At 43.8% G+C, this 144,179-nt stretch overlaps 1 protein-coding gene across 1 annotated transcript; it reads right to left on the bottom strand.

Annotated features, from left to right (window-relative positions):
- Positions 1 to 49,458: 49,458 nt before the first annotated feature.
- Positions 49,459 to 94,714, bottom strand: LOC126213144 (poly [ADP-ribose] polymerase tankyrase-1-like). The gene is made up of 7 exons (XM_049940763.1): positions 94,618 to 94,714; positions 84,305 to 84,866; positions 78,276 to 78,425; positions 67,116 to 67,262; positions 63,010 to 63,156; positions 61,094 to 61,240; positions 49,459 to 50,022 (listed from the first exon to the last, which is right to left on the bottom strand). Exons 2-7 carry the CDS (start codon positions 84,853 to 84,855, stop codon positions 49,536 to 49,538), a joined length of 1,629 nt encoding a protein of 542 aa, XP_049796720.1. The 5' UTR covers positions 84,856 to 84,866; positions 94,618 to 94,714; the 3' UTR covers positions 49,459 to 49,535.
- Between the last annotated feature and the right edge of the window lie 49,465 nt (positions 94,715 to 144,179).

Below are 144,179 nucleotides of genomic sequence, written 5' to 3' on the forward strand. Positions count from 1 at the left end.
AAATGGAATACGTTCAAGTGCCATCCCTTTAACAAAACACGCTTTTAGTGCTGTTGTTCTCGATACTCTGTTGCGTATGCCCAGACCTGTTACAAGTGTGAAATCGTTATGAGAATGCTTCAAGATGGCGCTCGGTCTCTGTGGCAAGGACCGCATCCTTTCTTCAGAGTTACCCCCATTCAGGCTCTGAAGACTTGAAGAGGGAACACACTGGTATTTGGTGAGTGACTACAGCTTTTAGAGCAGCAATACGGATTTTGAAATTTTCAAAACGAAGATAAGTAACCAAGGCCTTGGTTCCACAAGATTTCCTAATTTCTGATGAGATAGCTAAAGGTATGAACACATTGTATGCACTGTTTATACATCCAGCTAATTGTTTTGAGTTTAAAGATGCTGCTGAGACATTGTTGTCAATGCAGATGTCTGAGACCTGGAAATGCCAAGTGTCGGATGCTTGCCCATTTGAAACAGCTGTACTAAAATTCTTACTGTGGGAGAGAAGAATGGAGCAATGCCGATGTGTCCAAAAGATTGGTTACCACTGCAGATGTCTCCCATCTGAAAGGCCAGTCATGCTTATCACCTGCGAAACAGAAAGAGCAGTTGTCGGTGTTGGCATTTGTTCCTGAAGCGTAAAAGGAATTTTACAGTAAACTTCCTACCGACTCATGGCAAGAATGGAACTGTCAAAGAAAGAGAAGTCAGTAGTGAGAAATTTCTTTTCTCGAATTTAATTTTCTTATTCTCTTGTGAAGCTTTGAAAAAAATTAGTTTTTTTTCTTTTTTTTGGTACAGTTCTACTACCTCAAATACGACTGCTGTATTTCTGTGTTTGTATTAAGACAAATAAAATGAAAACTTCCGTACTGGAGCCAGTCAGTTCACTAGTATCGTGTTTATAAAGCTCGTAATAAATTATTTACTTTCGAATCTGTCTCATTTTTTTCAGCGCTTAGGTGGATAGCTTATTTCTTTGGTAGCAGAAAACGTTCTCAGATCTTTCGATACGAATAAGTTAGCCACAAAGAGAGAGATTTAGTTTTGCGATCCTTCTAACAAATGCGAGATTTTGTGTTTGGAACCACTTACATTGCCACTCTTCGAGTATTCACCTATGAGGCCCAAGATGTGGAGCAGAAATGGATAAAAAAAAATCATTCTACAGTACGCCTTAATCGCGTACGTGCTGAGCATGGTTGTGAGGGACGGGAAAGAACCACCGTGGTCCCATAGGCAGGTTATGAAAATTTCCATGTAACCAAAGAGAGAATCACAGATTTAAACCAATTCAAAGTAATATTGACAAACAAACGATGAACGGAGCTAAAATAAATGTCAGGTGGGCAATATGGAAGGCATTCTGTGAATTCGTAAGTAAAATATTGCCAGCCGATCTATCTGAGTGAAAATTCTAAAAATTACTTGTTTTGTAAATTTAACCGCCTTTTCTTGCTGCCACTTAATTTATTTATCATAGATGCGTTTTGCCTTTTTCTTGTTCTAAGGTTTCACTAATAGAATCCACAACGACACAGTTTTGTTATTGTCAGATTATTAAACAGTTCACCTCACGTTTTTTATCTAAAAAAGTAATTACTTACAATTTGCTGATCTGAGCTTCCTCTCATCTGGTCTGGTGGGCGCACTACCACTTTATTACTGCCATCTAAGCACAACTTTGCGTTCTGACCGTCATCACACTTTTCACCATGTTCCTCCTACTTTTTTTGTGGTGTACTATTGTTCTTTTGCCACTCGATATAACTATTTCGTCGGACACTGCTTTTGACAACGTAAATATTGCAACTCCATTACGTGTCTCCTCCTCTTTGGCGTGTTTACTAACTTGTTGTCAACCTGACGAAGTACATGTTCAGGACTACCTTCTATACATGATGTGTGTGTGTGTGTGTGTGTGTATGAGAGAGAGAGAGCTGAAGAGTGTTGTTTTATTTTTATTTTTATTTATATTTTTTTTGAGAGGGGGGGGGGGATGTTAGTGGTTTGAATTGTATGGTGTTGAATACGAATGTACTAGCTTTAGCGAGTGGTTGGAAGCTTTGGTAACAGCTGATTTGACTTTTCGTTTCAATATTTTGTGGAGGGGCTCCTGGATAACTGAGTGTAAAGATGTTGGGTGGTATTATTATTATATTGGATGGTATTATTATATTAATCCTCATTGGGAATGTTATTCCATTATTTTATTTATTAGTGTAAATAATGAATTGCTTCGCATGTGTACCTAGTAATTCAACAGGTTTCCCTATCTACTTTGGTTTTCTGTATGTGGTGATTTTCTTGCAGAAAACCAGAAAAACATCTTCGAACTCAATTAGTTGAATGCATTGGCACTACATGCAATGTCTTCATATCTTTAGCTGTTTCGTTAGACTTTAGTAAATCTCGTGGAATCAAGGCCTTGTTTACTTTTCTTCGTTTTGAAAATTTCAAAAAACCGTATAGCAGCTCCAAAAGCTGTGGTCACTCACCAAATACTTGTGTGTTCTCTCTTCAAATCATCAAATCCTAAATGGGGGTAACTTTGAACAAAGAGGGAACAAAAGCAAACATCTTCAACTGCTCTTTCTGTCTCGCAGTTGGTAAACATGGCTGACCTTTCAGATGGGAGACATGCGCAGTGATAACCCGTCTTTTTAAAGGAGAAATCACAGAACCATCTTCCTCTGTGAAACAGTTTTTCAAAAGGATACCTGTGACTTCTGTCATCCTCTGTTTCGACTCCATTATGGTCATGTGGTATGTTGGCCGAATGGCTTCGATCCATTTTCTGGTTTAAGATAATACTAAAACTTATTAGGACTCTTTGCCAAGTCGGTAGATAAAATTTTACTTTCAAATTAGTTGAACGCTTTACGCATTGCTCTCCTTTACTTATTTCGGCCTGCTTCAGTTTTCGTTTGACTGGGAATCTTTGGCCATGTTTATATTCGCAGTGAAGCTATCTTTGCATTCATAGGAGCTTTCTAACACGGCTGTCCAGCCACAGCAGATCTTTTCACATCCATCACAACTTTTTCCAGCACACACTGAAGCACCAAAGAAACTGGTACAGGCATGCGTTTCCAAATACAGAGATATTTAAACGGGTAGAATAGGGCGCTGCGGTCGGCAACGACTATATAAGACAACAAGTGTCCGTCGCAGATGTTAGATCGGTTACAGTGATTGATTATCAAGATTCAAGTGAGCTTAAATGTAGTGTTATAGTCGGCGCACGATCGGTAGGACACAGCATCTCCGAGGTAGCGATGAAGTGGGGACTTTGCGTACGACCATTTCACTAGTGTACCGTGAATATCAGGACTCTGGTAAAACATCAAATCTCCGACATCGCTGCGGCCAGAAAAAGATCTTGCAAGGAAGGGACCAACGCCGACTGAAGAGTACCGTTAAACGTGACAGAAGGCCAACCCTTCCGCAAATTGATGCTGATTTCAATGCTGGGCGATCAACAAGTGCCAGCAAGAGAACCATTCAACGGAACATCATCGATATGGGCTTTAGGTGCCGAAGGCCCACTCTTGTATTCATGCACGACAGAAAGCTTTACGTCTCGCCTGGGCCCGTCAACATCGACGTTGGACTGTTGATGACGGGAAACATTTTGCCTAGTAGTACGAGTCTTGTTTCAAATTGTATCGGGCGGATAGACGTGTATGGGTATGGAAACACTCATGAATGCATGGATTCCGTCTGTCAGAAGGGGACTGTTGAAGCTGGTGGAGGCTCTGTAATTGTGTGAGGCGTGTGTAGGTGGAGTGATGTCGGACGCCTGATATGTCCAGATACGAATCTGACATGTGTCACGTACGTAAGCATAGTCTATGATCAGCTGCGTCCATTCATGTCCGTTGTACATTCCGACTTGGGCAATTCCAGCAGGACAATGCGACACCTCAGACATCCCCTGGACACCAAACACCCCAAGCATAAATATTATTGAGAATATCTGGGATGCCTTGAAACCGAAGAGATCTCCATCCCGTCGTACTCTTACGGATTTATGACAGCCCTATAGAATTCTTGGTGTTATTCCCCTCCAGCACTACTTCAGACACTGTTCGAGTCTATGTCACGTCGTGTAGCGGGCTGATTGCGTGCTCCCGCGGGCCCCACACAATATTAGGTAGGTATACCGGTTTCTTTGGCTTTTCAGTGTAGTTTTCTCAGTACTCCTGAACTTTATCCATTAATGCTTAACATTTTGGTCCTGGAGATCCAATTTTTCATATTGCCCTCTCAAGTAATCTGATATCACTTTTTTTTCCCCTCTCGCTTAGCAGAAATATCTTCCTGCCTCTCGTCACATTGGTATTTATAGTCGTATTCACCGATTCCTTGTTCTACGCTGAGTCAAAAAGTTTGGGCCTCTTGGCGACCAGCACATCCAATACGTTGGCCTCACGAGTCGGTTGTGTGGTTAGCTGCTGAACATAACTGCGAATATGCCCCTGGAAACATTTCGCACGATTTCTGTCCCTACCAGTCGCCTTCATCAGTTGTCTTCCATTCTATAGCTAGTAAGCTGAAATCTGCACTTACTGCTATAAGTGGTTCACCTAAAGTATGTCCTATTCGGAACCTGTACTAATCTCACTAGATGCTATCGTGTTTTCTACATATATAAAAAAGCCTCCACCACTGTCGTTCTATGTATCCTTAGTTTATACACTCCAATCAGAATTTCTAATTTTATAGCAACTCAAGTTTTACCCAAGTTTGTCACTGGTACCATACTATCCATTGTTGCCTTCTACGGGTGAGGGTGGTTCCTGGATCTTTACATACACTCTGCTGCAGTTATCTAACAACATATTAACTTTTCTTTCCCAGTTTTTCATGACAGTGGATATTCTCTTTCTATTAATGGGGACAGTACTTTTGCCCGTAAAATCCACTCGTTTGGTGTCGGGTGCGTCTTACGGAAACCACATGTTCACGCCACACGTGCTCCGCATGCGTAGCAGCCTCTTGGTGCGTGTAGAGTATGATAACCTATTCAGAAGGTACTACACTTCTGAAGGCGATAGTGGAGGCAGGTAAGTCCACATACAAGACCGTCGCAGAATTGTCTGAGCCTCTGGTTTAGGCCTTCCATTCGGCTCCAAACCAGAAGACTGGAAACTCCTGGATGGGGACCAGCCACGCCATTTTCCCTCCTGTAGCGGTCGCCCAAAAAAGTCGACTGTGATCTGGAAGGGCCCGCTGGGAGAATGAGTGAAGCAGTCCAGATAACACAGAAACCAACTCCCACTCGTTCTTCCACTGGCTGAGGTCGGCGACTGAGCGCCTCTGTGTCCACAGAAAGCGAGTATCACACCCCGTGTATTCTCGGAAACAAGAAAACATAAGAAGCAAAACTTGGTATTAAACGACGCGGCGCAAAGATGTGGTAGGGAAACGGTTTGTTTCTTAATATCATTTCAGAAGTGAACTCCGTAGTGGGTGACACGGCGTAATGGAACCCTCTGCGTGGTGATTGTCTGGCCATCTGAGAAACCAATCTTAGGATTTGAAGGTCAGTGGCCAAAATCGATTTCCCAAAGAAGTACGATACAAATGCCGAAACCAACCGTAAAAATCAACTTTTAACGTTTCCCACAGTGGTAAGTATGAGTGTTTAGAAACACCGCCTGAACCTTAGTGTGTAGTCGAGAATGACGTAATCGTTAAGTCGCTAGACCACTTCTCACTAGTAACAATTTTTTCTTTACTGTTGTTTAACATGTGTTATTATCAATTCGAAACGGTAATTTCCAAAATATTTAATCATATTTTTAAATAATACATTTCTTACATTTAATTACTAATACTACGGAAATACGAGTATTTACAATAAAATACAATTCTGTACAAAATAAGTGGAAAATATCAAAAGCGCCGGCCGGTGTGACCGAGCGGTTCTAGGCGCTTCAGTCTGGAACCGCGCGACCCCTACGGTCGCAGGATCGAATCCTGCCTCGAGCATGGATGTGTGTGATGTCCTTAGGTTAGTTAGATTTAAGTAGTTCTAAGTTGTAGGGGACTTATGATCTCAGCTGTTAAGTCCCATAGTGCTCGGAGCCAATTTTGAAATATCAAGATGAAAATTTGGGTATGACTATGTCGTCCGGAATCATAGCTGCATATTACTAATAAAAAACATAATAAATAATAAATCGTATGCAGCACATATCGACCTTTAGTTTCCAAAATGGAAATCAGTAAAGTGTACCCATTTCGGCACCTGTAGCTAACAAATCTGTTCCTGTCCTCCATGACAGAAATAAGACTCGTTACCGACAGGTGTGACTGCTAGCAAATTTGTCAGAAACCTTCTCTCTGGCATCAACCATCAGATTGATATTGCCATTCACGTCCAGCAATCTCAGATCCACATCACTGTCTCAAGATACCACCATCTACACTTCGCAAGTCACTTTACGGTGTGCAGTGGAGGATACTTTGTGTTTCGCAGTCACAAATGCCTCGCTGGAAAAACTATTACTGGGAGGCCTTCGTGTGAAGTGGAATTTGTGATTTTACCTTCATGGGCTTCCTACAAGGTATCTGTAAGAGGGAGCAACATATTTTCGTCACTCTTCTCGAAATGTACGCTCTCAGAACTGGAACAGTAAGCAACATACTGCTACAGAATGCGTCTGTCACAGCGTCTGCCACTGGATTTTGCTGCACATCACTGTGACGTTCAGTAAATGAACCTGCAACGAAACGCGCTGCTCTTCTTTGGTTCTTCTGTATTTCGTCTATCAGTCCTGTCTGGTACGGATACCAGATTGGTGCTTGTTGGTCGAGCGAGTCTTCTCCAGGATTCCTCCTCCACGGGTGGACTACATTTTGCTGATGGTTCTTCCAACGAATCTGGGTGTGGCATCTGCCATATTTGCGACTGATTTTATAGGTCGCTCAACTTTAAATCGCTCCGTACACGTATTTCGCGATATTTTCCGGTTGTGACTGCGTCCTGTGAGGATTGTGCAACCTTCTGTGGGATACCAACATTCGTGTAGACCGACACACGGCCCGACAACCGGCAGTGACGGTCTGGGGTGCCGATTCATCTCATGGCAGGACCCGTTTGGTTGTGTTGTCACCCTCTCCACCCTCACATCTCACAACGTCGACGACATTCTACGCTCATCTGCTGTTACTCTCTTTCAGTTTGCGACCAAAAAGGAGAAACAAACAGTCCTCCAATACTCCCCACAACCGCCTTGGCCCCAGCTTCGACTCTTCCACAAACTGAAACGTATCCTCTACGTGGGGGAGGGGGGCATTTTGAGGATGATGAGTCGATTTAGCGGATTGTCTCGACGATTCTGACCATCGTCCCTGGGGAAGATTTTGCAAAGGTGTTCTAGGGCCTCTCTGTGAGCGCTGTGAATGTCTTTCAACGTAAGCAATGTGTGGTGAGAACTAATAGTGTAATACAAGTTTTAGCATGTTTGTTTCATTTCGAAGTAGTCTCAGGACTCATTGAACCTGCTGTTTACATATGTCTTCAGAATGAATTAGTGAAAAAACGCGGACTTCGTTTTCAAGCACTTTCGTTGCAAACCGGGAAGAAGTATACGGCGGTAGGTGAACGTCAAAATAGATCTAGAGCAAAACGTCAGGGCTACGACAAAGAAGACGCAGAGTAGCGAAACACCTCAGAAAAGCTGTAGAGACGTCAGGGGTTTTTGGAGTGACAAACAGCAGAATTAGTGGCATAATTGACAAGGTGAACTGATGAAAAACATATGGTTAAAACGAGAGAAAAAAAACAGGACATAAATGACAACTATCCATTTACGAGGGTGAGCTGAAAAGTGATGCCTCAGAATGTTTTACGTGAAAACTCTTAAAGCTTTTTCAATAAAATAGGTTATTAATATTCTGTGTCGTTATTCTTCATGTATACATATTTAGAGCTCTCTGCTGCTACAGGGCTCCACATTGTGGCGTATAACATGACGGTGTGTGTAACGTTTTTGCCGGTGAGTGAGAAACAATTCCAAGAATTCGTCCACACATGGAGCACCCACTTCTTCAGCATGAGACTGCCAGACAACATAAGAGCGCTGTGATACCTGCAACAATCCGACGCCTGGGCTCACTGTCATGGGTCATCGTCCATACAGTTCAGATTTGGCTCCATCCGATTGTCATGTGTTTGGAAAACTCAAAGAACACTTTCGAAGACTTCAATTGGACAGTGATGAAGTGGCTCTAGCAAAACTGAGGTTCTGGCTCTGTCAACAAAGTCAAACATTCTACAGTGACGGTCTCAACAAACTGGTTTCTTGTTGCGACAAGTGTGCTCATCGCCAGGGTAATCATCTTCAGAAATAAACACACAGACATGAATAGCAAAGTTGTAGACTGCTCATGACTTTTATTTCGCCGAAATAAAGCTTTAAGAGTTTTCGCATAAAAATTTCTTAGATATTACTTTACAGCACTCCCTCGTAAAAGAGTATTCATGGGATACTTGACCAACGGACAGACTTACAAAACACAGATAGTGATAGTTAGGCGACCGGTATTGAGGAACAGTTGAGACAGATGAAAGCGAACAAGGCACCAAGCCCACATGCAGTCGAAGTTACACTACCGGCCATTAAAATTGCTACACCACGAAGATGACGTGCTACAGACGCGAAATTTAACCGAAAGGAAGAAGATGCTCTGATATGCAAATTATTAGCTTTTCAGAGCATTCACACAAGATTGGCGCCGGTGGTGACACCTACAACGTGCTAAAATGAGGAAAGTTTCCAACCGATTTCTCATACACAAACAGCAGTTGACCGGCGTTGCCTGGTGAAACGTTGTTGTGATGCCCCGTGTGAGGAGGAGAAATGCGTACCATCACGTTTCCGACTTTGATAAAGGTCGGATTGTAGCCTACCGCGATTGCGGTTTATCGTATCGTGACATTGTTGCTCGCGTTGGTGGAAATCCAATGACAGTTAGCAGAATATGGAATCGGTGCGTTCAGGTGGGTAATACGGAACACCGTGCTGGATCCCAACGGCCTCGTATCACTCGCAGTCGAGATGACAGGCATCTTATCCGCACCGCTGTAACGTATCGTGCAGCCACGTCTCGATCTCCGAGTCATCAGATGGGGACGTTTGCAAGACAACAACGATCTGCACGAACAGTTCGACGACGTTTGCAGCAGCACGGACTATCAGCTCGGAGACCTTGGCTGCAGTTACCCTTGACTCTGCATCACAGACAGGAGCGCCTGTGATGGTCTACTCGACGACGAACCTGGGTGACGAATGGCAAGACGTTATTTTTTCGGATGAATCTAGATTCTGTTTACAGCATCATGATGATCGCATCCGTGTTTGGCAACATCGCAGTGAACGCACTTTGGAAGCGTGTATTCGTCATCACCACACTGGCGTATCACCCGGCGTGATGCTATGGGGTGCCATTGGTCACCTCTTGTTCGCATTGACGGCACTTTGAACAGTGGACGTTGCATTTGAGATGTGTTACGACCCGTGGCTCTACGCTTCATTTCAGCAGGATAATGCACGAGCGGATGTCGCAGGTCCTGTACGGGCCTTTCTGGATACAGAAAATGTTCGACTGCTGCCACGCCATCCAAGCTCTGTTTGACTCAATGTCCAGATGTACCAAGGCCGTTATTACGGCCAGAGGTGGTTCTTCTGGGTACTGATTTCTCAGGATCTATGGACCCAAATTGCGTGAAAATGTAATCACATGTCAGTTGTAGTATAATATATTTGTCCAATGAATACCCGTTCATCATCTGCATTTATTCTTGGTGTAGAAATTTTAATGGCCAGTAGTGTAGATCTCCCATTGGGAATGCCGCGGAGTGAGCCACTTCCTTGGCTGGCATTTAAGGAGAATATCTTGTGCATCAGGTTAACGGCCTGTCATTGGAAAAGAGCACAGGCCGCTCCTGTTGACGGATAGAGAGAAAGATCGGACGGACAGCACTGCGCACCAACTACACTGGCGCCAGTCAGTCTGTTGCTGGAGCCTGGAGCACGCTGTGATCTCCCACATCGTGATGTTCCCGCAGGTAAAAGAGATCTCTCTCGGAGGGTCGTCACGGACGAACTGCACTGGTGCGGAGCACCGCTGCTGCCTCTAGTCACACGCAACATGTAAACGACAGGTGGAGCTGAACGGATAGATTTTGTCTTCCTACATTTCTGACAGATTTCTGACACTGTTGCACTTTGTCGACTGGTAATGTAAATGCGATTATATGGAGTGATTGCTTCGAGGACTACCTCACCAATGCAAATCATTATGTTATACGAGGTGCATTCAAGTTCTAAGACCTCCGATTTTTTTTCTGATTAACTACTCACCCGAAATCGATGAAACTGGCGTTACTTCTCGACGTAATCGCCCTGCAGACGTACACATTTTCCACAACGCTGACGCCATGATTCCATAGCAGCGCCGAAGTCTTCTTTAGGAGTCTGTTTTGACCACTGGAAAATCGCTGAGGCAATAGCAGCACGGCTGGTGAATGTGCGGCCACGGAGAGTGTCTTTCATTGTTGGAAAAAGCCAAAAGTCACTAGGAGCCAGGTCAGGTGAGTAGGGAGAATGAGGAATCACTTCAAAGTTGTTATCACGGAGAAACTGTTGCGTAACGTTAGCTCGATGTGCGGGTGCGTTGTCTCGGTGAAACAGCACATGCGCAGCCCTTCCCAGACGTTTTTGTTGCAGTGCAGGAAGGAATTTGCTCTTCAAAACATTTTCGTAGGATGCACCTGTTACCATAGTGCCCTTTGGAACGCAACGGGTAAGGATTACGCCCTCGCTGTCCCAGAACATGGACACCATCATTTTTTCCGCACTGGCGGTTACCCGAAATTTTGTTGGTGGCGGTGAATCTGTGTGCTTCCATTGAGCTGACTGGCGCTTTGTTTCTGGATTGAAAAATGGCATCCACGTCTCATCCATTGTCACAACTGACGAAAAGAAAGTCCCATTCATGCTGTTGTTGCGCGTCAACATTGCTTGGCAATATGCCACACGGGCAGCCGTGTGGTCGTCCGTCAGCATTCGTGGCACCCACCTGGATGACACTTTTCGCATTTTCAGGTCGTCATGCAGGATTGTGTGCACAGAACCCACAGAAATACCAACTCTGGAGGTGATCTGTTCAACAGTCATTCGGCGACGCCGAAAACAATTCTCTCCACTTTCTCGATCATGTCGTCAGACCGGCTTGTGCGAGCCCGAGGTTGTTTCAGTTTGTTGTCACACGATGTTCTGCCTTCATTAAACTGTCGCACCCATGAACGCTCTTCCGACACATCCATAACTCCATCACCACATGTCTCCTTCAACTGTCGATGAATTTCAATTGGTTTCACACCACGCAAATTCAGAAAACGAATTATTGCATGCTGTTCAAGTAAGGAAAACGTCGCCATTTTAAGTATTTAAAACAGTTCTCATTCTCGCCGCTGGCGGTAAAATTCCATCTGCCGTACGGTGCTGCCATCTCTGGGACGTATTGACAATGAACGTAGACTCATTTTAAAACAATGCGCATGTTTCTATCTCTTTCCAGTCCGGAGAAAAAAAATCGGAGGCCTTAGAACTTGAATGCACCTCGTACTGGACAGAGAATCTTCTACAGAAACGGAAGATTTTATTATTTTCAAAACAGTTCAAATGGCTCTGAGCATTATGAGACTTAACATCTGAAGTCATCAGTCCCCTACAACTTAGAACTACTTAAACTTAACAAACCTAGGGACAACACACACATCCATGCCTGAAGCAGGATTCGAACCTGCGACCGTAGTGGTCCCGCAGTTCCAGACTCAAGCGCCTAGAACCGCTCGGCAACTCCAGCCGGCTTATTATTTTAATCGTGTCTTTAATTTTCCACACCTGTAGTATATAATATATAGTAGGTTGACTCTTACATAGAAGATTACAGCAACCAGCCACTTTTTACAGTAATAAATAAATGCTGTGTCGCTAGGGACTCCCGTCGGGTAGACCGTTCGCTTGGTGGCAAGTCTTTCGAGTTGACGCAAATTCGGCGATTTGCGTGTCGATAGGGAGGAAAAGATGATGATAAGGAACACAACACCCTGTCCCTGAGCGGAGAATATCTCCGACCCAGCCGGGAATCGAACCCGGGCCGTTGGGTACGACATTCTGTCCCACTACATCTACATCTACATCTACATCTACATCTACATCTACATTCATACTCCGCAAGCCACCCAACGGTGTGTGGCGGAGGGCACTTTACGTGCCACTGTCATTACCTCCCTTTCCTGTTCCAGTCGCGTATGGTTCGCGGGAAGAACGACTGTCTGAAAGCCTCCGTGCGCGCTCTAATCTCTCTAATTTTACATTCGTGATCTCCTCGGGAGGTATAAGTAGGGGGAAGCAATATACTCGATACCTCATCCAGAAACGCACCCTCTCGAAACCTGGCGAGCAAGCTACACCGCGATGCAGAGCGCCTCTCTTGCAGAGTCTGCCACTTGAGTTTATTAAACATCTCCGTAACGCTATCACGGTTACCAAATAACCCTGTGACGAAACGCGCCGCTCTTCTTTGGATCTTCTCTATCTCCTCCGTCAACCCGATCTGGTACGGATCCCACACTGATGAGCAATACTCAAGTATAGGTCGAACGAGTGTTTTGTAAGCCACCTCCTTTGTTGCTGGACTACATTTTCTAAGCACTCTCCCAATGAATCTCAACCTGGTACCCGCCTTACCAATAATTAATTTTATATGATCATTCCACTTCAAATCGTTCCGCACGCATACTCCCAGATATTTTACAGAAGTAACTGCTACCAGTGTTTGTTCCGCTATCATATAATCGTACAATAAAGGATCCTTCTTTCTATGTATTCGCAATACATTACATTTGTCTATGTTAAGGGACAGTTGCCACTCCCTGCACCAAGTGCCTATCCGCTGCAGATCTTCCTGCATTTCGCTACAATTTTCTAATGCTGCAACTTCTCTGTATACTACAGCATCATCCGCGAAAAGCCGCATGGAACTTCCGACACTATCTACTAGGTCATTTATATATATTGTGAAAAGCAATGGTCCCATAACACTTCCCTGTGGCACGCCAGAGGTTACCTTAACGTCTGTAGACGTCTCTCCATTGATAACAACATGCTGTGTTCTGTTTGCTAAAAAATCTTCAATCCAGCCACACAGCTGGTCTGATATTCCGTAGGCTCTTACTTTGTTTATCAGGCGACAGTGCGGAACTGTATCGAACGCCCTCCGGAAGTCAAGAGAAATAGCATCTACCTGGGAGCCTGTATCTAATATTTTCTGGGTCTCATGAACAAATAACGCGAGTTGGGTCTCACACGATCGCTGTTTCCGGAATCCATGTTGATTCCTACGTAGTAGATTCTGGGTTTCCAAAAACGACATGATACTCGAGCAAAAAACATGTTCTAAAATTCTACAACAGATCGACGTCAGAGATATAGGTCTATAGTTTCGCGCATCTGCTCGACGACCACTCAAGTACCAGGGGCGGACACTTTTTACAATGGTAGGTATTGAGATAACCGATCGCGGAATGGAAAAGCAGCTGCAATCGCTTAGTAGTGGAAAGGCTTCGGGACCAGATGAGATAGCTACAAGATTCCATAAAAATTATGCGAAAGAACTTCGTCCCCTTCTAGGAGTAATTTATCGTACATCCCTTGAGCAACGAAAGGCACCTAACGACTGTTAAACAGCGCAGGTCAATCCCGTTTTTAAGGATGTCCATAAGACAGATCCACACAATTATGGCCCTATATCTTTGACGTCGATCTCATGTACAGTTATAGAACATGTTTTCGCGCAAGAATTATGACGCTTTTGTGGAAATGAACATCTCCCCTGTAAAAATCAACATGGATTCCGCAAACAGAAATCCCGCGAAACTCAGCTCGCTCTGTTGCTCCATGAGATCCACAGTACAGTGGACAATGGCGCTCTGGTTGATGCCGTGTTGCTTGATTTCAGTGAGGCATCTGACACCGTCCCGCACTGCCGTTTAGTGAAAAAATACGAGCTTATGGAGTATCGGATCAGACTTGAGATTAGATTCAAGACTTTCTTGCAGACAGAACTCAACACGTCGCTCTTAACGGAACTAAATTGACAGATGTAAACGTAATATCCGGAGTACCACAGGGAAGTGTCATAGCACCGTTGCTGTTTACAATATATATAAATGATCTAGTAGAAAGCACCGAATGCTCTTTAAAGCTATTCGCAGATGAAGCAGTTGTCTATACCAAAGTACCAACGACAGAAAGTAAGAGTTTGCAGAATTGATGAATGGAGCAGGCTCTGACAGTTGACCCTCAACGTAAATAAATGTAACATATTTCGCATACATAGGTAAAGGAATCCACTACTGTACAGCTACACTATCGATGGCAAACAGATGGAGACAGCGTCTGCCGTAAAATATCTATGAGTAACTATCCAGAGAGACCTTAAATGGAATGACCATATAAAACAGATAGTGGGAATCGCAGACACCAGACTCAGATTCATCGGAAGAATCTTAAGGAAATATAACTCATCCACGAAAGAAGTGGCTTATAAGGCGCTTGTTCTCTCTGTTCTGAGTATTGTTCATCTTTGTGGGATCTCTATCAGGTAGGACTGATGGAGGAGACAGACAAGATGCAATGAAGAGCGGCGCGTTTCGTCACGGGATCGTTTAGCTGGCGAGAGAGCGTTACGGAGATGCTAAACGAACTGCACTGACAGATGTTATAAGAGAGGCGTTGTGCATCGCGGAGGGATTTACTATTGAAATTTCGGGACAGCACTTTTCAGGAGGAGTCGGACAACATATTACTTACCCCACATACATCTCGCGTATTGATCATGAAGAGAAAATTCGAGAAATTAGAGGCAGTTACAGAGGCTTACCGGCAATCATTCTTCCCACGCACTATTCGCGAGTGGAACAGGGTTGTCCTCGGTGGTGAGTGTTCATCGGAGGTGAGGGTATCATCTGGAGTGCCCCAGGTAAGTGTGGTAGGTCCGCTGTTGTTTTCTATCTACATAAATGATCTTTTGGGTAGGGTGGATAGCAATGTGCGGCTGTTTGCTGATGATGCTCTGGTGTACGGGAAGGTGTCGTCGTTGAGTGACTGTAGGAGGATACAAGATGACTTGGACAGGATTTGTGATTGGTGTAAAGAATGGCAGCTAACACTATAGATAAATGTCAATTAATGCAGATTAATAGGAAAAAGAATCCTGTAATGTTTGAATACTCCATTAGTAGTGTAGCGCTTGACACAGTCACGTCGATTAAATATGTGGGCGTAACATTGCAGAGCGATATGAAGAGGGACAAGCATGTAATGGCAGTTGTGGGGAAGGCGGATGGTCGTCTTCGGTTCATTGGTAGAATTTTGGGAAGATGTGGTTCATCTGTAAAGGAGACCGCTTATAGAACGCTGGTGCGACCTATTCTTGAGTACTGCTCGAGCGTTTGGGATCTCTATCAGGTCTGATTGAGGGAGGACATAGAAGCCATTCAGAGGCCGGCTGCTATATTTGTTACTGGTAGGTTTGATCATCACGCTAGGGTTACGGAAATGCTTCAGGAACTCGGGTGAGAGTCCTTAGACGAAAGGACGCGTTCATTTCGTGAATCTCTATTGAGGAAATTTAGAGAACTAGTGTTTGAGGCTGACTGCAGTACAATTTTACTGCCGCCAACTTACATTTCGGGGAAAGACCACAAAGATAAGATAGGAGAGATTAGGGCTAGTACAGAGACATATAGGCAGTCATTTTTCCCTCGTTCTGTTCGGGAGTGGAACAGGGAGAGAAGATGCTAGTTGTGGTACGAGGTACCCTCCACAACGCACCGTATGGTGGATTTCGGAGTATGTATTTAGATGTAGATGTAGATGTAGATGGAGTACCGAAAGTACCCTCCCCCACACACCATTAGGTGGATTGCGGAGTGTGATGTAGATGTAAATATATGTGCTATTTATTTATTTAAACTGGTCCCGGCGGAGGTTCGAGTCCTCTCTCGGGAATGGGTGATTGTTATTGTCCTTAGGATAATTTAGGTTAAGTAGTGTGTAAGGTTAGGGACTGATGACCTTAGCAGTTATGTCCCATAAGATTTCACACTTTTTGAACATTTATTTAAACAGCTCCTCTGCCTGTTTCGAACCGACAGGTTCATCATCAGACGGCTATTTCACGTTTCATATTAGCTTTCGCCTAAGGTAAAACGTGGACTAGCCGTCTGAAGATAAACCTGTCGATTCGAAACAGGTAACAGCGCTGTTGAAATAAATAAACAGCGTTGTAAAAAGTGGCTGGTTGCTGTAATCTTCTGAGCAAGAGTCAACCCATATTTTGTACACAGCCACGGGCTAAAAATGTCAGTTTTTGACAAAATATCAACTGTAATATATATTTTGCAGAATACAGTTTAGCCGTCAGTTGCTAATATACTCTTATCCCGCTTTACCGGTTACGACAAATTAATCTGTCACATTGAGAAGCCTTCAAAATAAGCGATATTACACATCTTTAGACCTTGTCCGAAGATTCATAGCATCCAAAATTTTATAAGCTTCCGAAGATGACAAATTAATTTGTCAGAAACGGGAAAGTGTAAAAGAAATATATTTTCAACTGAAGGAATATTGTTATGGAAAAATGAAGTGACATCGGGCGCAACTTGAGGGAGCGTAGTAGTACCTCTGCTGTTGTCTGTTTACATAACGATTTATCAGACATAATCAGTAGCCCGGTAAGATCGTTAGCTGATGACGCCGCTGTGTACAGGGAAGTTTCGTCGTTGGAAAACCATACGGATCACTGCGCAAGTTCTCGCTCCCGATTTACATTTCGCACAGCGAACGACAGCTGTCTTTTGATGTCGCTGCTGACCCCGAGGCCGACGGGACAGTAAGGCGCGCACGGGACTGCAGATGCAGCTGCAGACTGACTGCAGACGCGGGGAAGCCCCTTTCTTCACTCTGACTGCGGCGTTACCGTAGTCCGTCACAGCGACGCAGACGTCGCACGGAACAGCAGGCCAGATGGTAACAGTAGGCTGATGTTGTTCCGCGTCACCCTGTCCACTCTTCGAGAACCACTTCAATCAATATACAGTGTAGCCAGCCAATTCCGTACTCAGTCCTCTTGCCAAACGCCTCGAAACTGGCTCGTTTAGTTCTTTGTGTAATTTTGCACGCTGTGTATACCATGATCTTATACACTGAAGAGCCAAAGAATCTGGTATAGGCATGTGTATTCAAATACAGAGACACGTATATGTAAACAGAAGGAATACGGTACTTCGGTCGGCAACGCCTATAGAAGACAAGTGTCTGGCGCAGTTGTTAGATCGGTTACCGCTACTACAATGGTATGTCATCAAGATCAAGAAGTGAGTTAGAACGTGGTGTTACATGCGGCGCACGTGCGATGGGACAAAGTATCTTTGACGTAGCCATGGAGTTGGGATTTTTCCGTATAAGTCACGAGTCTACTGTGAATATCAGCAATCCGGTAAAACATCAAATCTCCGACTTCACTGCAGTCGGAAAATGATCCTGCGAGAGCCGGACCAAAGACGACTGAAAAGAACCAATCAACGTGAGACAAGTGTAACCCTATATGAAGGTGGTATCTGTTCTTTCGGACATGTCTTCATATAGTTAAGGCTAACCGGCCATTGACCTTCTTCTGTGCGGATGCACACGCATTGCCAGAAATCTTACAGGACGGTGAAATTGTCTGCCGCGAGTAATGAGTGTAATGGGCAGGGACACTACTACATTAAGTTGGGAATGTGGGTCTCAAGGGGAGCGTGCAAGAGATAAATCCCTGCAGTCGCACTATCCTCTGTGCCCTCGGTTGGCTCAGATGGACAGATCGTCTGCCATGTAACCAACAGATCCTGGCTTCGTGTCCCGGTCGGGGCACACATTTTCAACTGTCCCCGTTGATGTATATCAACGCCTGTCGGCAGCTTAAGGTATTGATTTAATTATCATTTCATTTGAAGTGTAACCCTTACGGAAATTGCTGCAGATTTCAATGCTGGGCCATAAAAAAGTGTCAGCGTTCGAACCATTCAACGAAGCATCGTCGATATGGGCTGTCTGAACCGAAGGTCCACTCACTTACCTTTGATGAGTGCAGGAAACAAAGCCTTACCCCTCGCCCGATCCCATCATGACTCACCTTGGACCGTTGATGACTGGAAACATATTGCCTCATTGGATGAGTCTCGTTTCAAATTGTATCGAGTGGATGGACGTGTATTGGTGTGGAGACAACCTCATGAATCCATGGATCCTGCATGTTAGCAACGGACTTTTGAAGCTGATGGAGGCTCTGTAATGGTGTGGGGCGTATGGAGTTAGACTGATATGGGACCCCTGATACGTCTAGATACGACCTGGATACGTGACATGTACGTAAGCATGCTCTCTGATCTCCTGCATCCATTCATGTGTACTCCAACGGACTTGGAAAATTCCAGTAGGTTAGTGCGGCACCCCACACGTCCAGTATTGCTACAGAGTCGCTCCAGAAACAGTCTTCTGAGTTTAAACAGTCCCGTTGCAACGTGCTATTCATAAGTGATCTACACCCCCTTCTACTCTTACGGATTTGTGAACAGCCCTGCAGGATTGCCGGCCGGTGTGGCCGAGCGGTTCTAGGCGCTTCAGTGTGGAAGCGCGCGACCGCTATGGTCGCAGGTTCGAGTCCTGCCGCGGGCATGGATGTGTGTGCTGTCCTTAGGTTAGTTAGGTTTAAGTAGTTCTAAGTTCTAGTGGACCGATTACCTGAGATGTTCAGTCCCATAGTGCGCAGAGGCATTTGAACCCTGCGGGATTCATGGTGTCAATTTCCTCCAGCAGATTTTAGTCGAGTTTGCTGCGGCACTTCTGCGTGCTCACAGTGGTCCCTGAGGATATTAGGCAGGTATTTTGCGTGTTTCAAACCGTTTGGCAGCAATGGATCAAGTGATGAGGCTGTTTGGCCTATAACTGTGACTTTTCATTGCCCCATCGATGTGAAATAATCCTTTGGGATCCACCTTTAATGGTGGCACCTCCAGAATTGTCGGCAGTCCTGAACTGTACTCAGAAACACTTCTTACCTAAACCGCATTTCATCGAGGCCCGACAAGAGTCGTGGCAAACTCCCTGGGACCCAAGCCTCTCTGGGCTCCCTATCCCTATTTTCTCATGGATTCGGATTCGCCAGGGTGCTCTGTTGCAAAATAGCACGCTGCTACTGTAAAATAAATTTTATATCGATTTGTATTTCAGAACAAAGACGGCAACATCCATCAGTCATCAGTTCATATTAGAGGTCAGTGTTTCCAAGTCAGTGCCCACATCTCGTGGTCGTGCGGTAGCGTTCTCGCTTCCCACGCCCGGGTTCCCGGGTTCGATTCCCGGCGGGGTCAGGGATTTTCTCTGCCTCGTGATGGCTGGGTATTGTGTGCTGTCCTTAGGTTAGTTAGGTTTAAGTAGTTCTAAGTTCTAGGGGACTTATGACCACAGCAGTTTAGTCCCATAGTGCTCAGAGCCATTTGAACCATTTTTTTTCCAAGTCAGTAATGTTATAGTTACACCTCCAGCAGCACAAGGTTGCAGCTGACAATTTACTTTTACTGTCTATAAATGAATAAAGAAAAGAATGGGTGCACCGAACGCTGTGTAATTCCCCAGTTCTCTTCTCGTCAACGGCGGACAGCACCCGTCCACGCCGAAGCAGAAAATTACTGTAATAGTTTCACGTCTGGGATTCCCCTTCCTGTTCCTTAACATCACCGCCCCGCACACAGCTATTGCTTGTCAATTGCGTCCGGAACGGGGGAACCACCGGAGAGTAGTTATATGGTAACAAGATGTGTCAGTGTACAAACTGTGCAACATGGAACAAACCTGGGACGCAGTACGGCCGTTCAGTCGTCTCCGGGCGCTCGCAGCTCTGTCGACGCTGCCTGCGAGCTGAGACAAGCAGCTCTCGAGAGTCGGGGTTGTCGTCTACATGGCGCTCTCAGACACTGCCGGTGAGCTGACTCTCGGCGCTTTTTCCACGACCCCCTGAGAGTGACGACCTGTCTGGCGTACACCTACCTAGCTTAAGGCCTGCGACACCGAGAGCCCACCCCAGTGCGCCTCAGTCTAGTCTCGAGAGCTTTGGATTCGCAACACTGACACTCATTTGTTTCACAAACTTTTTGCAGTTGTAGGTGGTGATGTGGAAGAGTGCTAGCGTGATCGGATGTGGTATTAACGTCATGGAATCTAAACAAAAGTCTGACGCAATGAAGCGACAAGAAAAAGAGCGAAAGAGCCGAGAGGAAGAAAATCTCAGACATATTCAGCATCGGATTTGTTTCTGCCTCAGTCTACAATGATAAACAAAAAGGTAAAAACCAGTCAGCTGATGTTGAAGCTACAATAACGGAAAGCGGTAAGAATAAATCTCTGATGTGACTGTGGAATAATTTCCATTTATTGATTTTAATTTCCATTTATTGATTTCCATTTATTAATTCTACTTCCTCGAGTGCACGCTTGCATAAAATTTCCATTTGCAACCAGACGGCTTGGAAACCCCCTACTCGCTTTTAGTTGGCTGTTTACTAATTCAAGAACGCCTGGTTTGCGTAAATTAACGTCCTTGCAGATCATTGCCCGTTTGTGGTATGATCCTCTCTCTTCCCTTGCTGTCTTTCTCGATTCAGTACTGGGATAAATAAAGTAAGGGGACAGCCTGGAGTAATTAATTGTTCACCAAAATGAGATTCATGCTAGCACGACGGATAATGCAAGGGAGGGCTCCCGCAACCGAGGATGTTCGCCATCTAAACCACACGCTCAGAGACATCTATATTTTTTAGCTTATTAAATTTTTGTACTATCTACATTACGCTCATGCACGGATAGCTAAAACGGTGGTGATTGTGGTACAAATCATCATCGCAGCAGGTTTTTCTCTATGGGGCGACATTCTTCGTTACCGCTCTCCAGCACATGAGCATAAGGAAATGTAGGAATTAGCAATGTGCTTGCGCTGACGCGTACGTCCTAACCCATTGGTCTATTATATACGATGGGATATATGTTACTGTACTACGAGACAACCAAATCTCTGTCAAAAATGGATTTCGATGTGCAATTCAGGCACGAATACCTAGTCCCCCGTTACCCTACGAGACTGTCCACGCAACGCTATTGAGAACGAAATTTACTGGGGCATGAAATCAAAATTCTGTTCGCGTAAACACAAAGTAATTTGGACGGGAAAAGGGGCAAGCAGACATGAACATTAAGAGGAGGTTTACTATCTTTTGGTTCAAAAAAATGCATTTTTTGATACATAAAAGTGTTTAGAATCGATCCCTGAAACGGTTTTTCCGAATACGGAACGGAAATGTTTGTTATTCACGGTTGAACAAAAAGATGCACCTGACTGAAATCGGCCTTTTTCACGCATCAGTTTTTCCTCTCGAAGGACGAGTTATTGTACCGGTGCTTGGAAGGAAACAAACAAAATTCAAAATTAGAAGTTAGCCCACAAGAATTTGCATTCTGGTGCGAATGTGGAGATTGCGACTTTCCTGGCAGTGAGCAGCTTCAACGAAGGGTATTCAGCAATTCTGAAGACCATGACAACGATGGACGTCACCCTGGGACTCTATTCGACGCAGTTCGCCGAGCATTCGGACGACCACCGGATTCGAGCGGCCGAAAACCGTTTGTCAGCGGCCGCACGAGCGGCTCTGGAGCAGCGCAGGATGGCCCAGACCGAGCAGAACGCCCTCTATGAGGAAGAGGAAGGACTAGTGTATGGACCAGGAATAGCAGATTGAACGTGCCCCATAATATTGCATTTATATGTAGTCAAAACTTCAAAAGCGTTTTTCTCGAAATGACATTTTTTTATCGCGCGGTATACCGATTGGCATGATTCTTTCTTTCCGACGAAGCTAACTAAATTCTCTAGGAGTTGTACGACTTTTATTCCGAATCATCAACTATAAATATTTTTACTTGGCCGACGAAGTCGAAAAATCGATGGAAAAACATTATTTTTTTTCAAATGGCCGCCATTTTGTTTCCTATGGTCCAAATAACTTAAGAGAGGTACAACTCTTAAAGAATCTTAACTTCGCTAACGTCAACTCAATTTTGATTTCAGACGAGCCGGCTGACCTGTGACATACCGCGCGTGAAGGTCTACATCGAAATTTTTTTCGTTCCGACGGCACTTCTGCGTTTGCTCTTCGACATTTCGGTCAAAAAAGTTCCAGTTTGTAGAGAAAATGTCAATAAAAATTTTGACCAAATTTGACATTGATAACTATAACACATCCAGAGAAAAAAATTCTCAAAGAACATGTTTTTTTCGGGCCAAAGATAGTAAATCTCCCCTTAATTCACTCCTGGAAATGGAAAAAAGAACACATTGACACCGGTGTGTCAGACCCACCATACTTGCTCCGGAAACTGCTAGAGGGCTGTACAAGCAATGATCACACGCACTGCACAGCGGACACACCAGGAACCGCGGTGTTGGCCGTCGAATGGCGCTAGCTGCGCAGCATTTGTGCACCGCCGCCGGCAGTGTCAGCCAGTTTGCCGTGGCATACGGAGCTCCATCGCAGTCTTTAACACTGGTAGCATGCCGCGACAGCGTGGACGTGAACCGTATGTGCAGTTGACGGACTTTGAGCGAGGGCGTATAGTGGGCATGCGGGAGGCCGGGTGGACGTACCGCCGAATTGCTCAACACGTGGAGCGTGAGGTCTCCACAGTACATCGATGTTGTCGCCAGTGGTCGGCGGAAGGTGCACGTGCCCGTCGACCTGGGACCGGACCGCAGCGACGCAGGGATGCACGCCAAGACCGTAGGATCCTACGCAGTGCCGTAGGGGACCGCACCGCCACTTCCCAGCAAATTAGGGACACTGTTGCTCCTGGGGTATCGGCGAGGACCATTCGCAACCGTCTCCATGAAGCTGGGCTACGGTCCCGCACACCGTTAGGCCGTCTTCCGCTCACGCCCCAACATCGTGCAGCCCGCCTCCAGTGGTGTCGCGACAGGCGTGAATGGAGGGACGAATGGAGACGTGTCGTCTTCAGCGATGAGAGTCGCTTCTGCCTTGGTGCCAATGATGGTCGTATGCGTGTTTGGCGCCGTGCAGGTGAGCGCCACAATCAGGACTGCATACGACCGAGGCACACAGGGCCAACACCCGGCATCATGGTGTGCGGAGCGATCTCCTACACTGGCCGTACACCACTGGTGATCGTCGAGGGGACATTGAATAGTGCACGGTACATCCAAACCGTCATCGAACCCATCGTTCTACCATTCCTAGACCGGCAAGGGAACTTGCTGTTCCAACAGGACAATGCACGTCCGCATGTATCCCGTGCCACCCAACGTGCTCTAGAAGGTGTAAGTCAACTACCCTGGCCAGCAAGATCTCCGGTTCTGTCCCCCATTGAGCATGTTTGGGACTGGATGAAGCGTCGTCTCACGCGGTCTGCACGTCCAGCACGAACGCTGGTCCAACTGAGGCGCCAGGTGGAAATGGCATGGCAAGCCGTTCCACAGGACTACATCCAGCATCTCTACGATCGTCTCCATGGGAGAACAGCAGCCTGCATTGCTGCGAAAGGTGGATATACACTGTACTAGTGCCGACATTGTGCATGCTCTGTTGCCTGTGTCTATGTGCCTGTGGTTCTGTCAGTGTGATCATGTGATGTATCTGACCCCAGGAATGTGTCAATAAAGTTTCCCCTTCCTGGGACAATGAATTCACGGTGTTCTTATTTCAATTTCCAGGAGTGTAGTAACACACGAGCAAATGTTAAATCCTAGTTAGCATGTCAACAAGAGCTTGTAACGTCTTGCAGTTTTATGCGGCCACCGACAGTTTGGTAGATATCAGTCATTCTTATAATCGTTTTATTGACACTCTCTTGGACTATAGCAAGCCGTCACTCGCAGACGCCTCAACTGAAATTCCTTAAGAAAGGTCCATATGTTCCACGCTTTGTTTACCTTCAGTGAGCAAAATTCCACACGATAGCGCGTGTAAGGCAATCAGCAGGATTTATTACTGTACAATGTGTCTGTGTTACTATTAATGTTCATATCTGCTTGCCCCTTTCCCGTCCAAATTAGTTTGTGTTTACACGAACAGAATTTTGATTTCACGCTGCAGTAAATTTCGTTCTCAACAGCATTGCATGGACAGTCTCGTAGGGTAACGATGGACTAGGTATTTGCGCATGAATTGCACAATAACACACGACCTCACACGATTAACCTCTGCTTACTAAAACCATGAGACTGGCGGTCAATTCTCCTGTTGTGCAACCATTAGGATGGACTGCACACAATGACAGACTGTACAAAAGTTCACGAAATAGGAAATATTTCACATGCTGATCTTTCTTAAATATTTCACACCGATAACACGGTTTTAATAAATAGCTGCATGCGAGTTCTGTCAATCATCCGAGCTATTCGAGTTACGATCACATAGCTACTTCAGACAATGGGTGAGGCCCAATTTGCTAGTAAGAATCTCAAATATTTATCAGAACTGGAAATGTTTATTCTAATAAGAAAGGAAATTGAATTTATAGCTCATCTAAGATCAGTTGTGCTTAAGGCACTAAAAGATGGTGGGAGTCTCCGCACTTGCACCTGAAACCGAAAATTACTATAAACGGTGATTATAACGAAAGTTTAACAATGAGTCGCCTATAAAAGAATGGATTAGGCGCCTAAATATTATAATACCTCATCCCAATTGTCTTCGAGTCTTCATATGGCAGAGATCATCACTGGCTCTATGCTCACCCTCTGCAATCCAAGTAACCAAAAATGGCGAGCCCCCCCAACAGTCATCCTACTTTCCCTGAAGTCTTTACAGAAACAAGTGCATCTTTGGCTGAAATCTAACAAGCATTTAGTTTGGCACCAGAAACTGAACAGCTAATCTACCTTTGATACTCTATCAGCCAACGGGCGATCCAACCCACATGAAACTCAACATTTAATAATGCATAGCAACATTGAAGGAGAAGGTTGGGATGTGAATAATATGATTTATAGCAAAGGTATACCGTGATATCCCTTCCTTCACCAGAGCTTCACAGAATGATACAAAATAAAACAGAATAATAATTTACATCATTGAGACAACAAAACTATTATGCCCTCATGATGAGGTTGGTTGGTTGTTGGGATTAAAGGGACCATACTGCTATGGTCATCGGTCCCTTTTTCCAAATACTAAAACACCCACAGAGAATAAAACGATTAACAGAAAAGATCAGAGACGACACAGAACAAGAGAAACTTAGATAAAGACCAGACAAGACGAACTAAAATCACACAGAGTGTAACGGTGGTTGGCCGACCATAGAAACAAAAACGGAAAAGCCAACCACCGAGTAACACACTAAAAACTCAGATTAAAATCATAGGCCAAAGGCCAGAATAAACACAAAAGAACATAACAAACACTCAGATTAAACGATAAAAAACCCCTGCCCGAATAAAACGTAAAACTAAGCCAGCCATAGCAGGGTCATCAGATAAAAGGGCAGGGAGCGTATCAGGCAGCGCAAAACGCCTGCCTGACCACAGCTAAAAGGGGGCAGGCCAACAAAATGTGGGCCACTGTCAAAGCCGTCCCACAGCGACATACAGGAGGGTCCTCCCGGCGCAGTAAATAACTGTGTGTCAGCCGGGAGTGGCCAATGCGGAGCCGGCAAAGGACTACTGAGTCCCTGCGAGTGGCTCGCAGGGATGACCGCCACACAGCTGTCGTCTCCTTGACAGCACGGAGTTTATTACGCGTGGTCAGTTCGCGCCATTCATTGTCCCATAGCGCAAAAACTTTGCGGCGTAAGACTGCCCTCAAATCAGTCTCTGGGAGGCCAACATCCAGAGATGGTTTACTGGTGGCCTCTTTGGCCAGGCGGTCAACATGTGTATTGCCCGGGATACCGACATGACCGGGGGTCCACACAAAGGCCATCACCAGACGGGAACGAGGGAAACACTCGTCGAGAGCTCGTAAACCGCTCAGGGAATCGCTACAGATCACGAAGGACTCACCTGAGCAGGAGCAGATGTACTCTTGGGCTCGAAAGATGGCGACCAGCTCAGCAGTGTAAACGCTGCAGCCAGCCAGCAATGAACATTGTTCGGAATGGTCCCCTAGAGTTAGCGCATAACCGACACGACCAGCAACCATCGAGCCGTCAGTGTACACACTGCTTCCATCCCAAGGTAAATAGTATGACATTCTGTAGTGTTCAATGATAATCCAGAAAACTGAAGTCACTCAACTGATTCCATTGAATTTAAAGAAAATTGTGCTGATGCTGAATTGTTAAAAAGCAGTAAGGTTAAATCGCTTAATTCTGTCCAGAAGCTACAGTTGGGTTCCTACCTCTGATCAGTATTTGTCGGGATATTTCGTGGGACATCTTCGTTGGTACAATTTCCAATTTACACAAACTAACAGGAGTTTTCGCTGTATTGTTATCAGTGTTTTGGTCCATTGTACCGTGACTGATGGTGAGGGAACATGACTGAAGAGCTACAATGGCTCCTTCACGAAACATTCTTACGTCCATTGGTCATCTCTGCTGTAGCATGGCCAAACAGTGTGAGTCACAACTTTCTTGAGGTGTAGCAATTCCTTGCCTATGGCCCAAAGGGATAAGCAGCACTGCAGCCGTAGGGAGTAGAGTGTTGTGCGGGGAGATCCCTCACAGTGCTGCCAACATTTTCTGCTCGTGCTACTGTTTGACCACGTGCTGTGATGCAAATGATACACGGAAATAACAACGTTTCCTGAATACACGTAAAAGTAACGTTCGTATACACTTGTTACACTTATTTGTAGCAATGAATACGAAACGAAATGAAATTATGACCACAGCTCAGGGTCAAACAATAAACAGTGCGTAATGGTTACTGAAGCTCCACACAATGTTAGAGAGTACAGTTTGGCAGCAGTGGTGAAATTGTTACAGATATTGCATGTAAACTGGAAAAAGTTCTAGACTAAAAAGCCGGGCACAACTTTTTGAGTCACATCTCATATTCTACGGCAAAACTGTACCGAGGAGATCGTGCGCCCTAGGCTGAATTTCCAAAACTGCGACCCCGCCCCTCCTTTTCCCACCCTCTCCTCCCCACCCCTCTGGAACGTACCTTTCTGCGTTTTTTTTTTTCACTAATCGCATCATTTGACGAGTTTTAATTTTGTGACCTGATTTAATAAAAATTGTTCATTGACATATTATACAAGAATTCCACAAGTTAAACGTTGAGCAAAGTGATTAGGAAAGGCCACTTAAGTTTTTAGATGCTTCAGCATGTGTCAGAGTTTAATTCGTACTAGAAAAGAGGGAAGTACCTAATCCTACTTTCAGTGTCCTTACGACACCAGATTATTCAGTAATTCAGCTGATGAGCAATGACAACAAATGCGCTTGTCTACACGAGTTTCAAAGCAGATGAACAGAGTACAACGACTAAAAACTGCCGCGATATTAGTAATCAGCCACAGGAGGCTTATTCGTGAATCTCATTTTGTTTACATCTCAGATCGTACCAACCGAAACGCGAGAGCAGTAAATCTACTGGGAAGTAAATTACAAATCGTATCCCCTCCAACTCAGCCGGCAGAAATCACAAAAAGTAGAGAGCCTGAGGTCAAATAGCATTTTAGCTTCATCAGCAGCTAACGAACCTTTGAGATCTTACAACGCGATAGCGAAATAGGAGCAACAAGTCCATTGTTAAACATGGTCTACCTGTGCAGGTGAAATTGTGCGAACCTGTTGGGCACTAGTTATTTCTTCACGATGCTACTTGGAAGAAATGACTGTGACAACAGCGTGCGCCTTCAGTCATGGGACAGAGGAAAGGCTGCTTCTAATTGACAGTTAGGAAGACACTAGTCCGCATGGTGTCAGATAGCTGAAAACTGATGTGTGCTACTACCTCAACTTATTACGCTGATTCCAAATATCCTTTCTGTTTTTTTCCTATCACTTACAGTTTCTCAAAACAAGACATGGTTGTCTCACTGGGAGGTCCGCGATCGTTCATTGAGTAAAATATGGCGTTTCAGTCTTCGATCGCTATTCTTTATTCTCAATAACCGGTTTCGGGCTAGCTGCCCATCTTCAGATCTGTTAGACAATGTTAAAAATGTAATTAATAAGAGAGATACAGTTAGCGATAAAAATATCTTAGTTTACACAAAGAAATTATGGAACGTATTAAATGCCAACATACCATATGTTGTAGTTACAGAGTAACTTGTCCGTACAGAACACACAGTTCACTGTCATAAGTAAAGTAAATTTCAATCTGTTAAAACATTATATCGCAGTATTTAAGAGTAACCTGATTGGTAACAGTAAAAAGTGCCCTCTACCTATAACAATTGTGCATCTGTCATTTTTTCGCCGTATATGTTAATGGCAAATATTCTTTTTAATAAAACAATTTTTAAGGTAATAACATATGAATAATCATTCTGAGTGGACCATGAAACGAAAAATTTTTATATTAATTTAAAATTTTTATAGAGAAATAAAATATAATTAAAATGTAGATATTCTTCCGAAAATGTGCGTTTGCTCTTCTTTGTTTTTGATTGGTGGTGGAGTGGATTTCCCTACGTCAGAACGTATACAACGCCCCGCCGAGTCGTCTTGCGCCGCGCCCAATTCACCTCGCCGCCAGTACGCTGAGGGCCGTTCCGCTGTAGCTGTTTCTTACTGGGGCGTGCTGTTACAATCAAGAGGAAGCCTAAAACAGGTCTTTAAAAATCTCATAATAATTCCTATGCATAAAATCACTTTGCTCATTAAGTAGTAGGTCTGGGGTTTTATTGTGATGTGCGTATATTTCAATCTCTTCGAGCACGTTGAGAAAGAGACTTTTTGGAGCTTTATGTAGCACCTCCATTTGATCATTTATATTACTCACTTCATGTCTACTCTCTTTTACATGTGTTCCAAATGCTGTTCGATTGCTATGACTGCAATGTTCCCTGTATCGAATTTCAAAATTCCGCCCTGTTTGTCCTATATAATAACTGTCACATTCAGCACATTTAATCTTATACACTCCGGATTGATTGTACTTCATTTGTTTCGTCGTTGCTGGTTTATGTCTTAATCTGTGTGCCATTTGCCCTTGGTTCTGAAATGCCACTGCGATGTTTTTTGGAAAGCATTTAGCAATTCTTTCCGACACACGCCCTTTGTATGTCAGGGTGACAAACTTCTTCTTAACTTTAATTTTCCTAGAATCGCTACTGATGCCCGCGGATCTGTTTTTGATTTTGTTAAACATACGTGTAACATCTTGTGTCCTGTATCCGTTAGCTGCTGCTACTTGCTTAATAATATCCAGTTCTTTCTGCAACTCATCTTCCTGTAGTGGCAATCTGAGGGCTCTGTTGCACATTGCATAAAAGTACGCTCTTTTATGCTGTGCCGGGTGGTGCGACGTCGCTACTATGATGTTGTCGGAGCAAGTGTCTTTTCTATAGACGCCGAAAACGTGCCTGCCCCCCTCCTTTCTGACAGTCAAATCTAAATAGTTAATCGCCCCATTGTTTTCCATTTCTAGTGTGAATTGGATTTTTGGATGCTGCTCGTTTAAAACTTTAGTCATTTCCTCTACGTCTTCTTTTTCCCCTTTGAATATTAAAATAGTGTCGTCAACATACCGTCTGTAATAAATTAACTTCTCCTTAATTTCTGGAAAAGAGCTAAAAACTTTGTTCTCAAAGTCATTCATAAAAATTTCAGCTAAAATACCTGATAGACTGTTACCCATAGCTAAACCTTCGTCTTGAATAAAAACTTTATCGTTAAAAATAAAACTATTAAAACTCAGTGTGAACTATAGCATGTCTACTAGTTCGACGATTTCACCCATGCTCATTGACTTATTTTTTATCAGGTTTTTCCTTATAATTTGCAAAGTGTCCGGTATTGGTATATTAGTGTAGAGGTTCACGACGTCCAATGAGGCTAGGACTGCATCCTCTGGGATTGCAATGTCCTTCACTTCGTTCGCGAAACACACACTATTTTTTACGTTGTAAACTTGCTCGTATTTATACGCCGATTTTAACTTACGGTACAAAGCCTTATTCAAGAGCTCATTAACGGCTTCCTTCCCATTGCAAATAACACGCATTGGTTTATTCTCCTTGTGCAATTTTATTTGCGCTCTTGCTTCTGGTGTTCTTGGATTCATCTTTACTAATCTAGATTTTTCATTTGGAGTGAATAAAAATTGTATTGCTTCTATCCTTGCCTTTAAATCTGTCTGAAGCTTCTTTGTTAAATCTTTTTTGACTTCTTTAATTCCATTTTCCTGAAAAAACCGCATTGTCTTATCTATATATTCGTTTTCGTAAATGACAACTGAGGTACTGCCCTTATCTGACTTAATCACGATTGCGTTGTTAGAATCCAGTTTTAAGTTTATTTCTTTCACTAACCTCATCTCACTATATTTACCGTTATGTAAAGTTTTCTGGCATTCAATTGCCTCTTTGGCTTTGATGGCGATACATGTCTCCTGGAATTTAGTTAACTTAGCATCCCTACATGCTACCTTAACTTCTGCGATCATTCTCTTGATGTCTCGTTCTTGCAAGTTCGTTCGCGGATAATGCTTAAGCCCCTTATCCAAAAGCTTCTGCTCTTCTTCAGAAAAGACAATATCTGTTAGGTTAACGGTTCTGTCATAAAACTTATGTACATACTGTATATTATCTGTTTCCCTCTCTGCCTTTGCTATTGCTCTACACAGATTAGTAATTTTCTTATTGTGTCTTTTTATGATTTCGTCCCTATGCACCTGGATTCTTGCTTCAATCTCATATTCCACTTGTCTAAACTGCAGTGGCGACAATAGGTTACCTAACTTCATATGTAAATCGTACGTAAGCTTATTGAGTTTGTCTTTCTACTTATGACAGTGAACTGTGTGTTCTGTACGGACGAGTTACTCTCGAAGTTAGGTAACCTATTGTCACCACTGCAGTTTAGACAAGTGGAATATGAGATTGAAGCAAGAATCCAGGTGCATAGGGACGAAATCATAAAAAGACACAATAAGAAAATTACTAATCTGTGTAGAGCAATAGCAAAGGCAGAGAGGGAAACAGATAATATACAGTATGTACATAAGTTTTATGACAGAACCGTTAACCTAACAGATATTGTCTTTTCTGAAGAAGAGCAGAAGCTTTTGGATAAGGGGCTTAAGCATTATCCGCGAACGAACTTGCAAGAACGAGACATCAAGAGAATGATCGCAGAAGTTAAGGTAGCATGTAGGGATGCTAAGTTAACTAAATTCCAGGAGACATGTATCGCCATCAAAGCCAAAGAGGCAATTGAATGCCAGAAAACTTTACATAACGGTAAATATAGTGAGATGAGGTTAGTGAAAGAAATAAACTTAAAACTGGATTCTAACAACGCAATCGTGATTAAGTCAGATAAGGGCAGTACCTCAGTTGTCATTTACGAAAACGAATATATAGATAAGACAATGCGGTTTTTTCAGGAAAATGGAATTAAAGAAGTCAAAAAAGATTTAACAAAGAAGCTTCAGACAGATTTAAAGGCAAGGATAGAAGCAATACAATTTTTATTCACTCCAAATGAAAAATCTAGATTAGTAAAGATGAATCCAAGAACACCAGAAGCAAGAGCGCAAATAAAATTGCACAAGGAGAATAAACCAATGCGTGTTATTTGCAATGGGAAGGAAGCCGTTAATGAGCTCTTGAATAAGGCTTTGTACCGTAAGTTAAAATCGGCGTATAAATACGAGCAAGTTTACAACGTAAAAAATAGTGTGTGTTTCGCGAACGAAGTGAAGGACATTGCAATCCCAGAGGATGCAGTCCTAGCCTCATTGGACGTCGTGAACCTCTACACTAATATACCAATACCGGACACTTTGCAAATTATAAGGAAAAACCTGATAAAAAATAAGTCAATGAGCATGGGTGAAATCGTCGAACTAGTAGACATGCTATAGTTCACACTGAGTTTTAATAGTTTTATTTTTAACGATAAAGTTTTTATTCAAGACGAAGGTTTAGCTATGGGTAACAGTCTATCAGGTATTTTAGCTGAAATTTTTATGAATGACTTTGAGAACAAAGTTTTTAGCTCTTCCAGAAATTAAGGAGAAGTTAATTTATTACAGACGGTATGTTGACGACACTATTTTAATATTCAAAGGGGAAAAAGAAGACGTAGAGGAAATGACTAAAGTTTTAAACGAGCAGCATCCAAAAATCCAATTCACACTAGAAATGGAAAACAATGGGGCGATTAACTATTTAGATTTGACTGTCAGAAAGGAGGGGGGCAGGCACGTTTTCGGCGTCTATAGAAAAGACGCTTGCTCCGACAACATCATAGTAGCGACGTCGCACCACCCGGCACAGCATAAAAGAGCGTACTTTTATGCAATGTGCAACAGAGCCCTCAGATTGCCACTACAGGAAGATGAGTTGCAGAAAGAACTGGATATTATTAAGCAAGTAGCAGCAGCTAACGGATACAGGACACAAGATGTTACACGTATGTTTAACAAAATCAAAAACAGATCCGCGGGCATCAGTAGCGATTCTAGGAAAATTAAAGTTAAGAAGAAGTTTGTCACCCTGACATACAAAGGGCGTGTGTCGGAAAGAATTGCTAAATGCTTTCCAAAAAACATCGCAGTGGCATTTCAGAACCAAGGGCAAATGGCACACAGATTAAGACATAAACCAGCAACGATGAAACAAATGAAATACAATCAATCCGGAGTGTATAAGATTAAATGTGCTGAATGTGACAGTTATTATATAGGACAAACAGGGCGGAATTTTGAAATTCGATACAGGGAACATTGCAGTCATAGCAATCGAACAGCGTTTGGAACACATGTAAAAGAGAGTAGACATGAAGTGAGTAATATAAATGATCAAATGGAGGTGCTACATAAAGCTCCAAAAAGTCTCTATCTCAACGTGCTCGAAGAGATTGAAATATACGCACATCACAATAAAACCCCAGACCTACTACTTAATGAGCAAAGTGATTTTATGCATAGGAATTATTATGAGATTTTTAAAGACCTGTTTTAGGCGTTCTCTTGATTGTAACAGCACGCCCCAGTAAGAAACAGCTACAGCGGAACGGCCCTCAGCGTACTGGCGGCGAGGTGAATTGGGCGCGGCGCAAGACGACTCGGCGGGGCGTTGTATACGTTCTGACGTAGGGAAATCCACTCCACCACCAATCAAAAACAAAGAAGAGCAAACGCACATTTTCGGAAGAATATCTACATTTTAATTATATTTTATTTCTCTATAAAAAATTTTAAATTAATATAAAAATTTTTCGTTTCATGGTCCACTCAGAATGATTATTCATATGTTATTACCTTAAAAATTGTTTTATTAAAAAGAATATTCGCCATTAACATATACGGCGAAAAAATGACAGATGCACAATTGTTATAGGTAGAGGGCACTTTTTACTGTTACCAATCAGGTTACTCTTAAATACTGCGATATAATGTTTTAACAGATTGAAATTTACTTTACTTATGACAGTGAACTGTGTGTTCTGTACGGACAAGTTACTCTGTAACTACAACATATGGTATGTTGGCATTTAATACGTTCCATAATTTCTTTGTGTAAACTAAGATATTTTTATCGCTAACTGTATCTCTCTTATTAATTACATTTTTAACATTGTCTAACAGATCTGAAGATGGGCAGCTAGCCCGAAACCGGTTATTGAGAATAAAGAATAGCGATCGAAGACTGAAACGCCATATTTTACTTACAGTTTCGCCGCAATTTGACTTCAAAGATATATTGCTGTGCATATCGCCGGCAGGTGTTGCCGAGCGGTTCTCGGCGCTACAGTCTAGAACCGCGCGACCGCCGCGGTCGCAGGTTCGAATCCTGCTTCGGGCATGGATGTGTGTGATGTCCTTAGGTTAGTTAGGTTTAAGTAGTTCTCAGTTCTAGGGGACTGATGACCTCAGCAGTTAAGTCCCATAGTGCTCAGAGCCATTTGAACCATTTTTTTTTTTTTTTTTTTTTTTTTTTTTTTGCTGTGCATATCGTAGGAGGAACATTTCTCAGCACGGCCCTGTATACCTTCAGGTTGTTACACCTGTCGATGCTAGTTGTTGTGTGACCCTGAAAGCGTTGATTGTCTCATAGGCTTGAATTATGAGCGCTATATTGAGGTTATTCTGTATATTTAAGACATTATTAATCGAAAACTTCTCCTACTATTGGTAGTTACTAATATGTCAACACGCAAGTGTGTGAAGGACCTAAATATTTTCTGTTACATTTTGGGAATTATACAGTGGCTAAACAGGATTTGTGTAAAAAGCTTGCCGCGCGGGATTCGCCGAGCGGTCTTAGAGGCTGCAGTCATGGCATGTGCGGCTGGTCCCGGCGGAGATTCCTCCCTCGGGCATGGGTGGGTGTGTTTGTCCTTAGGATAGTTTAGGTTAAAAAGTGGTGGGTAAGTTCAGGGACTGATGACCTTAGCAGTTAAGTCCCATAAGATTTCACACACATTTGAACATTTTTTTTGTAAACAGCTTACCAAGCTTATTTTAAAATGAAACTTTGCGACCAGCACAGGGGGTGGACGCCGCTATTGTGTGCAAAGGTTAAGACTGTGGAGAAAAGAAGGGCTGGACCATGCATCAAGCACCTTTCCAAGAAATTTGCCTTCATCAAATGGCTCTAATGGCTCTGAGCACTATGGGACTTAACATCTGAGGTCATCAGTCCCCTAGAACTTAGAACTACTCAAATCTAACTAACCTAAGGACATCACACACTTCTGTGCCCGAGACAGGATTCCAACCTGCGACCGTAGCAGCCGCGTGGTTCCGGACTGAAGTGCCTAGAACCGCTCGGTCGCAGCGGACGGCTCCCTTCATCACACAAGGCAAATTGAAAGATAGAATTTCTTTTAGGCCTCAAATAAAGAATTTGACGAAGGATGAAGGTGGAATGAAGAAAAGAGAAAAAGGTGCCTTCCGATCAGTTACTGAGGACTCTCTACGGAATAACAAAGATTACTGATTCACGAACACCTACTTTCAACAAATCATCGGACAGAAAATTTTAAAATGCACACTAGTGGAATTTCCATCCATCTCTTGGTTAATTCTCAAAGCGTGTTCCTCCCTCGCTTTTCTTTTTTCGGCCAGTGTTAGCGCCGCCTGTCAAACCCACTTCCCCACTTCAGGCGCGCTCCGATGACGTCAGGTGATGCTGAACGCAGCTTTCCGACGTATAAAATCTTGCTGGCGAATAATAGATGACCTTTCACGTTTGACAGCCTGACACCTACATTGGACTAGGTTCCTTCGAGTAAAGGTGTCACGGCCGTCTGCAAACTACCTGTACTGCGCATGCGCAGCTTCGTGCTGTCATTACACCTTTGAGTTACTCGAATGCACGTTGAGCGTGTTTCGTTGCTTGGTCACCTGAAGCGCTAGTTGTCGCCTTCGCTCTCCCTGTGTCGATCAAACGCTACGACATCCCATTTGTGGTCGGCAGTTCTCGGAGTGATCACATAATACCACGAGCAACAGCGTTACAAGTGTCAACTCCCGAATTATTCCCAACAATTAACACATCCTCAGCAATAACCTGTTGTTTTTTTTTTTAATTATATGCATATCCTGACAAATTTGCTAACATTGTCTGCTTGGTTTCATTAACGTATTCTACAATTTTGTTGCTGATTGCTACTAATTATCTGCAATGTTTCAAGAACGAAAACATGGTCCAAGGAGGGTGTAATGTATTTACTGTCTGTGCTTTTAGTGATTTTGACCATCGGTCACTATCTGGCGCTTATCGCAAGCCTCCAGCTTCACACCATATTCGTGTTGTGAAGCTAAAGGCTTTTGATAAGTACCTAAAAATGACCAACGGTCAGAATTAGTTAAGAAAACAAATAGATTACAACCTGCTTGGACTACATTTTCGTTCTTCAGACATATCGAGGCTGTGGACCCCCACAAAACATAATTCCATCTGCTGTATATTGTCAGTGTTTATACATTTCAATACAGACATTACAAATGCTGGAAATTATGAATTTCAAGAAAAAATACGGTTGGTTAAGTGTAAAAACGTATAGCTAATGTCGTTGGCAAGTCTTCCAGGCTAGTGTCAAAGAATTAATTCCAAGTGGAAAAGCAGTTATTGTATAGACCCCTTAAATGCATGATGTAACATCAGCTAAAGAGGTCAGCACAATACCTCAGCGTCTATTGAGAAGTACGTTCTCATCTGCATGCCTTTCAAAATTTTGTGATTCTACAGGTAGGCTTCTGATGGCAGATAAATCGGTTGCGCAGTAATTATAATTCAGAGAAAACAATTAGCAATTATTTCACTTCAGTGTGCACTTCTGTTGCTATACAGCTGATATTAAAACTACACATTTGCACAACTAGATGTCTTGTGCATGATAGGAATCATACACTACTGGCCATTAAAACTGCTACACCACGAAGATGAAGTGCTACAGACGCGAAATGTAACCGACAGGAAGAAGATGCTGTGATATGCAAATGATTATCTTTTCAGAGTATTCACACAAGGTTGGCGCCGGTGGCGACACCTACAACGTGCTGACATGAGAAAGTTTCCAACTGATTTCTCATACACAAACAGTAGTTGACCGGCATTGCCTGATGAAACGTTGTTGTAATGCCTCGTGTAAGGAGGGTAATGCGTACCACCACGTTTCCGACTTTGATAAAGGTTGGATTGTAGCCCACCGCGATTGCGGTTTATCGTATCGCGACATTGCTGCTCGGGTTGGTCGAGATCCAATGACTGTTAGCAGAATATGGAATCGGTGGGATCAGGAGGGTAATACGGAACGCCGTGCTGGAACCCAACGGCCTCGTATCACTAGCAGTCGAGATGACAGGCATCTTATCCGCACGGCTGTAACGGATCGTGCAGCCACGTCTCGATCCCTCAGTCTACAGATGGGGACGTTTGCAAGACCACAACCATCTGCACGGTTCGACGACGTTTGCAGCAGCACGGACTATCAGCTCGGAGACGGTGGCAGCAGTTACCCTTGACGCTGCATCACAGACAGGAGCGCCTGCGATGGTGTACTCAACGACGAACCTAGGTGCACAAATGGCAAAACGTCATTTTTTCGGATGAATGCAGGTTCTGTTTACAGCATCACGATGGTCGCATCCGCGTTTGGCGACATCGTGGTGAACGCACATTGGAAGCGTGTATTCGTCATCACCATACTGGCGTATCACCCGGCGTGATGGTATGGGTTGCCATTGGTTACACGTCTCGGTCACCTCTTGTTCGCTTGGATGACACTTTTAACAATGGACATTACATTTCAGATTTGTTACAACCCGTGGCTCTACCCTTCATTCGATCCCTGCGAAACCCTACATTTCAGCAGGATAATTCACGACCGCATATTGCAGGTTCTGTACAGGCCTTTCTGGATACAAAAAATGTCCGACTGCTGCCCTGGCCAACACACTCTCCGGATCTGACAACGTCTGGTCAATGGTGGCCGAGCAACTGGATCGTCACAATATGCCAGTCACTAATCTTGATGAACTGTGGTATCGTGTTGAAGCTGCATGGGCATCTGTACCTATACACGCCATCCAAGCTCTGTTTGACTCAATGCCCAGATGTATCAAGGCCGTTATTTTGGCTAGAGGTGGTTGTTCTGGGTACTGATTTCTCAGGATCTATGCACTCAAATTGCGTGAACATGGAATCACATGTCAGTTCTAGTATATTTGTCCAATGAATACCCGTTTATCATCTGCATTTCTTTTTGGTGTAGCAATTTTAGTGGCCGGTAGTGTAAATTCAACAATATTGCACGCATGTTGATACCTAAGCAACTTTCCCCTTAAAATGAGGCAAGTTACTGTGTGTAGGTAACTTATAGCAACGACTATAGTAAGTGACCCACAATTGCTGGATTTGCTTTCGGCCAGTCACGATCCACTGTGAGGAAAAGACAGGCTTCCACTGAAAGAAACTACTTCTCTTCAGTTATTTTATGAGAGCGCTATCAGGAAAAACACACATAATTTAGAGGCAATGAGAAGTGCTGCGGCCGGCCGCGGTGGTCTAGCGGTTCTATGCGCTCAGTCCGGAACCGCGCGACTGCTACGGTCGCAGGATCGAATCCTGCCTCGGGCATGGATGTGTGTGACGTCCTTGGGTTAGTTAGGTTTAAGTAGTTCTAAGTTCTAGGGGTCTGATGACCACAGATGTTAAGTCCCATAGTGCTCAGAGCAATTTGAACCATTTGAGCTATTTGAACGTGGTGCGTGGGCAATTTTGTTTCCACAGCCTATCCCCTGACCAAACACCAATGCACAATCTGTGACCGAAAGATGATTGCTGTAAGTTCAACAACAGGGAGAATGTCTGACCGAACGCGTTTCCGTGATCATGACCGCTTGTTACTACTACTGGAACGAGCCTAATTCGTCTCAGACTGAGGTGAATTAAAAACATTGCTTATAGTACTGAAGGCCCTTGTCGTTTGCATTTCAAGTTTATACTTAAGGTATTAGTATATGATGTAATTTTTAAATATTTATTACAATATATGTATCTTCATTTTATATCGTACTTTCTTAAGATAGGTTCATTAATGAAAGTTTTTTTCTAGTGTTATTTATCCATTTTTAAACTCTTTTGCAACATCAATATCATGCTCTAGTTACGCATTTGACGATAATTAAAAGAGAAGCGTTGCTCTTTTGTTTTTGCAGACGAACAATCGAACATTGCCCATAACGGTTTAGATGTTAGAAGTTTAAACATTTTAAATTCTAAAACTAAATGAAATAGAAGAGGCAGTAAAATGCGGCCCTTCAAACAATCCAAACCATTTTCCAGAAGATACTAATTCCAGTGCATTTCCTACATCTCTACTGTAGTGTAAAGTTCTGAACAATGTATGTGTGCCACAAGACTGGTTAGTTTGGAGTGAAAGTCAACAATCATTATTTTGTTTTCCTTTCTATCTTTTATCTCATCAGTTTGAAATAGTTTTCAATTGAACCACGTCCAATCTAACGCTCACAAAACCACAGACACGAATGTCTAATCGTGCGTATGTGTCTACATGAAGCATAAATTTCCAAAGTTGTTAAAATGATGAAATTACCCACCACTGAATAAATTTTTATTTGTATGATAGTTCTCTTTAACAAAACCACCACTTTCATATTTCTACTCAGAAAATTTTCCGCCTCAGGGTTTAAATGAACTTAATTCTCTAATTTTTCCACAGCTCTTGGTCTAGTGGTTGCCGTTGCTGCATGTGGATCACAGGGTCCCAGATTCGATTCCTGGCCGGGTCGGGGATTATCTCTATCCGGGGACTGGATGTTTGTGTTGTCCCCATCATCTATATCATCATCCTGGAAATTGCGAGGTTGGAAATGGAACGACTAGGAATTTGTAGAGCCGCTGATAACTACGATATTGAGTACCTGACAAACCAATCATCATCATCGTCATCTAACTAACTCCATAACGGCTGCCGTGCAACAATACAATTATATCGGCTCCGACAACACGTCTTTCTTTTCCAGTATTTCAGGTTGCAGTAAAAATTATTAATCCAGTACCAAGGGTGCTATATCAGCAAAGAGTAGCATCGAACACGCAGAGTTTATTTTCGCAGTTCATTGTCCATCGCGCATAATGCGGTGTTTGTTGTGCTGTAAAACACAGTCCATCTCAAAATTAGCACATTTCTCATATCTTAAGTCAATTCGGGTCATTACATGCAGAGGGCTGTCGTCAATTCCTGTAGTCCTCAAGTAATACCAGTTTCCCAAGATTTAAGCTGTTGATTCTCTGGACAGTTGATGTCCATCTTCACGCACCTGACAGTTCTGGTTGTTCAGCATTTCTGTGACGCTCTCTCGTGGGCCAAACAAACCTGTGACCATTCGTGCTGGCCTTCTTTCCATACATCTTGTGTTAGTCCTATTTGGTTTATGTGTAACACAGAGCACTAATCAAAAAATACACAAAACAGGTGTTTCGTAAATTTCACAATTTGCTACCAGTGAACAGAACTCTGCAACTTTCTTTGCCAACGACTGAGTATATGTGATGGTTCTCTTTCATATCCCCAGATACTGTCACACCCAGATATTTGTACGAGTTGACTGATTACAATCGTGACTCACTGATACGGGAATCCCATGTTTTCACGTTATGTGAACTACACAGTATTATAATTCTGAATGTGTAGAGCAATGCCAATCTGTATACCACTTTAAATCTTATTCAGGTATGACTATTTGTACAATACTTCAATAGATAGCGCTTAATTACAGACAACTGTGTCGTCTACAAAAACACTGACGTTATTATTGATGATGTATGTCGAGTCATTAACACAACATGAAGAGAAATGGTACCAAATCACCTATATGGGGTACACCTGGGAATCCTTCCATCTCTGTCGATGACACGCTGTCCAAGAATACATGGTGCTTCCTCCCTACCAAGCAAACTTTAATGCAGCCAACAATTTCATTTAATACCCCAAACGATACCCGTGTTGTTAATAACCGCGAGTATGACTTCGAATCAAATATTTTGGGGTCAGGATGTACTGCATCTGCCTGACTGCCTTGTTCGTGGCTTTCACGAGAGAAAAATATGAGTTAAATTTCACGCGATCAGTGTCCTCGAAACCCCTAATACTTTGCATGGGTGAGGTCGCCATGTCAGAAGCAATCGTTCAGTGACCAAATCGTTTAAATTTGCTGTTCTGCTTTGTGTATCTGTTTGTTCGGGTGGGAAACAGTTCACGTCATAAATACCAAATTACGTCGTAGTGACACACCGACAGTACATGGCACATACATAATTTGAGTCATCAACATCAGTACATCATTAAAATACTTGCTTTTTTATTTCAGTCACTGATCACAATATGAATTATTTAGACGATGACCGGCTTCAGTTTGTAATGACCATCCTCAGATCTTTTTTTCTAGATGTGCTGGTCACAAGGGACGGCGAAACCCTGGGACACAGCGTGTATCGAAAACCGACAGACACGGACCGATACCTGCACAAACTGTCAAACCACCACCCGAGCCAGAAAAGAGGCATGATTAGTACGCTCGTAACGAGAGCAGGATGAATATGTGAGCCGCAATACCTCAAACGAGAAATGCAACACCTGGAGCAACAGTCCTGAGGAGCAATGGCTACTCCACAAATTATATTAGAAGTGTAACAGAGCCAAACACTCGGCGAAGTAAGGAACCAGAAAAAGAAATGTCGGGTACGGCCTTTCTGCCATACATTCCCAGAGTGACGGACAGAATCGGCCGTATATTGCGCAAACATGGCGTAAAGACGATTTTCAAACCGACAAGGAAGATCAAAGAGTGTCTTAGATCGGCGAAGGAGAAAAGAGACCCACTTGCAATGTCGGGAATATACCGTATACCATGCACGTGCGGAAAAGTTTATGTCGGAATGACTGGACGATCCATCAACACCAGGATCAAAGAGCATAAGCGACATTGCAGGTTGGGGCAGGTGGAGAAATCGGCCGTGGCAGAGCACGCACTGAATGAGACCGACCACGTAATAAAATTCAAAAATGGTTCAAATGGCTCTGAGCACTATGGGACTCAACTGCCGAGGTCATTAGTCCCCTAGAACTTAGAACTAGTTAAACCTAACTAACCTAAGGACATCACAAACATCCATGCCCGAGGCAGGATTCGAACCTGCGACCGTAGCGGTCTTGCGGTTCCAGACTGCAGCGCCTTTAACCGCACGGCCACTTCGGCCGGCTAATAAAATTCGCCGACACGGAAGTTCTGGCTGTAGAGAAGCATTATCACACGCGCTTGTTCTGAGAAGCTGTAGAAATACAAAAACACGCGAACAGTTTGAACAAGAAAGAGGAAAGCCTTAAGGTCAACGGATCCTGGCTTCCCGTACTGCAGCAAACGACCGTCGCAGGTAGCAAGAGGAGAACCGCACCGGAAATGACCGCGGAGAAGCCCTCGGACGTTGGCGCGCCAGGTACATATAGTCTGCGCCCGCGAGCTCGGCTCCAGTTCACCTCCGGCAATGGAGGGTGAAGCTTTGACAATGCCAGCCACTCGTGCTGGCGAAACGTCAGAAAAATCATTAGATGAACGTCGGCCGAAGAACCCGAGACAGAAGCCAATAGGCAGTTTGTCAACAAGTGGCCTCGAAAGCCTCAACAATTTTGAATTATTTTTATTCTTGTATTTGTAGCACCGATGATGGCTGTTAATCAGTTGAAATTTATTTACAAAAGTGAATAAATAAAACATGATTTTGCGACTGGATGCTGCATATTTCGTAATTTTAAAATTATTTTACTTCAACACTTAACGAAAATGAACGAAACAGTGTAATTTACATCGACAGAGACGTCGAAATTTCAATTAATTAACGTTACAGTAAGTTGCTCGTTGGACGTACGCCAGCAGTTAGAATTACTTATTTGATTTATAGGGCAAAGTAGGAATTTTTATTTCTTGTAATTTTCATTATCACGCCATATGTACGAATCTACCTGTTGTGTGTCTCATTTTCTGTCCAGTGTCGTGGAGAATGTGCTGTTCGGTTGTTGCATTCAGTTGGCCTGTCTGCTGCCAAACGAGCAGCTGTAATTGTTTGGAAGATGCTACAAAATGGCTCCAAGCACTATGGGACTTAACGTCTGAGGTCATCAGTCCCCTAGGCTTAGAACTACTTAAACATAACGATATCACACACACCCATGCCCGAGGCAGGATTGTAAGCCAACGTGTGAAGATGAAGCAGAAGACAAAAGCAGAATAGGAGAAAAAAACAATTGCAAGCAAGAGGAAAAGGTGTAATACCCGCACAGTGAAGAAAAGACTGACAAAATATTGTTGTAAAATTTGTCAAAAGCCAATCTGTTTGATGCACTTTGAACCTTTTTGTTGTGACTGTGGAAAAATTCCTCATATGTTACCACAGTCCAAAAGTGACAATGATACAACCGAATAAGTAACGTTACCATTGTTGTTGTGCTATACTGTCATCTTTGCCTTTCTGTAAAGGTATTTGTCATTTATAATTAATTTCAAAATAGTTCAAATGGCTCTGAGCATTATGGAACTTAACATCTTAGGTCATCAGTCCCCTAGACTTAGAACTACTTAAACCTTAAAGGACATCACATACATTCATGCCCGAGGCAGGATTCGAAACTGCGACCGTAGCAGCAGCGCGGTTCCGGACTGAAGCGCCTAGAACCGCTCGGCCACAACGGTCGGAGGATGATGCAAGTTTGCCGGCAAAACGTATGTGTGGCAATATTACGAAGTCAGAAATCTTATAATTTGCATGTGCTGTCTCTCATTTCTGACTGTATTATTGCTTGCAGTCTGTTAAGCTGTTTTATAATAAACAAAATTGGTCTCTAGGCCATACTCCATCGTATACTGGTAGTATAGAAATTCTGCAGCTAAAATTTGTAAGTTCTGAAGAAAGTTTTACCTTACATTGCGGTTATATCGTGGTTTGTTAGGTAGGCTTTCATTACTACTTGGTATCAAAGGGAATTCCGTGTTTGGCAGTTGGGAATAATTCCGTAAGATATTCTTTTAGAGCGAGGTAGCAATGATGTCCCCCGTGTGCGTTTTATGATGTGATTGTCTTCACAGATTCCTATAGTCTGTCGCTAAACTGAAGAGCGAGCGAGCGAGTCCCCACTCTGCCTACCCAGCTACGTCACGAGGCGCTTCTACAGGCTGTTTCACAACGTAGTACCGGCCCTGCGGCGGCGCGCGTTTCAAATCTGTGGCGAAGCCGTGTACAGATACGCCTCGGCTGCTTTTATTTTTAGACAAATGCATTAAGACCATAAGGAATACAACATTATAGAGTAAATAATAACATAAGAACGGAAGTCAGGATTCTACCACAAACATAGAACCAAATGCCTGTTCATGTGAATGTGCGTTCCTCTATTTCTATTCGTAAAACGAACCCCATATAAGGCAATCAGTTTGTAGAACTTAAGGCGTGTTATTATTTTGTGTTTCTACTGAAAGACAGAAGTTTTCTTTGAAGAACTGCATTGAAAGTTAACAATTCTTGCTACACAAAGAGTGTTTAAAACGTAAGCAAAAATTTATAATTTTGTGTGTTGTATTAGTCCGATTTGAACTACTGTTTTGTCACTGTCTTCGTAAACATGCCTCAAAAGTATGTGTTCAATGTTATGCATATTGGGTATTTACTCTGTTGTCAGCTGTCAGAAAGGTTACATGTGTTTTGGTAGCATCAACGATTATTCGTTTTGTATAAAAATAAATTAGAGAACCTGTATTAAATTTTGTTGTAAGAATGGAATAAAGTGCATGAAATTTTTCGAATGGTAAATATTGCTTTTGGTGAGCCTGTTATGAGTAAACCAAGGGCAGACAAGTGGTATAAACATTTCAAAGCAGTCCTTAAAGGACAGCGTTTTTACAAGCATGGATGGGGTTAAAAATGAACAGTTAGAAGACCTATAAACTATCCTGAAGAAACATATCCTAAAGTATGTCGGGAATTGGAAAAAGCACTGGCATAAGTGTGTAGTATGTAATGTGGAATATTTTGAAGAGGATAACATTGCTGTAGATTAACAAATAAAGTTCTTACCAAAAAATAAAAATTAATATGTGAACACACCTCGTATGTCAAGCTTTTTGCTTAGAAGTTCAGAATCGGTGTACATGTTTCACAGGAAATTTCAGCAGTGTTTAGAATAGCTATTGCGCACTTGCTTTAAGCAATACGTCTTAGAATCAGGTGAACAGTGACCGAGATAGAGATGTAGTGTTCCATATTCATCAAAGGTTTTTAGTGATTTTGAAACTGTCTATAACGATGGGTTTCCTCCCAAAATCATTAGTTTTCCTTTGTGGCGATTCCAGTAAACAATGTGGCTTATTTTTCCATTTCTTACTTATGCGTCCTGTTAGGTGAGGTTAACGTTTGCATAAATTGCAGCCCTTTGATTGGGAGTGGTAATATTAGGTAATAGTTCTTTTTGGGTCGCTTCCTTAATACACGCTGTAATAACATTAGAGACGATCGAACGCTCGTTACTCCCCAAATACCTCCTCTTCCTCGTATTCTGTACATTTTCTTGCAATGCTAAACGATTATCCATCACTTCCGGATATCGAAGTACACAACGTTAATTCACTGACACTTTCAACTAAGATTCCACGAACAGAAACGACGTATATCACTGCACGCCGATCTACACTGTTAGACAGGTAGCGAGCAACAGGTTTTGGGTGCCCCTGTAGGCCGGTGGCAGCGTTCTTCCGGGAAAGGCAACTTACCCCCACCAAAAGCGCTGCTCAGACTATAACACTGCTCCATCATCTGCACAGTTCGTGCGAGCCGTAGTTCGGCAGACTGCCGTCTGGAGCACTGAGGGCGCTGTCTCCAGCGGCGCCTGACCGGCCAGAATTGCTGCGCGGCCGGTTACGTGGCGGCTCCTGCAGGCGCTGGGTGAGGGAAATGAACTGACGGCCGTGGGAAATGTATAAAGCGGGAAAACTTCCTTTAGCGCCTTGTGATGTGAGACTGGAGGTGCACGCTCCCCTGAGAGATACTAGTTTGTTTTGTAACAGCAGCATTCCAAGCATAGGAAAGGAATGATTTCACATGTTTCTTCGATTCTGTTTAACTAAACATAGATCAATACGCTGAAGCGCCAAAGAAACTGGTATAGCACTCCCTCGTCAGGCCACGAGTGGCCTACCGGGACCATCCGACCGCCGTGTCATATTCGGTGGTGGATGGGGATAGGAGGAACGTGGGGTCAGCACACCGCCCTCCCGGTCGCTATGATGGTATTCTTGACCGAAGCCGCTACTGTTCGGTCGAGTAGCTCCTCAATTGGCATCACGAGCCTGAGTGCACCCCTAAAAATGTCAACAGCGCATGGCGGCCTGGATGGTCACCCATGCAACTGCCGACCACGCCCGACAGCGCTTAACTTCGGTGATCTCACGAGAGCCGATGTATCCACTGCGGAAAGGCTGTTGCCCCGAAGAAACTGGTATAGGCATGCGTATTCAGATACAGAGATATGTAAACAGACAGGAGACGGCGCTGCTGTCGGTAACGCCTACATAAGACAATAAGTGTGTAGCGCAGTTGTCAGATCGGTTATTGCAGCTAAGAGGGTTGTACCAAAAATAAGGTTACCAATGAGCTACAGCCTCAACGGAAGGTGCTAGGCTAAGTCCGACAACAGTGCCGTTCGCAATGGTTTCCCCCACCGCCACTCTCCAGCCCCCCCGTTCACGATTCGCTACGTCACTCATTGTTGGCTAGGCAGCCGTCAGAGGTGGAAGCTTTAAAATCGCCGCTCCCGCCAACTGAGAGGTTCACGCAGTAATTCGGTTTGTCCACCCAAGGAAGTTACTGCCGTGGAGATTCATCAGCATTTGACTGAGGTTTATGGTTAACAGTTGCATACCAATGCTGTATATTGCACTGGCCAATGCCAATGGGAGGGGTCAGCGACTGACCCCACAACCATCACACATTCTCTGTCTAGGATAAGGCACATTACTTACGTATTTCCATATTTTTGGCAGATTAGAAGATTAAGATGTTGATTATTATTACTGGGAAAGGGTTTCTGGGACATTTTTAGTAAAAAATAAATAGTTTTTTACATTTATTTGTATTAATTTTACAATTAAAAGGATTACTCAGATTCACATCCAGAACACTTTAGAATACGAACTACTTCTTTCTTGGTGTGTGCAGGGGATATATACTTCCTGCAAGAAGAGCAAGCCTTCACGTACTTACGGTCTTTGCTTCTTGCAGATTATGCACAGCTGCACGTGTTACTTTCCGTCACGGCTCCGTAACGTTGTTTCCTCTGCTCACAGCACCTTGATTTTGATTACACGCATACCCAAAAGTTGATAACGCTGTAGTGTAATTTGAGTGTAGGCCTACAGCATTTTCAGCGCGTCTTTTCATGTTGAGGTCACAAAGTTCAAGAGCAAGATCTTTCAGGTACTTCTTTCTTCCAGAACTCTTTGAGCTTTCGGACAGTTCACCACTAAATTCATTGTCTGAACTCTCAAGCAAATTTCTAATTTCGTCATCTGTCAATTTCATCTTCTTGTACATTTTGTCAAATGCCACAAAGATATTACCTTCCACTCACCACACTGTTTACCAGTTTACTGCGTGTGGTGATTCTTGACCTGCTACACCTTCAGTTATAACAATCGCTATAACTCAACAATGAGTGTAAACCAAAAGCTGTTCTTATTGTCGATTGTAGCAATTACAATTACGATAAATATCATGTATTTATTAAATAAACTACTGAACAAGACAGGAGTTTTAGTCTAAAAACTTCGTTGGGGTCAGTTACTGACCCCACCCATTGGTATGCAACTGTTAAGAGTACATGTCTGTTCAGCACATCCGCAAATGGTGCAGGGCTTTTTCTGGGGGTCGCACGGAAGTTCACGATGAAGAACGGAGTGGAAGACCAGGATGCGATTGTGCAGAAGACCGACAGTGAGCTGCTCAAAGATCGGAGGGTCACTGTCCGTGAACTTCCTGAACAAATTTCTGAAACTTCCCACGACACAATTGAAAGAACTTTAACAGAAACATTGGGTTATCGCTAGGTCTCCCAGATGCTGACTGACGGACACAAGGAGCAACGCCTTGACTGTGCTCGCAATTTTCTTCAACAACATGAGGGGGGAGGCAACAAGGGGAAGTTGTTGGACTCTATCGTCACGGGAGGTGAAACGTGGGTGTTTCATTACACCCGTGGAACAAAACAACAATCTCGTCACTGCTGTCACTCCAGTTCACGGCCACCAAAAAAATTCAGACAAATGCAGTCGGCAGGAAAGGTTGTGGCGGCTGTGATACAAAGCTTAACACCTCGTCTGGGCGCGTCAATAGCGATATTGGACTGTTGATGACTGGAAACATGTTGCCTGGTTGGACAAGTCTCATTTCAAATTTATCGAACAGATAGATGTGTGCTGGTATGGAGACAACCTCATGAATCCATGCGCCCTACATGTCAGCAGGGAACTGTAAAAGCTGGTGGAGGCTGTGTAATGGTGTGGAGTGTGTGCAGTTTTGAGTGTTATTGGACCCCGATATGACTCTGACAGATGACATGTACGTAAGAATTCTCTCTGATCATCTGCGTCCATACAAATCCATTATTCATTCTGACAGGCAATTCCAGCAGGACAATTTGACACCCCACACATCCAGGATTGTTACAGAGTGGCTCCAGAACCACTCTTCTGAGTTTAAACACTTTGGCTGCCCACCAAACTCCCCAGGCATTAACATTACTGAGCATATCAGGGATGCCTTGCAACGTGCTGTTCAGAAGAGATCTCCACCCCCCTCGTACTCTTACAGATTTGTGAGCAGCCCTGCAGAATTCATTGTGTCAGTTCCCTCCAGCACTACTTCAGACATTAGTCGAGCCGATGCCACGTCATGTTGTGGCATTTCTGCATGCTCGCAGGGATCCTGCACAAATTAGGCAGGTGTACCAGCTTCTTTGGCTCTTCAAGTCGAATGTAGACAACAGGAGCATGACGTGATGTAAGTGCTGCTACCAGTGTGACATTGTACTTAAACATGGAAAGTATTTGTACATACAGAGGTGTGAGATCACATTCTAACTGTATAACTTATATGACAGTAATTTGAGTATGGTGCAGCTTACACTAGTGTAACATGGCACCACATACACTACTAGCCAATAGTTTCCAGTAATGAGATAATTTAGGGGAATTGTTCGAACAGGTAACGTTAGTAATGCTGGGTGATGCATTAGACAACTGCCGATATTTCTGTGTTTGTGTCTTAAAGGAGGCTGGATGTTCATATTTCGAAATACATGATGCTGTGAAAAATGTCGACCGCATTCTTGTAAGTTGTCTGAATATTTTATATGCCATGAGATGAGGAACAAAAGGTTGAGAGACAGAAGTGGTGTTCATTGAGTATTTTTCAGTTGTTATTGAACTTCTACATAAATTGCATATGAAACATTTTACAGATTGAAACCTCTCATTACTTTTCATATATATTCTGTTTTTGCAGTTTTTGTGGTGTTAGCAGAGTAATTAGTTGCACCAAAAGAAGAGTACAAAGAAATGGAGAAAGGATTAAATTTTCTTGTATTCTTTATTTTAAATATTGAAAAAAAGTATGTACCTAGTTTTATGTCCCTTAGTACCATATATCAGTGTTGCGTTAGCATCTCCACCAGCTGCTGCTTATTGTTCTGCCTGGCGAGGTCCAGGGGGGTCCTTCCCCCGTCGTCCCTGACCCCCCTGTCGGCCCCCACCTCCAGCAGCGCAGCCGCCGCTTCTGTGTGGCCATTGATTGCAGCCCCGTGGAGTGGCGTCCACCCCGATTCACCCCTAGCGTTCGGGTCGGCAGAGGCTGCCAGCAGCCAACACACCACAGCCGCGTGGCCGTTGTACGCGGCCCAGTGCAGAGGTGTGTAGTTCCAGCTGGTCTTGACGTCCACCTCCGCACCGGCTCCCACCAGACAGCTCACCGCCTTCAGGTGCCCCCTGTATGCTGCCCAGTGCAGGGCCGTCCAGCTGTCCCTGCCCCTCGCCCCCGTGTTCGCTCCTGCCGCCAGCAACGCATGCAGCTGCTCTAGCGCCCCCTCCTTAGCTGCCTCTATCAGCCTCCTTCCTTTCTCCTCTCCAGAAAGGGTCCTGCACAAAACATTGACATTCATACTCTCTACTATGAACATACACACACCAGATAAAGGAACTCAGATGTGAAACTGCGAGCAGTTCTGAACACATTTCTGCCTAGCGGTAACTTACAAATCTAGAAATCACCCATGCATGCTACAGATTAATCAATGCAACACCGTCAGATACATGTCAGTAGCCCATAATCAAAATTTTCAGCAACTTACCAATAAAAACTCCTGCATTCCCTCTCGTAATTCACTCCACGGAATCACCTCCTTTGTCCTCAGAATGCTGTTGGTACCCTATCATTGACCTACACTGAAACATACTTCTAACGCTACCTTATGTGGGTAGCAATTTCTACACAGACTTAGGAAGGAAACACAGGTAACTAGTAACATCTCTAAGTAATGACAGAAAAACGATTCAGTCCTGTTATTCGTAAATTTTCTGACACACCATCTGCAGATACAGAAAATTACTGCTTTGGGCATAATAAGTCCGTCGAAATACTTCAGAAATAACAATGTCTCCACATCAACCCTCCCTCCTAACCACCCACCCAGTCACCCATGCACCCACCCACCCAGCCACCCACCCACCCACCCACCCACACACACACACACACACACACACACACACACACACACACACACACACACACACACACACACACTGTCTGTGTCTACAAGCCACCATATGGTGCGTGGCAGAGGGTAACCTGTACCACTATTCTACTCAATGGAAGTAACTTCATAACAGAAACTTCCTGGCACATTAAAACTGTATGCAGGACCGAGACTCGAAATCGGGACATTTGCCTTTCACAGGTGAGTGCTCTAGCTTGAGTAACTAAGTTGGTATAGCACTTGCGCACAAAAGGCAAAGGTCCCGAGTTCGAGTCTCGGTCCAGCACACAGTTTTAATCTACCAGGAAATTTCATTTCAGCGCAAACTCCGCTGCAGAGTGAAAATGCCATTCTGGAAACATCCCCAAGGCTGTGGCTAAGCCATGTCTCCGCAGTATCCTTTCTTTCAGGAGTGCTAGTTCTGCAATGTTTGCAAGAGAGCTTCTATAAAGTTTGGAAGGTAAATTAAGATGTGCCAGAAGGACATCAGGTGTTAGTAAGAAATAATAACAAACGGTGTAAGTTCAATACTGCATGTTTACTTTCAAATATCTCGATATGTGGATGGACCTGGAATTATTCCACTTAAGTCAATGTTGCGAAAATCTGTCTTCACAGTTGATGCAGTTTAAAGGATAATCCCAAGCCTGAGAGCTTGTAGGAAGCTGCAAAGACAACTGAAATACAAATTAGAGACCACAGAGGTAATAAAACTGTTATTTTTAGTCCAAAACAATCCAAGTAGATACAACAGCAGCCATTTGGAACAAAAGTAGAAACTGCTGCAGAGATACCCTGACTGGTCAAAAGTTGTCCTGATTAACTGTTGTCTTTTCCTTCTCTGTTCCATTAGCAAACAGAGTGAGGGAAAAACGACTGTCTGTATGCCTCTGTACGGGCCCTAATTTGTCTAACCTTATCCTCATGGTGATTTATACTGGCGCCAGTAGATTCCATTTGCAGTTAGCCTCGAATGTCGGTTCTCTCTATTTTATCAGTACTACTCCTCGAAAAGAACGTCGCCTTCCCTCCAGTGATACCGATTTTAGTTCCTGAAGCGCATCTGTAATACTTGTTCACACCTACTGGTAACAAATCCAGCTGCCAGCCTCTGACTTCCTTCGATGTCTCTCTGTAATCTGACCTGGTGCAGATCTCGAACACGTGACCAGTACTCAACAATGAGTCGCACGAGTGTCCTGTATGTGGTCTCCTTTACAGATGAACCGCTGTTTCCTCAAATTCTGCCATAGCTCACAATTCACCTTCCCTACTACAATGCACACATGCTCATTCAATTTCATACTGCTTTGCAGTGTCACACCTGGATACGTAATCGACATGATTGTGCAACCAGACACTGCTAATAATCGATTCTAACATTACAGGCTTGTTTCTCCTAATCATCTACATAAAACTTACATTTTTCTACATTTAGACCTAGCTGTCATTTGTTAAACCAACCAGAAATTTTCTGTAAGTGACTGAACGATGACAGCGTGTCCTAGACGACAGCATAAGCAGCAAAGAGCTGCAGTTTACTGTTTACCCTGTCCACCGTAGCATTTATGTATATAAAAAATACCAGCAGTCCCATCAGACTTCACTGGGGTACTCCTGACGACATCCATCTTTCCGATTCGCTGTCGAGGACAACATACTGGGTTCTGTTATTTAAGAAGCCTCTGAACCACGCCCATACAGGGGAATCTGTTCTGTATGTTTGTATCTGCCTTAATAGTCGGCAACGTGCCGCTGTGTCAAATATTTTAAGGAAATCTAGGAATATACACTCCTGGAAATGGAAAAAAGAACACATTGACACCGATGTGTCAGACCCACCATACTTGCTCCGGACACTGCGAGAGGGCTGTACAAGCAATGATCACACGCACGGCACAGCGGACACACCAGGAACCGCGGTGTTGGCCGTCGAATGGCGCTAGCTGCGCAGCATTTGTGCACCGCCGCCGTCAGTGTCAGCCAGTTTGCCGTGGCATACGGAGCTCCATCGCAGTCTTTAACACTGGTAGCATGCCGCGACAGCGTGGACGTGAACCGTATGTGCAGTTGACGGACTTTGAGCGAGGGCGTATAGTGGGCATGCGGGAGGCCGGGTGGACGTACCGCAGAATTGCTCAACACGTGGGGCGTGAGGTCTCCACAGTACATCGATGTTGTCGCCAGTGGTCGGCGGAAGGTGCACGTGCCCGTCGACCTGGGACCAGACCGCAGCGACGCACGGATGCACGCCAAGACCGTAGGATCCTACGCAGTGCCGTAGGGGACCGCACCGCCACTTCCCAGCAAATTAGGGACACTGTTGCTCCTGGGGTATCGGCGAGGACCATTCGCAACCGTCTCCATGAAGCTGGGCTACGGTCCCGCACACCGTTAGGCCGTCTGCCGCTCACGCCCCAACATCGTGCAGCCCGCCTCCAGTGGTGTCGCGACAGGCGTGAATGGAGGGACGAATGGAGACGTGTCGTCTTCAGCGATGAGAGTCGCTTCTGCCTTGGTGCCAATGATGGTTGTCTGCGTGTTTGGCGCCGTGCAGGTGAGCGCCACAATCAGGACTTCATACGACCGAGGCACACAGGGCCAACACCCGGCATCATGGTGTGCGGAGCGATCTCCTACACCGGCCGTACACCACTGGTGATCGTCGAGGGGACACTGAATAGTGCACGGTACATCCAAACCGTCATCGAACCCATCATTCTACCATTCCTAGACTGGCAAGGGAACTTGCTGTTCCAACAGGACAATGCACGTCCGCATGTATCCCGTGCCACCCAACGTGCTCTAGAAGGTGTAAGTCAACTACCCTGGCCAGCAAGATCTCCGGATCTGTCCCCCATTGAGCATGTTTGGGACTGGATGAAGCGTCGTCTCACGCGGTCTGCACGTCCAGCACGAACGCTGGTCCAACTGAGGCGCCAGGTGGAAATGGCATGGCAAGCCGTTCCACAGGACTACATCCAGCATCTCTACGATCGTCTCCATGGGAGAATAGCAGCCTGCATTGCTGCGAAAGGTGGATATACACTGTACTAGTGCCGACATTGTGCATGCTCTGTTGCCTGTGTCTATGTGCCTGTGGTTCTGTCAGTGTGATCATGTGATGTATCTGACCCCAGGAATGTGCCAATAAAGTTTCCCCTTCCTGGGACAATGAATTCACGGTGTTCTTATTTCAATTTCCAGGAGTGTACAATCTACTTGTTGCCCTTCATCCAAGGTTCGCATGCTTTATATAACAGTGCTGATTTGTGGACAAAAGCTTTTCCTCCTCAACGGAATTTGTTATGTTCGACCTGAAAATATGTTCAGGGGTTCTGCAGTACACAAATGTTAAAGATAATGGTCCGTAATTATGTGAGTCCATTCTTTTACCTTTATTATACACAGGAGTCAACTGCACTTTTTCCAGTCCATTGGGACTTTCTGCTGGGTGAGACATTCGCGATAACAAAAAGCTAAGTAAGGGGCCAATGCTGTAGAACAGGGCCTCCCAACCTTTTAAGCTGGCGGACCCCTTCTTCAGTGGAAAATCCATGGCGGACCCCTAGTCAGTCAAGAGCACAGTAACCTTAAATTTCAGAGCAAATCCCATGTGAACTGAAAGCTTCTTAATGCAAGTACCATGTTCCCAATGACCCCCCTTCCCCCCCTCCCCAGAAGAATCAACAGTCTTTGGTTTAGAGATGAATGAAAACAACTTGAAATTAACGATCCAATTTGAATTCCCACTGTATCCAGACACCTACTAGTGGATTTACTCCCTTTGTTCAACACACTATAGCCTGATTAATATCGATCGAATGTTATTGCCAACTTTCGAGTGCTACACACATGTTTTTCAAAGAAAAAAGACAGTGATGAATTTGATTTTCACATTTTAATTCAATAATTTTACTCATTATTTTACACGATTTGGTGAAAGGTGGCCGTGGAATCCCCTAGAAAGAGCTGGCGGACCCCTAAGGGGCCTGCGGACCACACGTTGGGAAGCCCTGCTGTGGAGTACTCTTTATTAAACCTAAGTGGATTTCCATCACGACCAGCCGACTCATCTGCTTTAAAGTCTTTCAGTTGTTTCCCTCCACCAGTCATGCTTATTGCTATGTCCTCCATATGGGAGTCTTTGCGACGACCGCAAGTTTCTTCGATTCTCCTGCATGAACGATTTCTTAAGTTCGAAATTTAAAACATCGGCTTTGCGTGCTATCTCCTACTACCACACTACATTGGTCAACGAGTGACTGGATAAAAGCCTTAGACCCTCATGGCAGTTTTACGTGGCACGAGAATTTTCAATGGTTTTTGGCAAGATCTAGTGCAAAAGTATGACGGTGGCAGCTGTTGTATACTTCGCTCATCCAACTTTCTAGAGACGGACGAATTTCTCTTTTGCAAAGAGAGTGCAACAGAATTTGCCTTCACAGCATTTTTCGAATTTCGTTGTTGAACCATGGTGGGTCTTTTCCATCCTCAATCCACTTACATGGCACATACTTCTCCAGAGTGTGATTTGCAATCCGTTTAAACTTTGCCCATAAATCGTCTATGTCCACTGTACTGTAACTAAATGATGTCAAATCATTGTCTAATGGGATCTAGCAACTGTGTATCTGCTATTTCTAGCATCAATATTCTCCTAGTCTTCGTGATTGGTTTAATTTTAGTAACCAAAATCCCTATGACGACATAATGGTTACTAACCACAGTTTCTATTTTTATACGTTGATTAGGTCAGGTTTGTTCGTAGCTACAAGATCTAAAATATTTCTATTGTGTATAGACTCTGTTGGACTAGCACTCTCCCATGCAATCTCTCACTCAAGCATTGTAGTATGCCAATGGATATGTTGCACCTGATAAACCTAGTTTCGCCCAAAAATACTCTCTGTTTCTTTCCTTAAGACATTATATACGCATACAGGAACTGATTTCAGTGTTTGAGTTGGAACTGAGCCTATGTCAGACCAGCACCAGAATTACAATTTCCTGTTAGCATGAGCATTTACCTTTACCGTTTTTGTTTAATGGTTCACATTCACAGGTAACTAAGATGAATTTTTTGTTCCTGATCCATCAGCGTCTTCAGCATTTCTTTTCCTTAAAATCGTCATTTACTGTACTGGTGACTTGTCTAATTCTGTTGAAGAATTTGCCTCTGTTCGATGTGCACGTCAAATGCTCTGGTGAACAAAGCTATTTTTCCTCATCCAGTTCCATACAGCGTTCTGAGTGATAAACGTTATTATGGGCGTTCCAGACGTAGACTTTATAGAATCCTGTGCAGTTTCTCTCTGGCAGCGATCATGTAGGTAATTAGATCACACGAACTACCTCTAATTTATGTGGTCACCATTGGATTATTTATACTATTCCTTGGTGTAATGGGTATCCACGTAACACTGTCGAGTAGAATTTAGCTGGTGGATTATCTAGCCTTTCCTAGGGACTCCAGTGCCACGAAGAGACATTTACATACAGAAATGTGGTGCGTTTTTGTCTGCTGCGATGTTCAGCGCCATTGGTTGAGCTCCAGAGGTACTTCTGTGTGTTGCAACATGGTTACACTAAAGTCAGCCTTGAAGAGGTTTCCACAGCATACTGACCAACGTACTGCTGTCTGGGTTCTCTTACAAATGTGTTAGGCAGTGGAAGAGCTTCTGCTAAATACTTTATTTTATTAATGTCACAGGCGTTCAGCTTCGAGGTATCAAAAATTCTCGTTTCATGATCCTTTATCGTTGCAAGCACTGTCTTAAGTACGTTCGAATTAGCGCATCCCATGTCTCCCAGTTACGTTAAACCAATTCAAATTTAGCATATTAATAAGACCATCTAACTCCTTGTTATTTGTAACTGTTTCTTGCATCTGATCTTCCATTCCATTCCGTGCACACCCGTTTAGTGTCCAATTGACACCTGCTTTGCCCTTTCACTTTTCTGCGAAAAGCTGACATTTGGTCTTGACTATAGTTATTTCCCACATCTACCAGGGCATACTGAAAAGTAATACCTGTGAATCTTTTACATGAAAATTCTTAATACCTTTAATAAATAACAAAATTTTACTAACACTACATCTTTATTCTTCAAGTCTACATATTTACTTCTGAATCCTCGCGGTGAACGCATTTTTCCCCATGAGAGACCAGTGTGTTGCTACCATAACTCTATCAGAGTGGTTCCCAACCTGGGGTAATTATCCTCTGAGGGTAAAAATGATATTTTTTTAGGGGTAAAAACAAAACGATTCTGTTTCAATCATAAACCTACATTATTTTCACAGTTTTTAAGACTTTAATACCGATTATATAAGTTATCAATATTTACATTTTCAGTATGAGTACCCTTAATGCGATGGACCTTACACAGTCTTCACATTGTGATCAAAAGTATCCGGACACCTGGCTGGAAATGACTTACAAGTTCATGGCTCCCTCAATCGGTAATGCTGGAATTCAATATGGTGTCGGCCCACCATTAGCCTTGATGACAGCATCCACTCCCGCAGGCATACGTTCAATCAGGTGCTGGAAGGTTTGTTGGGGAATGGCAGCCCACTCTTCAAGGAGCGCTGCAATGAGGAGAGGTATCAATGTCGGTCGGTGAGGCCTGGCACGAAGTTGGCGTTCCAAAGCATCTCAAAGGTGTTCTACAGGATTCTGGGCAGGACTCTGTTCAGTCCAGTCCATTCTATTACAGCAATCTTATTGTCGTGTAACCACTCCGCCACAGGCCGTGCATTATGAACAGGGGCTCAATCGTGATGAAAGGTACAATCGCCATCCCCGAATTGCTCTTCAACAGTGCGAAGCAAGAAGGTGCTTAAAACAACAATGTAGACCTGTGCTGTGATAGTGCTAACCAAAACAACAAGGGGTGCAATCCCTCTCCATGAAAAACACGACCTCACCTAACGCCTCCGAATTTTACTGTTGGCACTAGACACATTGGCAGATAACGTACACCTGGCATTCACCATAGCCACATTCTGCCATCGGATAGCCACATTGTTTACCGTTACTCGTCACGCCACACAAAGTTTTCCCACTGTTCAATCGTCTAATGTTTACGCTCCTTACACCGAGCGAGGTGTCGTTTGACATTTACCGGTGTGATGTGTGGCTTATGAGCAGCCGCTCAACCATGAAATCCAAGTTTTCTCACCTCCTGCCTAACTGTCATAGTACTTGTAGTGGATCTTGATGCATAGCATGTAAGCTTTCACGGCCAGCGTCTTCATTAATTAAAACTTCCGGGCTGAATTGCCGTGGTCCATATATAAAACTTCTTCTCCTTCCTGACGTTTCGTTGCCGGCTGCGGGCAACATCTTCTGAGGTGAGTCGGCGACTGGCTCCTAGGCGCTGGTGGTCCCATTTATATAGAGCACTTAGATGGCGCCACCACTCGTCACGGGCTTTCGACTTTAAAACTATCTCTGGCTAGCGCCATTTCTCTCGATTACAGGTAATCGATTGTCACTTCGTTGGTACAAAGTCGATCGCCATATCTTGTCTAATTTTAATCCTTCTTCTTTTCTATTAAAATTATTTCCGTGCTTGTAGATCTCTATAGCTTCTCTATACATGCGAGTATAATAATGTGAGGTCCTAGCAATCACGTTTGTCTCACTAAATTTTATTTCGTGATCACCGTCTTTGAAAACGTGTTCCGCTACAGCTGATTTCTCAATCTGTCCCAATCTACAGTTCCTTTTGTGTTCCGTTAGGCGGGTATTAACACTCCTTTTAGTTGTTCCAATATAAACCATGCCACAGCTACACGGAATTTTATACACACCTGGGGTAGCTAAGGGGTGTCATGCGTCTTTCACCTAATTTTCTTGGTAGGTCGAAAGATTGTCTCCACTTGAAACTTGGCCAAAACTTTACCAATACGGTCCGTGATGTTATGAATAAATGGAAGAAAAACTTTTCCAGCCGATGGTTGTTGTTATCGTGTGTTTTCGGGCACTTTTCTTCTAGGGTGGAGTGCTCGATCTATTTCCTTGACAGTATACCTATTTCTCTTGAAAGCGTTCGCAAATGGCTTAATTCATCTTGCAAGTAAATTGGTTCACAGATGTTATTAGCTCGGTCCACTAAAGTTTTTATGACTCCTCTCTTCTGCCTAGGATGAAAATTCGAATTCTTATCTAGGTAACGATCGGTGTGTCTGTCTTTCCTATATACCTTGTGCCCTAAAGTCCCATCTGTCCGATTAATAACCAATACATCCAAAAAATTTAATTGTCCATTACTCTCTTTCTCCACGGTGAATTGTATCCTTGGATGAATCTCTTTATGTGCACCAAAAAGTCAATCAGGTCCTCTTCAGCAGGATTCCATATCACAAAGGTGTCATCCACGTATCGATACCATTTCAAAGGGCTTTTTTTTTTTTTTTTTTTTTGGCCGACTGCAGCACCTGTTGTTCGAAAAATTCCGTAAATAGATTAGCAATGGCAGGGCTTAGAGGGGGCTACCCATGGCCACCCCATCAATTTGTTCATAGAACTCGTTATATTGAAAATAAGTCGAGGACAGACAATGTCGACACAGAGCTATTATATCAGTAGGAAACATATCCGCTATGTAAGAAACAGTTTCGTCAACAGGGACCATGGTGAACAGGGATACTGCATCGAAACTGACAAGGATGTCACTTGGACTAACTGTGATCTCCCTCAGTTTTTCGATAAAATGCATGGAATTTTTAATATGAGTGTCAGTTTTACCTATATACGGTTGCAACGACGAAGCAAGATATCTAGCCAGCTCTTGAGTAGGAGCCCCAATGGCACTTACTATTGGTCTCAATGGGACATTGGGCTTGTGTACCTTAGGTAACCCATACAGTCAAGGAGGGTATGCTTCAGTTTTACAAAGGTATCTTTTATCTTCTGTAGGAATGGAAGAGCTTTTTATTAATCGCTGGGTAGCACTTAACACTTTCGTTGTAGGGTCCTTTATCAGTTTTTTTATAGATGGTAGGATCCAAGAGGTCACTGATCTTTCTGTGATAATCCTCACTCTTCAGCACGACAGTAGCATTACCCTTATCAGCAGTAAGTACAATAATATTCCTGTCCGCATTAATCTCCCGTAACGCCTTCCTTTCTCCTAGGGATAAAAAAACTGCTGGGCGGCTTGGCTTTACGTAATATCCTGGCTGCTTCCATCCTGATTTCATCGGCAGAATGCGGTGATAACAGGCGAATCCCTGCTTCTATATTGGCAACAATATCCTCAGTGGGAATCTGTGATGGAGTGATGGCAAAATTTCCTCCTTTCGAGAGAACAGAGACTTCCTCCTTAGATAGTTCTTTCCCGGACAAGTTGAGAACTGTATGGGAATTGTCTGTAATCAATGTTTCCGGTTTTTGTAAATGCTCAAACTTCTTCTTCTGCCTATTAGAAGACACTTCTGCGCTAAGTTCCATAGATCTAAATGTTAATCTATCCACCTTATTCCAATCACCCAACCGTATAGTATTGCTAATACGTAAATGAAGATTTAACAGTTGACCACTAGTTACCGTAAGTCCTCGACGTGTTTCATGGATCCGCTCCCGCAGCATCGCCAATTCCATGCGTAAATAAATAGGGTTCGGTTGCGCTGTATGGAACATTCTTCTCGCCTTCAAAAACTTCGGAACTGTCTCAGTGTCACGACAACGTAGCAAAAAAGTGTGTGAACAAAGTTGTTGAGCTTTCTTCTTACGTAGGCTCTCCAGTCGTCGTACCATAATCGACATATACTCTCCGTAGAGGCGTCTAATCATAGCATGTAAGCTTTCACGGCCGGCGTCTTCATTAATTAAAACTTCCGGGCTGAATTGCCGTGGTCCATATATAAAACTTCTTCTCCTTCCTAAGCGCTCTATATAAGTGGGACCACCAGTGCCTGGCAGCCAGTCGCTGGCTCACCTCAGAAGATGCTGCCCGCAGCCGGCAACGAAACGTCAGGAAGGGGAAGAAGTTTTATATATGGACCACGGCAATTCAGCCCGGAAATTTTAATTAATGAACCTGATGCAGTTTGGAATTCCTGTGTGATGGGTGGGCATGTTCACAGGGTTTGCCAGGGGGGTGCTTACTACAGATGCTACTGTTTAGGGGACTGTCTACAGTGATAACACAATCGCCTGAGGTTCTCACACAGTTATATACATAATGATTCATTCATATAAACTCAGAATGTTGTTGAATGGCAATGCACTGAAACCCTGCTTTCAAACAGATGGTCTTCATGACTAATTTGTAAGGTACATGAACACCATCGAAAGCAGCATCTATGTTAAATACACCAACAAACAAGGAAATAGTTTCAAAATATTTAAATTCAATTTGTTTAATACAACATTTGATTGACAGTCCAATAAATAACAGCAGGAGTGCAGAAACTGTGCATGTGTAGCGACACAACTCACCAAAAGTGAGAGACGGACGCAGCATCAAGTGGTGGACTGTGACGGGCAACATTTGGCTGTGAAGCTGCAGCAGGAGTCCAGCTGTGGCCGCTGCTGGACTGACGACAAGTGCTGGGAGTCGTCCCGCTCCATGTGGTTGCAGGCATGCTGCGCACAAAGGCACTGCATGGGTGGGCACGTTAACGGAGGGGGGGGGGGGGGGGCAGGGGACTGCCTACTGCAGGTGCTATTGCTGGGGGGACTGTCTACAGTGGAAACTCAGCCACCTGAGATTCTCACATACATCCTTCGTATTAAGATTTTTAATGGTCGCTAATGGTGGCAGTTATAAAGAGTCGAGGGACATGAAAGGGAAGCAGAGGTTGGGAAGGGAGTGAGACCGGGTTGTGGTCTCTCCCCAATGTTATTCAATCTGTATATAGAGCAAGCAGTGAAGGAAACAAAAGAAAAATTCGGAGTAGGTATTAAAATCCATGGAGAAGAATTAAAAATTTTGAGGTTCACCGATGACATTGTAATTCTGTCAGAGACAGCAAAGGATTTGGAAGAGCAGTTGAAGGGAATGGATAGTGTCTTGAAAGGAGGGTATAAGATGAACATCAACAAAAGCAAAATGAGGATAATGGAATGTAGTCGAATTAAGTTGGGTGATGCTGAGGGAATTAGATTAGGAAATGAGACACTTAAAGTAGTAAAGGAATTTTGCTATTTGGGGAGAAAAATAACTAATGATGGTCGAAGTAGAGAGGATATAAAATGTAGACTGGCAATGGCAAGCAAAGCGTTTCTGAAGAAGAGAAATTTGTTAACATCCAGCATAGATTTAAGTGTTAGGAAGTCGTTTCTGAAAGTATTTGTATGGAGTGTAGCCCTGTATCGAAGTGAAACATGGATGATAAATAGTTTGGTCAAGAAGAGAATAGAAGCTTTTGAAATGTGGTGCTACAGAAGAATGGTGAAGATTAGATGGGTAGATCACATAATTAATGAGGAAGTATTCAATACGATTGGGGAGAAGAGAAGTTTGTGGCATAACTTGACTAGAAGAAGGGATCGGTTGGTAGGACATGTGTTGAGGCATCAGGGGATCACCAATTTAGTATTGGAAGGCAGTGTGGAGGGTAAAAATCGTAGAGGGAGACCAAGAGATGAATACACTAAGCAAATTCAGAAGGATGTAGGTTGCAGTAGGTACTGGGAGATGAAGAAGCTTGCACAGGATAGAGTAGCATGGACAGCTGCATCAAACCAGTCTCAGGACTGAAGACCACAACAACAACAACAACAATGGTCGCTACATAAAAAAGTATCCACAAAGTCATTTAAAGAAAATTAAAAATATTTAAATACATACAGAAACAAGACATGTCCACACCCCTCGCATTAATATTCTGTTGTTGGGCCTCCTACTTCTAATTCCGCTTACTGTTTCCTCAGAAGCTGTTTCTTCCAGAGGTGGTCGCTGCTGGACTGACGGCAAGTGCTGGGGGCCATCTCGCCCCATGTGGTTGCTGACATGCTGCACACAAGGGCACTGTATGGGGGGGGGGTGCATGCTCAAAGTGGCTACCAAGGGACTGCTTACAGCAGGTGCTACTGCTTAGGGGACTCTCTTCAGTGGTAACGCAACCAACTGACGTTCTCACGCAGTTATATACACAATGATTCATTCACATAAACTCAGAATGTTGTTGAATGGCAATGCCCTGAACCCTGCTTTCAAACCCAAGATCGCCAAGACTAATTTGTAAGGTTCATGAACACCATCAAAAGCAGCATCTATGTTAAATACACCAACAAACAATGAAATAGTTTCAAAATATTTAAATTCAATTTTTTAATATAACATTTGATTGACATTCCAATAAATAACAGCAGGAGTGCAGAAATTTTACATGTTTAGCGACATAACTGACCAGAAGCGGGAGATGGCTGCATCATCAGGCGGTGGACTGTGTCGGGCAACATTTGGCTGTGAAGCTGCAGCAGGAGTCCACCTGTGGTCACTGCTGGGCTGACGGCAATTGCTGGGGGTCGTCCCGCCCCATGTGTCTTTTGATATCCTGCGCACAAAGGCACTGCATGGGTGGGCACATTCACAGGGGAGGGGGGGGGGGCAGGGGACTGTCTACGGCAGGTGCTATTGCTGGGGGGACTGTCTACAGTGGAAACACAACAACCTGAGGTTCTCATATACATCCTTTGTATTAAGATTTTTAATGGTCACTACATACAAAAAGTCATTTAAAGAAAATTCAAAATATTTAAACACATACACAAAACAAGCCATGTCCACACCTCTTAGGGCTAATATTCCGTTGTTGGGCAATTCCACGTAATGTTTCTTCAATATTTTTTTTTAACTGACACGATCCATGCACTTATATTCACAAAGATCCATTCACTTAAGGGGACATTGTATGTCCTATGCCGCCAATGTTAAATTATCGAATTTTGTGAGCCATTGTTTTGGAAACTATTTAAGACAGCAATTTACAATGTTCCATAATTACTGAATGTATTTTTCTAGATATACTGAACTAGAATTATTAGTAAAATTGTATTGTGGGGCGTGTTATCTATTTTTTTCGAACACAAAAGAAAACAACACGGAATATTTTCATTATTCTATTTCCATATATGTTGAATCTCACATTTGCCATGCTGTCAAAATTTCATGTCTCTACCATCGGTACTTTTTTAGAAAATGGTCATTTATTGCAAAAAATGTAGTTTAGAGATATTGAGGTTTAAAACTTTTTTTATTAAAAATTCTTATACGCACTTACATTTCTGCATCTTTTATGCTCTAGAACTGACCTGTCCCACAGTCTGCGTCTTCTTCAGTGTCAGAACAGCCCAATGCTTGCCTCCTCCTTCTCTTTCTTGCTTCTTTTGTCATTTGCTGAGCAGCTAACTCTGCTTTACATACACGAAGCTCATCCAGTTCCTGCAGTCCTTTAGCTGTATTCTGTCCAAATCTAGCCCCTAACTTCTCCAGAACTTTAAGTCTTTCATAGTTCCCACCATTAAAAGTTATTACAGCCTGAGACACTGCTAACTTTAGAGTCATAAGAACAACAAATACATTTTTAGGCACCCGGCACCACACAACATTACTGAAGGACTCATACACATTCTGGGTCTTCCCATGTCAACACTTCTTTAGTAGCTCAGGATTTTCCAAATCTCTGTAAATAGGTTTGATTGCCTCCATTACTGCCAATGGAAAAGAATGTTTATGTGTAAATTCATGCAGGGTACCAAAAAATTCAGCTTGCCTGTATTTACACCAAGTATTTGGTGGCGGTGGACAGAAAGCATGACGTGGCCTGTCAAAGGTGTTTTCTAGTACTTCAGCAGAAAATGCAGGTCTCACATATCTGTTACCCGAAAACTTACGTTTTTTGAAGTTACTTTTACGCTTAGTCATTTTATTTACTTATAAAAAGCAACGTAATTTAACTTACTACAAAAATAGCCGGTAATCACACCACTTTCAACGAAAACTAGTATCAGAAACAAAGGACTGATTTGTTTATTCGTAATGCCAACTTCTGAGACGTAGCAGTAGGCACAAATTAAAGCAATTCACAGCCTTCTAGACTGTGCAGTTCTCAAGATACGACTCCTCAAATATGGCAGTACATGTGTAGCCCCAAAATTTGACAGTCACACATCAACATTCAAAATATTATTTGAAGGTCTCACAATTGTTTGATTTTTAACGTATTGTATATCAAAATGTTCTGGAAAGTCCAAAGTACATTATGGAGAAGAAAACAGAAAACATCAAATTTCAACGAATTTCACGTACAATGTCCCCTTAAACTCAGAATGTTGTTGAGTGGCAATGCACTGAAACAAGACTAATTTGTAAGATACATGAACAGCATCGAAAGCACCATCTACGTTAAATAAACCAATAAACAAGGAAATAGTTTCAAAAACACTTAAATTCAATTGTTTAACTATGTGATGACCTCAACCCACAGGAAAAATAATTATCAAAATCTGAACTGTGAAGTCATCCCAAATTCTAGTTGGAAAACCACACTCTTTGTTATACTTCTCAATTGCCCACGATCCCACTTTGTTTATGAACTGAAAACTCTAATATTCTCGAGAAACTGCTCTGAAATTAACCTGAACTCACAAAATTGTGTATATATTCTTTGAAACTTCAAAGACATCAAAGACAATATCTGAAAGGAATTAGAAAAAGAGACAAAATTTCGTGAATCACACACAATACTGTTAATAGCCGCATGAACACGGGGGGGGGGGTTCACCATACCTCTACCCACTTCCCACTTTTGAGTATAACCAGCGTCTATTAATACTACCACTCGTAGCAATACAATATCAACAACTTTTATTACTGGGTAAACAGTCCCTATGTGATTTGACAGCTGACATTTATAATCCCTGCTCACGTCAGGAAATGCACCAATACGGGAATAGCGGCTTTTACGTTATTGGTCAGAACGCAAGGAATTATGGCGCTCGCCGTAACTTTCGCGCGACGCCATATTTCGCGACAAAATACTCTTATTAGTCACTGTCATATATCTAGTCTCATAAAAATACATAAAACTACATAAAATAACTACAATAATTTTGACATGCAAGGAGAATTAGTTCTAATGAGAGGAAGAAGTTTATATTTACTGGTGTTTCAACAATGACTACCAGGCAACTTTTAATTCACTGATTGTAATTTTATTTTCGTTAGCAGAAAGCAAACATAAACTAAATAAAGAATTTATTTAAATAGAGTCTGTAATTCTTATACTTTTAATAGAGAAAGAAAGTTTCTAGGTCAGGGGAAAGCGTTCGGCGAAATCTCTTAACTTTTTGTTGCATACGAAGCGTTGCGTTGGGCAGCACGATATCGGCTGGTTACGATGATGAGAGCAGGATACATGCAGTTCCGCTGGTTAATCTTCTCCTGCGAAACGCAAATAAAGTTCCGGCACAGCTGTATCGTTAAGCCCGTGGTGATCAACAAACCACAAGACGCCAGTATATGACCGTTGTTGACATGTCCTCTCTTTCAAAGTACATGACGTAGACGTCGCTCGTTTTTACACTTTATGCACTGTCCGTGACGCTATCGTCCATAATTACACAGTTCGTCACATTCATATAGTCTTAGCCACAAATACACAGTTCATAGAATTGTTATTGTGTGTGAAGCACACCGTAAACAATGTTCACTCTGTTCTCGCGTTTCAAACCTCGACAACGTCATTGAAAGTCATTTATATTGCACAGTTAATTAAGGTCTTCACTTTCATGGCATGATAGAATGTGATGTACAACAGTTCCACCACCCAAAACCAATACCAGCAAAGTTCATTCGCATAAAAGCACTGTTCGTGTCGGCCACAACAAAGTATAGTTAGCGGCACTTTCACATTCCGGTTAATTTGCTCTTAAAGTTCGCTGGCGATGGCATTACATACCGCAGTAGTAAAGAGAATTAACAATCTGATAGTTCGGTATCACAGTCCACACAATTACGTATGCTTTTCATAAAACACAGTACTATTCTCCCGCCCACGCTTCACAGACACAACATCGACCATCCTCTCTACTACACAACAACCTTTCGACTATCGATATCACTATCGCTGTCCCCTGTCTATACATATTATATCGTTATCGTAAATTACATAAATCTTTATAAATGTTCTTGACTGCATCTTTCACCATTAACAATATTCCAAAAGAGAACTTTACAAACTGTACTACCGGTACAAAGCAAGAAACATACTTATCCATTGGCAAACGAAATAATTCATAATTACATCTTTACATTTAAAAACCACAGTAGAATGTTACATAATCACAATTAGAAATGCCCATATGAACAAAAAGAAAAAGAATATAAATCTAAAGAAAATCACGAAAAAAAATTTACATGCATAATTAGCAATGCCTTCACAACATTTGATTTACATTCCAATAAACAGCAGTACAAGTGCAGAACTTGTGCATGTGTAGTGACACAACTCACCGAAAGCGAGAGACGGCTGCATCGTCAGGTTGCGGAGTATGTCGAGCAACTTTTGGCGGTACAACTGTGGCAAGAGTCCAGCTGTGGTCGCTGCGGGTCTGACGGCGAAGGTGGTGGGTGGTCCCGTCCCATATGCTGGCTGGCACGCTGCACACAGAGGCACTGCGTGGATGGGTGTATTCACAGGGGAGCCAGGGGGCCACTTACTGCAGGTGCTGCTGCTGGGGGGGGGGGGGGGAGGGGTCTGCCTATAGTGGTGACAGAACCCACACACTGTCTATGACACTAGTGTGTATGCTATATGAATGACTCACCAGTGAATTGAGCATTGCTTCTCCACCAGTCTCCCTAGGTGGATCTTTGCACAGCTGACATCCTATTGTTGAAAATGACACACAGACTAAAGGTAAATATAAGGGTCAACAGTATTACTGGACTGACAGAGGTATGATACTATAGAGTTTAAATACACTGCTGCATCAATACTCATAGGTATTATTTCTGAAGTCGACACCCGTGTTTGTCAATGTTTAATAACCGCAAGGGGATGAATGAGGTATCATTAGAAAAAAATTTTCACCACTTTGTGACACTGCATTCCGATTTGCGTTTAACTTACCAGTTTTGGAAAATTTCTTTGTGAAAATGCCAATATTACAAATACCATTTTATTTGTTACAAAGTACCTATTAATTTGAAAAATTGTACATAGCATTGACACAGACAATAACCGTGATGACAAAAGTTGTCCATTATCTCTGCCTGTCGTAAAAGTTGTCTTTTATAAGCGGATATACTTTTCGAAATGACAAGCGTATTTCTCATAGTCGCCTTGACGCAAATATATATCTGAATCTGATTCTATAGTGCACTTATGTATTACTACTACTATATAAAGTACACAGTGCAACTAAAATTAAAGATTACATTTACGACAAATATCGTAATATCCTATGTAAAGTATTTTGTTCAAAATTATGTGCAAGGAAATGTATATACAAGGATGTGTCAGAAATTCTTTTTTACCAAGAAAATCGTCAAACAGTCCTGTGTTTAGACAAGTTATTTTTACACCAAGTTTCGGCATCTCAGTAACGCAGTTTTTGTCAAGGCTTTGAAGTAAACCTCCAGAGACCAATTCACAATATCCAGATATTGATGGCTCCAGTATGCAAGTATCGATATGTCTGATCTGTACGTGGAGTGCCTAGACGCCTGAAGATGGCATTACTGAGGTGTCGAAACTGGTTGTCTGAATAAAATAACTTCTCAAAACGTGTGACTGTTTCGGGATTTTCCTTGGTGAATATTTGACCGACCACTGTCCCGATTATACAACGGATAGACAGAGATATAAATTCGGTTCATTTGAAGGACGTTTTCTCCTCAACTGCACAACTTCCCTCATCCCAATGACTACTCTTATTCCAAATACTGTCATTATACAAAATTATAAAAAGTATGAAAGTTTTGCACAGATTGACTGGTCTTACAGAAATTTAAAGGGCGCTGACGAAGCTATCTCAGACATTCAGATGTGCCTGATGCAACGCTATGCTTATCAAGCGGTGTTCAGAGAAATGATAGCTCATTTGTCAGGGACTCTTCTATAAGAACAGACAGTAAACTGGAGGACAGCAGATTTTAAAGTCATCAGGGAAGGTAAATCATAGAGGTTAGAGGAGTAGCAAGGTAGGGGTTCATGACGTAATGCAGCTAAACCAGTGGGATATTTAACTATCATTAAAGGCACTATTACAGAAATTTAAATGTTTCAGTAGAGGTAATTCACATGGACAAGAGAGAACTCTCCCTCAGTGGGTCAACTCTAACCATCATCCAGTTGCGATGTTGATTAAGTGTATGACGAAGACCGCTAAAGACAAACAATGTGAGTATTTTAAAACCTGACACCTGATCCGAGAGTGCTGCTCCAGAAAAATAAAAAATAGATTTTATTGATGTATTCAGAGTAATTATAGTTGGTATGAAGTAGTTCGCGAGCACTAGAATACTCAGTGTTAATGAAAAAAATGACAGAGGTCCGAAAGGGCAATGGAAAAATTGTAACATAATCTGGTAAATTGAGCTGTCAACTTACTGCCTATAGAGGTTGATCGATTGATGCTATGATAGGTAACTGGACAACTAATATGCAACACTGAGATGATGAAGAACATGATGGTCAGAAATTGCAACAGGTATCCTATAAAATATCAAGTTCTTCCGTATGTTGCATATTGTAGCTCTGAAATATTGAAGAAAAATTTTTTAATTGTTTATGCAACATCTACTAATTATTTACTGACTAATTTCAAGCTTTGTCCATTTTCCAGAGAAAAAAATTTGTTATGAATGGATGCATCAAATATGGATCATAAATGTATAAGTCGTGCTATGCTCCAGATGGCAACTGCTTATGTATCTGTGTCTGCGATATACCTAATGTCATCACGCTGTAGTCGTAGCTCAGATCTGCATTAAAACATGTCATAATTGCACTTATACTTTACTGTGCCATGTTAATGTAAGAGTATAATATATATTTATTTTAATCTTTGTACCTTCGTTATCCTGGATGATCTGATACTCGTGAAAACGATGTATCACATATAGTATAGTCAGGGACGGTCTGAAAAGTTTGTAACGGCGTTGCACGATAGGTTGCGCTGAGAAATAATTGTGAAAAAACAAATCCGCTACGTTGGGCTGCTTCCGCGTTTATTAGCACTAAAATTAGTCAATGAGGTCGTTGCTTGAGCCAATTCATGCTGCCCGCCAGAGGCGGTATCCTAAACCGGACATGACAGTGATACAAAAATTGGATGCACGAGAATAGGATCGAACCCAGAGCCGAAGGCTGACCAGTCTCGGGAGCGATGATCTAGATTGTTAGAACAGCTGACACTAATTTCATCTGGTTAGCCGCTGGAATTTGCGTACACAATGGCCTGATTGGCTAATTTCAATGGTGATTAACTCGGAAGGGGTGCAACCTTGTCGAATTTTATCTTGACAATTATTTCTCAGGAGAACCTACCCTGCAAGAACCCTTCTAAGCTTTTTAGATTGCTTCTGTGGGATTTCATTGTGTGTCACAAGTGTTATCGTAAATTTGACAGATACGGATGAAAGAATTTTATTATATGGCCCTATATAATCTCTGACATATTCAGTATACTTTGTGGTTACATTAACATCAAAGACTACATTCAATGTGAGACATAGTTTTCCATTACATTAAAGGTGAACAATAAATTTTAGTTTTGTTTCTAGCATTATTTAAGAGAGAGTTATTGGATTATTCGTAATTCAGTGGAATATATATATGATATAAAAGAATTTTCAGTGATCGGTTCCTCACCGCTTATTTGGTGAGTGACTGATGCAGGCTGGAGTGCATTTCATAAGCCGATTAAAGTGAATTTTTTTTTTTTTTTTTTTGCTGCACATGTCTCTCTGTGCCAGGGGTAAGCAGCTTCACCCCACTTACAGCACCTCGTTTACTGGATGTCTTGTGTAGACAACCGGAATGGAGACCACACCCTTCTCTTTCGAGCTTGATATATTTCATTTGATGGACCTCAAAAGTTGTGGCAAATTACCCCTGTATTTCCCGGGGAGTGGGGGTGGCGTAATAAAATAATTGTGCTATGGTAGTAACTGGCACACTGCACAGGTGCTCTACACAAGTGGAAGCCGGTTAAGCTACACACAAATCTGCGGTGCTGTCCTCTTCTGTGACAGACGCATGCTGTGGCTGTGTAGAAGGAACGCCAGATGACGATTACACTGACTGACACGTCGCACTTTCAACACAGTGTTTCATTGGTGTGAGACGTTGAGTATTAATAACCTCCAGTACGACCATCAATACTAATGTGAGGCTGCCCACCTGTGTTGTCACCTCACGGGATGTTTGTGGAAGCTGGTACAGCGACGTGCTGCACTGCTGACACGTGCGGAGGTCCACCTGTCATCTCTAGGCTGTCGCCTTGGCCGCTGAACGCGTTATGTGAAACTATAATGCAGGGTTGGTGTTTTGTTAGTGACATGCTTCACTACATCTAAAAGTTGCGTCAGATCAGCATTTACGAAATGGCAACGTAAGAAGCGGAAAATTGTGAATAAGTTGCTGCCTTCCGTAAAAAAAACTGAAAGCTAGCTGACCGTGACAATGTAAGTAGGCTGTTTAGGTTTTTATGTTGGTAACGCCACGTAGCGCTCTGACTGTGGTGTGTGCAGTCTGTGGCTGGTTGCGATTGTTGGAATATTTGCCATTGTAGTGTTGGGCAGTTGGATGTGACCAGTGCGTAGCATTGCGCAGTTGGAGGTGAACCGCCAGCAGTGGTGGATGTGGGGAGAGAGATTGCGGAGTTTTGAGAGCGGATGATCTGAATGTGTGTCCATCAGAGAGTAAATTTGTAAGACTAGATGTCGTGAACTGATATATATGATGACTTTTGAACACTATTAAGGTAAATACATTGTTTGTGATCAAAAGTCATAATATATATCAGTTCATGACATCTAGTTTTACAAATTTACTCTCTCTGATGGACACACGCCCAGTTCATCCGCTCTCAAAACTCTGCCATCTCTCTCCCCACATCCACCACTGCTGGCGGCTCACCTCCAACTGCGCAACACAACGCGCTGTTCACATCCAAATGCCCAACACTACAATGGCGAATATTCCAGCCATGCCAACCAGCCACAGACTGCGCACACCACAGCCAGTGACTTTCATACAGAGCGCTACGTGGCGTTACCAACATAAAAACCTAAACAGCCTACTTACATAGCCCCCATGCTCCCCACAAAAAATTTTACAAATTGTTTCGGGCAGTGGCCAATAAGCTGACCGTGACATGTACATCATGTAGAACAAGGTCTGAACACTCGCGCAGCTATGAACTGCACCCAACCTTCTCGAACCCTGCTGTCAGTTGCGTGTCATAAGAGTCGTAATTTCCGAACTTCCGAATGTGTTTACAACAAGGAAGCCACACCGTACGTTACCTTTTTGCCCCCAGGTAAGGAGAATCTGCAGAATGGATGATTCCTAAAATGTGTTTATTTATGGTACAGTGATGAAAAAATGTCATGGGTCACCTCTAAATGCCGTGTTTCACCTCCTTTTACCCTGAATAGTGGAGCAATTCGACGTGCCATAGCATCAACAAGTCGATGGAAGTCATCTGCAGAAATACTGAGGCGTGCTGCCTCTACAGCCGTCCATAATTGCGAATTTTGTCCACTAACTGACCTCCCGATTTTGTCCCATAAATATTCGATGGTATTCATGTTGGGCTACCTCGAATTGTCCAGAACGTTGTTCAAACCATCCGTGTTTGGGAATAAGTACACGAATATAGTCATTTCCAGTCAATGAACGGCTCAGTTGGAGTAGAGGACACAATCAATTCCATATAAACACAGCCCACACTACTGTGAAGCCGCCACAAACTTGTAAAGTGCCTCGTTGACAACTAGGGTCCAAGGCTCCGTGTTGTTTGCGCCACACTCGAACGCTACCATCGGCTCATGCCAATTCAAATGGGCCTCATCTTCACCAGTCCACGGTTTCCCAGTCCTCTAGGATCCAACCGATATGGTCACGAGCCCAGGAGAGGCGCTGTTAGTAAAGCCACTTGTGATGATTGTCTGCTGCCGTAGCCCATTAACGCCAAATTTCGCTGTACTGTCCTACCGGATACGTTCGTTGTACGTCGCACATTGATTCAAAATGGCTCTGAGCGCTATGGGACGCTACTGCTGTGGTCATCAGTCCCCTAGAAAGAACTACTTAAACCTAACTAACCCAAGGACATCACACACACCCATGCCCGAGGCAGGATTCGAACCTGCGACCGTAGCAACAGCGCGGCTCCGGACTGGAGCGCCTAGAGTCGCACGGCCACCGCGGCCGGCGCACATTGATTCCCGTGGGGCTTTCATGCTCATCCGTTACCTGTTAGCACTGAAACTGACACTATGCAAACGCCGCTGCTCTCGGTCGATAAGTGAAGGACGTCAGCCACTGTGTTGTCCGTGGTGAGGCGCGATGCCCGAATTTTGGTATTCTCGGCGCACTCTTCATACTGTGGAACTAGGAATAATGAATAACCTTACGATTTCCGAAATGAAATGTCCCATGCGTCTAGCTCCTACTAGCATTCCGCGTTCTAGGTCTGTTGTTTCCCAAGGCGCGACGGTAATCACGTGAGTGCAAATGACGCGTCAGCCAATGCACTGCCCTTTTATACGTCGTGCATGCGGTTCTAGCACTGTCTGTATACATTACTGGCCATTAAAATTGCTACACCACGAATATGAAGTGCTACAGACAGTAAATTTAATCGACAGGAAGAATACGCTGTGATATGCAAATGATTAGCTTTTCAGAGCATTCACACAAGGTTGGCGCCGGTGGCGAAACCTACAACGTGCTGACATGAGGAAAGCTTGCAACCGATTTCTCATACACAAACAGCAGTTGACCGGCGTTGCCTGGTGAAACGTTGTTGTGATGCCTCGTGTAAGGAGGAGAAATGCGTTCCATCACGTTTCCGGCTTCGATAAAGGTCGGATTGTAGCCTACCGCGATTGCGGTTTATCGTATCGCGACATTGCTGCTCGGGCTGGTCGAGATCCAATGACTGTTAGCATAATATGGAATCGGTGGGTTCAGGAGGTTAATACGGAACGCCGTGCTGGATCCCAACAGCCTCGTATCACTAGCAGTCGAGACGATAGGCATCTTATCCGCATCGCTGTAACGGATCGTGCAGCCACGTCTCGATCCCTGAGTCAACAGATGGGATGTTTGCAAGACAACAACCATCTACACTAACAGTTCGACTACTTTTGCAGCAGCATGGACTATCAGCTCGGAGACCATGGCTGCAGCTAACCTTGACGCTGCATCACAGACAGGAGCGCCTGCGATGGTGTACTCAACGACGAACTTGGGTGCACGAATGGCAAAACGTCATTTTTTCTGTTTACAGCATCATGATGGTCGCATCCATGTTTGGCGACATCGCGGTGAACGCACATTGGACGCGTGTATTCGTCATCGCCATACTGGCGTATCACTTGGCGTGATGGTATGGACTGCCATTGGTTACACGTCTCGGTCACCTCTTGTTCGCATTGATGGAACTTTGAACAGTGGACATTACATTTCAGGTGTGTTACGACCCGTGGCTCTACCCTTCATTCTATCCCTGCGAAACCCTACATTTCAGCAGGATAATGCACAGCCGCATGTTGCAGGTCCTGTAGGGGCCTTTCTGGATGCAGAAAATGTACGATTGCTGTCCTGGCCAGCACATTCTTCAGATCTCTCACCAATTGAAAACGTCTGGTCAATGGTGGCCGAGCAACTGGCTCGTCACAATACGCCGGCCACTGTTCTTGATGAACTGTGGTGTCGTGTTGAAGCTACATGGGCAGCTGTACCTATACACGCCATCCAAGCCCTGTGTGACTCAATGCCCAGGCGTATTACGGCCGTTATTACGGCCAGAGGTGGTTGTTCTGGGTACTGATTTCTCAGGATCTATGCACCCAAACTGCCTGAAATTGTAATCACATGTCAGTTCTAGTATAATATATTTGTCCAATGAATACCCGTTTATCATCTGCATTTCTTCTTGGTGTAGCAGTTTTAATGGCCAGTAGTGTATGTACGTATTTATCACGACTTCTGTCACTTCAGTATATATCTGTATACATTGATCCATAGCCTTTCCCGTGCACCCTACTGAATGGCTAAATTTGTGAATGAGTTTGTTTTGGAAGTTCCACGTAGAGTCAGAGCTAACAATTATATGACTCAACTTTGCCTCCCTGACAGCACCCCTGCAGTGTAGAACAGCAGTGAAATCAGGCAGGCCAGTGCTGCACCATTATGCAGCGGTTGGCACCGCATGTAGCTTGCCAGTTGTCCTCTCCGCCTCCCGTTAGGAGGCGACCAGTGAAAACTTCGAAAGGACAGGCGCTCTTACTCATGACATGTGAGTATAAGGTTCTGCTCGGTACAGCTTACTGTTACATCCTAGAATCAGGTACTGGTTTGAGTTATTTCAATATGCAGCAGTGATTAATCCATTTCTTTCACTTCGTTAATTCGACAGGGACTGTTCGTGATTAAATCTGCGATTTCATTAATTTAATTTTATGTAGAGAGCGTAGTTTCGGATGAAAGGTTCATCGAAATGCAACCACGTGCATCCATCGCTCGTTGCTTTGTCTTTCATCAGCTGTTTACTCACCAATTCATTCGAGTACTTGCTCCGGAGGTTTTACTTAAATGCTTTTAGCAAAATTACCGTAATTTTGAACCACCGAACAGTAGTTGAGACTACAATTTCGTGGCCGGTCGTTGTGGCCGAGCGGTTCTAGGAGCTGCAATCTGGAACCACGCGACCGCTACGGTCGCAGGTTCGAATCCTGCCTCGGGCATGGATGTGTGTGATGCCCTTAGGTTAGTTAGGTTTAAGTAGTTCTAAGTTCTAGGGGACTGATGACCTCAGATGTTAAGTCCCATAGTGCTCAGAGCCACTACCATGTCGTGACGTGGTTGGATTGAACCCATTGTGAACTGATGAACTGAAAACACTAGCACTTTCAGCGATCTGTTTCAGTCATTTCGTGATCCTTTTGTTTCGCATATTTCACACGAGTTGCGGCGTTTTTCTGAATATTGCACGCTGTCTTGAAGGGCAGTACGTTGCTCCAGTGAGCTTAGATGTAACGGTATATGATATGTAGTACCACCTGTAGCATCCTAGCATACTTGAACACCTGAATGAGCGCGAGTAATTATTGTTGTCGTCGTCCTGTCCCATTCAATCCAGAGCCTAGCCACACTGCCGACAGCACCATTGCATCCATTATTCCTTACACTATTATCAGGGTTGACTCCACTTTAGTTGCTCAAATACCATGAGAAGTTGAGATTAAATTACCGTCTTTACTAAATTTTGTGCATATGTTAGAAGCTATGTACCCCCCCCCCCCCCCCCGCCGAGATTCCATTGCTGTCTGAAATGAAATTGTTCAGTAGTAAATAAACTGTCAATTTTTATAATCATGACAAAGCACTTTTCTTGATATCTGTTATTAATCTGTACTTCATCTGTTTCCATATGGTCAACCCACTAGAAGTATGTAACTTGCACACTAATATTTTTGGAGAGGAAATGAGGGCAATGAGCCATACACTAGACCATTCTTTGTCACTTTCTGCAGAGCTTGTCTTAACACAACTGTGTTATCCATTGTGGTTGTAATCAGTATGAATGTTTTCGTTGGTCTACTCCATCTTGAAATGGCAGATTATCTACAAAAGTGCAGTAGAACGATGGAGTGACGCCAGCTGAGAGGTAATACCATTTTCTTATCCCAGATGCCCCTGCCTGAGCTCTTATGTAAGCACCCAACTGCTTCACTCTGTAAATTCCACACTTATCGGTGATGGCCTTGTTAAACTCAGAGAAACTAGGCAGTAAAAAAATTTGCTTGAGAATTGCAGTTGTTCTATGAACATAATTAACTTTGGGTTGATATTCATAGTAAGTTCTACTTAACGCAATGAGTGTCACAAGGTCACTGTGAGTGCAGCAGGGTCATCTATCTGCTGTGACCATGGCCAGTTTTGTGGCAGTCAGTGTGTCAGACACCCCCCCCCCCCCCCCATACTGCTATCTTTGTGACAGTCAGTGTGTCACACACCATCCCTGCTGTCACCTTTGTCGCAGTCAGTGTGTCAGACACCCACCCTACTGCTACCTTTGTGGCAGTCAGTGTGTCACACACCATCCCTGCTGTCAGCTTTGTCACAGTCAGTGTGTCAGACACCCACGCTACTGCTACCTTTGTGGCAGTCAGTGTGTCACACACCATCCCTGCTGTCACCTTTGTCACAGTCAGTGTGTCAGACACCCACCCTACTGCTACCTTTGTGGCAGTCAGTGTGTCAGACACCCTCCCTGCTGTTAGCTTTGTAACGGTCAGTGTGTCAGACATACACCCTGCAATCAGCTTTCTCACAGTCAGTGTGTAAGACATCCTCCCTGTTGTCACCTCTGTGGCAGTCAGTGTGTCAGACCCTGTCCCCACTGCCAGCTTTGTGGCAGTCAATGTGTCAGACACCCCACCTCGCCTCCCCCTCATCTGGCGAGCCTTGCCCGGAGCACTGGTTACCGTGAGATTTTCTGTTAAGGAGCCAGATACTATGATGTTTAATTTCAATAGTTTCTTTTTCAGAAGTTTCACAATTCTGCTTGTGTTGATGTGTGTTTCTTAACATCATTGAATGTGCCATGTCCGCTGGGCGGATTCCTGCCGGGAAACGGGCGCTCCTTCCCGCCCAGAAAGCCATGCATTAGACCGCAGGGCCTAACAGAAGGGCTGGTCCACACCTACTCGAACATCAAATTTCAGCACACCAAAATTTATAAGCAGGGTAACTTTTTCTGACAAGTACAAGGCCCTCTGTATAAGAAGACGTGATGTAGTGAAATTCGAGTTTTTGGCCATAACACTTGATTATTACCCCCTAACTGTTGTTATTGTTGTGGTCTTCACTCCTGAGACTGGTTTGATGCAGCTCTCCATGCTACTCTATCCTGTGCAAGCTTCTTCATCTCCCAGTACCTACTGCAGCCCACATCCTTCTGAATCTGCTTAGTCTATTCATCTCTTGGTCTCCCTCTACGATTTTTACCCTCCACACTACCCTCCAATGCTAAATCTGTGATCCCTTGATGCCTCAGAAAATGTTCTACCAACCGGACCCTTCTTCTTGTCAAGTTGTGCCACAAACTCCTCCCCAATTCTATTCAATACCTCCTCATTAGTTATGTGATCTACCCATCTAATCTTCAGCATTCTTCTCTAGCACCACATTTTGAAAGCTTCTATTCGTTTCTTGTTCAGACTATTTATCGTCCATGTTTCACTTCCATACATGGCTACACTCCATACAAATACTTTCAGAAACGACTTCCTAACACTTAAATCTATGCTGGATATTAACAAATTTCTCTTCTTCAGAAACGCTTTCCTTGCCATTGCCAGTCTAACTCCCTAACTAGTGAACCAGTGCTATGAATATGCAGATTGTGCACACAGAGTGTTGCAACTCACCGCGGGTGAAAGACTGCTGTGTGACCAGGTGGTGGTGGAGTGTGTTGGGCAGCCGTGGGTGGCACAGCTGCGGCAGGTGTCCTGACGTGGTCGCTGTGGGGCTGACTGCAGGTGCCGGGGCTGGGCGCACCCACTGTGGTGGCCGGCGCACTGCAAAATGGTTCAAATGGCTCTGAACATTATGGGACTTGACATCTGAGGTCATCAATCCCCTAGAACTTAGAACTACTTAAATCTAACTACCCTAAGGACATCACACACATCCATGCCCGAGGCAGGATTCGAATCTACGACCGCAACGGTCGCGTGGTGCCAGACTGTAGCGCCTACAACTGCTCGGCCACAGCGGCCGGCGGCGCACTGCACACAGAGGCACTGTGTGGGTGGGTGTGTTCACACAGAGGCCAGGAGACTGATTACTGCAGGTAGTACTGTTGGGGGACTGTCTACAGTGGTAACACTCTGCCTATGATAGTAGTGCGTTAGGTACAACAGTTGATTTTCTGGTGAGCCAATCACTTTATATACTCCTTCTTCTGAGTTCCCCATAGATTTAGCTTACCAAACAACAGGTTGTTCGAAATAAAACAAATTAAAGATACACTCCTGGAAATTGAAATAAGAACACCGTGAATTCATTGTCCCAGGAAGGGGAAACTTTATTGACACATTCCTGGGGTCAGATACATCACATGATCACACTGACAGAACCACAGGCACATAGACACAGGCAACAGATCATGCACAATGTCGGCACTAGTACAGTGTATATCCACCTTTCGCAGCAATGCAGGCTGCTATTCTCCCATGGAGACGATCGTAGAGATGCTGGATGTAGTCCTGTGGAACGGCTTGCCATGCCATTTCCACCTGGCGCCTCAGTTGGACCAGCGTTCGTGCTGGACGTGCAGACCGCGTGAGACGACGCTTCATCCAGTCCCAAACATGCTCAATGGGGGACAGATCCGGAGATCTTGCTGGCCAGGGTAGTTGACTTACACCTTCTAGAGCACGTTGGGTGGCACGGGATACATGCGGACGTGCATTGTCCTGTTGGAACAGCAAGTTCCCTTGCCGGTCTAGGAATGGTAGAACGATGGGTTCGATGACGGTTTGGATGTACCGTGCACTATTCAGTGTCCCCTCGACGATCACCAGTGGTGTACGGCCAGTGTAGGAGATCGCTCCCCACACCATGATGCCGGGTGTTGGCCCTGTGTGCCTCGGTCGTATGCAGTCCTGATTGTGGCGCTCACCTGCACGGCGCCAAACACGCATACGACCATCATTGGCACCAAGGCAGAAGCGACTCTCATCGCTGAAGACGACACGTCTCCATTCGTCCCTCCATTCACGCCTGTCGCGACACCACTGGAGGCGGGCTGCACGATGTTGGGGCGTGAGCGGAAGACGGCCTAACGGTGTGCGGGACCGTAGCCCAGCTTCATGGAGACGGTTGCGAATGGTCCTCGCCGATACCCCAGGAGCAACAGTGTCCCTAATTTGCTGGGAAGTGGCGGTGCGGTCCCCTACGGTACTGCGTAGGATCCTACGGTCTTGGCGTGCATCCGTGCGTCGCTGCGGTCTGGTCCCAGGTCGACGGGCACGTGCACCTTCCGCCGACCACTGGCGACAACATCGATGTACTGTGGAGACCTCACGCCCCACGTGTTCAGCAATTCGGCGGTACGTCCACCCGGCCTCCCGCATGCCCACTATACGCCCTCGCTCAAAGTCCGTCAACTGCACATACGGTTCACGTCCACGCTGTCGCGGCATGCTACCAGTGTTAAAGACTGCGATGGAGCTCCGTATGCCACGGCAAACTGGCTGACACTGACGGCGGCGGTGCACAAATGCTGCGCAGCTAGCGCCATTCGACGGCCAACACCGCGGTTCCTGGTGTGTCCGCTGTGCCGTGCGTGTGATCATTGCTTGTACAGCCCTCTCGCAGTGTCCGGAGCAAGTATGGTGGGTCTGACACATCGGTGTCAATGTGTTCTTTTTTCCATTTCCAGGAGTGTATGTACTGGGACAGTCATACTGGAGTGATTCAGGAACTAATGGGCTGGACAGTTTGAATTTATTATAACAACAATCAGGTAGAATTTACAATGGAACTCTTTATATCACACTGTAATCATCTAATGGTGTCTGAAGAGCTAGTAGCTCATTTGTCAGGGTCTAGCTATAAGAGGCAGAGACACTAAACATTTCAGAGAATTAAATGGCACAGAAAGGTGGCGGTCAATGGTCATCTTATTAGCAGTGGACCAGTAATTACGATAGTCTGCGTAGGGAAGGTCATAGGGTGTGTCGTAATAAAAGGAAATAGCGCAGCATACATTGGACAGCCTTTAATAACGCCACAGACAACTTCAAGCAAACTGGATGGGCAGAGGTTTGACCATGGTACTGCAAGAATATAATACAGCATTTTGACTAACTGAACCAACTCTCTGTGTGGCGTAGAACGGATTGTATCGAACTACAGCACACCTGACCAGAAAGGAGAAAGAAAACTGAGGGAAAGGCTCAAGACTGTTTGGAAATGTCTGGAGCAGTTGCAAGAACTAGTCTGTTCTCTTTTCGGGTGATCGGAGATTGTGTGAGACGTAAGCAGCAGTGCTGCACATGTTGTGCTTGACTCACATTGTTTCCTGGATGCGTTCCGTATATGCTCTGAATAAGAACTATGCTCTTCTGCTAGGAACCTAGTGTTGTTGTTGTTATGGTCTTCAGTCCAGAGACGGGTTTGCTGCAGCTCTCCATGCCACCTCATCCTGTGCAAGGTTCTTCATCCCTGAGTAACTACTGCAACCTACATCCTTCTGAATCTGCTTAGTGTATTCATCTCTTGTTCTGCCTCTACCGTTTTTACCCTCCACACTGCCCTCCAATACTAAATTGGTAATCTCTTGATGCCTCAGAACGTGTCCTACCAACTGATCCCTTCTTCTAGTCGTGCCACAAATTCCTCTTCTCCCCAAAATCTATTCAGTACCTCCTCATTAGTTATGTGATCTATCCATCTTATTTTCAGGATTCTTCTGTAGCATCACATTTCGAAAGCTCCTATTATCATCTTGCCTAAACTATTTTTCGTCCACGTTGCACTTCCATACATGGCTACACTCCATACAAATACATTCAGAAAGGACTGCCTGACACTTAAATATATACTCGATGATAATAAATTTCTCTTCTTCAGAAATGCTTTCCCTGCCATTTCCACTCTACATTTTATATCTTCTCTCCTTCGACCATCATCAGTTATTTTGCTCCCCAAATAGCAAAACTCATCTCCTACCTTAACTGCCTCATTTAATGCGACTACATTACATTACCCTCGTTTTGTTTTTGACGTTCCTCTTATATCTTCCTTTCAAGACACTATCCATTCTGTCCAACTGCTATTCCAGGTACCTTGCTGTCTCTGAAAGAATTACAATGTCATCAGCAAACCTCAAAGTATTTATTTTTTCTCCATGAATTTTAATTCTTACTCCGAATTTTTCTTTTTTTTCCTTCACTGCTTGCACAACCTAGTACACTTCTTAAAAGCTTTACGTAATTCCCCTGGTACTGTTCTGGAACAAGAAACCAAGTTTGATATTGGCATTGCAGTTGTATTGCTCATATGTACTAAAAAAGTGAAAGAGTGGTGTTCAACACACATAGTTCTAGTACCAATTTGTGAATAGCTGTTACTTTGATCGTAAGCTTTACTACAACGTAGGCGTACAGTGGTCGATAGTTGTACCACTGCAGTACCAGAAAGGCAAAGCTATGAATAAGTTGCTGCTGTCCTTGCAATCCAATGTACCTGGCACGGGTAAGGGATGACACTCTCCCTCCTCATCTTTAACTTCTATTTATGCACCGTGGCAGAAGCTGAGAAGCCAAACAACTTTAAATGCCATTTTTTTCTATGCAGGTTTTCAGTGATCAATATAGTGTGCAGAATGAGAAGCAAGAACTCAGCAGTCCTTGATGCATCGTAAACATCGCTCTGTCTCGTTCTGCAACGAGCAGCACATCTTTACGTTAACAGTGAAAATAACTCATGCTATGTTTACAGTCAATCAGACCTTTATTGAGAGCTACACATGCATTTTACCAGAAATTATGTCTGGAAATAAGCATGCATCGATAAGGTGCCAAAACAGATTATGTAGCTGCAAAAAGATTTTTCCCTACATGATTTTGTTTATTAACTTAGCTGCTTATAAATGTGGATCACTTTAGAGATTCGATGAACCTGTTTCAAGATGGTGAAGAAACAGCTGAGGGATACCTGCACATGGCGTGTGTAGCTGTCAGTAAAGGAACGTTTCAGAGTATAGAGATCATTGAGGAAACTCTCTTGGAAGGGATATCACAATACCAGGTAATCAAAAAGTCAGTATAAATTTGAAAACTTAATAAACCACGGAATAATGTAGATAGAGAGGTAAAAATTGACACACATGCTTGGAATGACATGGGGCTTTATTAGAAAATAAAAAGTTCACAAAATGTCCGACAGATGACGCTGGACAGCAAAACGTCAGTGACTGCGCATGACAATCGTGTATAAAAGGAGCTGTAATGAGAGAGAGGATCAGATGCGCCAGCGGTTGCAGCATGTTGACGTTACCTGAAAAGCCGCTTTTAGTGAAGCTGTATTATCAGAATGGGGAATGTGCTAGTTCAGCGTTACGATCCTATCGCCATAGGAAGGGGATTCGAACGGGTAAAGTTCCGTTGACAAATGCAGCTGTAGAGGGAATGATTTCGAAGTTCGAAGCCAGAGGTTGTTTAGACGATAGACCCCGTAGTGGCCGACCGAGCACAAGGCGTAATGCTGCTGAGACAGTTCAGGAAGAAATGGAGACTGTAGCGGGTTCGTCTATGCACGGGGAAGTCAGCGCTCGTGCAGTCGCACGTCGCACTGGCATTCCATACACTACTGTTTGGTTGGCACTTAGGCGTACCCTCCGATGCTATCCATACAAAATCCATCGACATCATGAACTGTTACCTGGCGATTTACTGAAGCGGAGGGCATTTGCGGTGTGGGCATTTGAAAAGATGGTGGAAGATGACGATTGGTTGAGTAACGTGTTGTGGACTGACGAAGCCCATTTCACGCTCCGAGGGTCTGTCAACGCCCACAACAGCAGACTTTGGGCTACCGAAAATCCTAGAACTGTCGTGGAAACTCCATTGCACGACGAGAAAGTCATGGTATGGGTTGGATTTACCACATCTACCGTTATCGGGCCTTTTGTCTTCAAGGAGATGCGTGATTCTGGTTTTGTAACTGCTACCGTGATGGGTGACAGTATAGAGTATAGAGTATAGTATATGTTACAGAATCGCTTCATCCCCAGCCTGGTTGATAAACACCTGCTGGAACGTATGATGTTTGTGCAGGATGGCGCTCCACGCCATACTGCTAGGCGTGAAAGATCTCTTGTGCCCATCGTTTTGTGATGATCGTGTGCTCAGCCGCCACTTTCGTCATGCTTGGCCCCCCGGATCCCCAGACCTCAGTCCGTCAGATTATTGGCTTTGGGGTTACCTGAAGTCCCAAGTGTATTGTGATCGACCGACATCTCTAGGGGTGGTGAAAGACGACATCCGATGCCAATGCCTCACCGTAGCTCGGGACATGCTTTACAGTGCTGTTCCCAACATTATTCCTCGACTACAGCTATTGTTGAGGAACGATGGTGGACATATTGAGCATTTTCTGTAAAGAACATCATCTTTGCTTTGTCTTACTTTGTTATGCTAATTATTGCTATTCTGACCAGATGAAGCGCCGTCTGTCGGACATTTTTTGAACTTTTGTATTTTTTTGGTTCTAATAAAACCCCATGTCATTCCAAGCATGTGTGTCAATTTGTACTTCTATATCTACATTAGTCCGTGATTCATTCAGTTTTCAAATTTATACTGACTTTTTGATCACCCACTGTACACTTATAGGGAGATACATATACATATTTTGGACAACAGATGAACGCCTTGTTAATGCATACCTGTTTTCTGCTGGTGGCTCTACAATCAGAGGAACCAAATCCAGCAGCTCCTGTGGGTATCTCTGCTTTGTATCTTTCCAGCTCTGCGTCAGCACCACCTGGTGGCTGTGGTCCTTTACAAACGCAGTGACAGCCTGCAGGAGTCTGGGACAGGAGTGCCTCAGTGCGAGCACACCCAGAGCTGCCGCGTTCTCCAGTGCCAGCTCTGCCACCACCTGCTGCTCGCAGGTGTCCTTCAGACCTGACAACTCGTATGTACTGGCAGCTTCCAGCAGTTGGGGGGCCATGTTGGGATGTTGGGGGGCCTGGAGGGTGTACATGTAGGACAGTAGTAGTCTCAGCACTGGACCCTCCATGTTTTCCACCTTGACCTCTACCTCGTTGTTGGCGAACATTGACTTGAATACTGAGCTCCTCTTCTGCAGGACGGCCCTGTGTGCAGCCAGCCGCGTCTGCCCCGCCACTAAAGTCACGACGGCGCCGTCACCTGCGTCCAGCAGGGCACCCAGGTCCGTGGCGGTGGTCTCTGGAACTTCCTTTACGGCTGCCATGGTGGCTGATTCTGAAACACAGTGCGCTGCTCAGCCTATTGTCCTTACACAGAACCGTCAGTACTTGTACGGACATAAACGGACATGTGTCAAGCAAAAGTTGGTCAATGCTGACCATCACAAGTGAATTATAACTATAGGGTATCCTTGCTGCCTCAAATTGATGCTGCAGGTAAACAGCTTCAAATTTTGAACAACAATCTTTAAAGAGTTCTTTTTTGTTTAAGCACAAATAGAGACTTCTTTTATTTTTATTTTTTTTCCACAAATACCAACAAGGCCAGAAAGAGCTATGGTAGTATTTTATTCAACGAGTTATCATTCTCTTTTCTCCCCTCGTTTAGGAAAACCATGCTATTTCACAACTGAAACTTGTATTACCCTGCTCTTAGCCTTTACTGCAGTATATTGCCTTGCTAGAGTTAGTGCCCACAGCTGACCGACCATCTCCGTTGACACTAAATATTTCCTCAGGATTGTATGTGCAGTTGGACCGCAGCTTCTCCTCAACTCATCTGACATATTACAACAGGACAACAGCCACCTATACACAGAGTGATTTATGAGAGGAGGTCATAGAGAATATGTCTTCCTTTCAGCTACCGCATGTGCTACATGTTTGTAACTGATGTCACACTGCCACAGTGTAACGCAGGGTACTGATAACAGAAAGGAATGTGGCCACTGTAGATATACACTCCTGGAAATTGAAATAAGAACACCGTGAATTCATTGTCCCAGGAAGGGGAAACTTTATTGACACATTCCTGGGGTCAGATACATCACATGATCACACTGACAGAACCACAGGCACATAGACACAGGCAACAGAGCATGCACAATGTCGGCACTAGTACAGTGTATATCCACCTTTCGCAGCAATGCAGGCTGCTATTCTCCCATGGAGACGATCGTAGAGATGCTGGATGTAGTCCTGTGGAACGGCTTGCCATGCCATTTCCACCTGGCGCCTCAGTTGGACCAGCGTTCGTGCTGGACGTGCAGACCGCGTGAGACGACGCTTCATCCAGTCCCAAACATGCTCAATGGGGGACAGATCCGGAGATCTTGCTGGCCAGGGTAGTTGACTTACACCTTCTAGAGCACGTTGGGTGGCACGGGATACATGCGGACGTGCATTGTCCTGTTGGAACAGCAAGTTCCCTTGCCGGTCTAGGAATGGTAGAACGATGGGTTCGATGACGGTTTGGATGTACCGTGCACTATTCAGTGTCCCCTCGACGATCACCAGTGGTGTACGGCCAGTGTAGGAGATCGCTCCCCACACCATGATGCCGGGTGTTGGCCCTGTGTGCCTCGGTCGTATGCAGTCCTGATTGTGGCGCTCACCTGCACGGCGCCAAACACGCATACGACCATCATTGGCACCAAGGCAGAAGCGACTCTCATCGCTGAAGACGACACGTCTCCATTCGTCCCTCCATTCACGCCTGTCGCGACACCACTGGAGGCGGGCTGCACGATGTTGGGGCGTGAGCGGAAGACGGCCTAACGGTGTGCGGGACCGTAGCCCAGCTTCATGGAGACGGTTGCGAATGGTCCTCGCCGATACCCCAGGAGCAACAGTGTCCCTAATTTGCTGGGAAGTGGCGGTGCGGTCCCCTACGGCACTGCGTAGGATCCTACGGTCTTTGCGTGCATCCGTGCGTCGCTGCGGTCCGGTCCCAGGTCGACGGGCACGTGCACCTTCCGCCGACCACTGGCGACAACATCGATGTACTGTGGAGACCTCACGCCCCACGTGTTGAGCAATTCGGCGGTACGTCCACCCGGCCTCCCGCATGCCCACTATACGCCCTCGCTCAAAGTCCGTCAACTGCGCATACGGTTCACGTCCACGCTGTCGCGGCATGCTACCAGTGTTAAAGACTGCGATGGAGCTCCGTATGCCACGGCAAACTGGCTGACACTGACGGCGGCGGTGCACAAATGCTGCGCAGCTGGCGCCATTCGACGGCCAACACCGCGGTTCCTGGTGTGTCCGCTGTGCCGTGCGTGTGATCGTTGCTTGTACAGCCCTCTCGCAGTGTCCGGAGCAAGTATGGTGGGTCTGACACACCGGTGTCAATGTGTTCTTTTTTCCATTTCCAGGAGTGTAAAATCGCAGCAAATTATTCTCAGTCTACAAATAGGTGAAGCATTTACAGCAGTCAGTGAGCAGCTGGACATAGGTATAGAAACACATGCCAAAGGATTAGATATGCTGAGGTCACAGGTATTTTACCTGAAAGTTCAAAATGGTTCAAATGGCTATGAGCACTATGGGACTTAACAGCTGAGGTCATCAGTCCGCTAGAAGTTAGAACTACTTAAACCTAACTAACCTAAGGAAATTACACACATCCATGCCCGAGGCAGGATTCGAACCTGCGGCCATAGCGGTCGCGCGGTTCCAGACTGAAGCGCCTAGAACCGCTCGGCCACCCCGGCCGGCTTACCTGAAAGTAAACAAGATAGCAATTTCATGTTAAATACAGTGGATAAAGTATTGGGAAAGGCATATAACGTCTAAATAAATGATTGTAAATCAAAGTTAACTATTTGTGACAAAGGAGGAAAAGCAAATGTTTGATTACATGTATATGACAAGCTACTGCTACAAGATAACTGATTTGTTTTTGAAGTGGGATCACTACACATGTAAGAACCAAAGGAGAAATAGGAAGCACAATTTTCCAAGTCGAAAGAGCCTGCTATAGATAGAAAAACATATTATCCTCTAGAATTAAGTGCCCAGGAATCAGAGAAAGGTTTCTGATAGCATGTGTATGTAGTGCACCATTGCATGGCTGTGAGACCTGACTCGAGAGGCTGGGGAAAGCACAACACTGAATTAGTGTAAGGTGTGGTCATACAGGTGCATACTGAAAATCAAACAGACTGAAAAAGTCACAAATAATCATCACCTCAAAGAGCGTGAGAGAAGACAAGTTTATGGAACACGACTGTAAAAATGATAGTACGATTATTATTTATGTGTTGAAAAATCATGTGCAACTAAAAATAATGTGCTGTGGAGGGAGAATGCCAGAAAGACCATGTCTACAGTACATGGGTCAAATTATAAAATATGTCTCCACTGAGGAAAGACTTGAGAACTGAAGATGTGCTGCTCGTTGTGGGGACTAAAGAAGAAAGAGAAGAAGAAGAAGAAGAAGAGGGGGAAGACAAAAAATTCATTGCAAATAGGAAAGTACGTAATTGACATTGTGACATTTTACCTGTAGCAGCTCTCATTACTAAGTGTATGTGTCATATATTGTCATTTCAAAGTTTCTCAAATCTCACATCAGAATTGGTGATCTGACTGTTTCTGGCAGCTGCAGTGTTGTTTTTCGTGGGGCACACTATTTTTCGGCTTAATATTCTCATTCATGGTTCATGGTGTGAGTTCCTGTAGTCATGTCCTAGTTCATGAACCACGGGCAACGTATGAGTGGCCAAGTAAGTGGTCCCGACAGTCGGGATACCAGTTACTTTGGAATAAGGCTGGGCATCTCGGACATATTCTGAGTCGTGGTCACCTTTGTGCTCATATGGCAAAGACTACCAAACTCACCGGTTAGTCCCTCAGCCGTTAGGGGTAAAACCCAATGGGACTCGGGGCAAGTAAGGCTAGCAACCTGCTTCCCTGGTACTTTAAATACGATGCTGGCAACAATCAGAGCAAAATGCCTCGGACTTTTGGAGGTGACGGAGTCCCACCTCTAACTGACAAACCAGGGACTCCTAAGATACGACTTGGCAAACAAATGGTAATGAGATGGGGAGCTATTAATATCAATGGGGGCTACTCTGGGAAGAAGGTAGAGCTGGCAGAGGCTGCAAGTAAGGTGGGGCTGGACGTTTTAGCTGTTAGTGACATTCGGGTAAGGGGTGAGAAAGAAGAGGAAGTGGGAGAATACAAGGTCTACCTGTCAGGAGTCAAAGCAGGAATAGCACAATGGGGTGTAGGGCTTTACAAATGGTTCAAATGGCTCTGAGCACTATGGGACTCAACTGCCGAGGTCATTAGTCCCCTAGAACTTAGAACTAGTTAAACCTAACTAACCTAAGGACATCGCAAACATCCATGCCCGAGGCAGGATTCGAACCTGCGACCGTAGCGGTCTTGCGGTTCCAGACTGCAGCGTAGGGCTTTACATCAGGAAAGAAATGGAACCCAGTGTAGTTGCAATAAGGTATGTAAACGAACGACTGATGTGGATATATTTGACAGTGTCTAGCAAGAAAATTAGGATTGTGTCAGTATATTCGCATTGTGAAGGGACAGATCAAGATAAGATGGATAGTTTTTATGAGGCACTCGGTGATGTAGTTGTTAGAGTAAAGGACAAGGACAGTGTTCTGCTCATGGGTGATTTTAACGTCAGGATTGGAAATCGAACAGAAGGGTATGAAAAGGATATGGGTAAATTTGGAGAGGATATGGAGGCCAACAGGAACGGGAAACAACTCTTGGATTTCTGTGCCAGTATGGGCTTAGTAATCACAAACTCCTTTTTTAAACATAAGAACATTCACCGGTATACTTGGGAAGGCAGGGGAACCAGATCTGTCATTGACTATATAATAACAGATCAGGAATTCAGGAAGGCTGTGAGGGACACACGTGTATTCAGGGGATTCTTTGATGACACTGATCATTATTTAATCTGCAGTGAAATTGGGATTGTGAGGCCGAAAGTGCAGGAGGTCAGATCCATATGTAGGAGGATAAGAGTGGAGAAACTTCAGGATAAGGAAATCAGGCACAAGTACATAACAGCGATCTCAGAAAGGTACCAGTTAGTTGAATGTAGTCAATTACAGTCATTGGAAAAGGAATGGACAAGGTACAGGGACACAGTACTAGAAGTGGCTAAAGAATGTCTTGGAACAGTAGTGTGTAAAAGTAGGATGAAGCAAACAGCTTGGTGGAATGATACAGTCAAGGTAGCCTGTAAAAGGAAAAAGAAGGCGTATCAAAACTGGCTACATACCAGAACCCAGGTAGACAGAGAAAGTTATGTTGAAGAAAGAAACAAAGCCAAACAGATAATTGCAGCATCCAAGAAGAAATCGTGGGAAGACTTTGGAAACAGGTTGGAGACTATGGGTCAAGCTGCTGGAAAACCATTCTGGAGTGTAATTAGCAGTCTTCGAAAGGGAGGTAAGAAGGAAATGACAAGTATTTTGGACAGGTCAGGAAAACTGCTGGTGAATCCTGTGGATGCCTTGGGCAGATGGAGGGAATATTTTGAAGAGTTGCTCAATGTAGGTGAAAATACGATCAGTAATGTTTCAGATTTCGAGGTAGAATGGGATAGGAATGATGATGGAAATAGGATCACATTTGAGAAAGTGGAAAAAATGGTCAATAGATTGCAGTGCAATAAAGCGGCTGGGGTGGATGAAATTAAGTCGGAACTCATCAAATACAGTGGAATGTCAGGTCTTAAATGGCTACACAGGATAATTGAAATGGCCTGGGAGTCGGGACAGGTTCCATCAGACTGGACAAAAGCAGTAATCACACCAATCTTTAAACATGGAAACAGAAAAGATTGTAACAACTACAGAGGTATCTCTTTAATCAGCGTTGTGGGTAAAATCTTCTCAGGTATTGTTGAAAGAAAAGTGCGAGTATTAGTTGAGGACCAATTGGATGAAAATCAGTGTGGGCTTAGGCCTCTTAGAGGTTGTCAGGACCAGATCTTTAGCTTACGGCAAATAATGGAGAAGTGTTATGAGTGGAACAGGGAATTGTATCTATGCTTTATAGATCTAGAAAAGGCATATGACCGGGTTCCTAGGAGGAAGTTATTGTCTGTTCTACAAGATTATGGAATAGGAGGCAAACTTTTGCAAGCAATTAAAGGTCTTTACATGGATAGTCAGGCAGCAGTTAGAGTTGACAGTAAATTGAGTTCATGGTTCAGAGTAGTTTCAGGGGTAAGACAGGGCTGCAACCTGTCTCCACTGTTGTTCATATTATTTATGGATCATATGTTGAAAACAATAGACTGGCTGGGTGAGAGTAAGATATGTGAACACAAAATAAGCAGTCTTGCATATGCGGATGACTTAGTTGTGATGGCAGATTCGATTGAAAGTTTGCAGAGTAATATTTCAGAGCTAGATCAGAAATGTAAGGACTATGGTATGAAGATTAGCATCTCCAAAACGAAAGTAATGTCAGTGGGAAAGAAATATAAACGGATTGAGTGCCAAATAGGAGGAACAAAGTTAGAACAGGTGGACGGTTTCAAGTACTTAGGATGCATATTCTCACAGGATGGCAACATAGTGAGAGAACTGGAAGCGAGGTGTAGCAAAGCTAATGCAGTGAGCGCTCAGCTACGATCTACTCTCTTCTGCAAGAAGGAAGTCAGTACCAAGACTAAGTTATCTGTGCACAGTTCAATCTTTCGACCAACTTTGTTGTATGGGAGCGAAAGCTGGGTGGATTCAGGTTACCTTATCAACAAGGTTGAGGTTACGGATATGAAAGTAGCTAGGATGATTGCAGGTACTAGTAGATGGGAACAATGGCAGGAGGGTGTCCACAATGAGGAAATCAAAGAAAAACTGGGAATGAACTCTATAGATGTAGCAGTCAGGGCGAACAGACTTAGATGGTGGGGTCATGTTACACGCATGGGAGAAGCAAGGTTACCCAAGAGACTCATGGATTCAGCAGTAGAGGGTAGGAGGAGTCGGGGCAGACCAAGGAGAAGGTACCTGGATTCGGTTAAGAATGATTTTGAAGTAATAGGTTTAACATCAGAAGAGGCACCAATGTTAGCACTGAATAGGGGATCATGGAGGAACTGTATAAGGGGGGCTATGCTCCAGACTGAACGCTGAAAGGCATAATCAGTCTTAAATGATGATGATGATGAATATTCTCATTCTCACTGGCCTTGTTAGTATTATCAGCTACTATGATTTCTGTAAAGGCGTGAATTTTACCTTCCACAACCAATACTACCTTTTATGTACATTATCTTAACCACTTATTGTAAAATATATTTTTATTCTATTATATGAAGAAATTAGAAAGCGCAATTAATTTATACTGCTGTGAAAGAGTATCGTTGCCTCCAGAAATCTCAATATCACCAATCCTAAAAATTCATATTGGGTGCTCCCTCATATATGCCTGTTAAAAACAAAATCGTCTGATCCACATGAGTATAATGCTGATGTGTATCAAAAAAGTCGACAGAAATATATTCTTTATTTGTACTAAATAAACATTACTTTCTTCTTTTAAAGTTTTTGTCAGTCAGTTTCCAGATTGCTAAATGTGAGAATGACAAGGCAATAAACTTTTACCTATCTTAGTGCCAGATCATCGGTACTTAAACACAGGTAATGGCTCTTCCACCTGTCAAGAAGTTTCTCCTTCATTATCTCACACATAGTCCACTGCAGTGTGATGCCTCATTGCGAGACAAATTCCAGTACTGCAGTAAGCAGTTCTTTGTTCTGTTGTCTTAGTGAGTGGATAACTTCACAAATGATAAAAACACATCAATGTTAGGCTGAGACCGTCATCCATTTATCGCAGTGCTACACGTATTTACAGAGGGTTCCGCCACACACACGTTCCAGGTGAACTGCTGAATTTCTGAGCCGTGAATAGCAGCTGTTAAGCCGATTTTCAGCTTTGAAGTGAATGAAATACCACTTTCTTAGTGGGGTTTGAAGGCACTCTACTAACTTGTTTTAAGATGTTCCTATTTTGTCTCAATGCATCTACGAGGTATGTTTTCACATAGGATTATGTTTATAATATGAGATGCTACCTCTATACCTGCGATTCTGTCAAGTTTGTTTGTACATACACTGACATACTGAGTACTGTTATAATTTAGCAGTTCCTTTTCTTTTCTTTTTGCAGGCTTGTGGAGTGAGTACTGCTGAATTCAGTCCATTTGGAATATGCGTGCAAGCTGCAAAACATAAAACAGTAGCTAGTTGTTCGTTACTACACTATGTGATTAAAAGTAACGGGGCACCTGGCTGAAAATAACTTACAAGTTTGTGGCGCCCTCCATCGGTAATGTTGGAATTCAATATGGTGTTGGTCCACCCTTAGCCTTCTTGACAGCTTCCACTCTCGCAGGCATGCTTTGAATCAGGTTCTGGCAGGTTTCTGGGGGTATGGCAGCCCATTCTTCACTGAGTGCTGCACTGAGGAGAGGTATCGATGTCGGTCGGTGAGGCCTGGTACAAACTCGGCGTTACAAAACATCCCAAATGTGTTCTATAGGATTCAGGTCAGGATTCTGCGCAGTCCCGTACATTACAGGGATGTTATTGACGTGTAAACAGTCCGCTACAGGCCGTGCATTATGAACAGGTGCTCGATCGTGCTGAAAGATGGAATCGCCATGCCCGAATTGCTCTTCAACAGTGGGAAGCCCGAAAGTGCTTAAAACATCAATGAAGGCCTGTGTTGTGATGGTGCCATGCAAAACAACAAGGGGTGCAAGCCCCCTCCATGAAAAACACGACCACACCGTAACACCACCGCCTCCATATTTTGCTGTTGGCACTAAACACGCAGGCAGATGACGTTCACTGGGTATTCGCCATACCCATACCCTGCCACATTGTGTACCGTGATTCGTCACTCCACACAACATTTTTCCACTGTTCAATCGTCCTTATACCAAGCGAGGCGTCGTTTGGCATTTACCGGTGTGATGTGTGGCTTATGACTAACCACTCACCATGATATCCAACTTTTCTGACCTCCCGCCTAACTGTCATAGTACTTGCAGCAGATCCTGATGCAGTTTCGAATTCCTGTGTGATGGTCTGGATAGATGTTTGCCTATCACACATTAGGACCCTCTTCAACTGACGTCGGTCTCTGTTGGTCAACAGACGATGCCAGCCTGTGCGCTTTTGTGCTGTTCGTATCCCTTCACGTTTCTGCTTCACTATCACAACGGAAGCAGTGGGGATAGGGATATGTAGGAGTGTGGAAATCCCGCTACAGACGTATGACACAAGTGACACGCAATCACCTGACCACGTTCGAAGCCCGCAAGTTCCGCGGAGCGTCCCATTCTGCTCTCTCATGAAGTCTGATGACTATTGAGGTCACTGATATGCGATACGTGGCAGTAGGTGGCAGCACAACGCACGTAATATGAAAAATGTATGTTCTGGGTGTGTCTGGATACTTTTGATCACTCAGTGTATGTAAATGGGACAGGAGGTCCGCAGGAGGTGCCCAGGCTCCAAGATTGCAGACTGGACTACTATAATTTACTACCCTTTATTTTCTTGTGTTCTGCTTCAAGGCAAAACATATATTTTCCAATTCTGGGAGCGTAAATCAGTGGCTGAAATACTATGTGTGTTAGCGCTTCAGTCTGGAACCGCGCGACCGCTACAGTCACAGGTTCGAGTCCTGCCTCGGGCATGGATGTGTGTGATGTCCTTAGGTTAGCTAGCTTTAAGTAGTTCTAGGGGACTGATGACCTCAGATGTTGAGTCCCATAGTGCTCAGAGCCATTTTTTGAACTATGCGTGCTAAGCAAGAAAGCATAAGGCATCGGCAAAACTTGGACACTGAGACTGTGAACCTGTCGCAGGCAGCAATCTGACGGAAACTATTGTCTACATTTCTGCCTTTCAGGGCTGCCCCATACAGAGATAATGAGAGAGAGGAGTTATCGACTGACAGAAGAAACTGTGAACGCAAACAAGAGGAGCAGCTCGTGCAGAGTCTCTACTCACCGCAGAGCCAGGGAGGAGTGACGTCGCGAAGTGAGCTCAGCACGGTAAGCTGTCCGACAGCCGCTGGGCTCTTTCCGTGTAGGCAGGGACAGCCTGCCCGCCCCTCGTGGTCTGCGGCTTATATGCCTGACGGCGGCCGCTGCGGCCACGTGACGTCACCGCGTCATGCACTTGTCTCACGTGTGACAGTATGGAGGTGGCTCGTGTAGGTTTATCATTTATCTGGAGTGTTTACTGCGAGATATGAGAGGCTCAAACCACGAGTGCGGTGCTCGATTAAGATTGTGTAATCTATGAACATTCCTAAATACGTCTGGTATTGAGAAATGCAAAATATCGGAATTTTTTTTTTTTTTTGTTTCATAAAAAACTCGGCCCTAGGTGACTGAAAATTCTGTCGTGATCTGGATTTGAACGGGATCGAATAGTCCAACAAACTGCCTTTGGCTTCTGCCTTTGGTTCTTCATCCGACGTTTGTTTGCCAGCACAAGTGGCTGGGATAATCAACGTTTCACCCTTCATTGTTGGTGGAGGGCTCAAAGGGATAACTTTGAGAATCCTAGCTACTCGACCTGCCAAAACGTCAGTAAAATCGTCAAACAGATGTCAGACGAAGAATCTCAGAGAGAAAATAACAACAAGTAGTAACGAAAGCCTTAATAAATTTATGTCAAGCAGTCTGTTTCATCATTTTCTGTACAATGGGTATGTTTGTATCTCTGATGCTTTTTGGTCAGTACTGTTCTACTTGAGTGAATAGTTTGCTGTGAAATTTAGAAGGCAGCACATACTTCTCATAAAAATTTACTGGGTGATCAAAAAGTCAGTATAAATTTGAAAACTGAATAAATCACGGACTTATGTAGATAGAGAAGTACAAATTGACTCAAGTGCTTGGAATGACATGGGGTTTCATTAGAACCAAAAAAATACAAAAGTTCAAAAAACGTCCGACAGATGGTGCTTCATCTGATCAGAATAGCAATAATTAGCATAACAAAGTAAGACAAAGCAAAGATGATGTTCTTTACAGGAAATGCTCAATATGTCCACCATCATTCAACAATAGCTGCAGTCGAGGAATAATTTTGTGAACAGCACTGTAAAGCATGTCCCGAGTTATGGTGAGGCACTGGCATCGGATGTTGTCTTTCAGCATCCCTAGAGATGTCGGTCGATCACGATACACTTGCGACTTCAGGTAACCCCAAAGCCAATAATCTGACGGACTACGGACCTGGGAGGCCAAGTATGACGAAAGTGGCGGCTGAGCACACGATCATCACCAAACGACGCGCGCAAGAGAGATCTTTCACGCGTCTAGCAATATGGGGTGGAGCGCCATCTTGGATAAACATTGTACGTTTCAGCAGGTATTTATCAACCAGGCTGGGGATGATGCGATTCCGTAACATATCGGCATACCTCTCACCTTTCACGGTAGCAGTTTTCCTGTCCAGCGCCATCTGCCGGACATTTTGTGAACTTTTTTTTTTTTGTTCTAATAAAACCCCATGTCATTCCAAGCATGTGTGTCAATTTTTACCTCTATATCTACATTATTCCGTGGTTTATGAAGTTTTCAAATTTATACTGACTTTATGATCACCCTGTATATGTTTTGACGGTATGTTCAATTATTTTACACTGTTGCCCATTAAAATTACAACACCAGGAATGTCCCTCGCCTGTGCATCACGTTGAACTGAGCTCGAATGACAGCTACAGATACGGCACTCCGCGTTGTTCCAACCCTGCACCAGAGATGGTCAGCTGTAGTGGCCGGCTAGCAGTCTCTGGTCACCACAAGGCCAGACGTCTCCAGTGGCTGGGACGCGCCAGCCGGGGCAGTCGAACACCTACTCTGAAAAGGTAGGTCAAGACAGAACAGGCAATATGCACTCTTGGGTTATCTTGTTCGAAGGTAATGAGCCGTGGTGGCTCCCTTTTGCCAAATCTCCTGCTGTGAGCACAAGAGTACTAGTGTTCTTCCTCACCACAGAGAGCCCCTTCCAGCTAGATGGCGTGGCCGTGTTGCCTCGAATGGCTGGGCAGTTCAGGTCAGCGGCAGTGTGGTTTGTGGCATCGAGTCGGACTAGTCTCGTCTGTGAGTTATGGGCTGAGTGGGTACCGGGTTTGGTCGCGTCGGCTGCTAGTATTTGGTAAGAGGCCTGTTCACATTACAATTCTCCGACGTTATTACTGAGTGTGCATTACAGTAAGTGATCTTGGTCCTTTGCGTTACATGAGTGTCAAAATTTGTTTCATTTGTATGTCTAAATAATTTTCTTCTCATTTGGGGATTCAGTTTGTATGGATAGGCTAGAGTTTTGGAGACTCTGGTTCATTAGGTGCTTTGGCGTTTTGATTATGGGATTATGGGATAAGAGCGTTTGGGACCGGTTAAGCACGTTAGGCGGGCTAAGTCAGGAGAAGGCGATATTGATGGTGTCTCGGTTTCTTTCCTGTCCCAGTACCTTGCCACCCACTGCTGAGCACAATCGAGTGCTTGCAATACCTGAGATGTGGTTCTAGTAATCGTTTTGTTAGTTCTTATGCTCAGCAGTAAATCTGACAGGGTGAAACATTTAAAATTGTATAAATGATTGGTGACTGCTTGTATGGAGAACTGTCGACCATGTGGAGGTGGCGCCATCTAAGGAAATCCTTTCCTGATGGAACACGCCATCATAGGAGACTGTGAAAGGGACTACTGGTGGCGCAACTTTGACACTCACTTTGTGTGCTCCAGCATTAAGGCTGCTGTGAAACACGCAGAGGACACCGAATATGTTCTCTTGTATATGTTTTGACGGTATGTTCAATTATTTTACACTGTTGCCCATTAAAATTACAACACCAGGAATTTCCCTCGCTTGTGCATCATGTTGAACTGAGCTCGAATGACAGTCTGCGTGTATCGAATGCCATCATCTTCGCCAAGGCTGCTGTTTCCTGCATCACCTCATCGTGCATGTAATTAAGTTACGTAACTTTGTTACGAACTTCTGTCGCATTAATTGTGATACATTTTTTTAATTTTCCTTTTTTTAAAAGTGTTTCAATTAGCATCAGTTTAAGAGTTTCACTCTGCTGGGTTAATTTTTCACAGGGCCGTGAACGACCGTTGCCAGGTTGTTAAATTCCCATAAACTATGTTATCTGCCTCTGGCCAAATATAAATTTTTGAAGAGCCATCGTTGGCCGTTTCTTAATCTGTCAAATTTTTTGTAAGATTTTAGCATCTGGTAATGGCTAAGTTTTCTTATTAAAGGCGCTTTTAGATGTAAATGCAATACGCTAAAGGGGCGCATTTACAAGCAATTCTCCAAATTACCTATAATGTTCTTTGAGAACCGCAGAGACAGGCTGGACAGTGAAGGGGGAGGCCTGTTTATAGAGATAAAAAGTGCAATAGTATGGAAGGAAATTGACAGAGATCCGAAATATGAAATAATTTGGGTGAAATTCACGGTTAAAGCAGGCTCAGATATGGTAATTGGATGTCTCTATAGGCCCCCTGGCTCAGCAGCTGTTGTGGCTGAGCACCTGGAGGATAATTTGGAAAATATTTCGAGTAGATTTCCCCACCATGTTATAGTTATGGGTAGGGATTTTAATTTGCCGGATATAGACTGTGAGACTCAAACGTTCATAACGGGTGGCAGGGACAAAGAATCCAGTGAAATTTTTTTAAGTACTTTATCTGAAAACTACCTTGAGCAGTTAAACAGACAACCGACTCGTGGCGATAACATATTAGACCTTCTGGTGACAAACAGACCCGAACTATTTGAAACAGTTAACACAGAAGAGGGAATCAGCGACCATAAAGCGGTTACTGCATCGATGATTTCAGCCGTAAATAGAAATATTAAAAAAGGTAGGAAGATTTTTCTGTTTAGCAAAAGTGACAAAAAGCAGATTACAGAGTACCTGACGGCTCAACACAAAAGTTTTTTCTCAAGTACAGATAGTGTTGAGGATCAGTGGACAAAGTACAAAACCATCCTACAATATGCGTTAGATTAGTAGGTGCCAAGCAAGATCGTAAGAGATGCAAAAGAGCCACCGTGGTACAACAACCGAGTTAGAAAGCTGCTGCGGAAGCAAAGGAAACTTCACAGAAAACATAAACATAGCCAAAGCCTTGCAGAAAAACAAAAATTACGCGAAGCGAAATGTAGTGTGAGGAGGGCTATGCGAGAGGCGTTCAATGAATTCGAAAGTAAATTGAACTTGGCAGAAAATCCTAAGAAATTTTGGTCTGATGTCAAAGCGGTAGGTGGATCAAAACAAAAGGTCCAGACACTCTGTGACCAAAATGGTACTGAAACAGAGGATGACAGACTAAAGGCCGAAATAGTAAATGTCTTTTTCCAAAGGTGTTTCACAGAGGAAGACTGCACTGTAGTTCCTTCTCTGGATTGTCGCACATGACAAAATGGTAGATATCGAAATAGACGACAGAGGGATAGAGAAACAATTAAAATCGCTCAAAAGAGGAAAGGCCGCTGGACCTGATGGGATACCAGTTCGATTTTACACAGAGTACGCGAAGGAACTTGCCCCCCTTATTGCAGCGGTGTACCGTAGGTCTCTAGAAGAGCGTAGCGTTCCAAAGGATTGGAAAAGGGCACAGGTCATCTCCGTTTTCAAGAAGGGACGTCGAACAGATGTGCAGAACTATAGACCTATATCTCTAACGTCGATCAGTTGTAGGTTTTTTGAACACGTATTATGTTCGAGTATAATGACTTTTCTGGAGACTAGAAATCTACTCTGTAGGAATCAGCATGGGTTTCGAAAAAGACGGTCGTGTGAAACCCAGCTCGCGCTATTCGTCCACGAGACTCAGAGGGCCATAGACACGGGTTCCCAGGTAGATGCCGTGTTTCTTGACTTCCGCAAGGCGTTCGATACAGTTCCCCACAGTCGTTTAATGAACAAAGTAAGAGCATATGGACTATCAGACCAATTGTGTGATTGGATTGAAGAGTTCCTAGATAACAGAACGTAGCATGTCATTCTCAATGGAGAGAAGTCTTCCGAAGTAAGAGTGATTTCAGGTGTGCCGCAGGGGAGTGTCGTAGGACTGTTGCTATTCACAATATACATAAATGACCTTGTACATGACATCGGAAGTTCACTGAGGCTTTTTGCAGATGATGCTATGGTGTATCGAGAGGTTGTAACAATGGAAAATTGTACTGAAATGCAGGAGGATCTGCAGCGAATTGACGCATGGTGCAGGGAATGACAATTGAATCTCAATGTAGACAAGTGTAACGTGCTGCGAATACATAGAGAGAAAGATCCCTTATCATTTAGCTACAAAATAGCAGGTCAGCAACTGGAAGCAGTTAATTCCATAAATTATCTGGGAGTACGCATTAGGAGTGATTTAAAATGGAATCATATAAAGTTGATCGTCGGTAAAGCAGATGCCAGACTGAGATTCATTGGAAGAATCCTAAGGAAATGCAATCCGAAAGCAGAGGAAGTAGGTTACAGTACACTTGTTCGCCCATTGCTTGAATATTGCTCATCGGTGTGGGATCCGTACCAGATAGGGTTGATAGAAGAGATGGAGAAGATCCAATGGTGAGCAGCGCGCTTCGTTACAGGATCATTTAGTAATCGCGAAAGCGTTACGGAGATGATAGATAAACTCCAGTGGAAGACTCTGCAGGAGAGACGCTCAGTAGCTCGGTACGGGCTTTTGCTGAAGTTTCGAGAACATACCTTCACCGAGGTGTCAAGCAGTATATTGCTCCCTCCTACGTATATCTCGCGAAGAGACCATGTGGATAAAATCAGAGCCATTAGAGCCCACACAGAAGCATAGCGACAATCCTTCTTTCCACGAACAATACGAGGCTGGAATAGAAGGGAGAACCGATAGAGATACTCAAGGTACCCTCCGCCACACACCGTCAAGTGGTTTGCGGAGTATGGATGTAGATGTAGATGTAGATTTACACCGAAGCGCCAGAGAAACTGGTATAGTCATGCGTATTCAAATACAGAGGTATATAAACAGGCAGAATACAGCGTTGCGGTCGGCAACGCCTGTATAAGACAAAGAAGTGTCTGGCCCAGTTGTTAGATCTGTTACTGCTGCTACAATGGCAGGCTATTAAGATGTAAGTGAGTTTGAACGTGGTGTTATAGATGGCGCACAAGCAATGGGACACAGCATCTCCGAGGTAGCGATGAAGTGAAGATTTTCTCGTATGACAATCTCACGAGTGTACCATGAATATCAGGAATCCGGTAAAACATCAGATCTCGGATATCGCTGCGGCGGAAAAAGATGCAGCAAGAACGGGACGAACGACGAGTGAAGAGAACCACTCAACGTGACGGAAGTGTAACCCTTCCGCAAATTGCTGCAGATTTCAATGCTGGGCCGTCAACAAGGTACCCTCAAGGTACCATTCAACGAAAGATAATCCATATTAGCTTTCGGAGTCGAAGGCCCTCTCATGTACCCTTGATGACTGCATGAAACAAAGATTCACGCCTTGCCTGGCCCGTCAACACTGACACTGGATTGCTGATGACTGGAACAATGTAGCCTGGTCGGACGCCGGCCGGAATGGCCGTGCGGTTCTAGGCGCTACAGTCTGGAGCCGAGCGACCGCTACGGTCGCAGTTTCGAATCCTGCCTCGGGCATGGATGTGTGTGATGTCCTTATGTTAGTTAGGTTTAATTAGTTCTAAGTTCTAGGCGACTGATAACCTCAGAAGTTAAGTCGCATAGTGCTCAGAGCCATTTGAACTATTTGAACCTGGTCGGACGAGTCTCGTTCTAGATGGTATCGAGTGGGTATGTAGTGGGTATGGAGACAGCCTCGTGAATCCATGGACCCTGCATTTCAGGAGGCGACTGTTCAAGCTGCTGGAGGCTCTGTAATGGTGTGGGGCGAGTGCAGTTGGAGTGATATGGGACCCCTGATACGTCTAGATACGAGTGTGACAGGTGACACGTACGTAAGCATCCTCAATTATTTCTTGTTCAAGTTTTATTTCAATGCCCCGTGGGCTTGTTCTTAACCTTCCGTCACGCGCGCCTGTTCAAATTGATACACGTCGATATTTGCTGCAAATTATTTGTCAGCAATTGGCAGCACTGGCGCCTTCTCGCTAGTAGCTTCCCTTCTCCGAATGCTTTCGATTGTTGTGTGCTTCAGTATCAACGCGACTGTTTTCGAGATATTTGACGATTGCTCAGTTTCATACACCGCGCCCGTTCCCATTACATTTCAACAGGTAATTTCTTGGATTATCAACATATCTTAGTAAGTTGTAGAAAGCTAATTAAGAATGAAAAATGCACTTGTATTCTTTTTGGACCGTTTAGTCGTATTTATAGTCGTATTTTACCGTTGTCTGAATATCAAATAACAAATTGATACACCGCGCCCGTCCGCGTTTTTATAGGAATTTTTATGAATTTAGGTGGGATATGCTTCATGATCTCAGGCTACAGTAAGATATAAATAACTCCTCGATCCAAATCATGTTGTAGAATTCCAAAAGATGCTATTCGAAGAGGATAATAATGAATTTCAAGAGGATTTTGAAGACGAAGTGGACACAGATAGTGATGACGTAGCTGAAGTCCGGCCGGAAGATGCAGAAACAGAGGAAGACGACAGTGAAGATGGTGACGAAGTACTTGAGGAATTACCGTACTGGAAGAGACAAAGGAACAAAATGGAATAGAGTTCCACAATCGCATAGAGTACGATTCAGGGCTCTCAATACTATTCAGAAGTTACCTGGACCTACAAGTGCGGCAAAAGCAGCGAGAACGACTTTGGAATCTGGAATTGCCTCATAGATGACGAAAGTTTATTAGAGTTTTGTGTACAAAGCAGTATGTCAAGAGCGTCAAAGCTTGATTCCAGCGTCACAGAGATGTAAAAGAAATAGACATTATTGAATTGAAAGCTTTCATCGGTCTCTCACTTTTAGCTGGACTAAACAAAAGTAACAGACTGAGCTTAGAGGATTTGTGGAGGAACTGATGGCATCGAGAAATTTCGCCTCATAAAGTTCATAAAACGTTTCAAATTCTTTATGTGGTGTCTTAGAGTTGACAGTCGTGCAACAAGCGATGAAAGGAGACGTTTTGACAAGGTAACAGCGATTCGGGAAATATTTTCTGTATTCGCGTTCAGAACTGCCAGAAATCCTATTGTAAGATGGCAAGAACGATGCCCCTTACATGAGGTCATTAAAGATCACCTAACTCATGTTGAGCGAACAGTAGGGCTGAACAAAATGACTGACAAGGCACAATGCATCTTGTAGAGAGTATAGTATGGACGTAGTGGAATAATTAATGTCGGGTGATGGTTTTAAAGTAATTCACACGACACGAAAACTCTGTGGAAACGAGTCGATTTACTGGGCGCTAGTTTACCCCAGGGAAGTGGCGCGCGGCTGGGGAGCGGCGAAGGGAAGCGACAATAGGCAGCTTAGGGCGGCTCAAACTCTTGAGAAAGCGGTAACGGGGCGCGACCTCCAGCCGCCTTAACATGATAGACAGTGAGTAGGTGGTTGACCACATGCTGGTGTACCGGGAACTTGTACACCTGTTGATAAATGTCCGTCATCCCGTTTTCTGTGAAACATGCGACAAAGCCGCGCAAAGCTACTGTGGAGCGGTCAACAGAGGTCAAAATATGTGTGTTTGTGACTATAGCAACTTCACGCTGAATTCACGGTCCGCAGAGCCTGAAGTAAATCAGGTGAAGAGCGACAGCTTGAAATACGCCGGCCTCCGATGGGAACGTAGGACCAAGGATTTTAAAGTACTCTCCTGGGAGTCAGAATTCCGGAAAACTTGGTGTTTGTGCAGACGCTAACCTTGATGGGTGACCTGGGGGGAGCTAAATAGAAGAAACTGAGAGGAAGGGAAATTTTGTGGGAATTTGTTCACTTCCCAGAGCAGGCATTGGTCGGCGCTGGGAAGCGATGCATAATTAACGTGACTTGTGCTGCAATTGGCGTAAGTAATTTTGCTGGAGGGGAAACCGAGGCGAAGAGCGGACTGGCAGAAGTCTCAGTAGAAGTCTTCCATTCCCAGCTTGCCTGGAGTGCGGACGTGGCGTTCTTTACTCAGCTTGCCTGAGAAAGAGTGAGCATATCTGCAGTTTAGGGCTTAGCAAATGGAACGATTGAGCTTGGAGATAGATAGTTTTGGTTCAGCTATGTACTGAGCAAGATAGCTTGGAGTGAATAGACGAGCGCAGCCTTGCAGCTCCATGAGGTCGGCCGACGTCCACACGACGCCACTCCGCCACACTGTATTCGGTGATATTGCGCCAGCTCCGGCCACTGATTAATTTATTGGATCTCGTCGGCAAAGTTTCCACGAGGGTTTCATGGGCCATGTATTGCAGAATTCTTCTCACACTTCGCATTACGTCTGGATCAGTCGATAGGAATTACTTTTGAGTTATCGTGCTTTACTCCACGCAAACGCAGTTTATTACCACTGCCTGATAGGAGAGTCTTGTAATGTGATGATTGAAGGTCGGGAGTTAAAATAAATTTGTGCTAATCGACTACATCTGTTTTCAATCAAGTAGTTGAAATCCCAAGGCACTTTCTTAATTAATTTTACGTTGAACATTTGCATCTGTTGTTCAATAGCGGAATATAACATCAATGTGCACACCTTTTTAATTAAAAGTGATCAATTCTGAATAAATTAATGTCAACACTGCCACTGCAGTTCAATCAGGAGTCACAGGGCCATGTTCCTTTTTTGCGTTATCCGATATTGCGGCAGTTTTGCACTCTCTGCTGATCTGTTAGTCAATTAGTTGGGGTGAGCACACGCCAAAACCAGCTAAGTGACGGGTGGTGTGTTACACTATACCCTCGGAGAAAGTGTTACTGTAGATGCGAAATTGGAAGGTTTCCATTGAAGTCCCACTTTTCGCCAAACCAAACAAATATGGATTAAGATATATGCTCTTGTGGATTGCCAGGTATTTTACCTGTATTATTTGGAAATTACGCTGGGTTGCAACCAGAAGGATTATATCACGTAAGCAATAAACCTTCTGATGTTGTTCAAAATGGTTCAAATGACTCTGAGAACTATGAGACGAAATATCTGAGGTCATCAGTCCCCTACAACTTAGAACTACTTAAACCTAACTAACCTAAGGACATCACACACATCCACGCCCGTGGCAAGATTCGAACCTGCGACCGTAGCAGTCACGCGGTTCCCGACTGAAGCGCCTAGAACCGCTCGGCCCTCGCGGCCGGCTCCGATGTTGTTCTGCGACTATGTTAACCTATTTGTCAGTCAGGTCGAGATGTGACCACAGACAACTGGTTTACTAGTATTGGCTTGATAGAAGAGTTACGAAGGAAAAATCTTTCTTTTGTTGGAACTATGAAGAAAAACAAGCATGAGATTCCTCTGAAGTTTGCTACCAGTAAAGGAAGGGCTGCCAACAGCTCACTTTTTGGGTTCAAGAAAGAATGTGCTCTAGTTTCCTATGTTCCTAGAAAAGGGAAGTGTGTGATCCTTGCATGATAGTTATTTAACAGATGCTGACACTGGAGATAAACTAAAGCGATCTACTGTAACATTTTATAGTAGCACCAAAGGCAGAGTCGACACTACAGATAAGTTGACATCTTTGTACAATGTTGCAAGAAGCGTGAGCCGTTGGCCCACGGTTATATTTTTGGCAGTGATCAATATGAGTGAAATCAATGCACACGTAATCTGTTGTGGTGACGATGAGAATCGAATCAGAAGAAAAGGGTTCCTGAAACAACTATCTCATGCACTGCTTCTACCTCACTTGGTTCGAAGAAGTTTGAACACCACTTGAGTTCACAAGGATCTTTAACTGAGACTACAACATTGAAGGCCAACGTGTGAACATGAAGCAGAAGACGAAAGCAGAAAGGAGAAAAAACAACTGCAAGCAAGAGAGAAAGGTGAATACCTGCACAGTAAAGTAAAGACTGACAAAATATTGTTGCAGAATGTGTCAAAAGCCAATCTGTTTGATGCACTTTAAACCTTTTTGTTTTGACTGCATAAAATTCCTCATATCTTACCGCAGTCCAAAATTGATGATGATACAACTGAATAAGTAATGTTACTATTGTTGTTGTACTATACTGTCACCTTTGCCCTTCTGTAAAGGTATTTGTCATTTATAATGAGCTTCAAAATGGTTCAAATGGCTCTAAGCACAATGGGACTTAGCATCTGAGGTCATCAGTTCCTTAGAACTACTTAAACCTAACTAACCGAAGGACATCACACACATCCATGCCCGAGGCAGGAATCAAGCCTGCGACCGTAGCAGCAGCACGGTTCCCGACTAAAGCTCCTGGAACCACTCGGCCACAGAGGCCGGCTTACCTGAAAGTGAACAAAATAGCAATTTAATTAGTGAAAGGTAATAAAGAAGAAAGTAAAAAAAGGCGATGTTATCATTTGTTACCACACTCCAGCAGTGACAAAAAAAATATGAATGAATGATATTTCTTTTGCTGCTGTGCTCTTATGTCTCCTTTGTGTTTCTTTAAAGATATTTTTAATTTGCTGTGTGCCCTGTTAATTAAATTTAATAAATAGTCGCGTGAATAATCGATATGATCAATTTGATACACTGCGAAAAACACCACGCCTGACAGGACTGTTAAAGACTTTTTGGGTTCAGTCTATTTTAAAATTACTAAGCGGCAACAGGCGTTGAGCATATTAAGAAAGCCTGCCTACTGTAAAATTGGTTGTTTGCGCTTACAGTCTTTTGTAGTAAATCTTTTACCAATGATGAACTATATTTATCTAAACACCGGTCCAGTTCCTCCATGTAATTCATCCTGAGCGCCTGTGCATTACTTGAGATAATGTAATGGAAACCTCAAGGATAAGGTACTACAGTGCTGCGATACGTCGTAAACATAACACCTACTACCTATATCACCTTATATACAGAATTCAGGTGACCTTCCTCCTACCTAGTTTCTGCAATTGAGCTGAAACGCTAATCATTCGCATGTCCAAACATATAGCACACATGTCTGCCTATTTGTCATTGTTGCAAGCTTTCTTCATGGAGCTGTAGTTTCAATATTCATCACTGTTAAATTTATAGGTAAATCATCCGACCGTTCTGACGAAAGATTTCAGTCAAAAGGTTAATTTGTTGTTGATGCAGAACTAATAAATCGGATTTTCTCCTTCGAATGGTCTAGAGCCAGTAATAAACAAAATGTTAGATGGGACATGCTGTAATGTTTCCTCTTGTGTATCAATTTCGTTACAAATTCAGAGACTCAATGTATGGTGTATTGGGCACATGAATTGATGACCGCTGTTTGTTCGATAAAAAAAATACGTTTATTTCAACTGAATGCTATAACATGATCTACTGAAAGTAATGTTCTTCGGCAGCTACAACGTTTCCGCATTTTTCGAGTAACTAATGGATTCTGCAGTAAAAAATATTGAGGCTCTTTTGACGTGATCCACTCACAGAGCGTTTTCGAGACCGTTAAAGAATGTGCCGCACAGAACGTCCATACTATATGGACCGTAACAAACGATAGTCGGAAAGGGCAATGGGTAAATGTGGTGGACGGAGCAAAACATCTCATCGAAGTCCCTTCAAGGGTTCCTTGACTCGGTTTCCTAATGTTTCCACTCTTAAACAGGGCTCATATCGCTGTCCACTATGCTGACTGAACTGTCTTATATGGTTTGAAATTGGAGCATTTCGTTTCTAGTCCCTCGTATTTGTTTTGCACATTGATTCTGGAATAAGAAGAACATTATCCGTATTTTCCTGTAGCTTACAACTATTTTACTTAGAATTTCGAACATCTTGTAGCCTTTTACATAGTCTAACTCTTTTTCTAGGTGGACAAACGTGAAGAACGTGCTTTGACTTTCCTTTGGTCTTGCTTTTGTTATGTAGTGCAACGTCACAACTGTATCGCTGGTGACTTTACTATTCCTGAACCTAACTATTGTCATCAATAGATCCTCAAATTTCTTTTCTGTTCTTCTGTATATTAATCTGGTCTGTTTTTTGAACGAATGGCTGTTAAGCTGTTTGTTCTACAGTTCAGGCACTTAAATACTCTTGCTGTTTTCGGGAATATGTGGACGATTTTTTCAGTGTTCTTTTCGTATGTCTCCAGACTCAAAGATTCTGAAAGCAACCTGAAAAGTCACTTGCAACTTCACCGAAAGATTTACAAAATTCCGAAGGAATGTTATATATGCTTTCCACATTATTTGATCTCAAATCTTCCAAACCTCTACTTACCCTTGACGCCAATACTGGATCTCATATGTCCTCCATGTAGACTTCCATTTCTTCCTCAACGTCATAGACGCCTACAGTGTACTGTTTCATCTGATCCGCTCTCTCCTCTGTTAATGGGTCGAATCCGTCTCGGACTCTTAATGACGGCCTTGATTTTAATTTCACCAAAAACTGTGCTGATCTTTCTACACACAAAATCACGTAATGTGATGTGTATTTCTTTTTCGATTTCTTCGCATTTTTGGTGAGTACATTTCACTTTCGCTTGTTGGACAGATCCTCAACGTCACAGACGCATACAGTGTACTGTTTCATCTGATCTGCACTCTCTTCTGTTAACGGGTCGAATCCGTCTCGAACTCTTAACGATGGAATTGATTTTAATTTCACCAAAAACTGTACTGATCTTTCTACACAGAAAATCACTTATTGTGAGGTCAATTTCCTTATCTATTTCTTCGCATTTTTGCAGACGCCATTTCACTTTCACTTGTCATACAAATCCTCAACGTCATAGACGCCTACAGTGTACTGTTTCATCTGATCCGCTCTCTCCTCTGTTAATGGGTCGAATCCGTCTCGGACTCTTAATGACGGCCTTGATTTTAATTTCACCAAAAACTGTGCTGATCTTCCTACACCCAAAGTCATTTAATGTGATGTGTATTTCCTTTTCGATTTCTTCGCACTTTTGCTGAGGCCATTCCACTTTCGCTTGTCTGCAATTATAGCGAATTTCTTTCCTACTAGTTATATTTCTGTATTGCCGAGTTTCGTTGAATATTTTTGTACTTCCTTCGTTCATCAGTCAATTTAGGTATTTTTCTATTATACAAAGGTTCTTCTCTTTTACCCTCCTTGTATCTATGTTTGCCAGTCCAATTTCTGTGACAGAGCTGTTTACAGATGTCCATTCCACTTCCACTGAACTGATTACTGCCTTATTCATTTCCTGGAACTTCGGAGAAATTAAAACGTATTCTATGATTTCTTCTGGACAAGGTGAGTTAGAGAGCTTCAATTTGCGTTACAAAAGTTTAGATGTAGCGACGTAAATCGTAGCTTCTGCTCTGCCTCCGGTTCTCATAGTTGCGAGACAGAGATTTTAACCACAGGTAGTGAGCCAGACAACCCGAGACTCTGTAGAGCAGACTGTTCATACAGCAGCAGCCGTGCGGACGACAGTGCCTCGGTTCACCACAGAGGGGCGCCACTGTCATCACAGGCCGCTGCACCCCACGTCCACTGTGGGTGGGGTGAGGAAACCCCCTGAGGACCTCCTGTAACAGAGAGGAGTGTTCCAGCTGTGCTGCCTGGAAACACCTCAGTGAGGAGCTTCCAGTTAGGGGCCAGAGGGCAACCTCCAAGTGCAGTCTCTGATGTGCTGTTCAGTTACAACAGTCTGAGGCTGTCTGCGGTTTACCAGCTGCTCCTGACCCTTCAAAGCAAGCATAAAGACATCTGAGACAACTCTGCCATGAAGTTACTTAAGTGAAGTTTACCCAAAATAAGCAAGAAAAGCTATAAGTGAAAATGAGGTACAATCACTTCCTCCAAAAGACATGAAAATTATTTATACACTGAAACTTCCGGGCAGATGACAACTGTGTGCTGGACCAAGACTCGAACTCGGGACCTTTGCCTTTCGCAGGCAAGTGCTCTACCATCTGAGCTACCCAACCACGACTCACGCCCCGTCCTCACTACTTTACTTCTGCCAGTATCTCGTCTCCTACCTTCCAAGCTTTACAGAAGCTCTTTTTATACACTGGTGAGGAGGGAAAACGATTAAATTGGTTAAAAGCATTAAAAATGGATGAAGAGATGATATGACTTCTGTTAGCAGCTCAAGAGACTGGGGGCGTGTCGTAAGTGTATCACTGACCAGCCGACTCAGACAAGAGGATGACGAAACAACGACAACAGGTGGGTTACGTGACGATCGAAGGCTGGCTCCACACTGAAGTGACGACGTTGGGTACAGTAACTGCGCCCCGATTACATCAGCCGGGGGCATCGGTCCGTGCTGGGGCTTTCTATCGTCCTACTGTCCAAACAAAACAACAGGCATCATCAGGAAAGAAGCATAGTTAACGAACATAGGCAGTCGAATTACGCACCACCTGTGCAATCCGGCGCCACCACCACTGTGGATACGATGACCGAGCTTCGAGCCCCAGACTCGAACCTGCCGGCCTACCAGACGGATGTCTTCAGGGAGATGGGTTACCAGGGAGGTCGCTGAGCCACTCGCAGCCTCGACACGGCCAGCCTTCGCGGAAGGCAGACGCCCGCTCGACACAGTAGTGGCGCAGTCCTCTGCCGCCGGGTCAGCAACAGGCCGCCGCCGTTCCAAGGGCTCCCGGCCCCTGCCGCTTGCCGCCCTCTCCGCCGCTGTGTTACGAGGAGACGAAAGTCCACCCTGAGGACCATCCAGCAATTGTAATTACTTGCTACTGATTTAAAGGCTTTGTACTCACCGTAAGTAGTCGACTACTTCCCATGTCCTCCCACCTGCTCGCAGAGAACGCCCGGTCACTCAGCCACGATAGCCGCCACATTTGCAGACGAATTCAGACATCTCGAACATTAGAGAACTCTCACTTCACCACCCCTCACTTCAGTGACTGTACGAGCAACTAAAAACGTGACAACACTAAAACAATTCTTGATGAGAAGTCTCAAAAATGGTATATATCGAACACTAAACCGAATGAAATTCAATTTGAGTTCTATAGTACCTCAGTCCATTTAAATTCGTGAAAGATCTCGTCTTTCTACCCTTAATGCTATGTTTCATGCTATTCTATCAATTCACAGGACACCATTCGTTTTTAATTCTCCGTCATACCATGTAATCGTTAAGCACTTAAGTGGTTTACGTTAAAACTGATTTCTATTATATAAATTAAGAAATTGACTATCTTACATACCGTCGTTGCCGTACAGAAACGATAATTACCTCAATACAGCTCTGAAAAAACGTTAGTTCTGTTCCGGTAAAACCGACGCCCCTACATCTCTGTAAAGGCCTACTTTCTGGCAACAACAAAAGTCGTAACTGCCTGTGAAATGCGATCATTATTCATCAGTGGCCACATCTTCTCTAGCTATTTCTTCATTCATTTCTTCCCATAAAATATACGAGTACGAAGGAAATACATTGAAGCGCCAAAGAAAGTGATATAGGGATACGTATTCAAATACGGAGATATGTAAACAGGCAGAAGACGGTGCTGGGGTTGGCAACGCCTGTATAAGACAACAAGTGCCTGGCGCAGTTATTAGATCGGCCACTGCTAGCAGCAGGTTATCAGGATTTAAGTGTTCGAACGTGGTGTTGAAACCGGCGCACGAGCGATGGGACACGGCATCTCCGAGGTAGCGATGAAGTGGGGGTTTTCTTGTACGACTATTTCACGAAATTACCGTGAATATCAGGAATCCGGTAAAACATCAAATCTCCGACATCGCTGCAGCCGGAAGAAGATCCTACAAGAACGGGACGAACGACGACTGGCACATGCGCAACCCTTCCGCAAATAGGTACAGGTTTCAGTGCTGGGCCATCAACAAGTGAGAGCGTGCGAAGAACTCAACGAAACTTCATCGATATAGGTTTTCAGAGCCGAAGGCCCAGTCGTGTACCCTTGATGACAGAACGACAAAAGCTTTACACCTCGAATCGGCCTATGATTAACATTCGACTGTTGATGACTGGAAACATGTTGCCTGGTTAGACGAGTCTCGTTTCAAATTGTATCGCATGGACGGTCGTGTATGGGTATGGAGACAACCTCATCAATCCATAGACCCTGCACGTCATCAGGGGACTGTTCAAGCTGCTGGAGGATCTGTAATTACGTGTCGTGTGCGCAGTTGGAGTGATATGGGACTCCTGATACGTCTAGATACGACTCTGATAGGTGACCCATATGTAAGCATGCTGTCCGATCACCTGAATCCATTAATGTCCATTGTGCATTCCGACGGATTTGGGCAATGCCAGCAGGACGGTGTGACGCCCCAGATGTCCAGAATAGCTGCAGGGTGGCTCCCGTACCATTCTTCTGACTTTAAACACTTCCGCCGACCACCAGACATGAACATTATTGAGCATATCTTGGATGCCTTGCAGCATGATGTTCAGAAGAGATCTCTGCCCCCTCGCACTCTTACGGATTTATGGATAGCCCTGGAGGATTCATGGTGTCAGTTCCCTCCAGCACTACTTCAGACATTAGCTGAGTCCATGGCAAGTCATGCTGCTGCACATTTGCATGCTCGCGGGGGCCCTACATGATATTAGGGAGGTGTACCAGTTTCTTTGGTTCTTCAGTGTATATTAACTTGTAATAACTGCTACTGAGACATCAAAGATTTAATGCAGTTATTTGCTCAGATTGACAATACTTCATTTTCATTTTGTTTTTATTGGTGTTGAAATTCTGCGTCGTACAGCTGTTACAAACACACTTACAGAAATCCTGTTGCCAAACACTGCGTCAAATGCGAGGAGTCTGAAGTGTGCAGAAGCTGCAGTCAATTTTTTTTTTTTTACACACGAAATCTGTTTATTTCTCACAAGAGAAATTTCGCAGAAAGAGGACTTCGTTCCTTGCCTGTGCACATGGTGAGTCATCTGATAAAAGTAGTGGCTACCTCTCGACTTGAGGCCACATAAGTGATGTGTGTGGTTCCTGTGTCCAGAGAGCTATGCAGTTTTCTGCAGTTGTTTAAGCGCTATGTGATTTCAAATATTCTGTTCTCTGTCAGAAATAGTTTTATTCCTTACGTCTCTAGTGATTTCAGTGTAGAGCCACTTATGTCCCAGTAGTGGAGACTCTCGTTTCTGTCTCTTTCATGAGGAAGAGCGTCTTGTTTCTAATCGGGAAGAGAGCCTGTTATTTTACTTGTAGTTCAGTGCTCTTGCTCAATCACAGCTCTGTAACTAAGGGTTAAATGAAATTGATTTTATGCATCTGTGTGGGTACTGACTTTATTGCGAGTAGATCCATATATTGCTCACAATGACGGTACCTCTGTAACGGAAAACAAAGCCATTATCACAAAAACTGATCACAATAGTTGTTGTTTGCATTTATTACGTGATGCCTTGATAAATATTTGTACAGCTGTGTTCCATGAGTTCCCCCAACATTCATGAGCTTTTCGAAGTCTCCTTGTACCAGACTCTAAATTTTGTGTTCAGTCTGACGAGACGCTTCAGAGCAATAATGCGAAGGCTGTAGAAAAACCATGGGAAAAGATATTTCGTTCATAAATATGGGCTTGCCACCTTAGTTAAACGATTTCTTTAGATGAGAAGAGGCAAGGATGTTAACGAAAGAAGGGACCACTTAGATTGCATTAACCGACCTCCCAGTTCTGATGATTCAGATGATACAGTTCCTGAAAGGTTCAGAGAAAACTGGAGTATGATTTCAAACACGTACCCGACTAATACGATAATAGTTGGTCATGACTTTAATTTACCCTCGATATGTTGGTGAAAATACATGTTCAATTCCGGAGGTCCGCGTAAATTGTGCTAATCGCATTCTCAGATAATTATTTCGAGCAGTTAGTTCATGAGCCCACGCGAATAGTAAATTGACCTCTTAGCAATAAATAATCCTGAGTTAATAACGAGAATCAAACCCGTTTGAGGGATTAGTGAACACAGGATTGTCGTAGCAAGACTGAATATGGTAATCCCCAAATCCTCGAAAAATAAGCGAAAAATGTACCTGTTCAAAAAAGCACATAAAAGTTCACTTGACGCCTTCCTGAGAGACAATCCGCACTCATTCCAAATTAATAATACAAGTGTAGACGAGATGTGGCTTAAATTCAAAGAAATAGTGTCGGCAGCAATTGAGAGATTTACACCAAATAAATTAACAAACGACGGAGCTCATCCTCCTCGGTACACAAAACGGGTTAGAACTCTGTTGCAGAAAAAACGAAACAAACATGCCAAATTTAAACAGACGCAAAATCCCCAACATTGGCGATCTTTTACAGAAGGTCGAAATTGCGAGATGAGAGATGCTTATAATAGTTTCCAAAACGAAACTTAGTCTCGAAACCTCGCAGAAAATCCAAAGAGATTCTGGTCGTATGTGAAGTGTGTTAGCGGCAAGAAACAATCAATCCCTTCTCTGCGCGGTAGCAATGGAGATACTATTGAAGACAGTGCTGCCAAAGCAGAGTTACTAAACACAGCCTTCCGAAATACCTTCACAAAAGAAGACGAAGTAAATATTCTAGAATTCGAATAGACAACAGCTGCCAACATAAGTAACGCAGAAGTAAATATGCTCTGAGTACTAAAGCAACTTAAATCCCTTAATAAAAGCAAGTCTTCTGCTCCATACTGTATACCAATTAGGTTCCTTTCGGAGTATTCTGATGCATTAGCTCTATACTTAACAATATTATGAAACCGTTCGCACGGCAAAATATCCGCTCCCAAAGACTGAAAGTTGCACAGGTCCCACCCATATTCAAGAGAGGTAGTAGGAGTAATCCACTAAATTACAGGCCAATATCGATAACGTCGATATGCAGCAGGATTTTGGAACGTATATTGTGTTCGAACATTATGAATCACCTCGAAGGAAACTGTCTATTGACACACAGTCAGCATGTGTTTAGAACAAATAGTTCCTGTGAAACACAACTAACTCTTTATTCACGTGAAGTGTTGTATGCTATTGACAAGGAATTTCAGATCGATTCCGTATTTCTGGATTTCTTGAAGGCTTTTCACACTGTAGCACACAAGCGACTTGTAGTGAAATTGTGTGCTTATGGAATAGCGTCTCAGTTATGTGACTGGATCTGTGATTTCCTGTCAGAGAGGTTACAGTTCGTAGTAACTGACGGAAAGTCATCGAGTAAAACAAAAGTGATTTCTGGCGTTCCCCGAGGTAGTGTTATAGGCCCTTTGCTGTTCCATATCTACACTCCTGGAAATGGAAAAAAGAACACATTGACACCGGTGTGTCAGACCCACCATACTTGCTCCGGACACTGCGAGAGGGCTGTACAAGCAATGATCACACGCACGGCACAGCGGACACACCAGGAACCGCGGTGTTGGCCGTCGAATGGCGCTAGCTGCGCAGCATTTGTGCACCGCCGCCGTCAGTGTCAGCCAGTTTGCCGTGGCATACGGAGCTCCATCGCAGTCTTTAACACTGGTAGCATGCCGCGACAGCGTGGACATGAACCGTATGTGCAGTTGACGGACTTTGAGCGAGGGCGTATAGTGGGCATGCGGGAGGCCGGGTGGACGTACCGCCGAATTGCTCAACACGTGGGGCGTGAGGTCTCCACAGTACATCGATGTTGTCGCCAGTGGTCGGCGGAAGGTGCACGTGCCCGTCGACCTGGGACCGGACCGCAGCGACGCACGGATGCACGCCAAGACCGTAGGATCCTACGCAGTGCCGTAGGGGACCGCACCGCCACTTCCCAGCAAATTAGGGACACTGTTGCTCCTGGGGTATCGGCGAGGACCATTCGCAACCGTCTCCATGAAGCTGGGCTACGGTCCCGCACACCGTTAGGCCGTCTTCCGCTCACGCCCCAACATCGTGCAGCCCGCCTCCAGTGGTGTCGCGACAGGCGTGAATGGAGGGACGAATGGAGACGTGTCGTCTTCAGCGATGAGAGTCGCTTCTGCCTTGGTGCCAATGATGGTCGTATGCGTGTTTGGCGCCGTGCAGGTGAGCGCCACAATCAGGACTGCATACGACCGAGGCACACAGGGCCAACACCCGGCATCATGGTGTGGGGAGCGATCTCCTACACTGGCCGTACACCACTGGTGATCGTCGAGGGGACACTGAATAGTGCACGGTACATCCAAACCGTCATCGAACCCATCGTTCTACCATTCCTAGACCGGCAAGGGAACTTGCTGTTCCAACAGGACAATGCACGTCCGCATGTATCCCGTGCCACCCAACGTGCTCTAGAAGGTGTAAGTCAACTACCCTGGCCAGCAAGATCTCCGGATCTGTCCCCCATTGAGCATGTTTGGGACTGGATGAAGCGTCGTCTCACGCGGTCTGCACGTCCAGCACGAACGCTGGTCCAACTGAGGCGCCAGGTGGAAATGGCATGACAAGCCATTCCACAGGACTACATCCAGCATCTCTACGATCGTCTCCATGGGAGAATAGCAGCCTGCATTGCTGCGAAAGGTGGATATACACTGTACTAGTGCCGACATTGTGCATGCTCTGTTGCCTGTGTCTATGTGCCTGTGGTTCTGTCAGTGTGATCATGTGATGTATATGACCCCAGGAATGTGTCAATAAAGTTTCCCCTTCCTGGGACAATGAATTCACGGTGTTCTTATTTCAATTTCCAGGAGTGTATATTAACGATTTGGGAGACAATCTGAGCAGCCGTCTTCGGTTGTTTGCAGATGACGATGTCGTTTATCAACTGATAAAGTCATCAGAAGACTAAAACAAACTTAAAAACGATTTAGAAAAAATATCTAAATGATGCGAAAAGTGGCAGTTGACCCTAAATAACGACAAGTGTGAGGTCATGCACATGAGTGCTAAAAGGAACTCGTTAAACTTCGGTTACACTATAAGTCAGTCTAATCTAAAAGCCGTAAATCCAACTAAATACCTAGGTATTACAATTACGAACGACTTAAATGGGAAGGAACACACAGAAAATGTTGTGGGGAAGGCTAATGAAAGACTGACTTTTATTGGCAGGACACTCAGAAAGTGTAACAGACCTACTAAGGAGACTGCCTACACTACGCTTGTCCGTCCTCTTTTAGAATACTGCTACGCGGTGTGGGATTCTTACCAGATAGCACTGACGGAATACATCGAAAAGTTTAACGATAGGCAGCACGTTTTGTATTATCGCGAAATATGGGAGAGAGTGTCACAGAAATGATACAGTATTTGGGCTGGATATCATTAAAAGAACGGCGTTTTTCTTTGTGACGGAATCTTCTCACGAAATTCCAATCACCAACTTTCTCCTCCGAATGCGAAAATATTTTGTTGACACCGACCTAGATAGGGAGGAACGATCACCACGATAAAATAAGGGAATCAGAGCTCGTACGGAAAGATATAGGTGTTCATTATTTCCGCGCATTATACGAGACTGGAATAATAGAGAATTGTGATGGTGGTTCATCGATGCCTCTGCCAGGCAATTGAATGTGATTTTCAGAGTATCCGTGTATATGCAGATGTAGATGAAAAAACAACTGCCTCACTCTGTGCGTGCCAGACAATGAATCTAAAGGTCTGCTATTCCATCTCGAGTTGGTGAGAACATTTTTTCCTCTTACTTGTCACTTTTTCCGTCTCTGCAGTCATTTCTCAATGTGAGAACGACAAGTAGCGCCGTGATCGGCAGCTCGCGCTGAGCTGTGGACTCTCCCTGCAGCTGGCCGGGTGAGTCAGGCCAGATTTGGGCAGGAGGGAGGCCTCACCTCCCCCAGTAGGGAAGGGCAGCGCCCAGCAGACAAAGCCCTGCAGGGCTCAGCGGCCCTTCAGCGAGGCAGTGCAGGTGTGTTGCGCTGGGCGGTTGTCCAAGAGAACCGCTCACACGATGCACGCTGCACCATTCTCCACCCCCACTGTTACTCTGTCCAAGTATCGCGTATTTGTGACATGCGAGGACAGACTCTGCAACTGTTGCCATGCAGTATGGAACCACCACCTAAAATATAGTGTGACCATCATTAAAGTTCTAGTTTAAAAACCCAGTAGAATGAGAACCAGTGCCCAGAAAGACGACAAATGTGAACAGAATATTACTGACGCTGGACGAAACACCACGAAAAAATGGCAAATAAAAATAAAATAAAAGTACACAGAATTAAATAAAATAAAATACAAAAATTTTACCAATCGATGGCACTGTATGTGTCTATGGTTTGAGTTGTACATTACACCATCCTCACTGATCAGTCTGGGTCAACACACAGGTTTGGCATAAAACAGTTGTGACTCTGTTATTTAGGCAGGCCCATCCACAACGGCAAGGTTGTACCACGTCGGATGGAACAAAATCGGTTTTTAGTAGTCCTGGCGCCAAAACCCGCATAAAAAGCACAATGACAACATTTTAAATTGTCCTTCGGCCAAAAACCATATAAAAATCAAAATGACGTTGGTTTTTAACTATACAGGGGCAAAAACTACACAAAAGTCGTAATGACATCGATTTCTAACTGTCTTGAAACTGGCGCAAAACATATTCAGTATGCTGTCCATCGTTTACTGCCACAGGTTGAAATCAAGAAGCCGTGTTCCAGAGCAGATCAGTCTGTCTCACGGGTCGCGTTTGGAATGCGTTGTGGAATGTGTACGTTCAGCTAAATTTGTAAGTAGACCACTGAACCTTACAAAAGAGAGGCTCTAGAGAAATGATGGCTGATAATTCCAGCATTCCAGAAACGCCTATGGAGCAGCCGCTGCACGGGCTGTCCAATGTGTGGAGGAGAGCCATCTTGCATAAAAATGATCTTAGCCACACATCCAGGTAGTTGAAGGGTTGGAATGACGCTGATGTACAAAAGACTGTCATAGCGTCTACCAATGACGGTAAAGGTAACGCGACCTGCAGGACTCATCGTCTCGAAAAAATACGGCCCTGCAAAAGAAGATGCCGTAAATCCACACCACAAAGTCGCCTTTGCTGAACGAGACGGTACCGGCTGATGTATGTCTGGATTTTTCGTTGCACATATTATGCAATTCTATTTACATGTTCTTGGAGATATAAATTGCGCGTCGCGTCGCGTCTCTTGTCTTCCTGTTTCAAAGCACATGTCCAGTGTTCAGGAAATTCCCTGTGCACTGCTTGTTTGCACACCAGTGCTCGACCTCTCCTACAGTGCTGTGGCTATCCTTCGAGAGAAGCTGGATCAACGGCTTTCACATCTCTGTCGCGCTGCCCTTCCAAAGAACATGTACTTTCGAATTTTGTAATCGTTACCTCCAGATCCATAGCAGACGTCGGAGCAGTGCCTTTCTTCATACCCTTGGGAGTGCTGAACTTCTGTAGGGCTACTGACACACAATCAGCATTCATTGAACAATAGCAAACTCAAAGTCCATCATGGGAGAATCACAGTTCCAGCAAAACACGTTGTTTTTATTAGTTCAATAAAGAGACCGTATGTAGGACTCTTCTTATTCGGTAGCAAAACGTAAACAGCTGGAATATTATCTACTTCCTACCAAGAACTTGTAAGGTTGGTGTGCATTATAAACAACTGTCAGGATTATTTGTTCGAAGTTTTGAACATTCCATCCACAATGAATGATTCACAGTTTGATAAACATGATTTTCCTTTTCACCGGCACCAATATTGCTTATTCGGTCCCCTGTGGTCATCTGCAGATAAAAAGTTGCTGCCATGATTCGTTAGTAACTTATTTTCTTGGAAGGATTTTCCTCCAGGATAGATCGGATGCATTTTCTCCTAATGCTATGCAGTTACTGTTTTGCACTTGTATGTGATGGTAGCGAAGTTACAAAGTGGTAGCCTCATTTAAAGCACTACTTCTGCAACGTAAAATTGATGAGATTATATTATCTGTTTCTTTTGCACGCTTTTTTGTACTAACAAAATGTTTGCACACATGGTTTTATGCTTCGTCTCGAATACAAGGTCTCCCAAAACTCTGTCACTTTTAATGGACGGGTTGCAGTTGTATTTATATTTATAATGTTTACACAACGCCAGTAAGTTACATCTTTCTTGTTGGTATACACCATTACATAGTGATGGCCATTGTTATTCAATAAAGGCTTCCCTCTGATGCTCTCAGTGATCTCGGCTTTCACAACATGTAGAATAAAACACCCTACTTGTCAGTCAGACATAAACTACACTACTGGTCTCTGAGAGGAAAGCACACACCACTGCCATCTGTCAATAAACTGTTGTGTGGGCAGGGTTCTCAGGGCAGCACGTGACCTTTCACAGCAGTATGTCGTAAGTAGAGATGGACAGGCTGCGGTAGGCTACTTCTGAGCACCCTGTTCCAAGGTCCAATACCTGAAGTGTCGTGGTGAAATGTCAGCGCATTCCTTCTGCGTACAAGAGTCACAAACTCCTCCACCACTGCCTCCCTCTTTGCACTCAACACGCAGCCACAGTGGGGGCTGAATCTCCTGCAGCCCTGACCCCTCAACTACGCAGTTTCTCAAGCTGTGTGAGGCGACCTTCATCAGTCTCAAAACGTGCATGACGACAGCTCGCTTGTCCGGCGTTCACAGGTGTGGAGAATTCCGATAAGGGCCGGCCGTGGTGGCCAAGCGGTTAAAGGCGCTACAGTCTGGAACCGCGCGACCGCTTCGGTCGCAGGTTCGAATTCTGCCTCGGGCATGGATGTGTGTGATGTCCTTAGGTTAGTTAGGTTTAAATAATTCTAAGTTCTAGGGGACTGATAACCTTAGAAGTTAAGTCCCATAGTGCTCAGAGCCATTTTTTCCGATAAGGTGGACTCGCATTTCAACTTATCGCTCGTTGTCAGCTCATTGACATTTCTAGATAAATCCATTTTAACGTTGCACTAGAGCGTGATATCAGTCGAGGACAATGAGTCACCTCCTTCTCTAAATAAATTATAGTTTTGCCCTGAAAATGCTACGGATGCAAATTTACAAATGTGTTACTGCAGCAGTGGCAAAAATCGCAGTTGGGGAAGTGGTTGACATTAGCTGCAATCTAGCACACCATACCTTCTGAGGAGACAAGTGACAAGATCTAACCTAATAAGGCCGCGGTGTGCACGTGTCCGTGCGAACCTCTGCAGGAAGGGAGTGATGGACTCTGCCACACACAGTAAACGTCGGAAAGACGATATGTCTCTGAATCACGTCACATTGGGATGCGTTAAACATGCCACACACCGAAATAAACTGTGGTGAAACGTAGCGAGCATGTAGATTACCCTACTAAAATCTTTAAAACAGTAATAAGTAAGAACAGTCTCGAGCAGTGGAGTAGCACGTCAGCTGCAAGAATCTGAAATAAATCTTTGACGCACCAAATGCCGACGTTTGCAAATTCGCACATGCACAATATAGTTCTTTCCTTAGGATCTAGCTGTATGTTTTTGTGGTCATGAATCTTCTGGCTGGTTTCATGTGGGTCTCCACGAAATTATCTCCTGTGCCAACCTTATCTCAGAGTAGCATTTGCGATCAACATCCTCAGTTATTTGTTGGATGTATTCCAATCTCTGTCTTTCCTTAAAGTTTGTATCCTCTACAGCTCCTGCAGGTATCATGGACGTTATTCCTCGAAGTCTTAACACATGTCCCATCATCCTGCCTCTCTTTCTGTCAGTTTTTTCCGCAAGTTGCACTCCTCGCCGTTCCTGCAAGAACTTGCTCGTTTCTTATCAGTCCACTCAATTTTCAGAATCATTTTACGGCACAAAACAGAAACGCTTAGATTCTCTTCTTTTCCAGATTTTGCCACAATCGATGGTTCCCTTCCACAGAAATTGCTTGCTCAAATGGAGGTCTATGTTTGACACAAGCAGACTTCTTTGGGGCAGTAATGATCTGTTTGCTGGTGCCAGTCTGCTTGCTTTGTCCGTCAGTTTGCTTCTCTTTGTCTACTATGTTGCCACTCCCACCCCCTCCACCCAAATTTTGATATGAAGCTTATCGCTAATTTCAGTACTGCTACACGTTAGTACTTTCATATTTCTTCAACCAATAGCGTGTGCTCAGCAGACTGTTCATCCCATTCGATATGTCCTGCAATTCTTTCTCACTTTCGCTGAGGGCAGCAATGTCATTTGCGAATCTTGTCACTGCCATCCTTCCCACCTGAATTTTAATCCAACTCGTGAATCTCTCTTCTATTTCTCTCATTACTCACGTCATGTGTATCCTGAACAGTAGGACTGCACAATACATTCCTATCTTATAAAGTTTCTAGTCCGAGCACTTCGTTCCGATTCTCATTTTCTCACCTTCGGTTCTTATACATACTACACACAATTTTTCGCGTCACCGCAGTTCCCAGAACAAGTGAACATAGATGTTGACTGTGGAGATTGTATTACAGACACAGTCCCTTTCACTGTTCAGAGATGTCACTAAATCCGCCCAAAGATGTAAACAACCATGCATGAGCAGTATACTACTGTACTGGGCGTCTCGAGAGGAATAGGAATAGCTTAGGTGGTCGTTGCGTAAACTAACTCGAATAAAACGTTTCAGGTAACACACGTCCAGTTTTAATTTGTCACAGGAACGCGGATGGCTATAGAAATAAATTTTTATTTCATGTGATCGTACTAAATTTTCTATGGGTTTTTCGTAATTTGGTTTGTGAAGTTGTGTTGGAATGTGTGACGTGACTAAGGCTTTTTAGTGTTGTCACGCATTCTTAGTCGCTTCAGCGTATAAATTTAGAGATTGGAAAGTTGTCAATACTTGAAAAATGGTTATATATTCTGTAACTAAGGTCATTGTGTGTCAAATTGTTGTAGAAAAACGAGCAAACGTATGCGCTTGACGTTTCCAACAAGGTGCGGCAAAGAGTCTCCATGTGTCGGCAGAGATTGATGGGATTTTGGCTCACTAAGTCAGTGTGGTCAGTCTTTTCAGACGCGTTGTGCAGTGTGTCTGATTTGAGTTTATGCTGTTCCGTATTTAGGTCACACTTATCTCAGTTAATTTAAGAATGTTCTGGCCGTAAGCTGCGGAAAAATTGTGCTACGAAATCGTCGTACTTGCTGAGTGTGCTAGTTATCGCGACAAGGTCGTAGATAGATGAGTGGCTAGCGTGCTGAGGAAAAGTGACGCTGGATTTGAGGAAGCAGGTGTGTTCCATATTTGGAGAAGCTTTGTGCTCATTAGAGTGACAGTCAATCACGGAAATGGGTTATTAGTGCGATTCGTGCTTTACCTGGTGTGCACGAGACTTTGAAAGTCGTTGTGGTTGCATTCTGCTGTGTTTAGACGAACGAACGCTCGAAGGTAGTTGACCGTTTGGGATTATTTTGTGGTTGGTTTATGATGCCCATTGTAAGATAATTCAGTGTTGAGTGGTAGTGTTCGTTGAGGTTTTAGCACGCACTACTGAGGTAGTGGCGTACCGTATGTGATTTATGTATCGTTAACTTAAAGTCTGAATGGGTGTTCAATAAGAGCCAAGAATCAGAACCTGCACCGTTTTCATTGGGAGGACACAACTGTTGCTGCCCGTAAATTAGTGACATTAAACAGCGAGGAAAAGCTCGTACCATAGCAGAACCAACTGACGTAAAGCGATGATATCCCGTTGCTTGATAGGGTGACGAGTGACAATTGAAGTAGGGACTGTTAGTAGGAAGACGAAAGCCAACACGTGAAAAGGCTGAGTCTTCATCATTATTTTAAATTCAGTACAAGAGTGGTGGAGGCACGTACGGCGTTTTTTTTTTTTTTTTTCTTTTTGTCTTTCTTCATTTCCGATTTATGCGGGGTTTAGCTTTTGTGCCACTTGCTCACATTGAAGTTTAAAAGTGGTATTGAAATCAATTAATTGAATTAAATTACGAAAGAGTCAAACGTAAATCTGTGTCACGTTTTCCAGTTTAGTGGAAAGGACAGGATCCCCATTGAAGCATGATTACACAAGTAGCGTAATCGAGGGAAAGATATTATTTTCGAGTTTCAGAGCATTCAAAAGCGACTATCGCAAAGATTAGTCAATTGCAGTAGAGTCATAAATAAAGAAACAAAGAAAGAAGTTTGTCATACTTATAACTGAATAACGATAAAAGTTCAGCAAATATTAGAAAACGTTTCAATCAGAATTTCATTCGTTAGATATAAAAGGAAATAACAACGCGCATAACTAAAAGTTATTTCAAGGTTTTTAAAGAGATAACGATAATAGGAGGTATAATAATATGAAGAGATCAGAGATCATCGAAGTTAATACTATCGCAGAGGTAGCTATCGCTATATCGCTGGTTTACAGCATAGAGTAAATATCTCTGGAGTGAGCATTGCGTTCTGCCCATGTTGTCAACATTAAACCAGGACTGTCACGTGTTCTCGGGACTTCACTGTGCCTGTGTGCTTTCCGCAGCGTTTGAAGTTTATAATATCAAGAGTTTTTGTTTTGTTTCACCGTTTGTTGATAGTGTAATAGCGATGGTGAATTACTGTTGTTGCTAGGGATGCAAAGAAAAATATGTGAAAGGAGGGATAGTAACTTTTCATGGGTACATACCATACAGCTCTAATTATAGTTATCATATTAGTAAGAGACACTGTATATGTTTAAAAATTTCGAGACGCATTATAATTAAGGCTTGATTCTGTAGACCTATTTTTCTACGATTTTATGACTATATAATAGATATTACGGCTCGTACAAAAGCTTACAAACAATCGCGTCCTCTCGTAAATTTGCTAGTGGAACAGGAAAGAGAATGGTTAGTTGTTTCAGCAAATACTATCCTCCATGCATTTATGAGTGACTTGTCAATTGTGTATATAGTTTACTCGGTCTACTATTTGTTTAATAAACTGGAAGCAAGTACGTAAAATGCGTTAAATAAATACTTCAAAGTGTCACCAATAAGAAAAATTGTGCTTTAGATTGAAAAAACGAGAAAATAAATACACAGAAATAGCAGAAAAAAAGGACGAATTAGAAGGGATATAATCGCTAATTTGTGGCAAATTGGGTGTTTTCCGCACACTTGCAAAAGTACTAGCGTACTGTCAAGTCGTTTTGCAAGACTTTCACTGCAAAAATGTACGTCAGGCTCTGTAATACTATAAAGTGCCGTATCATACCCAAAACTACCAAAAATCGAGAGCATCTGAACTATGACACCTATTGCAAACAAGCAGAATGCCCTTAAAAGTTCCGCAGCTGGTTTATTCCCGTAATCAAATGGATACTGTTAAAATGTCTGTGCAACATATATAAATAATCCACGACACGTACGAAGAGAATCCGTCTGTATTTGGGATGTAGTGACATTCTAAATATACAGGGCGCTATACGGACAAACACACGTCGTCCCGAGATCACGTGACCAGGCCGGCAATGTATGTTGACAACACTAAATCTGTTCTGCGCATGTGAATGCTCACTCCAGAGATCTTTACTCTATGGTTTACAGTAAAATTATATCTTAGATTACTGCGATCATAATTGTCGTGAAAAGAGACGAGTTGGTATTTAATGTTTGAGAGATTTACTACAAGTAAAATTCGTAGTGGCTATGGCAAATATTAAATACGTGTGTTGATGTGCATTGCGTTTTTCGTAGTAATTTGACGTGCCCCGCTGTAGAGCATCGTACCGATCGACAGCATTGTTTTGAGATAAATAGCCAGCTGTAGCCGTAGTTATCTCGCAATGTGAAGTTATTAAATGTCTAAAAAAAAGGAATTAGTAAATATTGTACTTGGTTACATCACATCAGGCGTGACATTAGGTGTATATAATTCCAACAACTGTTACTGTACTATTATTAGCATTCGAAGTTAATACTTATTATTGTTAGCATGGTACTGAACGACAGAATTAGAGATCGAGTTTAGATGACATTGTAAAATACTGTGGGCACAAAGTTTAGTCAGTTCGCCTTGGGTATCAGAATACAAGCGCTGACGAGTAATAACTTTTCACCACTTCCCACGTGGAGCAATATTACTGATGAGCACAGTAAATTGGACTGAGAGTAGTTAACATTATATGTACGTACTAGTGGCGTACGCCTGGGTTCGTCTGAAATACAGTGGTAGATGAGTTATTTGCCGGCAGCCACTACAACTAATACGTAACTGACAATCCTCAATTAAAATTACACGTTCTATTACTACGAGAACGATTTGTGGGTAATTGTAAGATTTGGACAGGTTGGCATAACATATCACCACACCACTCTATCTGTAGAAAGAAGTGGCACAGTACAACTGATAATAACGGATTTTTTTTTTTTTTCAATTCTGTCTTATCATTTATAGGGGATCCCGCACCCTGTAGAAGATGGTGAGTGATTGGAGTTATCTCGTTCGCTAGTTGCAAATCACGGAACAATCCCATTAATAAGGTTTTCTGGTAAAGCTACTTACCCTCCTGACGGTATTAATGTCACTCGTAACTCGCATCGGTGGTCAGATACAAAACTTTTGGATTTGTGGAGAAACATTTTCACGAACTGTTTTCTGCCAATGTGCGGTGTGCTATGGCAGACAACCAGTTGGGGGGGGGGGGGGGGGCTGTTGTGTTACAGCGTCGTCTTACACGGGCCCCGTTATCTAAACTTTCTTGAAAACGAATTTCAAGCATAATTTGACGAGGCTGCTTTGGCTGCGAGGATCAGTGTGTTCTTCCAGCGTGTCTTCGCGCCTGCACATTCTAGTCGTGTAGTGCGACATCATCTAAACCTGGCATTTCCTCGATGGTGGATCGGCAGCAATCGTCACTTGCCTTGGTCACAATGGTTGCCAGACCGCACCCCTTTTGGTATTTTGCCTGTGGGTGTGGTTGAAAGGCAAAGTCTAGAGATAAAAAGTGAAGACACATCACGAACTGATCGTTCTCATTATGGAAACTTTTGGCGAAGTCAAAAGAGGTACATACATGCTGTTATGACGAGAATTCCAAATCCCATTTATGTTGGAGATCAAATTTACGAATATCAATAACGAACTTAATGATTTGACGTTGCTTTACGCTTTCTACGCGAATCGTGTTGGGTTCCATTATAGCAGCTGTATCTGTGTAAGCATGTTATGGGAATGTTTTATTATCAACTGTCTATAGGCCCACCTCCTAAAACTGTTTGCCATACCAGCTGAGCATCCTGTGTAGGGTGAACGTTAATAAAACAGACAGACTGCAAAGACGGATTCCTCACAGGAACTGGAGAAGAAAAATTCCAATGAATGAGCGTCCGGAAAAGCGCCGTCATCACAATAGATGTCACTGACGATAGGAACTTCCTGCGACCACGTGCCGTGTGTTCCTTGCGTGTTGCAGGCTGTGTGATTGAAGCTGTAGTGACTTGGCAAGACAGCCAAGCCACTCGGAGGTAGCCGAAAGGCACGCGTTTAAGCTCACGCAGACTGGCGTGAGGTCTGGAACATGACAATGTCTTGAGAATTGCAAATAAAGTACGAAGATCTTGGAATACTTAACTTTAATCCATAATTGGCGTACAACGCTCTTGATGATACATAAAACAATCTCAATATAAACTGGTAATGGCGCCTTGCTAGGTCGTAGCAAATTACGTAGCTGAAGGCTATGCTAAACTGTCGTCTCGGCAAATGAGAGCGTATGTAGTCAGTGAACCATCGCTAGCAAAGTCGGCTGTACAACTGGGGCGAGTGTTAGGACGTCTCTCTAGAACTGCCGTGTGATGGCGCTCGGTCTGCAATCACTGACAGTGGCGACACGCGGGTCCGACGTATACTAATGGACCGCGGCCGATTTAAAGGCTACCACCTAGCAAGTGTGGTGTCTGGCGGTGACACCACAGAAGCAGTGTACTGTAAGCAGCAGAATGTACCGGTATTCATGTCGGGAACAGGCCGAGATGGTGCTTGCGTACGGCCAAGCTGATGGAAACGGTCGAGAGGCAGGACGGCTATACTAAAACAAGTACCTTCAAAGACACCAACCACTTGCAGCCGGTCGTCGTTAGCTTCCATCCACGATATTTCGACTGGACAACTGCCAGCCATCCTCAGTTGAGCCATCGAAGACTGACGAAGACGCCCTCCGTTCCGTAATATATAGCGTGCAGCGAGTATTCCGCGCATGCGTCAAAATCGTACGGACAGACGAACCAAACCGCCCGCCTGCAGCGCCCTCGTTGGTGGAACTGCAGAACTCAGCTGTCTTCGGCGTTGTCAATTGCCGCGGCCATTGGAGTACTCTGACGTCTTCGTCTGGAGCAGATCTCAGAGATGACGGGGTTCCACGAATTATCTAGCTGGTAGCCATTGTCACGGTTGATGAGATTGTCTGTCATGCGAATTTCCACTGATTATGACGGAGTCCCAGAAGGATGTTGCTGTGGCCAAAATTGTTGTCTTGTCATGCTCCATTGAGTGTCCAGTGGAAATGCAATGCTCAGCATTGCAGACTTGCTAGGTTGCAAAAGGCGAGTACAGCGTTGACGTTCAGTGCAACGTTCTTCTACTGTTCAGAATATTTGTTCTATATATGACATGCTACACTGACAAAGTATTTTGTAAATTCCCGCCTTACGCAATACCAGATCGTCTTTCACTGATCCCAGCAGGTCGGAAATCTTCGATGGTGGACGGAAAATCACTTTCACTTCGAAACCGTGGAGTATTCTTGCAATTTTGAAGGAAACGTTGCCAACAAAGGGGAAAAAAAGCTAAATATTTAGTAGGCGTGCTCTCTTCTTTCTCCACTCCCTGTTTCTTTGGCTTAATTGCAAGTGCCTTGCTAATTTGCGGGGTAGAATATCCATTCTCTTTGAAAACCCTCTTCAGATGGGCAAGCTCTTCAGGCAAACTATCTGCATCTGACACTACATCAGCTCTGTGTACAAGTGTTTTAAGTACACTCATTGTTTGCTATGGGTGATGGCAGATGGACGAATTTAAATGCATATCAGTATGTGTGGCCTTTCGATAAACTGAATGTCCCAGAGAGCCATCACTCTTCCGTCTAACTAGCACATCCAAGAAAGGGAGGCAACCATTTTTCTCTAATTCCATGGTAAACCGAATGTTCTCATCAATGGAGTTGAGGTGATCTAAAAACTCCATTAATTTTTCTTCTCCATGAGGCCACAATACGAAAGTGTCATCCAGGTGTCTACAAAAAACAGTTGTTTGTGGGCTGCTGATTCGAGTGCTCTCTCCTCAAAATCCTCCATAAAAAGTTTGGCCACCAAGGGAGACAAGGGGCTACCCATGGCGACGCCATCAATCTGTTCAAAATATTCTTGGTTGAACATAAAATATGTTGAGGAGAGAGCGTGCGAAACAAAGCCGTGATTCCCACCTGAAACTTATTGCCAATCAGTGGCAAGGAGTCTGCAAGAGGTACCGTTGTAAAAAGAGACACCACGTCAAAACTAACTAAGAGACCAGAAGTACTTAGGCGGAGAGCCCCCAGTCTGTTGATAAAACAGGCCGAGTTGCGTATGTGATGTGGACATTTGCCCACAAATTGCAAGGATACAACATGTTTGACTAAATCGTAAGTGGGGGTCCCAATATTGCTCACTATTGGCCGTAAGGGTAGTCCGTCTCCATGTACCTTCGAAAGGCCGTACAGTCTTGGAGGTACGCTGCCATGAGGTCTTAACCCCGTCACCTCTAAGATCTGCTCCAGACGAAGACGTCGAAGTACTCCGATGGCCGCGGCAATTGACAACGCCGAAAACAGCTAAGTTCTGCAGTTCCACCAGCGAGGGCGCTGCTGACGGGCGGTGTGGTTCGACTGTCCATATGATTTTGACGCATGCGCGGAATACTCGCTGCACGCTATATATTACGGAACGGAGGGCGTCTTCGTCAGTCTTCGATGGCTCACCTGAGGATGGCTGGCAGTTGTCCAGTCGAAATATCGTCGATGGAAGCTAACGACGACCGGCTGCAAGCCCGAAATCTTTTTGAATATTTAGTTCGCCGGGAAAATTTTAAATTTCATGACACCAACCACATGACACAACATTTCAAGCCGTTTTTGGGCGTTTGAGTGAACTTGGGTCCTCTCAGATGGATGAGCGTTCAGGAAGGCGGCAGACTGTGGAACCAGATTCGGAGGACATGTTTCTAGGTGATATGAGACGAATCGTAGTACAAGCTGCGGGCAAGTGGCAAGTTAACTTAGTGTAAGTCGAATTACGATTATGTGTACCCTGCAAGACAAATGCTACTGTCGCAATCATCCGCCATGATGCGGTTGATGTGGTTGAACATCTGTTGCGAAGTGGATACGATGCAGCTCTGTACTGTGTTCTGGAACGTTTCGTTGTCATTCCACGCACACTGTTAATTTCTGGACACATGTTCATAGGTCCTTTTTCCTCCATTTCGAGGCAGGAGTGCGTCCCTGCGCTCTGTCGGTTTTATTAAGGTTCAACCGGTACCTTGCGCTTTTAAGTCGGAGGCTGTTCTTGACAGAGACTGGCGACGAATCGAGTAATACCAACGCGATACCCATCATTCACTCAGTCGTTTCAGTTTTCACAGGTGAAATGGTGCAGTGAGAGGTGAGCAGCGATGTGCAGCGGGTCGTTGTCGGGACCGCCGGCTGTGGTGACGGCTCTGCTCCATACGAGTCACAGGTGGGGAAGTTCAAAGACGTGTCTCTCACATATTGTAGTAAATCACAAAAATAGTATCTGAAGGCATATTAAATTATTTAAACACGGGAGAGCATTCTGGGAAGTATTACCTCTGATTTTTTTTACACAAAGTCACTTCAAGCTTTTTAAACAAAACAAACTTTTTTAACATACAACATGTTTGGTAATCATGTCTACTTCTAACACTATCATCCTGGCGGTTGGGTTGGTCATCGGTCATCGGTCTCATCGGATTAGGGAAGGAAGTCGGCCGTGCCCTTTCACAGGAACCATCCCGGCATTTGGCTGGAGTGATTTAGGGAAATCACGGAAAGCGGAAATCAGGATGGCCGGACGCGGGATTGAACCGTCGTCCTCCCGGATGCGAGTCCAGTGTGCTAACCACTCACCATGGCCGCATATTCATTTCACCCAACGAGAGATCAGTTTGTTGATGACGTCACTGTAGGATGTTTGTGACTGTTGACGGAGCTACCTTCTCATGCCCTCTTGCACCCCTTCAACACTATCAAAGTCAAGTCCTCCAAGGTGTTCTTAAAGATTTGGAAGAAGGTGAAAATCGAATGTGGCCAAGTTGGTGCTGTATGGAAGATGATCGATGACAGTGATCCCAAGGCTTCGGATTGTTGCCGAAGTCGCAGCGATCGTGTGTCGCCTGTAACTGTCACACTGAGGGACAGGCTGCTCCATACGTCGACGAATTTTTCTTCTCGCAGTACGTTGCAGAGTTTATAGTGTTGCTTTTAGACATTAATTCCAAATGCTGTTTCTCACGCACGAATTATTTACGCTACACAGCGCCGCGTTACTCGCAAATAATCGTAAGCTTCTAGCGGCTGCGGGCTTCCACTTGTTGCAGCGAAGTGCGAAAAACGATCGAGTGATGTGTATAATGTGTAATACCTCAACCGATATATGAAGACAGTAACTTGTTCTCGAAAGAACAGTTGCTGTTGATGACCGTGCAGCTTTTCCCTGGAGTAAATGATGACTAACTGACAACCTCAGCTGCCGACAGGTGTTGTTGATATACCTCGATGTGGACAGCTGAAAATGTGTGCCCCGACAGGGACCCGAACCCGGGACCTCCTGCTTACATGGCAGACGCTCTATCCATCTGAGCCATCGAGGACACAGGTGAATAGCGCGACTGCAGGGACTTATCCCTTGCACGCTTCCCGTGAGACTCACATTCCCAACTGTCCACAATTCTACACATGTATTGTACCTCATAGACATTTGCCCACCCACTCATTACTCGCGCACGCTTTGGCGATTCCCGTAAGAGTTTGGGCAACCTGTGCGCATTCGCACAGACGAAGGTCAATGGCTGGGTAGCCTTTAACTATATATATTTTCTATATATTTTTTCAGCTGTCCACATCGAGGTATAACAACAACACCTGTCGGCAGCTGAGGTTGTCAGTTAGTCATCATTTATTCCAAGGAAAAGCTGCACGGTCATCAACAGTAACTGTTCTTTCGAGAACAAGTTACTGTCTTCATATATATAGTTAAAGGCTACCCAGCCATTGACCTTCGTCTGTGCGAATGCGCACAGGTTGCCCAAACTCTTACGGGAATCGCCAAAGCGTGCGCGAGTAATGAGTGGGTGGGCAAATGTCTATAAGGTACAATACATGTGTAGAATTGAGGACAGTTGGGAATGTGAGTCTCACGGGAAGCGTGCAAGAGATAAGTTCTTGCAGTCGCGCTATTCACCTGTGTCCTCGGTGGCTCAGATGGATAGAGTGTTGCCATGTAAGCAGGAGGTCTCGGGTTCGGGTCCCTGTCGGGGCACACATTTTCAGCTGTCCACATCGAGGTATAACAACAACACCTGTCGGCAGCTGAGGTTGACAGTTAGTCATCATTTACCTCAACCGATACTCACACTAATATGAAAATTTCGGAGATATTACTTTTCATCACTCTTTCGTATTTTGTTTAACAAATAAGGCTTCTTATATGTACTTGTTCTGGCAAGAGGTACGCAGTTGTGGAAGGTTTATTATCTTGTCGCACTGCAAAGACTCTCCAGACAGCGATTAATGTTATCGCTGGAGGGTCTAGATAGCGAGAGTAAATTGAAGTCAAGTAACTGTTGACACAACGATTCTTTATCGAGTCGCCGTGTAATTCCACCATAGCGATGGAGCTGAAAGGCCATTGCCCGAGGTTGGAATTGCAATGGGAGGGCTTTTCTCTCAGAACTTATCGCAGTCACTCAGTGCTATGCTCGCTTCTAGTCAGACCTAACTGTCAGCTTACTTGTTAATCGTTTTAGAGCGGTCATTGACTTCTATACAAGGCAATACTGAAAGTCGTGAGCAACTAGATCGCAAAATTCCAATTCCAACAATGTAAAAACAGGACTGGAAGGTCGCAATTAGAAGACTTTACTCGACAAGTTGCCATATGGTGTATCACGTCATCGCAGACAGTACTTCCACAATCAATATTTCGTTTCCTCAGTGCACTGAAAATGAAGTCTTTACTAAACACGGAAAATTTGCTGTTAAAATTCATCTCACACTCGTAGGGCTTATGCAGATGTCTGTATAGACGCCAGTAATGTTACGAGAAGGGTGAAGCATTTGAAGGGAACAAACTCGAGTATCCAAGACAATGATCGTAACCCTCGTCCTCGAACTGCCTCCACCGATCTTCAAGAACAGATTTTTCTGATTTTCTGGAAGCTGGACAAACCATGAATGCAGCTCGTTACATCCACACCCTTTTGGAGGTCCGACGTTCATTGCGCGAAAAATGTCCTGGGAACAAGATCGTCCTCGTACATTTTAAAGCTCTCCTCAGACTGCACGTGTCACTGTGAAGAAGATCAGCTGGTCTGGGGGAGGGGGGGGGGGGAAATAAATCCTCCACATATTCCCTACAGTCCCGACTTGGCACCGACTGTCTACCATCTTCTCGGTTCTGTTAAGGAACAGATGCGACGCCATCGCTACGAGATTCTGAATGCTGTTCACCAAGTACTACGTCGGTTTCTTCGGGAAACTGGAACGCAGTTCTATCGTAAAGAAACTTGCAAATTTGCCAAACGTCGGGAAAAATGTCTGCAAAGAATTGGAGACTGTCGAAAAATGACAATACGTCTGTCCATTAAGATGACGTACATTTTTTTGTAAAAAAACGATAAGAATTTTTAAAAATTTTCAGTAATTAGTTGCAGTACCGTCTCCGTGCTTTCGTTATCACACTTCCCCATACTCCAGCATCAAATCAACGCGCGAGCTCGAAATTTAGCAAGAACCAATGTGAGGTGCTTACAATAGTTTCCACAACGAAACTTCGTCTCGAAAGCTGGCGCGAAATCCGAAGAGATTCTGGTCATATTGAATGTGTGGTAGTGCTAAGACACAAGGAAACGCTTCTCTGCACGATAACAATGGAAATACTATGGACAACATTGCTGCTAAAGCAGAGTTACTAAACACAGCCATTCGAAATTTATTCACCAAAGAGGATGAAATAAAAATTCCAGAATTCGAATCAAGAACAGCTGCCAATATGAGTAACTGTGAATTATCCTCAGAACAGTGAAGCAAATTAAATCAATAAAAGCATATATTCCAGTCCACATTGTATTCCAATTAGGTTCCTTTCAGAGTATGTTGATGCATTGGTCCCATACTTAACAAGCAAATACATCTGCTCGCTCGACGAATGACCTGCACCCAAAGACTGGAAAGTTGCGCAAATCACACCAGTATTCGAGAAAGGCTACAGGAGTAACCACTAAATTACAGGCTCAATAAAGGCGATATGCAGTAGGATTTTGTACTCAAATTGCCTCGAAGAGATGGTCTATTGACATACAGTCAACATGGATTTAGAAAACACCGTTCTTGTGAAACACAACTAGCTCCTTACTCAAATGAAATGTTATGCGCTATCGACAAAGGATTCCAAATTGAGTCCATATATGTAAGTTACCAGAAGTATTTTGACACAGTGCCCAGCAAGCGGCTTGTAATCAAATTTTGCAATTATGGTATATTGTCTCAGTTATACGACAGGATTCGTGATTTCCTGTTAGGGAGGTCACAGTACTTAGTACCTGACGAAAAGTCATCGAGTAAAATAAAACTGATTTCTGGCATTTCCCAAGGAAGTGTTATAGGCCCTCTGCTGTTCCTAATCTTTATGGACGATTCAGGAGTCAATGTGACCAGCCGTCTTAGGTCATCTACTCAAACCGAAATGTCTAAATATTTTATTATTTGAACAGTGTCAAACGAAAACTGACTCAGTAAAATTAAGGAGCTGCTTGGAGTGGACGTACGGTTCTAGGCGCTACAGTCTGGAACCGAGCGACCGCTACGGTCGCAGGTTCGAATCCTGCCTCGGGCATGGATGTGTGTGATGTCCTTAGGTTAGTTAGGTTTAATTAGTTCTAAGTTCTAGGCAACTAATGAGCTCAGAAATTAAGTCGCATAGTGCTCAGAGCCATTTGAACCAAAATTATCGACCTTATACTAAGTGTTAGTGTTAAGAATCTTCTATAATTGTGTCAAGACGTAAAAATGTTATTTCTGTAATAAATGTTTCTTGGAAGGACAGTATATTCTGTGAAAACATTAATAATTCTACGGAAAATAAAATATTGAAATGATTGCAGTTTATAATTGTACTGACTGCAAGTCTCTAACGGTATGAGAACGTGTAATTCGTTTAAACAAATTGTAATCATGAAAGTAGGGAATCCACTATGGGTTTTCGACTGGTAGTCTTTTGCATGTGAGGAAAAGGACAGAAAACAAGAGGAAGTTGCAGTTCAGCCTTGACAGTGTAAGTATCGTGGCGTGCCACGTCTGGCGATGTGAGGCTTAAACATAAAAATGCGGTGTGAAAGTGCTCAGTATTCTGTGTGGCAGTGGCTTACAGTTCCTGAAGTTGTCTCCAGTTTGTTTGGTGTTGGAAGGCAAGAATATCGGACTGGTTTTATACGACGGGGCGTGGAGATGACGATACAGCAAGTGAACATGGCTACTGCATGGGTGTGGTAGTTGTAAATTAATTCCAATAGTGGAGACGTGAAGAGCCTACCCAAATATTCATTCGGCAAGCAACAACTTCAACACCGATACGACTGCAAGCAACAAGGTAAGACATTTTTTAATGACCATATTTAGCAGCGTACCAGGATGTTGCAGTCGACCCCATAGTTTGCAAAGTTTTAATATGGTTTTGTTAAAAGTATTTCTTAGAATCATTGTATATCGATTCAAAGTTTCTTGTCCATTTTGTTAATTGTAAATTTTGTGTCAAATGACTAATTTTGGTGTTATGACAGTCTTTCAGTCTCGTATAAAAGTAAGTTCCAAGAATAGTTGTTTACTTTTGTTTTGGTCGTTTTGATATGGAATTGTAATGTTCAGTTTCATGAAATTTATTACATATAAATTTGCTTTAGCGGATATTAACTTTACATATTTATTAAAAGAAATGAAAGCAGCCGTTAAGCTGTGCAAGTGTATGTCAGTGTGCCACCATCTAGTTTCCACGAAAAAATTGTTGCCAAAAACATAAACTGAAAGGAAGTATTTAAACTGCACCTTCAGAGCAGGCCACTAAAGCAGTTTTCGTAGATATTTTTTTTCAGTGGGTCAGTCGTAAGGCAAGGCTTCACAGCTGCAACTTGTTTGCTATGGGGATGTGGATAAGACTAAATCCAAGTGCGTCATATGAAGTGTTATGTGCGTAATACCTTGTGAGGTGTACCAACCCTGAAAATCGGGTCCCATTATCCACACTTCGCTTTGGACCGAATGTTAAATCATTGATAGATGTCTGGCTAATAGTAGTATTCTCTTCACTAACGTGTGTCAAAATTTTTGTTAGAGATTGTTGTTAATACTAGTAAAAACAGCGTAACGTTGCGCAGTTTTAATGAAAATATTGTACTGGGTGAACTAAAAGCTGTGTTCTTCTTAGACGCGGCACACGAGGCAACGCGGGAGGAGATATGGTCCTTTTCTGTGAGGCAACCCCAAAGGACAGCAGTACACGCGCGTGGCGCCATAAATTTGACTGCCAACAGGGAGCATTTGTAAGTAGGCTGTTTAGGTTTTTATGTTGTTAACGCCATGTAGCGCTCTATATGAAAATCGCTGGATGTGCTGTGTGCAGGCTGTGGCTGGTTGGCATTGTTGTAATGTTTGCTATTGTAGTGTCGGGCAGCTGGATGTTAACTGCGCATTCCGCTGGATAGGTCAGGAGTCCACTACACGCAACAAGCGGCTACACTGGTAGCAGGGGTTGTGTGGCGTGGGCTGGGCGGTTGTTTAGGTTAGATGGCCTTGGGCGAGTACAGAAAGGGCAACAGCCTCAACGGGTGCGGGGCAAAGTCACGACATACGGGGACCAAGCAGCAATCGGTATTGTAATTGTCAACTGTCAAAGCTGCGTTGGTAAAGTACCGGAACTTCAAGCGCTGATAGAAAGCACCGAAGCTGAAATCGTTATAGGTACAGAAAGCTGGCTGAAGCCAGAGATAAATTCTGCCGAAATTTTTACAAAGGTACAGACGGTATTTAGAAAGGATAGATTGCATGCAACCGGTGGTGGAGTGTTCGTCGCTGTTAGTAGTAGTTGATCCTGTAGTGAAGTAGAAGTGGATAGTTCCTTTGAATTATTATGGGTGGAGGTTACACTCAACCGAGATAGGTTAATAATTGGCTCCTTTTACCGACCTCCCGACTCAGCAGCATTAGTGGCAGAACAACTGAGAGAAAATTTGGAATACATTTCACATAAATTTTCTCAGCATGTTATAGTCTTAGGTTGAGATTTCAATTTACCAGATATAGACTGGGACACTCAGATGTTTAGGACGGGTGGTAGGGACAGAGCATCGAGTGACATTATACTGAGTGCACTATCCGAAAATTACCTTGAGCAATTAAACAGAGAACCGACTCGTGGAGATAACATCTTGGACCTACTGATAACAAACAGAACCGAACTTTTCGATTCTGTACGTGCAGAGCAGGGAATCAGTGATCATAAGGCCGTTGCAGCATCCCTGAATATGGAAGTTAATAGGAATATAAAAAAAGGGAGGAAGGTTTATCTGTTTAGCAAGAGTAATAGAAGGCAGATTTCAGACTACCTAACAGATCAAAATGAAAATTTCTGTTCCGACACTGACAATGTTGAGTGTTTATGGAAAAAGTTCAAGGCAATCGTAAAATGCGTTTTAGACAGGTACGTGCCGAGTAAAACTGTGGGGGACGGGAAAAACCCACCGTGGTACAACAACAAAGTTAGGAAACTACTGCGAAAGCAAAGAGAGCTTCACTCCAAGTTTAAACGCAGCCAAAACCTCTCAGACAAACAGAAGCTAAACGATGTCAAAGTTAGCGTAAGGAGGGCTATGCGTGAAGCGTTCAGTGAATTCGAAAGTAAAATTCTATGTACCGACTTGACAGAAAATCCTAGGAAGTTCTGGTCTTACGTTAAATCAGTAAGTGGCTCGAAACAGCATATCCAGACTCTCCGGGATGATGATGGCGTTGAAACAGGGATGACACGCATAAAGCTGAAATACTAAACACCTTTTTCCAAAGCTGTTTCACAGAGGAAGATCGCACTACAGTTCCTTCTCTAAATCCTCGCACAAACGAAAAAATGACTGACATCGAAATAAGTGTCCAAGGAATAGAAAAGCAACTGGAATCACTCAACAGAGGAAAGTCCACTGGACCTGACGGGATACCAATTCGATTCTACACAGAGTACGCGAAAGAACTTGCCCCCCTTCTAACAGCCGTGTACCGCAAGTCTCTAGAGGAACGGAGGGTTCCAAACGATTGGAAAAGAGCACAGGTAGTCCCAGTCTTCAAGAAGGGTCGTCGAGCAGATGCGCAAAACTATAGACCTATATCTCTGACGTCGATCTGTTGTAGAATTTTAGAACATGTTTTTTGCTCGAGTATCATGTCGTTTTTGGAAACCCAGAATCTACTATGTAGAAATCAACATGGATTCCGGAAACAGCGATCGTGTGAGACCCAACTCGCTTTATTTGTTCATGAGACCCAGAAAATATTAGATACAGGCTCCCAGGTAGATGCTATTTTTCTTGACTTCCGGAAGGTGTTCGATACAGTTCCGCACTGTCGCCAGCTGTGTGGCTGGATTGAAGAGTTTTTAGCAAACAGAACACAGCATGTTGTTATCAATGAAGAGACGTCTACAGACGTTAAGGTAACCTCTGGCGTGCCACAGGGGAGTGTTATGGGACCATTGCTTTTCATAATATATATAAATGACCTAGTAGATAGTGTCGGAAGTTCCATGCGGCTTTTCGCGGATGATGCTGTAGTATACAGAGAAGTTGCAGCATTAGAAAATTGCAGCGAAATGCAGGAAGATCTGCAGCGGATAGGCACATGGTGCAGGGAGTGGCAACTGTCCCTTAACATAGACAAATGTAATGTATTGCGAATACATAGAAAGAAGGATCCTTTATTGTATGATTATATGATAGCGGAACAAACACTGGTAGCAGTTACTTCCGTAAAATATCTGGGAGTAAGCGTGCGGAACGATTTGAAGTGGAATGATCATATAAAATTAATTGTTGGTAAGGCGGGTACCAGGTTGAGATTCATTGGGAGAGTGCTTAGAAAATGTAGTCCAGCAACAACGGAGGTGGCTTACAAAACACTCGTTCGACCTATACTTGAGTATTGCTCATCAGTGTAGGATCCGTACCAGATCGGGTTGACGGAGGAGATAGAGAAGATCCAAAGAAGAGCAGCGCGTTTCGTCACAGAGTTATTTGGTAACCGTGATAGCGTTACGGAGATGTTTAGCAAACTCAAGTGGCAGACTCTGCAAGAGAGGCGCTCTGCATCGCGGTGTAGCTTGCTCGCCAGGTTTCGAGAGGGTGCGTTTCTGGATGAGGTATCGAATATATTGCTTCCCCCTACTTATACCTCCCGAGGAGATCACGAATGTAAAATTAGAGAGATTAGAGCGCGCACGGAGGCTTTCAGACAGTCGTTCTTCCCGCGAACCATACGCGACTGGAACAGGAAAGGGAGGTAATGACAGTGGTACGTAAAGTGCCCTCCGCCACACACCGTTGGGTGGCTTGCGGAGTATAAATGTAGATGTAGATGTAGATAGTGTTGCGCAGTTGGAGGTGAGCCGCCAGCAGTGGTGGATGTGGGGAGAGAAATGGCAGAGTTTTGAGAGCGGGTGATCTGGACGTGTGTCCACCAGAGACAGTAAATTTGTAAGACTGGATGTCATGAGCTGTTATATGTATTATGACTTTTGGACACTATTAAGGTAAATACATTTCTTTGTTCTCTATCAAAATCTTTAATTTGCTAACTATGCCTATCAGTAGTTAGTGCCTTCAGTAGCTTGAATCTTTTATTTAGCTGGCAGTATTGGCACTCGCTATATTGCAGAAGTTTGAGTAACGAAGATTTTTGTAAGTGATTTGAGAGGCCAGACAAACGTGTGGTTCCTGAAGAGGGGCAGCAGCCTTTTCAGTAGTTGCAGGGGCAACAGTCCAGATGATTGTCTGATATGGCCTTGTAACACTAACCAAAACGGCCTTGCTGCGCTGGCAATGCGAACGGCTGAAAGCAAGGTGAAACTACAGCCTAATTTTTCCCGAGGGCATGCAGCTTTACTGTATGGTTAAATGATGATGGCGTCTTCTTGGGTAAAATATTCCATTCGGATCTTCGGGTGGGGACTAATTAAGAGGACGTCATTATCAGGAGAAAGAAAACTGGCGTTCTACGGATCGGAGTGTGGAATGTCAGATCCCTTAACCGGGCAGGTAGCTTAGAATATTTAAAAAAGAAAATGGATAGGTTAAAGTTAGACATAGTGGGAATTAGTGAAGTTCGGTGGCAGGAGGAACAAGACTTTTGGTCAGGCGAATACAGGGTTATAAATACAAAATCAAATAGGGATAATAGTACAAGTTTATATGCCAACTAGCTCGGCAGATGATGAAGAAATTGAGATAAATGTATGATGAGATAAAAGAAATTATTCAGGTAGTGAAGGGAGACGAAAATTTAATAGACATGGCTGACTGGAATTCGAGAGTAGGAAAAGGGAGAGAAGGAAACATAGTGGGTGAATATGGATTGGGGGAGAGGAATGAAAGAGGAAGCCGTCTGGTAGAATTTTGCACAGAGCATAACTTAATCATAGCTAACACTTGGTTCAAGAATCATAAAAGAAGGTTGTACACATGGAAGAATCCTGGAGATACTAGAAGGTATCATATAGATTATATAATGGCAAGACAGATATTTAGGAACCAGGGTTTAAATTGTAAGACATTTCCAGGGGCAGATGTGGACTCTGACCACAATCTATTGGTTATGAACTGTAGATGAAAACTGAAGAAACAGCAAAAAGGTGGGAATTTAAGGAGATGGGACCTGGATAAACTGACTAAACCAGAGGTTCTACAGAGTTTCAGGGAGAGCATAAGGGAACAATCGACAGGACTGGGGGAAAGAAATACAGTAGAAGAAGAATGGGTAGCTCTGAGGGATGAAGTAGTGAAGGCAGCAGAGGATCAATGAGGTAAAAAGATGAGGGCTAGTAGAAATCCTTGGATAACAGAAGAAATACTGAATTTAATTGATGAAAGGAGAAAAAATAAATACGCAGTAAATGAAGCAGCCAAAAGGGAATACAAACGTCTCAAAAATGATATCGACAGGAAGTGCAAAATTGCTAAGCAGGGATGGCTAGAGGACAATGTAAGGATGTAGAGGCTTATCTCACTAGGGGTAAGATAGACACTGCCTACAGGAAAATTAAAGAGACCTTTGGAGAAAAGAGAGCCACTTGTATGAATACCTAGAGCTCAGAGGGAAACCCAGTTCTAAGCAAAGAAGGGAAGGCAGAAAGGTGGAAGGAGTATATAGAGGGTTTATACAAGGGCGATGTACTTGAAGACAATATTATGGAAAGGGAAGAGGATGTAGATGAAGATGAAATGGGAGATATGACACTGTGTGAAGAGTTTGACAGAGCACTGCAGGTCCTGAGGCAAAACAAGGCCCCGGGAGTAGACAACATTCCATTAGAACTACTGACGGCCTTGGGAGAGCCAGTCCTGACAAAACTCTACCATCTGGTGAGCAAGATGTATGAGACAGGCGAAATACCCTCAGACTTCAAGAAGAATATAATAACTCCAATCCTAAAGGAAGCAGGTGTTGACAGATGTGAAAATTACCGAACTGTCAGTTTAATAACTCACAGCTGCAAAATACTAATGCGAATTATTTACAAACGAATGGAAAAACTGGTAGAAGCCGACCTAGGCGAAGATCAGTTTGGATTCCGTAGAAATATTGGAACACGTGAGGCAATACTTACCCTACGGCTTATCTTAGAAGCTAGATTAAGGAAAGGCGAACCTACGTTTCTAGCATTTGTAGACTTAGAGAAAGCTTTTGACAATGTTGAGTGGAATACGCTCTTTCAAATTCTAAAGGTGGCAGGGGTAAAATACAGGGAGCGAAAGGCTATTTAAAATTTGTACAGAAACCAGATGGCAGTTATAAGAGTCGAGGGGCATGAAAGGGAAGCAGCGGTTGGGAAGGGAGTGAGACAGGGTTGTAGCCTCTCCCCGATGTTATTCAATCTGTATATTGAGCAAGCAGTAAAGGAAACAAAAGAAAAATTCGAACTAGGTATTTAAGTCCATGGAGAAGAAATAAAAACGTTTATGTTCGCCGATGACATTGTAATTCTGTCAGGGACAGCAAAGGACTTGGAAGAGCAGTGAACGGAATGGACAGTGTCTTGAAAAGAGGATATAATATGAACATCAACAAAAGCAAAACGGGGATAATGGAATGTAGTCGAATTAAGTCAGGTGATGCTGAGGGTATTAGATTAGGAAATGAGACACTTAAAGTAGTAAAGGAGTTTTGCTATTTGGGGAGCAAAATAACTGATGATGGTCGGAGAGGATATAAAATGTAGACTGGCAATGGCAAGGAAAGCGTTTCTGAAGAAGAGAAATTTGTTAACATCGAGTATAGATTTAAGTGTCAGGAAGTTTTTTCTGAAACTATTTGTATGGAGTGTAACCATGTATGGAAGTGAAACATGGTCGATAAATAGTTCGGAAAAGAAGAGAATAGGAGCTTTCGAAATGTGGTGCTACAGAAGAATACTGAAGATTACATGGGTAGATCACATAACTGACGAGGAGGTATTGAATAGAATTGGGGAGAAGAGGAGTTTGTGGTACAACTTGACTAGAAGACGGGATCGGTTGTTAGGACATGCTCTGAGTCATCAAGGGATCACCAATTTAGTACTGGAGGGCAGCGTGGAGGGTAAAAATCGTAGAGGGAGACCAAGAGATGAATACGCTAAGCAGATTCAGAAGGATGTAGGTTGCAGTAAGTACTGGGAGATGAAGAAGCTTGCACAGGATAGAGTAGCATGAAGAGCTGCATCAAACCAGTCTCAGGACTCAAGACAACAACAACAACAATGTGGGAAACCGCCTAAAAACCAAAAGCAAATATTAATAACAGATTTATCAAAGTGTTCCTTCCATTTCATCTAAACTCCGAATAGCATTTCATATTTATCAAAGAAACTTTTCAAGTTTCATCTTGGGAACATTACGTGAATAACCAGCATAATACAAAGAGAGCGTGAAGTCATTGCCTGAACACAAAAATTTATTTATTAGGAATTATCATAGACGTGGAAATGCTGTTTATTGTAAATGGTAGTGTACGACACATGTCCACATTTCCGTGCAGTTGCTTCGCAAATTGCAGTTTAACTGAGGAAGTAAAATTTTCATAGTCAGGGAAAGATCTTGTGCTCGCCCTGTATTTTCCCTCTTTGCCTTTTTTGCTCACTAGTTTCGAAAAATTTGCTTCATTACTCTGAAATAGTGAGAGAATGAGACAGACAACTGTATTTGACAGATCAACGTTTATTGATGCCATTTCCAATTTCAGGTAAGGCTGGAGGCAATACTTGCAGTCCTGGGGTTTACGTTGATTGCCTGACGGAAAGTTTCTGATGTCTCACCTTAAAGAATATATCCTCTAGTGAACGGTCACGAAATAACTTCTTTTCAGTATTATTTCATCCCACTCGCCACAATTGGGCTCGTGTGGCTAGCCAGCATCTGAATATCCCACTCTTCCGATGTAAATAATGACATTACTATGAAACTTAACCACCCAAATCTTAAAAACATTACTTTTTGAAGTATAAGAAGATAACTGTGTCATGGTGATGCTCTTTACATAAAATATGTTGAATGTTGTATTTCTTCTTTTTTCATTTTTTTTTAATTAAAATCGGGAAGACCAACAGGTAACTACAAGGAGAAAAGAATAGTCAAAAGGGACTGAAAAAGAGGACGATGTTCATTAAAAGGGGCACCTTGTACTGCGCCGTCCTTTAGATACCTCTAACGCCAACTTTGTACAGCGTTTTAATCGTAGGACATGTACTGTAGAAACAGCCTGTAATACGTACGTGAAAAGCAACGTCGGCTAACGTAGCTCAAGCTCGTAATAACTGTCTTGACAAGCTCCTGCCTACACTCAACGACGTAGTCTTTGTGACGAAATAATCGTCTGTACTAACACGACGTTACGTTCGCGCTATAAATTTACACTACCGCCCGCTACGACATCACTATGTACGAAAGGATTGACACAAAACACTTTTCATGGTATAGTCGGGTCGGTGATAGCTATCTGGATATTAATTACAACAACGCATATGACTATCACTAGGTTCGAAAGATGAACTATCCCGAAATCTGGTATGAAACCCCTGGAAAATACTAAATGCTGGAGTCTAGGCTCTACGCGG

The sequence above is a fragment of the Schistocerca nitens genome, chromosome 11, assembly GCF_023898315.1.
Source record: "Schistocerca nitens isolate TAMUIC-IGC-003100 chromosome 11, iqSchNite1.1, whole genome shotgun sequence".
Taxonomy (NCBI): Eukaryota; Metazoa; Arthropoda; class Insecta; order Orthoptera; family Acrididae; genus Schistocerca; species Schistocerca nitens.

Coding starts and splice junctions, on each gene's coding strand:
- LOC126213144 (XM_049940763.1), bottom strand. CDS start 84,855: ATGGCAGCCGTAAAGGAAGTTCCAGAGACCACCGCCACGGACCTGGGT. Junction 67,263..78,275: donor ACAGCAGTCTTTCACCCGCG/GTGAGTTGCAAC, acceptor CTCTGTGTGCAG/CGTGCCAGCCAGCATATGGG. Junction 50,023..61,093: donor GCGTCCGTCTCTCACTTTTG/GTGAGTTGTGTC, acceptor TGTTTTGTGCAG/GACCCTTTCTGGAGAGGAGA.